At 41.0% G+C, this 122,646-nt stretch overlaps 4 protein-coding genes across 4 annotated transcripts; 1 reads left to right on the top strand and 3 right to left on the bottom strand.

Annotated features, from left to right (window-relative positions):
• Positions 1 to 7,892: 7,892 nt before the first annotated feature.
• adssl (adenylosuccinate synthase, like) lies at positions 7,893 to 16,193 on the bottom strand. The gene is made up of 13 exons (XM_069668837.1): positions 15,946 to 16,193; positions 15,267 to 15,369; positions 14,344 to 14,412; positions 14,154 to 14,204; positions 14,010 to 14,076; positions 13,764 to 13,871; positions 13,136 to 13,217; positions 12,575 to 12,701; positions 12,336 to 12,490; positions 10,302 to 10,426; positions 10,073 to 10,170; positions 8,892 to 9,041; positions 7,893 to 8,785 (listed from the first exon to the last, which is right to left on the bottom strand). The coding sequence occupies exons 1-13, from the start codon at positions 16,180 to 16,182 to the stop codon at positions 8,733 to 8,735; spliced, it is 1,425 nt and encodes a 474-aa protein (XP_069524938.1). The 5' UTR covers positions 16,183 to 16,193; the 3' UTR covers positions 7,893 to 8,732.
• Positions 16,194 to 31,425: 15,232 nt separating this feature from the next.
• Positions 31,426 to 48,308, bottom strand: kif4 (kinesin family member 4). Its single transcript, XM_069673049.1, has 31 exons — positions 48,165 to 48,308; positions 46,362 to 46,506; positions 46,138 to 46,252; positions 45,740 to 45,930; positions 45,544 to 45,633; positions 45,249 to 45,415; positions 44,398 to 44,492; positions 44,126 to 44,245; positions 43,653 to 43,828; positions 41,905 to 41,966; positions 41,657 to 41,789; positions 41,331 to 41,389; positions 39,922 to 40,027; positions 39,620 to 39,727; positions 39,221 to 39,403; positions 38,887 to 38,990; positions 38,621 to 38,765; positions 37,200 to 37,310; positions 37,008 to 37,091; positions 36,735 to 36,848; positions 36,453 to 36,608; positions 36,253 to 36,350; positions 35,613 to 35,742; positions 35,349 to 35,519; positions 35,141 to 35,257; positions 34,953 to 35,030; positions 34,701 to 34,802; positions 33,736 to 33,903; positions 33,531 to 33,656; positions 32,379 to 32,477; positions 31,426 to 32,092 (listed from the first exon to the last, which is right to left on the bottom strand). Exons 2-31 carry the CDS (start codon positions 46,482 to 46,484, stop codon positions 31,883 to 31,885), a joined length of 3,741 nt encoding a protein of 1,246 aa, XP_069529150.1. The 5' UTR covers positions 46,485 to 46,506; positions 48,165 to 48,308; the 3' UTR covers positions 31,426 to 31,882.
• Positions 48,309 to 56,154: 7,846 nt separating this feature from the next.
• On the top strand, positions 56,155 to 70,579 carry ammecr1 (AMMECR nuclear protein 1). The gene is made up of 6 exons (XM_069673680.1): positions 56,155 to 57,014; positions 61,565 to 61,675; positions 62,740 to 62,854; positions 63,075 to 63,165; positions 63,288 to 63,384; positions 65,478 to 70,579. The coding sequence occupies exons 1-6, from the start codon at positions 56,536 to 56,538 to the stop codon at positions 65,590 to 65,592; spliced, it is 1,008 nt and encodes a 335-aa protein (XP_069529781.1). The 5' UTR covers positions 56,155 to 56,535; the 3' UTR covers positions 65,593 to 70,579.
• Positions 70,580 to 76,997: 6,418 nt separating this feature from the next.
• Positions 76,998 to 101,973, bottom strand: LOC138600650 (transmembrane protein 164). Its single transcript, XM_069672119.1, has 6 exons — positions 101,158 to 101,973; positions 89,222 to 89,271; positions 85,135 to 85,201; positions 82,445 to 82,523; positions 81,139 to 81,239; positions 76,998 to 78,411 (listed from the first exon to the last, which is right to left on the bottom strand). The coding sequence occupies exons 1-6, from the start codon at positions 101,593 to 101,595 to the stop codon at positions 78,205 to 78,207; spliced, it is 942 nt and encodes a 313-aa protein (XP_069528220.1). The 5' UTR covers positions 101,596 to 101,973; the 3' UTR covers positions 76,998 to 78,204.
• Between the last annotated feature and the right edge of the window lie 20,673 nt (positions 101,974 to 122,646).

A 122,646-nucleotide genomic window follows, 5' to 3' on the forward strand; every position in this document is an offset into this window, starting at 1 on the left:
TGGAACAGAATTATGTCTGAATTAACTCTACTGCCAGTCTGCCAAATACAGGCAGAGTGGAAAACAATGGTGTTTTCATATCTGTGCGTGCCAACTGAGCATATTTTACATTTCTTAGCTTTAATTGACTAAATTCAACAACATAATCTTGATATTTTCCAATTTCTTGTTACATTTCAAACTGTATTTTGTAGTAACAAATAAGTGCCACAAGATGGCAGTAGCCACAGTTCAACTGCTATAAAAAGAATGCGCAACTTACTTAATTTTTCTCAACATCTTGCTCCACATGTGCCACAATAAAAGCCTTTTTAAGAAGGGTTTATGTTCACTGAAATACTAGAGGGCTTTTAATTTGAAATGAATACAAGTTTTTGGCTGAGCGCCGACAGCCCTACACATGGGTCTGTATGTGACTGACTGAGTGAGTGACTGATGGTACCTTCAGAGCCGTAGAGAGAGAGAATTGCGACATCGCAATGGCGGATCATGGAGCATATTGGACCTCCACTGACGCGACTCTCTGTCTATACGGCTCTGGATACTTTGTTCGGGAGTAGGCGGGGCTGCTCCTCCACTGCACGTCCGCTGTCCTCACCTGCATCCGCAGCGCGCACCTGCTTTCACCTTGTCATCAGCCTCATAAGGACAGTCCTTGTAACACATCGCCCACAAAAGCGCACATTGACCTGATGCGGTCAGCCACATGTTAGATTTTGACCTAGCCTTGTTGAGTTTGTACTTACAGCGTAACGTAGTCACTTGATCAGGGCTTAGGTAGCAGATCAAAACAAGGCATACTAAAAGAATATGTGTACTGATCAGATGGAGCGAAGAGTTCTGCCTCTTATACAAGCCTGGTTCAAATAAAGGCCTGGTAACTTCTGCAGTCGAGGTAAATAAAGGCCTCAGTCCTTATTTGAGGTAACTTGCAACAAGACTCAGAGCCTAAACAATGCTAGCAGTTCTTATAGACTGTACTTTGGCCCATCAGCTCTTTGTGTAAAATATGTATAGTGAGCAGGTTGTTATGGCGGTATAGAATTTCTTTCTCTATGATGTTTTTTCGTCTCTTTTCTTTTCTTCCCTCTGTAAACAAGCCGATGTCAAATTTACCGGACCTCTTTCGGCAGATTGATGTGATTACAGTTAGTACAGTTTGGATTGTGTGATAAGAGCCACATCCCTAGCAACGGTCTGTTTTTCATAGCAACGGTCTGTTATCGAGAAATAGCAGACCTCGGAATGCCGCGATTAACCAATCAGAATCAAGTATTTAACACAGCTGTGTTATAAATGCTGATATCACAACTACTGCGAACACTCTGTCCCCTTTAGCTTGTGGAAGAGACAAAAGACCTCTGCTTGAGGATCTCATCTTAGTTTAGCGCAAATGTTAGTGAGATAAAAAGTCAGGGAGGTCATCAAGTATGATTCATCTCTTAGTCGGTACCAAAGTGTTTGATCCACTGGAGTTATCATTCCTGGGGTCATGTCACCAGCAAAGCTAAAAATATAAATGTTTGTTGCTAATGTTCTTCAGATCTTTGGCAATTCACTTCTGTGAAAAATGAGACTCTCTTCACATAAACTTAAAGATTTTGCAGTTACTATGTGATGATAGATCTGTTTTTAATGTTGCATTATTGTCTATGAGAATATTTGCATTTTTGCATTAACACTTGTAGAATTACTGCTATAATAATAAATAAAGTATTATAGCATTTACTAGGCTACTAGTTTCATGCTTAGTGACACTCAAACAAACAGGCAGCACAGACAAAAACTAAGATTATGAAGCCAGTTGGGCGAATACCTAAGGGGCTTCAGTGCTGCTCAGTCAGAGCCGCCCTCACTGACCATCAGGCTGTTAACCAGCCACACAAGCATTTAAAGGAAAACACACACACAGGGACTTGTTGCAGAGCAGCTCCTTATATCTTGTGAAGGCATATTATCACCTAATGCACTGGTTTGTGTAATCAATCTTAAAAAAACCTCTCGTGTCAGCATCAAACAGACTCCAAATGGCTGCTTTTGTGTGTAGCGTCCTGACAGAATCAATGATGATGCTTCAGACCACAAAGGAGATTCACAGCAACAATTGTTGACATAAATGAAGTTTATCCTAATCAGGAGTGGAAAGTTAGAAGTCATACCCCTCAGACTCAGAGACCAGGGGCATGCTGGGACATGTATATAAATGATTACTGTCTTTACACCATGTTTAATCCTCTCAAAGTCACCTTCCTCTGTTATTTGTTCCACCTCCAATTTCAGGTCCAGTTTCCTCTCGTAACAATAACTCAGCTCGTCTCTTTAGCCTGATATATCGCCCTGGCACACGATGCTGGCAGCCACCTCGGACAGAAAAAGAACCGAAATACATTTGGCTGAAAGCAGAGAGGAACCTGGATGTGGGTTTGTCATTTTGCAAGCAGACAATTTTTATAAGAGCTGTGAAAAGTTGGAGAAAATCCCACTGAATAAAAGATACCGACAGCTTCCTGGTGTTGTGGTTGAGCGCTCCTAAGTGATGAAGGTGTGCTGCTTTTCTGCCACATCACTGCAACTCTCTTGAGTCTGCAACAGCTGACAGTCATCGACCTCAGAGCGCGCTACGATCATGCTATCCTGATCGTAAAGGCAATGTAATGTTACAACTGTCTAGTATGAAGGTGGACATCGCTGCCAGTCATCTCCAAGAGAGCTGAGTGGATATTAAAAGGTGACATGACACCCTGCAACATCCCGCCTACCTCTTGAAATTGCGTCGATCGGGCTGCAGCAGCGACGGTGCATACACATTTTAATACCTAATGTGGGTATTTCGAGCAATGTTGCTATGCCGCTCAGTTAAAAGCACAACCCCTGGTGAGCAGGTACGACCTGTGGGGCAAAACGGAGTAGAGGAAGTTGTAGTTCCAGGTCCAAGTGGGAATGCTGTCCAGCATTAAGTCCATGTGTTATTTATTAGTGGGTTTGACTTTTAAACAGTTTGTCTTTAAAACTGAAAAAAAGGAAAAAAGGTTTTAGGATTTATAACCAAGAAAAAAAAAACAACCTTCTTTTCCTTGCAGCCTCTGAAAGGGCGTGTCTGTGCCTGTGTTTGATTGACAGCTGTTGGCAGGCTGAGTCCTAGCAGAGGCACAAGAGACACAGTAAACTAATTTGCACTGTAGCCTGCATGTGATGCACATGCAGCATGTTTATAGTGTTTTTTGCAGATTAAGCAGCGTCTACGCAGAAACATTCACATGAGCCTGCAAAGTGTTTTGGTGGCTCGTTCACACGTCTAATGTGCAGGACAAGATGTTGGTTCATGTTTGTAAGGTACTTAGTATACTTAGTATGGCTGCTGTGTTGTGTAGCAGGCTGCTGTCTGTGCGAGTCAGTCTGACTGCATAAGATACAACGCTGACGTTAATGCCTTATAATGTTTTCATCAGTTTAAAATATTCAAATAAGATGCTGTTTGGGTGTATGGAAACAGTTCCCCAGTAGTCGGACACATTAATGCAAAAATGAGGGGCAAAATCAGAAAGATAAAAGATAGGAAAATTAATTTTTCCCGTTTGTTTGCAGATTTTGGAGCAGGAAAAACATTAGCTTAAAGTATTTCTGGGACAATTATTTACTCTTCCTGATGTCCTGTGTATGTAAACCGATTATGTATCTTCTGTTATTTATTATATTATATATAAAGCAGATTTCTGAACATGCAATTAAATATAAGAGTCCTATGTTGATTGAACGTTTTTAACATAAGTAATCCTCACAGCCTCTGCTCTGTGGGAAAACACACACAGCCGGACACGCACCGCCTCGCATTGTTAACGATCAATGCGTCTGCCGATGCATCTCGTCTGACTGGGTGAAACGTTTGACACGCCTCCTGCGCACATTTCTTTTACTCTTTACATGAATTCAAAGGTGGTCTGATTTCTACATAAATACATGGAACAATGCGGTTTTTACACATTTATGGCAGGTAACTAAAGACAGAAAATTTCACGTCAGGTACCTTTAAGTGAAAAAATTCTAATATACGGCACACTTTAAATATTTTATTTCCTGCTGTACAAACATGATATAATCACTTAGATCAATAATTGCTTGGTTATAAGATGATGTAATAAATGATGAGCAGAGACGGGCATATATTTAAGTATTAAAGCTATACAGTTACTGGACACTGTAATGTATTTAGAAGCAGAAGACAGAACCTGAGACATCTTTCTCCATCTTTTCCTGCAAATACTTTACACTCGCTCTCGACCTGCTGAGCAGCAGAATTGGATTTATTTTATGCACTCACCAAATAAACTGTTAAATACATTTAGCTCCTTCAATTCAATCTTTGTGAGAGCCGCTGTCTCTCTCTTCTCTAGAAAACTGAACCGAGTCCAACTGCAGTGAAACACAAGTGTACTGCTGTGGCTGCCTAATTCATGACACCGAGCAGTATGAGCGAGGTTTGTGGAGATGAAGGAGTATTTACACTGAGGTTAGCAGTGATCAAAGAGAGCGTTGTGGAGCACACGAGGAGGGAATACTGCAGGAAAAGCAAATCCTCTGAAGTTTGTGCACAGTCAGGGAAACTCCTCTGACTCTCCGTCGTTCGTAAATAGTTCATAAAAACATGCATTGCTCCACATTTTTCCCTTGAAATCCACTAAACTTTTGGTCACTCATGCAAAAAAAATGAATCTAAAATCCTTACTTCTTGTAGGTCGATGGTTGGCTTCAGTTCCAGGTGTCCTTTATATTTAAAGGGTTTTTTTGGCAAACAATTAGAGGATAAGTTAATTAAAGTCCAGCCAGGGAATAAAGACGACAGACGTATTTTATAAAGAAATCAGGGAAGAAGAAGCTAGTCTTAAATAAAACGCTCAGAGTGATTGACCTGGTGATAAACGTGCAGGAAGGTGGTAGTAAACAAAAGAAAGGGAGGCAGGGGGGACAGGCAGGATCCTGAGGGGGAGGAGGACTACACCGCTATTATGAGCACTTTATTTTCAATTAGGCCCTCATGCATCCACTTTTTGATGATGCAGGGACTTCGTGGACTGGAAATTGATTGGTTAGCAAACGTCTGCAACTTTGCTCAATTAACGGAAGATGCACTTTAAACGCGCATTAAAAGAAAAAATGTCCGAAAAATACATTTCAGTTTTGCAGAGCAGGAGCAGAAAGAAAAGGTCGGGGGTTAAGGACAGCTCACGGATGTGCGGGTTCCTTTGTTTTAAGGGGAAAATTACTTAAACTAAAACTGTTAGATTTAGCAGTAATTCATGTTCCCGCATGCAGGAGGAGAACACGCAAACTCCACACAGAAAGGCCCCCTACAACTGAACCAGGATTCGAACCAGGAACCTTCTTGCTGTGAGGCGGCAGCACTAACCGCTGAACCACTGTGACATTTCATACAATAATTCACATTCTTTTTTAGCTACATTTTGATTAATATTTATAATTTCAGAGTTTTGTTTTGTTTGTTTGTTTTTATTTCATGTTGTCACTTTTTATCACAACATTACCCGCCCCTTCAACTTTCAGCCAATCCAGGCTCCCAGCCTGAAGCTAGCTAGTTAGCTTTTGTTAGATACAACCTGAAAACTAGCTTCACAGAGTTGTGTATCTTGTTCTGAGGAACATTTTTAGAATCACAATGATTTCTTACAATGTATTTCAAAAGGACATATTTATTAATGTAATATTGAACAGTTTGGGGCCCCATATTGTGATACATGTAATGGCGCTGATTTCAGATTGACATCTTAATAAAACAGTAGAACTATCACTGAACTTGGGGAAACTAATTTTTCTTATGACAAATGATCCAAAAAGCATGGATGTCCAACAAACGTTTGGTACTGTTTGAATTATTAGTTTATATATTTGTATAAGAAAGGTCTATTTCTATTCGTAAACTTGAATGTCACAAAGTTATTTCTGTTATCTCTGCCCAACACCCTCCTCAGCGCAGGTCTCCTCAGCCTGTATAAATGAAAACACCTGTGTGGCCGAGCAGGGCCTTTAACACATTATAAAGTCTGGAATATCTGAGAAGCTCCAGTCCGCTGTTACACCTCTGATCGATTTGCCAAGAATCCACTTTACACTTTAATCTGATCCCCGCCGGTCCCGAAAAGCTTTTAAATCACGAGAGGAAGTCAGCATAACTAGGGAGGGTGTAAAGGAAGAAAGAGTGAGAGAAATATTACAGGCTGAGAGGCAAGAGAAGGTGCTGGGCCCACTACAGGCCTTCCTTTCTGCAGAAGGCTTGTGTTACTGCTTCTCTCCTGAATATATTTTAATCACCAGAAAAAATAAGTTAGTGTCACATAGAATTTAATTAATATTAGTGAAATCTTAAAGGTGTTTTTCTTATTGGACCGATAAATCAGCTTGACTGACACATCGATCGCCATCAGTATTGGTGAACATGTATGTTTGTCTGTAAGAGTATCAGGAAACTTTAGTCCAGAGTTACCACGTAAAGGTGCCTCCAGTAAATACATTAAATGTGATTAAAAATATGTATTTTGTTCTTCTCTATTTCTATCCTATTTTCTCAATGGGCTTTTTACCCTCATGCATGAATTAAAGATGATTTTAGCCTTGTGTGTGTGTGTGTGCGTATAAAAAAAAAATCTAATACGTATCATATTATAGCTTATAAATGCTACAATATGCTAACCTACTATAAGCTAACTTTGTCCTTCTTAGACTATTAATGTATTGGCAGTAGCAGCTTTAAACCTGCTGTGAAATGTAAAGGTTAATTTATGCATTTCTTAATGAATATGCAAAATAAGCAGAAATGTTTAGGTAACGTTTGGTTACCTTTTTTTTTGTACTTAATACTTTCTTACCTCTAGCAGCGGGATAGAAGTAGGATTTGCGGTTATTTTGGTAACGTCAGGGTTTCCAGTACTATGAAGGTGGTTCACTTCTTACGGGGGTAGATCACCATGGTAACTTATGCTGAACACCTAACCTGCTCAGGAGTAGGTTTTGTTCAACATAAGAGATCAGCGCAGATAAAAGGACCGCCTACTGACCAATCAGGTCTCTTGATTCAGGAGCTCTGTGAGCAGAGAGGGAGGAGGGAGAGCGAGAGGGCGAAACACTTCTGCTTTACCGTGTGATTTTCTTATATGAAAGATTCATGAGAGATATTCATCGTGCTTTACTAATACACATCTACAACAGTGTCTGATAAATGCACTGAAGCCTTGTACTCGTTATACTGAGAAGATATGAAAGATAGTTTTAAACTGCTTTAAATTGTGTTTTTATATTTATTTGTATTTGCTGCATAACTCTGTTTGATGAAGCTGGGCCGAGAGAATAAGTCTAAATTTGTTATAAACACCTCATAAATACATCTGTGCAATGTATTAATTTAATGTAACGCACAAGGATCATCATAGTCAATATGTCATGGAGCGGTGATGGGCCTATTATAGACTTCATTTGCGCATTTACACAGTAGTTTGCTCCGAGTGTGTAAAACATGCTGATCAGCTGACAGCGGACTTGTCCCCACATGCTCATAGAAACTCTGGGTTGACCAGCATCGTGTGACCATTTAGCGTGATCTCCTTCGTTCAGTTACTGAGCCAGATAACCTGAAGACGTCCTGGGTATGCTGAACTTGCTTCATAGTATCGGCTCCAGCTCTGTTCAATACTAATGAGGAAACTTTAGCTGTGCATCAGGAGGTCAACATATGGATGTTATGATTAACATAATACAATGTTTACATCTTTACATTTCAACTTTAAATCGGAGAGAAACTTAATTAGAGTCTCATTTTTTTTTCTAGATTCACAAATGTTGAACAATTCACTACAAGCCTCTTTTAAAATATACAAATAAAACAATTAAAGTTACAGTTTCTTTTATTGGTAACAGCAAACCGAGTAAGAGACTTTATTGACAAGATGAATGAAATGGCGAAGGACATATTATGAGATGAACTCGGGGATAGTAATGCCCTTTGGCCAGTTTTACAGTTACACAAACTTCTCAAATATCAGCCGGTGTCTCTGCATGGACTCAGAGTTTATATTTATTTTTCCTTGATTATTATTAAGAGAACATTTATTCAATCTTAAGTCTAATTGTGTTTACTCTGATATCTTTAGGATGATTCTAAAAGCACTATTTTTATTCCAAAAGTGATCATGAAAATACTCTTACAAACTTAACAAATGAGATGTTTTTTAAAATTGTTCAATAGAAAAGTTCAGACTGATCTCGTGACGGCTTTCAAACTTTTTGTCCATCTTATAAGAAATAACTTCTACCTTACTGAGACACCCTTTAATATGAAGGCTTCTACATCTGTTCATCAATGGCTCCTCAAATATATGTAAAAAAGAAAGCAGAATAAAATGCTGATAAGATATTAAGGATAATTAGCCTCAAATGCTAAAATAACTGCTTTACCGTGGAATGAAATAAAGAAGGATTGATCTCTTTGCACCATGTTTTAAAAATTAACATCCTAATAAATATAGAAAACACTGTGTGGAATGCATAAATTAGATCTAAGAAGAATTACTGTGAATGTGGAGCACAAGCAGTAAATGTTTCACAAGTAGCTTCGCTGGTGGAGTAGTTCCTGTAGAGATTGCATCTTAAACTTCTCTGGTTATCCTATGCAAACCTGAAATTATAACATGAGCCGTCGTCGAGGAGGACACAGGTCCGCAGCCGGATCAAAACAGTTTGACCATGCTCTCTCTGGACTTGCCGACTCCGACCCACTTCACTGAAATGAGATAAAAAGAGAGAGAAGATGTGAGTGGCAGGTTTGGCGACGAGAACAACAGTCTGGCAGCGGCTGCTCGGTTAATGTAAAGAGCCACTTTACAGACCTGGCACCTGCAGGAAGTCCTCGATGAAGCGGATGTAGTTCTGAGCCTTTGACGGCAGCTCGTCGAAGCTCCGGGCCGCCTCGGTGCTGCAGCACCAGCCGGGCAACGTCTCGTACTCCACGGACACCCGCGTCAAAACGTCCATGTTTGCTACAACACAAACACAAACACTGAGTGACACGTTTTTATATCAAGATTAATGTTTGTAAATCATCTGCTGCAAAAAGGTAACATGCTGGAAAACCTGCTGTTTACTATTTATATTCAGGAACATGTTTTATGATCTGATCTGGTGTGGTGCTCCTAAATGATTAATGTATGACAGAAACACCTTGTTAACATGCAGGTGGAGAGCAGCTGCAGCCTCACATGAGGCAGAAAGAGAGGTTGTTTCATCGTCCTCTGATTCGTTAGATTAACAATTCAATTTGCTCCATTTAGCAGTAAAATCTATGAGAGCCACTAAAGATAAATGCACCTGCAAATCTGCAGAAAGATAGATTTTTTAAAAACCCCAAGCTGGAGCATTTCCTGCAAGTAAAAGCTGACCCAGGTGAAATAAGACCTTAGGGAGCATAAAAGCTTTTTATCATCCGTCTGTAACAAATTTCTGTTCGATCGACGGTTCGATCCTTGACTGTTACAGTCACATGTCGAAGTGTCCTTTGGCAAGACATTGAACCCCAAATGGCTTCTCGTGGCAGAGCCATCGTGTATGAATGTGCATAGATCTGTATGTAGATGTATGTGTGAATGAGTGAATGAGACATGTAGTGAAAAAGCAGCTTTGAGTGGTTGCAAGACTAGAAAAGTGCTATATAAGAACAGTCCATTTACCATATAAATAAGCAAATGTGAAAAATTCACCGGATCCAGCCTCTCAAATGAGAGAACTTAAAACTTAAATATCAAAGATTTTTATGTTTTATATGAAAAATATGCATATTTATGTTACGTGAACTCATGAAGTGTATTTTTGAATCACAGTTGTTCTTTTAATTGAAAAAATTGACAGCTAATGCGAATAACTGCTGCAGTCATCAAGCTCTGCCTCCTACTTTAATTAAATTTACAACCTCTTTTTGTGATTAATACACTTTTTGTTGATTAAATCCAACATCAACTTTCATTAACGGACGGACAAAGGGCACATCTATAACATCTCGAAGAGGACGGCCTACCGGGGAAACTTGGCAGAGGCTTTCCATCAACCTTATAGGCCACGCCCACTTTAATCTCGGGCAGTGTGTCCAAAATGTCCAGCTTTGTCAGGGCAATCCTGCAAAAAAGAACAGACACTCAGTTTGTCAGTGATGATAATAGTCAGTCAGGTCTTAATTCAAACTGTGACTCCAGTATGAACACGAGCAGATGAGGGTAAGCATCAGAAATGGTTTGATGGTTCCTTACGCAGAGAAGCCGTTGACCATGTGGGCGTATCTGACCAAAATCAGGTCGAGCCAACCACAGCGCCTCCTCCTGCCCGTCGTCACACCGAACTCTCTCCCTCTGGACTGTAACAAATCCCCAGTCTCCTAAAATACAACAAGGAAAGACAAACTGTCAACTGTGAAAGACATTCAGAGACAACAGGTTTGAAACATTTAAGATATATCGTGTTGTTCTAGCTTGTTTTGATGCCTGTATTAATGAAGGGATAGCCAGCTAAGCACATTTCCTTTTCCAGTAACATCCTGCTCCAGTTTCACACTTTTACACGTGTAAGAAGCTTCCCAGCACAACCGCAGCTCTCTTCAGTCAGCCACTGAGCAGCTGGGGTTGAAATGTCTTGGTAAAGTGCACATGCCTGGCACACTTTTCCCCCCACTCCTTTCCCACAAAGGTTTTACCCACAATCTTGACAGATTGGAACTAAAGTACGACTGACCACTGTCTGCCTCTGTGACCTCAAGGCTGAAGCTCACCACAACACCTGACAAACTGATGAAGTCACAGAGGGACTATGGCTGCTTCTCAAGTCATGTGAATTTAATTTCATTCATAATAAAAGTTAGCAGGTAAAATAATAAATTAAATTTAATAGAAATTAATTTACTTTTGCTACTTTGATGTTTAGACCAGCACTTAACAGATTTTTAGATCGATGGCATATATACAGTCCATTTTGTTTATTTAATTAATGCTTAATATTTTGTTCTAAATACTATCCCTGGTCAGATACCGACACTTTATACCAACGTCGTTTATTGTCGGTTTCAAGGCACCCTGCAAAGTCTGTTTTAAAGAGTATCTGCACACTGAACATGATTCACTAGAGTTTAAACTTTTTGGCTAGCACATTGTACATTAGCCTTCTAGCTAACGTTATGTTACCGCTCAGAGACTGCGCCCATTCTCTCTTCAGAATCAGAAATAACTGTACCAGGCTGCATGCGCGTTCGGCGCATGCGCACTTGCATTGCCTCGGCTCTGACAGCTCCGGCTTCAGGTATTAGAGGGGCTGGAGCCAACGGATCAAACTGATAGGGCTCGGGACCCTTGCCCACTTTGAGCATTTTTCAAAATTGTGCAGTGGGTGGAGTTATGGTCAGACCTGGGGGTGCAATTACACAGGTACGCTTCTTCCTTTCTCCAGTATGAACCTCCGATTGTGAAGTTTCACATCAGTCCGATCTGCTGCAGCGTCCAATCAGTAACTGATATCTAATAAGGGGGGCATGTCAGCCAGTAAAAGACCAAGATGTAGGCTGCTCTCGTGTATCCTCGCTTATCGCTCCTCAGAACTCCCTCCTTGCTCCTCGGAGCAGTAATAAGAGCTTTGAGACGATCCTCAATATGACGGGTTCAGAACTACTTCCGGTTCGAGCGAGGAAATATCAAATAAGAGACTTGGGATTCAGCCAAAATGCTTTAAATTTACTGAACAAGGACACACAGGTGAGATGATGTACTCTCTTAGCACCACCTCTCACATCTTTGACACCATGAGTCTTAATTCAGAATCATACAGTAAGGGCGTTGCAGGTAATCTTTGGATATGAGTTTACTTTCCAGTTCACAATTATTATTTCAGAATAAGGAGAAACCTGAATCTGTCTCCAACTCATGAACAACGTCAGAAAATCCACCTCTCGAAATCAACATCAAATCATCAATAAGTAAAATGAGGTCATGTGTAACTAGAAACAATAGATAGATTAGATCACTCTTCTCACCTTCCCCTACATGTAGGTTTAATATCTAAAACATTTTCACACCACTATGTAAACATTAAATGTTCCTGGTCGTTGTGAGTGTGGTAATTTGACAATAACACACATCTCTTTCATTCGAGTGTGTTGGCTCTGTAACAAAAAGCTGCTGCAGAGCGCCCGAGAAGCCGATGTGATGAATTCAATCCCTTTATCACAACATCGACCTCTTCTCAGCTTGATTACAATTATCTGTAATTAGCAAAATAAGCACGTGTGTGTCTTTACTCACGTTATCCTGCTCTGTTGGGAAAGCACCAACGCCCACCCGGGTGGTGTAGGCTTTGACGACACCGTATACCCGACCGACGTGTGACGGAGGCACGCCCAGACCGGTGCAGACTCCTCCCACGGTGCAGTTAGAAGACGTCACGAAAGGATACGTCCCTGAACGGAGAAAAAATCTGTTAACACGAGGAAAAAAAAACAAGCTTCATAAGATCATAACGCCACAAAGCAGGCGTTTCTCACCAAAGTCAATATCCAGGAGAGCAGCGTTGGCTCCCTCCACCAGGATTTTCTTACTGGGTCCAGTAAGAGCTTTGTGCATGAAGTAAACCCCGTCAGTCACCAGAGGGCGCAGGCGCTCTGCATAGCCCTGAAAAACAGACGACAAATCTAAATGTGTGTACATCTGTGATACAACTTATTAAACATTCAAATTATGTTTTTCCCAAGAGATTTTCCCCTGTTATTAACCTCAATAAAAAATAAAATAGGTTAATTGTCTTCATTCACAAAATATAATCCTTATCAAAGCAGAGATTTTAAAATGTCATTGTCTTTGTTCAATTCATTGTACCAGTGAGATGTGCCAGCTCAATACGAGAGACCGAAGTGGCTAAATTAATTTCAACCATCATTCATTTTTTATATACACCAATGCATTTATTTCCTGCTGTAAAATGTCAACACTTCTCCCATGAAAAAGGCCTTATAACAAAATATAAATGCAAAGCAACTCAGTAAAACAATAATGTGATATGGGATTGTGTGAGTGTTTCCTGGCTCCACATGAGAACCTGCCCTCACCTTCAGCTGCTCCAGCTCACTGTCAATGTCGACGTTAAGGTTTGGATACATCGTAAGGAAATGTTCTGCCAACATGCGAAACCTGCGAGGAGAGCAGAGTTTGTTCAGGAAAGTCTGTGTGCATCCCACTGTGAGCAAATATACCTCCACTATTTAATGTCACAACACACACAGGTTACTAAAATGATTCCATAAAATCAGCTTTCACATATGTACCACAGCTAAGTGTCGCCACCTGGTGGCAGAACACAATATACACATAAATAATCAAGCAATGCATTATGACACTGAGAAAAGTAAATGTGATCATTGTTATAAACATGTGGATGTGGACATCTTTATGTCTATAACATCCTCTCACAAATGTTTTTTTCTGACAAAACTCAATTCAAATGATCTCTGAATGAATGCATGAACTGAAAGTTGTATCTTAAAAGGTTAATTTATCACATTTTTGTATGGACACACATAAGAGACTATAAATGCTCGAGTCCACACATTACGAAAGGATTCAACATCCCACTGATATTTGATAAAAATGTCTTCAAGGTTTCTGATCAGGGCTCTTTGACACTTCACAAGTCCACCTAATTTAAGGATGACATGGAACATGAAAAGCAAAACTCACTTCTCCTCAAAAACCTTGAAATCTGAGACCAGATCACAGATGCGTAGTCCGTTTCGGGCAGCTTTGGAGGAGTAGGCAGGACCAATGCCCTTCTTGGTGGTTCCCAGACTGAAGAACAAATAAAACACGGCATTACCTTAATTTATTTGACAGAAAATTATCACTTTGGTTTTCGAAGAGTACAAATTATAATATCCACATCAGCAAAGTAAAGGTTTAAACCGTATTTAAACTCAATATATTTACTTTTTCCCTTCTTGTTGCTGCCGCTGCTGCTCCTGGATGCCGTCGACAGCCTGATGGAAGTTGAACACTAGTGGCGGATAAAAAAGATGATCAATAAGAGAACATTTACAATTCAAAAACTATAATGAGAATATGCTTACTTACCAATGTGGGCACGATCGGAAATCTTTAACCTCTCCTCCCATCCTTGTAATCCTGCACACAGTACAACAGATCACAGATCAACACCTATGTAGTATCTCATCTATGTAGCCTGTATTAACACATCCTACAGATTTATTGTTTATTTGTGTTTGTAATAAATGTAGTGTTTGTAATGTTTTTAAAACTTTACCTTTGCCTTTCTGCGAGTTCTTCTCTGCCTCCTCAAACAGACCTGGCAGGTGTATCACCACGCCGTTGCCTGTCATGCAAAATGAAACTTTAATAATCCTCACAAGGTTCCCTCATTGCAAAAGACATTTCTTATGAGTAACAGACTCCTATTGTTTTCCTGTGGTACTAATTATTATATTATTATTATTATTATTTCCTCTTTCCACTTTTCACATTTCAAAGTACAGAAAAAGCTTCCAAAAAGAGGAAATGCAAAATCCAAAAATGACTACAATATAAGAGCAATGTCTTTTGCTGTTATATTTGCTTTAACAGTTCATATTTTACCTTTGGTTTAGTTTAACCTTTAGTTACCCCCTTATGTAAGTATGTACAGTCTGTGCAAGTATTGAGGTAATTGTTTCATATGTACTTAGGTATAATAGTTCTCAGCAACTCCGAGCTAACACTCATGCAGTCTTATACAACAGCACTTCAATAAATCCTCCTTAAATAGAGATTACAACATTAAAATTTTGTTCGAAGAGATTTAGAGAGGTGGCAATTCAACTTCATGATTATTTTGGAGGCTGTAGTGTAACTGTATTGCGTTTATACATTTGTTTTTCTGTTATTTAGACTTCCCATGATCCAGAAATGACCATTAAGATGAATTAACTGGATCACCTTTTAAAAAAACAAAACGTATAACTTCAATATGATCAGAGTCAGGGCAGTGCTTGCATTACTTTGTAGGAAGCTGACTGACAGACTGACATATCTTACTACACTCACACTTTCTAAACAACATTCAGCTGATAAGGCAGCCTGCAGTGGCTTTGATGCAGGTCATACACTGATGTTTTATTGTTTTACTAGGACCATTATCTTCCCGCCAACTTCAAGTCTGTCAAAGACAAAAACACAGGGACTGTTTTGTACCAATGAAGGAGACGGCCTTCTTGTTGAGCACCCCGCTGGGCAGCAGGTGGAAGTCATACTCCACTTTGTCCACAACCACAGTGTGACCAGCATTGTTGCCTCCCTGCAAACAGTACAAATATTAAAACTGAAGGCAGATAGTTTTATGATGACACAACGCTAATTAAATATCAACAAATCAGCCTGTAGTTTAGAGAGAACCGGTCTGAACAATTCATCCCTTGCAGTAACAGTGTTTCCAGTTGGCATGGGTTAAATAGAAAAGATAATTACATTCCTGCTAAATAGCACTGTGTTGCCTGCGGAGAGGTACAGGAACAGCTGGCTAACAACGGGCGATGAGGGTCTTACGTAACGTTAAATTCACAGGAAACGGTTATCAGGCTGTGGAGGGTCGTGTGGAGGATACCGTACACATTATATCTCCACAAGAGGTATTGAAACAGAAAAAACAGGTTAGCAATGTTTACTAGCATAAACTAGCACTTCCACATCCGGGAGGTCAGACAAGGTCGTGACGTCAGAACAGGTCATGAATATTTAACGGTGGCTAAACGGCTAAACGACTTTCACCAAACTACCGTGTTACATTAGCTGACGTTAAAACAACAACGACATTATGTTAATATTTTAGCTTAAATGTTAACAGAAAATATAAATCGCTAGTGGAGTTATGTACCTGACACCTGCATACAATATCCGCATCCATGGCGAGCAAGTCCACAACTTTTCCTTTGCCCTCGTCGCCCCACTGCGCTCCGAGCACAACGGTCACTTTGTTCTGAGGCTCCTTCGGGACACGTAGATGAGAGTCCAGCGAAGCACTCTCCCGTGGCCGCTTAACTACCGGCTCCCCGTTCAAGGAGACGGTCTCCCGTCCGTTAACGTTAGCCATGGTGCTGCTTTCGGATGCCATGCTGTTGTCCTCCTTCTGCAAACCGGAATATCGTTTTACCGCGTTTCTGTGCGTCACGGGAAGTGCACGTGCGAAGCATCACCACAAGATGGCGGTGTTTCTTTGTATCTGTCTAGTGTTGTGAGTATTGGAATTTAATCGTGGGAGTGCCAAAAAAAAGAACAAATCTGATTAAGAATAAAGGTAATTGTGGAAATTTAAAGAAGAATAAATAAAACAGTAAATGAGTAAATATTAAAATGCTGAAGCATAAAGAATAAAATTGATATATAATTAAATTAATAAGAAATGTATATTAAATTCATTAAAAAACAGGGAAAATATAAGAATTTTAATTTTTTTTATTTAAATAATTTTGTTTAATGTGCTTTGCCCTTCAAGTAATGGCAAACAAAGAAGTAAAAGTACATGAAAAGGCTTATAATTCTTTGTATATTTTTATTTGTCGTTATACAGTACTTTCAAATGTATTATTATTTTATTCCTTAATATACTTCCACATATTTGTATTCTCTTATTGTTTTTTTTTATTCCTTTATACATTTTACATTTATTTTCTTATTCTTATTCAGCTTTATTCTTTTTTATGGCACACTTGAATGGCTTATTGCTTATTTCCTGCCTGGTAGTTCTTTTTAATCAACTCTAACCTAATGCTGTATACCTACCAGACAAAGAAGGCAATTGTAATGCAAATAATAATAATAATAATAATAATAATAATCAGTATTAGAATCAGCTTGGCTAGTGAGTACACACACAAGGAATTAGATTCTGGTCAATTATTACTGCATTGTAAAGCAAACAATGTGCTCTTTTTTTGCAAACCAAAAAACCTATTTTAGCTTTACAAATATAACTGTTAAAAAATATCTAGAAAATGTTTTTATTTTTAATTAACAACATTTTAACCTCAGCCTCGATGCCTTTCTTGTGCCTCAAAAACGATTTACTCTGGTGTCATTCAGCGCTGACCATCAGACCCTGAAACACACATTTACACATTTATTTTGAAGGGTTGTAAGGTTACAGAGACTGCTGCACATTCACACACATTGAAGCTTCACTCAAAACTTTTTGAGTTTTAGGCCCCATATAGTAAACTGCCTGCGTCGATTGTAGTGCCCATTTAAACCGTGTTGTCTTTGAAGTCAGTTGGGCCAGAAGCTGCCGGGCTTTCATCACATGCTGTATATCCTTAAAGCAGTGTCATGTAAAGGGGCCCTTTGTCTATTTTTATTACTTGAGTACTTCATTTAATTTGCCTCTTTTGTGAGCTGCAGTAATAAATACGTAAATTTCCCCTGTGGGTGATCAATAAAGCTTATCTTATATTTAAAGAGTAACTTCAAACTGACCAAAATTATTTTCTTTTCTTTTACCCAAAACCAACCAAGGTCATTAAACTTCATTTGATGTCTAGTTTTATAGCTGGCTTGTTGCAAAGAACAGTCTGCATTTATCACTACCCCATGTGATTACACACGATGACCAGCAGAGGGCGTTCTTCAGCTTCAACCAAGCAGCAGCCTCCAGTGTTGAAAACTGAAGCCGTTGGGAAACTGCAGAGAGACAATAGTGCAATGATGAGGAGTGCAAAGGTATTAGTTTATTGACAAATAGCAATGATTAATATCAGGTAACTTTATGAAACTACATTAGTAGACGTATTGAATATTGAACAACAGGGAAAAATAATGACCTCATCAGCTTTCTGTACTGCAGTGTGTGCATTAAGGTGGTCCTAACTGCTAGATGGCAGCAAACACAGCATTTCTACTCGTGTGTGTTCTTGTCAGGCCTCTGCCATCATAGGCTACATACATTTTTTTCTCTCCAGCTACCTGACCCAATATAAATTTGCATTTAATCAAAACAAAGCAAACACATCGACTCATTGTGTACATAAGGCAAAGTAATGTTCCAGCACATAGCTGCTTTTTCTCTGAGCCACAGCTCCTCACATCTGTCTCCTCATGCAGTCATTTGTGGGTTTATTAGCAGCATAAGGAAACAAAGTAAGTTATAGTTGAAGTACTTTGTAGTTTGGTCGGGCTTAATATATAGTCACCATATGTACACTGTAAAAAGCATATAGCTGTTTGAACTAAAAATAAGTTAGTGCCTTGAAATTTTAAGTGTACTGAACTTGAGAAGATAAGTTCAGATAAATTTGTGAATCAAAACAAACATTCCTCGTCAAATTAACTTGTGCTTAAATCCTTTAGTTTACTTAACTTTCAGTTAAAATTAATGTTTTGTCAACAGTCTTTTGATTTTATTCACGGCCTTATGCTGCGTTCCAGACAACTGGGAACTTCCCCAAATTTCCGACTTCACAAGTAGGAGCTCCGACTTTGAATGGCGTTCCAGAGCAATTTTTCTAGCCGGAAGTCGGAAAAATGCTGCGTTCCAGACTTCACAGTAGAGAAGTTGGAAATTTCTACTTGGAAGTTCCCAGTTGTCTGGAATGCAGCATTACCTTCCAACTGTGAGGCGACAGCACCAACCACTGCACCGAGCAGCTAAATTATATATTTATATTTGGGTCAACTTCATTATAAGGGAAATCCTTGTGACTCACATTCTTAATTCAGTTGAATCATTTCTGTAAGTTGGAAAAATGTTAAAATGAGTTATCAAACATTTACACTAAGTTTTAGTTTAACTGACAATTAATTATAAATAATCATGACTAATTGTGTTTACACTGTACGTACATATTCTGTATAATATGTGTATGTAGCTTCCTGGTTTCAAAAGTGAAACCAACGTTGAGGTGCCTTAAACCTGCATTCTTTTCATCGGCCAGCAGGGGGAGACTCCACTGGTCACTAAATTAAATTTAAATACAGTAGATGAGAAAGAAAACCCTCTTTCTCAGTTGACTTATTACATCAGTAAACATATTAAGAATGAGTTTGGGTCACAATCAGGGTAAATTTGACCAGGCCAGGCTACAATGTGATCCCAAATACCCAAATACAGTCACTTCTGACTAAAACAAAAAACAAGATTCTATGTACGAAATGCCGAAATCAAGGCTTAAAGACTCAAACCAAACCAACAGGTGACATCAGGGTAGCTACATCCACTTCTAACGGACAGTCTGGTATGGAGTCATCGGGTCTGACTCACTCTGTATTATAAGAAACACCCTGCAAATACGGTTGCTGCGCTCATTAAAAGCACAGTGTTAAATGTTGATGCTTATGAGCGCACAAGCTAAATATAAAATGATTTCAAATTGGATTTTATTATTAATCTCAATAAATATTGCAAGTGACCAAAGTGTCATTTTTCAAATTGTTGAATTATTGACTGAACAGAATGCAGAAGTGAAAGTTTGACGACCCCCGCTGAGGACATTTGAAACCTAATCTCTGCTATTTAATAAACGATCCTTTTATAAGTATATCAGAATTAACGATCCTTTTATAAGTATATCAGAATTATGTTTGCTTAGCCCTCCAGTATCTGTGTGATTGTTTTAATTAATGAAAAACCTAATTATTAGTGTATCGTTTTCCAATTCCTCAGAGGAAACTCATTAAAAGGCAAATAAAAGACTCATCCACTCGCAGAGCAGCACGTTCAGACTTTATTTATTGTAAAAGACACACTTCAAAAACAGTTTAGTGTAAAAGCCTTAAAAAGTCACACTGGCAAAACCTTCTTTGTATGTGCACACGTTCAGAGGGACAACACAGCAGTGGCCTACAGAACTGACAGGCAGATGGTACAATCACTGGCTGTCAATTCATAGGTCATCACCTTGTGTCCCATTGCTCCTTCAGAATAAAAGTCACTAAGCATTTCGTCGAACAGCTTTGTGATCCCTCAGCAACAGATTAAAGAAAAATAAAACATGCCGAAACAGAAATCTCTGTAAGCGTCAGAGTTCGGGCTTCGCGTTGTGTTCGGTGTCCCTCTGCAGGTAACAGCACCTCCACTGGAACAAACACAGCTTCCACATGGAGTTGCTGTTACATCCAGCGAGCACCAGACGTCCTCAGATGTTCTCAGTCATGTTACAAACCTTTGATGAGATCTCACTTCCTGTTTCTCCAGTAGTTTGCCTGCTATCATGGGATCACCTGAGAGAGAGGAGCAGGAGAAAACGTCGAGGTTAAACTCAGGTCTTGGACTCGGCGCCGCTGCTTTAGTACGTGAGGAGTCTCCGCTTGCAGGTGACTTTGACCCGGCAATTTCCTCCTCCCTGTTTTATTACCTGAAGTAGACGGCATCATTGCTCACACTCTAACAGCCCGGCCAAAGGGCCAAGGCCCGGGCAGATAACACAGATTTTATGGCAGCTGTCAACATGAGGGCTCTTTTCAATATGTGAATATCAGGGTGTGTCTGACCTCTGGACCTGCAGGCTTTCCCGCTTACACCGACGTTTGTCGTCAAAGTTACCTAAAGATCGGCTTCATAGTTTAGCAAATTTTAAGCTGAGTTATTTTTTAAATTCTGTCATATTTTGTTCCTCTTTTATCCTGCCTTGTTCGGCCTGCAGTGTTATATCTCTGTAGACTTTGCCTCGCTGTAAAACTCAGGAAAAACAGAACAATAAAGTAATTAGATGATCAGCAGCTCTGTTAGGCTGGATAAGCTTCTACTTGGCTGTTTTTTACTCTTTTGAAGACCCTAATTAGACTCTGTCCTTCACTTTGTGCCTCCTCAAGACAGAAATATTAACTATTAATCAAAAATGTTCACACATTTGTTTGTTTTATTGAAGAACTGTGCAAATAAAAAGACTGGTCTGACAAAAATGTACATTTTTCTAACACTGGAAAAGAGGAAAAGAACAAATACTGAGTCTGAGTCTTCAACCGATTAAAATAAGAAAGATACATCATGTGTCCTTCAAAATAAAGCCATCTAAATGTAGTAAGAATAAGGCGGAAATAGTTTCTTCCGGTTTATCGCATGCTTTTTTTTTTAGTTATTCTTAAAAAAAAAACTATTGGATTTGTTAATGCTCGTTCTTTAAGCTGGTTATCTTCACATACACTCTTTAAGTTTGGAGTTGAAGAGCTCATACTCACCTTTAGATACAACATGGCCCGCTGGCTTTCCCAGGACGAGGCCAAAGGTTTGAGCAGCAGCAGGGCGTCGTGTCACGGTGGAGCCGGGCCGGAGCAGCAGAGGAGGAATTACTTTAACATTAAGCAAACTTTAGACAGATGAAGACGGAGACGATGAAGGTGACAGAATCAGCACCTGGAAGAGGAGCATGTAATTAGATGTAATTGCCTGCAACGACGGAGACGCAATGGCAGCGAGGCAGAGCAGCCAGTTTAAGAGATCAGGAGTTGGTGGATGGTTAATTATTACACCTGCAGTCAATATTTAACAGGCCCAGCGCCCTGCCCCTCAGTCCAACATCCTGATTCCACTCTGACTGACATGGAGGGAAGGGCCCGACACACATCTCTTTGTCCCCCTGCACCAAATATGTATTCAACACCCCACATGGCCTGCATGAAATACTCACTACAAGCTGTCTTCTAATGAGTCTTACCTGTGATTTGAAAACATAAACCTCTATAATTCCTAAAACTTTTTTGGTATTCATTGGGAGTTATATTATGAAAGAAGGCCCCATAAGCTGCCCATATCTACCATAATGTTCAAGACATAATGAGTGTGAATGAACTCCCTCTGCTTTTACTGTTTTAGCTGTAAATGCAGAATAACCCTCGCCGAGCACTTGCACGTGAGTCCAATATACCTTCACCTCTCTCACGTACACACACCTACGCACCTTTACTAGCGTAAGCAGATATGAAGCTCAAGGCTGTGAAGCAATATCACACGAGGAAGCAAAAGACTGAGGCCCGCAGAGAATGAGTGAACGACAGCACAATAAACGACCGATTGAGCGGTGTGTTTAAGAGGGTGCAGGGTTCACTTTGAAGCTTGAAAAGTGACAAATAGTAGTCATAGTAAGAACACAGACGTAAAAAGCCTTTCTGTCATTAAAGTGATGGCAAATGACCCTGAATTATGTCATTGTTTAACTTCTTTTACTTTAATGTACCCAGGCTTTCTGGATCTAACTCCTCTCTGCCAAAGATATTATTTTAATACATTTACTCCCTGATCTGTTAGAGGAGTGCCTTGAATATAAAATGATGCTATCTAGAGATCTAACAGCCGCAAATCTCTTTTCACAGACTCATAATGAAACCAAATGTTTATCAGCAGTAAAGGCTGTGTACATTACCTTATGTAAATCACAGTTTCTAATATGCAACTGCAACATAAAACCCTTAAAATAGTCATAGAAATATATATGTTTATTCTAAGTAATAATATTTTTAGCGTACCCTTCCTCCTCATTTATTCATAAGCTTGGACAATCTTATCTTGAGGTCGAAAGGTTTGGTGTGCCCGAGTGCAGAGTCCAGTGTCTCCGAGAGGAAATATGTGCACAGCATTAATCTGCCTCGCAGATAAAGATGCATGCTGCTCCTTTGAATCCAAGGTGCCGGAGGTCATAATAATTTCTGCTGCAATTAAATTCAGATAACAACAACAATCTGCTGAGCATGAAGTTACCTGGTGTAACAGGGTCACATGCAGCCTTCAGATCTTGGGTCATATATGATCTCATTTCAGAAATGATTGATTGGTAGTTGGTGTGTTAGTAATAGAAGACTGTTAGACTGTTTGTTACCCTTTCTATTATTTGGTTTTATTTGTGTTTAAAGGATTGCCGATGAGAGGGTCACTTTCTGCAACCCCCAATAACTCTCTTTTAGATTACTTTCCTCATAGTTTAAATGGAGTTTGGTTCCGTCTTGCGAAAATCACCTGACAGAAAAGGTAGTAATATGGGAGTTTTTTTAAAATCTCTATCAAATGTGTTACAATAAAAAGACTTTTCCAGCAAAGCTTCAAACACATTTCCACTTCACACATCTGGGCCTCTGATGACTAATGTCTCACTTAAAGAGCAAACAGGAGGCTTTTTTACTATGAGGTTTGATGGTTTTTAACATTAAGTCAAGAAATCCAGTCGAGTTACAGCTCTTTTTTTTATTAATCCACCTGCAGACATGTTTCACAAAGTATTTAAATACAAAACTTTCAATAAGCTATCGTACAAAACTTGGAGGAGTGTGTTATCAAAAAGCACTAAAAATAATTCTTTCAAGCTTTCTGAGGAATGGTATCCTGTATGAAATATATTTTTGTCTGCAACAGTCTTGATCACTATAAAGACTCCTGTGATCAGTTTCATTGTGCTCTCATTACTGGTTTAAAGTGGGCGACGCAAAAGAAAGCAAAAGTTGATGTCACTTACTTCAGTGCACAAGTCAGGATTTAGCAACATATGAATCTGATGACTGTCTGGTTGTTTGTCCAGTGACAATCTGATCAAAGCACACCCATTCCTGATAAAGCAAATTAGCCATAAACTTCTAAACATTAACCTTTAGATATGTTAAGATTAATACGTTTTCAGTAGATTTAATTCATCTATGTTTTTAAAAGGTATTTAACAAGATCTTGCAGTTATGTATCTACCAAATATTTAATTCACATAATTTCTGTCTATCAGTTATCAGTCTATAAACTAAATAATTTTGCTTTAGTATGAAGCCCCTGCAAATATTTTACTGTTTTATCAATCTTTCACTATGTTAGGTTAAAAGTCATTATTTTCATTGTATGTCTTTATAAAGAAAAGACAAAGGCACATATGTAGCTAAAGATAATTTTAAGGAGACAGAAGCATGGTCGTCAGAGGCACTTTGTTAGCTTGAGCCTGGCAGCTAATGTGCTTTAGCTAGCTTAGCTGTTTATTGATGCTACAGCAGTTTGCAGTACAGTATATTATTAATTAACTTAGTTTAAGATGAGTTAGTTTCAATAAGGGCCATTCTGTTTGCTAGCTAATAGCCCTGGTGCTCAATAGGTTTAGCCACCAATGTTTTAAGCTAACCTAGCTAGCACCCTGTCCTTTCCACTCTAGTAGAAAAGTAGGCCTATAGTTTTTTCCTCTATATTCATCATTGAACTAACAATATTTCTTATTTATGTATGCTGTTATTTGTTCTGGCTTGTCTGATAGCACTTTACAACCCTGTGCCAGTTGTCAAGGTTTACATTGATGCTACAGCAGTTTGCAGTACAGTATAATTACCTTATTTTATGATGAGAGTAAGTTTCAATAAGGGCCATCTTGTTTCTGTTAGTAAGCTAGCTAAAAAAGCTGGTGCTCAGTAGATTTAGCCACCGATGTTTTAAGCTAACCTAGCTAGCACCCTGTCCTTTCCACTCTAGTAGAAAAGTAGGCCTATAGCTTTTTTCCTCTATATTCATCACTGAACTAACAATATTTCTTATTTATGTATGCTGTTATTTGTTCTGGCTTGTCTGATAGCACTTTACAACCCTGTGCCAGTCGTCAATGGTTTACATTAATGCTACAGCAGTTTGCAGTACAGTATAATTAACTTAGTTTATGATGAGAGTACGTTTCAATAAGGGCCATCTTGTTTCTGTTAGTAAGCTAGCTAAAAAAGCTGGTGCTCAGTAGGTTTAGCCACCGATGTTTTAAGCTAACCTAGCTAGCACCCTGTCCTTTCCACTCTAGTAGAAAAGTAGGCCTATAGCTTTTTTCCTCTATATTCATCACTGAACTAACAATATTTCTTATTTATGTATGCTGTTATTTGTTCTGGCTTGTCTGATAGCACTTTACAACCCTGTGCCAGTCGTCAATGGTTTACATTAATGCTACAGCAGTTTGCAGTACAGTATAATTAACTTAGTTTATGATGAGAGTACGTTTCAATAAGGGCCATCTTGTTTCTGTTAGTAAGCTAGCTAAAAAAGCTGGTGCTCAGTAGGTTTAGCCACCGATGTTTTAAGATAACCTAGCTAGCACCCTGTCCTTTCAAATCTTGTAGAAAAGTACATTTCATTGTATCCTCTTTTTTCATAATGTAACTGACAATATTTCTTAAATGTATGCAGTTATTTGTTTTGGCCTGTCTGAGAACACTTTACATTTGTCAACTGTTTGATGCCACAGCAGTTTCCGTGTAATAAATAATTAACTTAGTTTGAGATCAGAGCAAGTTTAAATAAGGGCCATCTTGTTTATGATAGTTAGTTAGTTAAAAAAAAAGCTGGTCCTCAGTAGATTAACAGCCACCAATGTTTTAAGCTAACCTAGCTTGCACCCTGTCCTTTCCACTCTAGTAGAAAAGTATAGGCCTAATTCTTTTAATGCTTGCTTTTCTGGTAACACTGTACAACCCTGTTTCATTTGTCATCTGTTGATGCTACAGTTTGCAGTACAATATACTAATAATTAACTTAGTTTATGATGAGAGTAAGGGCCATCTTATTTCTGTTAGTTAGCTAGCTAAAAAACGCTGGTGATCTGTAGGTTTAGCCACCAATGTTTTAAGCTAACCTAATTAGCAACCTCTCCTTCCACTGTAGTATAAAAGTATACTTCTTTTAACTATCTATTTTTATTATTTAATTAACAATATTTCTTATCTATGTATGCAGTTATCTGTTTTGGCTTGTCTGGTAACACTCCTAAGCTTAAGTTTAGCCACCAATGTTTTAAGCTGTCCTAGCTAGCACCCTGTCCCTTCCATTCCTAACAGAAAATTACATGAATAATTATATTTCCCCCCCTCTATTTTCATGATTTACATAACAACATTACTTATTGATGTGTCCAGTTATTTGTTTTGGCTTGTCTGATAACACTTTACAACCTTGTATCATTTTTACAGCTCCATAGTACTGAGCTGTTATGGTGACAACTTTCCGACACAAATACAAAGAGACGGAGGGCTAACATAACAGTTTATGTGATTTCAATTTTATCACCATTATTTATTCAACACTGTTAATAAAATGGGATATAAGAAGCTGCATTTTGCAGGATTTGAGTACACAGCAGCTTCTAGTGCATATTTCAGCCTGATAATATTTTTTACACCTCAGGTTTACACAGGCTGCCAGTATTCAGGGATGGGTATCTGAAATGTAGCTACAGAGAGGAACAGAATTACAAACATCTGCACAGATCTTAAAATGCCATTATCGATCTTAATAGAGCAAAATCTCATACAAGCAAATGTGAGGTAAGAGAAGCAGACTAAAAGAGCTTTAATTGTCTTTTACTTTATGTTAATATACTGTAGCTTGTGTTGTTTTCACTGAGTAGCTATTACAAAGATGTCAGGACATTTCTGTAAGGAATGATATAGCTTTAGCTGTAATGTACCTCTCCTGGTTCTCTGCTACACATCTGGACTATTATGCTATTATGTTTGTTTGGTTATATTGTTAAAGAGTGTAGACGGTCAGATGATGTACCAGTTGACCGTAACCTGAAAAAAAGGATAGTCTGTTTCCTGAGGGGCTAATGCAAAGAGGTTTATTTGGAAATATATGCATTGACATTCTGCACAGCAAGCTCAGCCTCACTGTGAAATGTTATTAACATTAAATATACAAATGAAAAACCTCAGACTATTTCCCCTTCCTGAAGTGCAAATGAGCATCAGGAAGGATAAAGCCTTTATCTCTGCTCTGCTTAAAGACATCCTTACTGTTGAAGTTGGATATGATCTCATTTCGTATTTTATTGCTCGAGTCAGCCTTGATTTGTTGAAGTCGACACATAAAAACAATCATAAAAGGTGGTAAAGTTCGAGTCACAGTGTTCCAGAGAGACTCAACAGGGACATATACACAGAGGAAATCAACTTTAAAACGTCCACTAAGAGATATGGATTTTCAATGAGCAGGATCTAATCTGACCTCTAGCGCCCTCTATTGAGGACAAGAATACATTGCAACAACAGCAGCAGGCCTCTTGAATTGTAACAGCCTCTTTCTACATGCAGAGACTTTTATTAAAATCGTAAACAAAGCCTCGGCCTCCTCAGCTCTCCTAAATAAAAGAAGCAACCTCTCATTTCCTTTTCATACCGCTGCCAGATTTCAGATGCTGTTTTTTAGATAAAATTAATATTTCCTGCATTCATGTAGAAGCCGTCATAACACATTTCCCTCAGGCCTGATGAAATCTCTCCCCTCTTGAACTAGCTTTGTTTCTCTGCTTGAATCTGTAATATAAAATATAATAGGTTTTTTGGTAAAATATTCTTCATGTTTGTTTCCGTCTGAATGTTTCATCTGAAAAATAAATAAACTTGTAAAAATTGTTCAGTCACACAATTCTGCTTTGTCTCTGGTTTGGGACGCAGCCGTCGTAGCAAAGAATGTCCCTCGCTCAGAGCGCCGTCGCCTGCTGCTGGTCAGGTGAACATGTTTGAGGAGATAAGGAGAAGAATTGGCAGTGATTTGAAATGCCACCAGGTGGAGGGATTTCCTTCCAAAATAAAGAGGCTGGTTAGGGAGAGCTAAAATGTCCTTGTGAGACCTTTAATCATTCATCTACTTTTGCTAAGAGGCAGTAAAAACCATACTAACGGCTACATTAAGTGCTGATAAATAACTTTTTTAACATTACTTCTTCACTGAAGCTTTAATAATGTACGAACTAGTTTTAAGGATTTGAAAATGTTGGAAAAGCTGCTCCAGTTGTCAACAGTGTGCCTCATGTAGACGTGTTTTTACAGCATACATACCAAACAGAATCCATCACACTGAGGTCCCTTTATCAGCTGCTTCTTTCACAGTAAAGTGTATGTTGTGGTAGGATTTAATAAAACTAATTTTTTGGATTAAATAAAGATTGCGAGACCTCTGGAGCTCTACAATTAAGTCGAGCATGGAGCCTCAGGTCCTCTGAGATCCCTGAGAATTTGTAGCGACTATGATTGAAAAAATACCTCAAACAGCTCCCTAAAAGTGAAGCCGAAACATCTCTATCGCCCCCTGCTGACTGGCTGCAGTATAGGTCATAAAGGCCTCCTCCTCCATGTTAACAGATGGGACATGAGTCAAACTATAAAATCAAAATACACGTCAAATACATTTTTCTCAAACATGGTTTCTGTCATTATAGTTAGTATCATGCTGATTTATGTCTAAGTGTTAATTTTTCTGACAAGTTTATTTTTAATTAGTTATTTGATGCTGTGAAAAAGGTGCGGGATCCTTGCTGGGTTTTTTCGGTAGGTTAAGTGTGTGTTTTGGTTAGAGGAAGTGGCTACTGCGACTCCACCCGCTGATCTCTACTGCCCAGACTCTGGCTCCAAATGAGATCACCATCGCAAGATGGCAGCGCTTATCACAGGGGCTATTGTGGCATCAGTTCCGTACAATGAGAGCAGCTGGAGATGCGTCGTCCATCTATATATGCAGTCATTGGTCTGAACACAAAAAAACACTCAAAATTTCAGATGAGTTTAACTGCTTATTAACTAAAAACTGACTAAATGCATTTAACACTCACCCTCACTACAACTCAACCTCTGTCTGAATCCCGCCACACAACTACGCATGTAAATAAAGGTGAACCACAACCAGGTGCCACTTACCAGAAGTGATTTTAATCATAAAAGGAGTGCAACATAAACAAAAACAATCAACATAGGCACATTATGGCTCCTATAGAAGTGAAAACTCAATTTGTTGAAGGGAAGAAGGAAGAAGAAGAGTTTGAAGAAGCAGCAGGAAGCCCACATTTGTGGCAATTCTCGGACAATGTCGAGGGATTTAAGAATAAGACTGATGCAGTTAAAATTCTACATCAGAACTATTGGACCCCCGGTATATTACTCAAACTTGGCTTAAAGGACTCAGCAGATTGTTGGAAATGTAGGCGGGGTGAGGGAACTCTAAAGCATGCATGGTTATGCCCCAACATCCAAAACACCTACGTTATGGAGGTTATAGGTTCACACTTTGCATTCTGACTGAAACTTTGGGAGATTGTGGCGTTCTGCCGGTCCAGACAGCAATAATGAAAGGGCGGCCAAATATTCCTAGGAACTGCAACACGCCTGGAACACCTGCTTTTCAGGATTGGGTGACTGAAAGTGTCACATAGGAATTGTAATAGTGCAGAAAAGTATAAGTGGGGAAGGTACATACATCTTATAAATACTCAAGAGTAGGGTCAGGTGGGTGTGGTGTTTGTATGTTATTTTGCTTCATATTTTACTTCTACAAAGACACGTTGTCAATGCATTATTAATTCCTCTCGTTCTTGTGGTTATATGGTGTGGGTGGGGAGCAATGGGGAAGTATATAATGTGTATTTGTCCATAAATTGTTTTGCATAATGAAAAATAAAAATTGCAAGTCATAAAAAAAAAAGCAGCAGGGGAAAAAAAAAAAGAAGAAAGGAACAAGACGATTAAATTCCAAGTTCTAATGATGAATGTGAGCAACAGAGAGAAATCCAGCTGGCTTGAATAAAACTGACTGACAAAACTCCAAATGCATTTTTGCTGCCAGACAAACACGAATTTGCTGGTTTGATTAAGGACAAACTTTGTGATGTCAATCTAGTTGATGTTACAAGAAATGGATTAATCATAGATGGACGTGTGTCACCGACTTCGACTGAAGGCGGCACGGGAATTAAATCCTTTGATGTTTGCGTCTTAACAGGAAAGTTCCAGTGACGGGTGTTATTGACAGAGAGCCGTATATTGTCGAGTTGTTGACAGTCATTGAATGGTAAGGATGAGTGATGAAGCTGTGCTGAAAGATCTGTTGTACTTTAAATCAGATGTCCTACCTGACACATTACTCCCAGCTCATATCAGTCCCCAGTAGAGATATTTCTTCTACAAACCTGCTCAGTGCAGTCAAAGTCCAAGAGACGAGCCAAGACAAGAGGAAGCAGCTTAAAGTTTAAGACTCAAGTCAGGTAGGAAACATGGATACGTTGTTTTTGTAAGGACAAGATTAGGTTCTTGGATGACAACTTGTGCTGCTGAGGCAGAGAGGAAAACACCGTTGATGCAATTTTGGATAGGATGGGAATTACTGTTGAGAAGGAGCAGGTGCTGTTGAGAGAAGCCTCCAGGCCTGCCGTATTAGAGGATGGACGAGTGGGCGGGGAAGAGGTTCCTTTTTTATGTCAGAGTGGATGTAAGAATTCTGTCCCATTTTCAAGGAAGCAGTAACGCTACACTTTGGATGCAAACCAACTCCACATGCAGCAATAACGCACAGACTTCAGTTTGGTAATTATTGCACTATTTTATTCATCTGACACTAAACACAACGTAGTACATGTAACAAGGGTGCTCTCAAGTACGACTAATGTCTGAAGAAATACTCTCATTTGTTGTTCATGTTGTCTTTTATTTTGAAGGAATTGTTTTCGAGTGCGAAAATGAAAATTACATCTCATATCTATAAATAATTAAAGGGTGGGGAGCTGATGGGGGATTATGATTGTGTCACTGTTATGTAAAGGCAAACTTTGACAATAGCACACATCTTGAACTAGTCATTATAAGCTATGCAATCTTGGATCCCGTCGACTATAGTCTGTTGACGATATAGCCTTTGGGGACAACGGTGAACATGCCGGAGCATGTAGCCGGCGGTTGGTGATAAACGACTTTCTTGTGATTTACTTTAATTAATGGCTCTTAAGTTTGCCGAAATAATATCATGATGCAGATTAGTAAAAAGTCAAAATGAAGCTTCGTCCGGTCTGTCCTCAAGAGAAGAAAACTACTTTTAAAATGCTCGTTTGTTGAACGGAGGTCGTGCGATCATTTCTGATGCGTTCGAGGAAGTCGGGAAATCTGAACGCTGCACGACTTTCGTGACACAGCGTCAGGCGAATTTGACTCAAGTTTAATTTTGATTGTTAGCAGTTAGCATGCAGATGCCGGGATGTCATTACAGCGCATTACGTTTGGCCTGCTTTTGCTCTGCACACGGACTGTTTTTCCTGCATACGCCGCAGCCTGCTGATATGTGATTGGTCAATATTACTCGGACTACAAACGTAGTACAAACGGAAAGCAGATCACTTTCCGTCCCAGAAATCCTCGTCCCTAACTGGCAATAGAGATTATAAACTATGTGACAAAAATAAAAATGCAAAATAAAAAAGGGAATCAAGGCATTTAGACATGTTTGTGATAAAGACCATTTTTGTACATGTAAAAAAAAAGAAAAAGAAAAACCTTTCCACTAAAGATGCCGCTAAGAAACAGCAATGAAAGTGAATCAAACATTAAACATAAACTAATGAATCAAATAAATAAATTTCCATCACATAACGACCCTCAGATTTCACAAACTCGCACAAACTCAGACAAAAGTTCTGTTGTTGTTTAAAACCCAGATTAGACTGTAAGACTTTATTTAGCTCCGACAGTAAAAGCAGTAAAAACCTGAGGGTTGCTCCTCGAGACGATGTTACAGTGGTGTGTTTAATAGTGCTGGTGTTAAGCGGTTTGACTGTAGATTGGAGAACTACTGATTTGACACATTAGCAAAATCAATTTAGTCTTAATTTATGAGGAAAACAATGTGCTACATTACACTAAAATACTATGTACAGGCTTCTTGATCATCTCATTGTGAATTCCAGTAAAACATTCAATCCTATTCACAGTCCCTCGTTACCCTCTCTAAGCGATTTAGAATCAACGGCTACTTTCAAGTTACAGTTCACAACAGTTTAATCACATATAAAAGAAGACGTCAACAAAACATTGAAACAGACACACAGGGACACCTACTGTTAAAACCTCTGTCCTGACTACGACTCCTCTCTGATGGGAGTGCACCCCGAGAAAAAACTGTTCTGAAAACTCGTCAGGATCCTCTTCTTCTTCTTCAGGAAGCTGACCGTCGTTCTGTCCTCCTCTTCGTCCTCCTCCTCCTCCTCCTCCTCCTCTGCCAAGATGGGCTTCCTCACCAGCTTAAGGTCCGCAGTGGGATGTCCCATGTCTCCCATTTCTTTCAGCACCTAGAATAATGCATACGTGTCAGTTCACAATCGGTCTGCTTTACATCCTTTACCCTTGTAATGTAGACAAGATACATCACACCAAGAGAACACTGACAGTCTTTGCAGTGTTTGCCTAAAGAAACAGGTATCTGACAGATAGATAACTAAAAGAATGGATCACCAATCAGCATGCAGCATCTTTTATGCTTCAGTTTTAAGATCAACATGCCTGTCAGTCGTTCTCAAGGCCACCGTACAGAGGATTACTCCTTGTATTGTTAGTCCTCAGAAGGAGCCAGCTTACCTTCTTGGTGGGTGTACAGGATGGCGGCTTGAAGAAGGTGGTGTTGTCAGGGCTGGTGGACACAGAGTCTCTGGAAACATTTTCTGCCTGACTCACATCCTGAAATGAGTTAGATTAAAAGAATGATATAAACTGATGATGCTTTGATCTGTATTTATATAAAGAAAGTGCAAACTACTTCAGTTCACTTTATTAAAGATATTTAAACCGACAATCTCGAAGATTTCAGTTTCGTTCTCTTGGGCACCACCTAATGGCGATATACGGTAATTGCGGGAGCACACTTCTCAGATATCCAGACAGTGTCACATGTGTGACGTCAACAGTCGCTTTCCTTTTTAGACTGTTTGCCTTCATCTGAGCGTCAAATTATATTTTTGAAGTTGTATCTGTAGTCATGGATCTTTTCTTTCTTTGTTCAGCCACAGTAGATTACGGTTTACTCGCAACGCAATTCTCCCCTGGAAAAAGCCAGTCAGTCAAAGCTGGTGCTCCCTGTAATCGATAGAAGCAATAATATTTGAAATTGGCTCCATAGCTGTGGAGAAAGTTGTACAAACAGCTCGTGGTTTCGCCCATTCTACATGCCTACAACACCCAGCGTGCATTGCGCCCCTCCCTCTGAAAGGAACGACCCAGGAGAGCAGGCAGTGTTCAAAGCACCTCATGGAACAAATGATTACATTTTACAGTTTGTGTTATTTTCAACTAAACACTGCAGACATCGGAGGCAGACGACCTAGATTGAGCAAGTGTAGTTCAGCAAGCTTCCTGGCTTTGATCGGTGAACTGGCCCTTTAAAGACTGTGTAGTTCGAGGTCGGATTAGAAAGCTCATGAAGGTGAGATGATCCCACGGATCAGCGGTTTGATTTACAGCATAAAACACATCCCAAAAAGGTTCCAAACATATTAAAGAAACAGTAAACGACACCCTCCGATGTTTATACAACATTGCAGACCACAGGGGATCTATATTTTGAATATCAAAGAGGTGACGTAAATGACTTCACGCACGCGGGGAAATAGGATGATTGGTCAAATTTGCAGAAAAGTTGCGGCAGTAGCTTGAATTTGCGTGAAGTCGTGGGAACCTAACATCACAACGTCCTGGAGGGACTGAAATGATAACTACATGAATAAGTCGACTCACTGCAGCAGGCACCTGGCTGTCCATATTTCGACACTTCTCGTGATCACACTGGCAGTTCTCCCCGCACGTCATCTTTCCTTTGCGGCACCGGCACTGCTTGTTGCCGCAGCGACCTTTACACGCACACTGAAGAAAGAGAAGCAGAGCATGTTGACATGTGTTTGGATCATAAGATTAAAGAGGACTAAGTTGTCATCAGTCTTACCCCAGTTGCTTTCGGTTTCTTTGAAGCTCTGCGTGCCTTCTCTGGTTTCTCAGGACGCCACTCTTCAACTTCCTGCTCGTTCTCATCCTCACTGGGAGACATCAGCTCTTCAATGTTGATGGCCATATTCAGCGGCGCTTTAGCTGTGGTGAAGCGCTTCGCTTTAGGCTTTGTTTGTAGAAGACAAGAAAATAGTGATCAACACACTTTCAAAATCTGTCCAATAATAACCTTTACGATATACAAGTTCTTAGTTCTGGAAGATCTACATTTATTCCAACAGAAAATTAAACACAAAGAAAGGACATCTCGGTTCCCACTCCCAGGAGAACAGCTGCTCGGCCTTTGCATTAAATCCAAACAGGATGCTTTCTGAAAAACGCAAGTGAGCATCAGATACAAAATCAGTTAAATCACATTGTTTTCTGTTGGAATGTCCTAACTAGCCGCGAGTGAGAGCGTTGTGCAGCGCGACGCAGCGTTTTGATCCCGACGCCCTGTTTCTATTTTTAGTCCTGTCGCTCGCGTGGACAAGGATGAGGAATTCATGGAACTCAAATGAGTAGTTACCTGTACGATCCCTCCTCATTTCACTTTAATAATCTAAATTAAGTGGCAGCTGGCTGAAAGGAGATTGCCAAAGAGCTGGGAGCGTCCAGTAAGAAAATGTTTCTTGACATTCTGTAGCGTCTCGCATAGCATTGCTGTCATCTGACACATTCACTGACATTTAGCAAAACTCAGTTACCTCAACAGTCCCGGCTTACCCTCGAATCTTGCTTCATAGTACACCCTCCGGTCTCCAGCGCACAGCTGATAGCAACATGGTTTGTTTACATGACGTAATGAGAGTGTAAATTTGATGGATGCAGCGTGGACAACGAGCGTCCGATGCTACACGACGCGACGCAATGTCTGACGCTCTCATGCTGTTAGGACACGGTGTCAGACAAAAATGCACTGACCTTTGGAGGAACGTATTCGAACGAGTCTTCTGGGCTCTTTGGGTTGATGGTCGGAGGCACAAGAGGTTTATGTCCACTGGCCAGCTGGAGCAACGACAGTTTCTGTGCAGGGAAACAACAGACGTGGGTGGCTTTAGCCAATCACTCAGCACTTCTCATTTTTACACATTTGTGCTGCTATAAGATTGAAAGTGTTTAGTATGCGTCCTTTATAATTCAACATTTACATAACAGACTTCATAATAGAGTTACCTGTCTGTACTCCTCATTCTGCTCCACCAGTTTCTGGTTCTGCTCACTTAATTCTCGCAGCTTTTCAAGCTCTTCTTCCTACATCGACGGTACAAACAACTAAATGGTTAACTCTGCACAGTTTCTCCTAAGCAAGAAAACATGTGTAGTTAAAGATTAATTAAAAACTGTTCAGCATGTGTAAGAACCTGGAGATTGAGGCGCTGCAGAAGCTCCTTCTCCCTTGAACTCTCCTCGTGTCTCTTTGTTTCTTCCGACTCCTCGCTGATGGGTTTGTTCTGTAGCTGGTTAAGTAGGTAAAGGACCTGTGCAAAGAGAAAAAAAGGATGTGTATAAAAAAAACGGAACATTTCATAAGCAAGCATTTCTGCTGAAAAGAAAGAACACATTGCGCACCTTCTCCTGATGCCTCTGCTCCAGCTCCACCAGCTGCTGTTGGTGCTCCATGTCCATGGTGGACATCACATTTCTCTCATCAGCCAGCCTCTTCCTCAAGTCCTGTGCGTTCCCTTTCTCCTGGTTCACTTCGCTCTCCAGCTTGGAGCTGGCAGTTTTGGCAGACACGAGCTGAAACAAAGAAAGTTTGATGTTAAAATCCAAACAAATGGATGCACTGAATCACAGCAGTGAATATTAAATAACGGATTAGCATTTCCTCACCTCAGACATCAGGACCCTCACTGCACACTTAGCATCGACTATGCTTGTGATGCCGTCGACGCGCTGTTTCAAACGGCCCTCGCCGTCTGCCACGAGAACTTTCTGCTGAAGGTCGGCTATCTGAGCGTTCCTGTTAAACAAATCACTCTTAAAGGTGGGGTATTGTGCTAATTTCAAGCTTCATATTTCACTCTGTGATGCCTGTGGAGTAGCTTAGCATAATTTACAGTGCTCTGTGCAGGCCCTCATACAGCCTCTGCCTGAAACGACTCAGTCAGCTCTGTCCCTTTAAGAAACCCCGCCCCTACAAGCCCGCTTTCTTCTGATTGGCCAGCTAACAGAAGCCTGCTGAGGCTGCACTTTGTGATGTCACAAACTGCAGTGTGTAGAAAAAAACCTGGCGTTCACAGCAGCCTGCAGACTGAGCTGAGAAGCCTGGGGATTACTCCAACATACTTTTACCTACAGATCTGAGACTCCCATAATTTCTACAGTAATGATCCCATATGAAAGTATATAGGGCTTTTAATAATCTGGGTGCTGAATCAATGAGCAGCTATTAATTGAAAGGTAACACCACCGATCGAGAGGCAGAGTGCGATGAGTGCTGGTCAAACATATGAGCTGCGTTCAGACTCACCTGAGGGCCATCTCTGTCTCCAGGTTCTCCACCTGTTTGGTCAGAGGCGTCTCCAGCGCCCCCTGGCTCTCCAGCTCAGAGATGATCAGTGTCCGACGCTGCATGAAACGACACCACAATATAAAGGGTTCATTCTTTATAACATTTCGTTTGATGTCCCACTTAATATCATCGTTAGCTGATCATGATTTACATCTCACCCTGATTTTGGCAGCGGGTCGCTCTCCTGCCTCCATCTGCTGTTTGAGGTGGGTGATCTCCTGAGCCAACACCTTTCTGTCCTCCAGCAGGTCGTTGAGGTGACGCCTGGCCTCCTCTGTGCTGACCAACACCTCCACTTCATTGAGAAGCCACGTCTGATCAGGGACGGAGTCACAGGGTTAAGGAGGGAATATTCTCACTGTCTAAAGTAGATCCCTTTGGGTGTATCTACATTTATAAAACAGTTTCATAGCGTAAGCTTTGTTTATAATATTTGTTACCTTGACTCTTGTAGCAGCTGACTCCATTCCTCTGCTGTGGACATCTTTGCGTTTCTCTGCGACCTCACTTCTCTTCTGCAGGGCATCTTTCAAGCGTTTGTTTGCAGCTGCAGCCTGTCGGGGGATAAAGAGGTTTTATTTGTTTCATTTACACATTGCCTGAAGAATTTTAATCTATTTATATTCAGAAACAACTGCTTGAAGAATTAGAGAAACACATATGCTGAAAACACCCAGTATATTAAATTGCAGAGACAGACCGAGAGGCCTCACCTCCTCAGTTTTACGTCGCAGAACGTTGGCCTGTTTCTGGTAGTCCCTCTCAAGTTTAAGCAGCTCGTACTGACGTTTACGATCCTGTAAAACGGATCAGAAATAAACAGCGAGGTTAGGAAAACCAAAGATCATAAATCAACGAGTGCCAAAATAAAAAGATGTCTGTTGAAGAAAAACGTGCTGCAGTACCTTCTCCTTCAGCTGCAGCACCTCCCGGTCCTTCTTGCTCTTCCAGTGTCTGAATTTCTCAGAGTCCTCCCTCATCTGCTTCATCAGCTGTGTGCGCTGACTCTTCATGGCCTGTGAGAACAACGGCGTTACTGTGCTGTGCGTCTGTGGCTTACATGTGTCACAAGTAGTGTTCAATATTAGCAATGCTCTGGGGCAACTCTGTACACATGATGCCATGTGATGAAAGAAGAGAAAAGGTTCGATCTTTTTTACATCTATAATATCACTGAGCAGGTTTTTGCCTCAAGAATGCTGCACGAAGTTTGCTAATGAACAAATGTTACTGTGATGCCCTCGAAAAATTCTTTGACGTGAATACTGGAGTTTATAGCACATTAATGTGCTTATAAACCGTGATTTAAACACTGATCATTTGTACCAGTGTTTTATACCATGAAGGACATGCCACAAGATGCGAGATACTTAAATTCTTCTTAAAGTCTCCATCTATCGCCGAATGAGGTAACACAATGGTGATTGAGCCTATGGCCCACTGATGAAAGCCTTTGTATTTGCAGTACATAGTATTATTACAGACTGGGTGTCTGTGGCGACATTCGCGAAAAAAACAAAATCACAAGCAGCGCCCAGTTAGTGACGTGTTTTCCATCACCCAGCAGTGGTCGGTCTGCCAGAGAGGGTAGGCGGAGCTAAGCGGCTGCTTTTCCGCTCTCTGCAAGTGTTGCAAGTAAACAGTAATCTACTATGGCTGAACAAACAAAGAAAAGATGGATGACTACAGATACGACTTAAAACAACAAACTCGACGCTCAGATGAAGGCAAACAGTCTAAAAAGGAAAGCGACCGCCAGCCAGGAAAATCGAGAGTTACAACCGTTACAAAGGGAGCCAAACATGGACATCTGCTTAAATAGGGAAGTGCAATTACTGCATATCGCCAAAGAGAATGAAACTGAAATCTTCGAGATTATATCTTTAAAGATTAACAAGACTGTGGCTGACCGCATCAGGTCAATGTGCGCTTTTGTGGGCAATGTGTTACAAGGCCTTCCTTATGAGGTCAGTGACAACAGGTTTGAAAGCAGGTGCGTGCTGCGGACGTAGGTGAGGATCCTTGAGCAAGTATCCAGAGCCGTATAGACAGAGAGTTGCGTCAGTGGAGGTCCAATATGCTCTATGATCCGCCATTGCGATGTCGCAACTCTCTCTCTCCGCGGCTCTGAAAGCACCGTCACTCACTCAGTTGGTCAATCAGTCACATACAGACCCGTGTGTAGGGCTGACCCCTGCTGTCAGTCAAAAAGTGACACCTCCATCAATCAGCAGTCATACAGATATTAGATAACGAATGCCATTCTAAAATGGTAATAGAGCGGGTTTACACCTAACACGTAGAATGACAGAACATCACTGGTTACCTGGATCTCCTGCGTGAGCTTGCTAACTTTCTGAACAGACGACTCTTTGAGTTTCAGCAGCTTGGACTGCTCGAGAAGTTTCTTCTTCATGTCTGTGAGCTGACCCTCGAGCTCCTGCAGCCTCCTCCTGCGCTGCTCGCTGAGCCTTACAAGAAGAGAGTGCACAGTACGTCAGATAAGAAAGAAACACTGAAGGCTCATGAGATTACTTTAAGCTTCCGTCAAAACTTTTGGAAAATATTAGACAAACAGTAGTGTGTTCATACTTGGCATGGTTGGTGTCTTTCTTTGCCGACTGAAGTGCGAAAACGAGATCTTCTTTCTCCTTCTGCAGCGAATCCACGGCCGTCTGTAGAGACTGTACGTTTTTCTGTTGGACAAAACACAAAAGATTTAAACTTTTTTATTATCTTTCAACGATAAAAAAATGCAATATACAATAAAATCAAACACTCGCATGTTCTGTCAGTAAGTACATCCTACATTCAGCAGTTAAGGATGGAGGTCTCCACACACTTACAGGTTTCTAATTATACTCATCAAATCTAAGTGATTACAGAGTAACTATGAGAGTCAACAGTGGACCCATTATCCTCTTACCTGGTGCTCTGATTGCATGGGCTCCAGCTGGGTGTCGTTCTGGCACATCTTCCTCACAAAAGCCTCCTTCAGACTCAACACTTTGTTCAGCTCAATCAGCTCCTTGGAGAGCTGGGCCTGCCGCAGTGCATGATGGGCTGTAAAGGCCTCCGGGGAGTCTTTACCCGCCATGGCCGTGACGTCCTGTTTAATGTGTCAGAGGCAGGAGACAGTTTAATAAAGTAAGAGGTGAGGAGAGAGACAGTCTTTGACCGATTAGTGTGAGCGAGAGAAAGAACATCTGTCTTTATCTCAGTGAGGACTGTACAAAATGTGCAACGCTGCAGAATTCTCCATTTAATAAAGCGTCTTTAGTGTCCATCTTATGTAATAACTGAGAGAACAAATTAGCCAACGTACTGATGGGGACTCATCTGCTGAGTTTTTACTGCCATTCCCAGACACCTCAGGTGCATCCTCGCCTGCAGCCATGGCGTCGATGGAGGCAGCGATGCCTGCACTCTCATTCTGAAAGAAACAAAACATGTCATTTAGAACCAGAACATCCAGCAACAGCGCTGATTGCAATTTGTTCTGCTCGTATCGTTTTTAAATTAATCAATATATTTAATAAAGAGACAATTATAATGTTCAATGCTCATTTTAGCTTCACTTCACACTGCTAGCTTCTGTTGGAGTATGTCAGCTGACTTGTGTACCACCTTGAGCTCTAGGATGACGTCCTGCAGGTTCCTCATCACCTCCACGTTCTCCTTCAGCTCCTGGTCTTCCAGCGTCTCCATCACTTTCTCGAGGTCCACTGTGCAGCTGTGATAAATGTCAATAAAACACTGTGGCTGAATATGATCGCTATAGTCAAGAAGGAACAGGTGGATCATGAACACAACTCACTGAAAGCTGGGTTAAGCAGTTCTTTGTAGTTATGCATCATTCTGAAAGTCTTGATAATCAAGTTATACCACAGACTTTGACAAAGGTTGTTTCAGAGTGGACATTACTATTGGATATATATATATATTTGGATATATAGTTTATATACACCGATCAGCCATAACATTAGGACAGGTTGCGTGAATAACATTGATTATCTCGCACCTGTCAGTGGGTGGGATGTGTTAGGCAGCAAGGCAGCATGTTTGAAGCAGGAAAAGTGGGCATGCGTAAGGATGTGAGCGACTTTAACAAGGACCACATTATGATGGCTAGACGACTGGGTCAGAGCATCTCAAAAAACGGCAGGTCTTGTGGGGTGTTCTGACCCCCGTCCACCGCCGAAAGCGCCTACAATGAGCATGCGAGCATCAGAACTGGACCACGGAGCAATGGAAGAAGTTGGCCTGGGCTGATGTTTTCGATTAAAATCAGGTGGATGGCCGGGTGAGTGTGCGTCTCTTGCCTGGGGAAGACATGGCACCAGGATGCACTAGAGGAAGAAGGTAAGCCGGCAGAGGCAGTGTGATGCTTTGGGCAATGTTCTGCTGGGAAACCTCGGGTCCTGCCGTTCATGTGGATGTTACTCTGACACCACCTACCCAAACATTGCTGCCGACCAAGTCCACCCCTTCATGGAAATGGTATTCCCTAATGGCAGTGCGGCTTCCAGCAGGATAATGAGCCCAAACATGGTTCAGGAATGGTTTGAGGAACACGACAACGAGTTCAAGGTGTTGACTCGGCCTCCAAATTCCCCAGATCTCAATCCAATCGAGCATCTGTGGGATGTGCTGGACAAACAAGTCTGCTGCATGGAGGCCCCACCTCGCAACTTACAGCACTAAAAGGATCTGCTAACGCCAGATACCTCAGCACACCTTCACAGGTCTAGTGGAGTCCATGCCTCGACAGGTCAGGGCTGTTTTGGCGACAAAAGGGGAACCTACACAATATTAGGCAGGTGGTCATAATGTTATGGCTGATCAGGCTCATAAAGGGGAGAGCTGCAGGAGGGCTGTTTAACCAACACTGGCATTTTGTTCCTACTCTTAAAAAATGCATAGTGGAGCTTTAATCTATTGTTATGTTTTTAATGGCTTCAGTGTTCTGGGTCCTATTTCAGCTTTCTCAGACTCGTCCTGAAGTCCTGCTGGATTCAATATGTTTGTGTACTTACGCTGCATGGTGCCGCAGTTGCTCCAGTTTGTTTTGTAGTTTCTCATTTGTTTGTTCCGTCTATAAAATAAATCAAACACAATTTAACTTTCAATTACATGATAAATGCAAAGCAGTGACACGGAGATCTAAAAATATAAAACAGACTGTGTCGTTGCATTATTTTAGCCGTCCATGTTTTATTTAAATGCCAGTTTCACTCTTGTTTTTTTTCCTTCCCATGGGCACAAACAAACATCATTACTCATAGCAACAGTTTTCCAATCAGCTCTCGACAATTACTGTGCAGGAAGGATTAGGAAATGTTCTGGCTCAGGCCGGACTCACCATAATGATCTTCTCAAACATGAAGGCGGTCTGTCCGGCTGCCTCGCTCAGCTCCCTGCTCAGCTTATTGTTCTCGTCCTGCAGAGCGCGGTTCCTTTCCAGCAGCTTACTCACTTTCTCCGTTGACTCCGGCCTGTAGCAGAGAGAGTTACTGCCGCAGCATTTTGGTATGGGTAATATGTACCCTGGGTGCATTTAACTGAAACCCTGGTGGAAAATCAGTTTATTGGGAAATTTTAAGGTCTTACCCAGAGAGCACAGGAGCAACTCCTCCACGGGCATGAAGCAGCATCACCTGCAGCTCCTGGACCTAAACAAGAAGAAATAAGATGTTTACGATACAACTTCAGTCTTTGTACAAACAAAAGATTTCCAACTTGTATTTCATCAATCTCGTTGTTTGCTGAAATGTCAACATCATGATGCAGATTCTACCGGGGCACCATAGAGAGCCTCCTGACAGGCTGCCTCACCACCTGGTATTGCAGCTGCGCACGGCCCGGCACATCACCGGGTGTGAACTGCCCCACCTGCAGGAATATATGCCCAGCAGTGCCTCAGGAAGTCCCTGAGGGTCATCAAGGACACAGCACACCCTCACAACAGCCTGTTCTCCCTGTTGCCCTCAGGTCACAGGTACAGGTCCCTTAAGGCACACACCAGCAGACTGAGGGACAGCTTCTTCCACCAGGCCAACACAAGTGCAATTCAACCCCCTGTGCAATACCCTCACGAGAATGTGCAATATTTCTCTCTCGAATGTATATAGTCCTCTGCCTTACATGTACGTCATTTTGCCTTATAATGTATATACTAGAAAAATGTAAATATTTCTCAAACATCTTTATTATTATTACTTTTATTTTATGTTACTGATTTGTTACTGCTTCCTTATTTTTTTTTATTATTATTCTATTTTATGTGTCTATATTTAAAGTCAAGGTGAAATGAAAAATGTCATTTAAATCCTTTTAGATCACACCCCCGGTAATATTGTGCATCTATTTGACAATATAGGCCAAAAAAAATACAGACAATCCATTTCTTCGTATTCTTATATCAAAATCCGATCATTTTTTCTTCCGGTAAAACTAAATTTCACGCGTGCTTACGTAAGTTAGCACCAACCAATTTCAACCAATCAATCTGCAACATTTAGTCGCAGAGCACCAAAAACACTCGGTCAGTTAGCTAGCTACTGCGCTGTGGAGAACGTCTGTCTACGCCCACTTCTCAATGATCAAATCAAATCCCTCTAATGATATGTCCCGCCTGCACGTCCTGTTTCACTCGGAAATATGTCACGATACGGAAGCTAGATACTCTGGAAATGCTGTTTCAGCTCGTCTTTGATATTTTACCCTTTCTAATCAGAGCGTCCCAGCATAAGTCTTTCACACGATTGTACTTGTATAACCGGAGTGACAATAAACATCTTGAATCTTCAAGATTAGTAAAAGTCAGAATAAAGCTTTGTCAGGTCTGTCCTCAAGAGGAGACGAAAAATACTTTTAAAATGCTCGTTTGTTGAACAGAGGTCGGATCCATCGTTTCTGATGCATTTGAGGAAATCGGGAAATCTAAATGCTGACCGGCTCTCGTGACACAGCGTCTGTTTTCGATCTAGAACAGATTTTTAGCAGTTAGCATGCAGATGTCTGTTTATAGAAGCTAAATCATCGTCAAATAGCCGCTGATGGGAGCTGTGGTGTCATTACGGCGCATTACGTTGCGCCTGCTTTTGCTCTCCACACAGAATGTTTTTCCTGCATACGCCGCAGCCTGCTGATATGTGATTGGTCAATATTACTCAGACTACAAACGGAAACCAGAACACTTCCCTAAAATCCACGTCCCTGCCTACAGATTCTACATTTCTCTGTAGAATCTGTGACTAAAGATTAGTATCTCATTAAGGGCATTTAACATTCAGCTTTGTCACATAAGCCAAGTGCAGGTTGCTGTCCGATTGTGAGCTCGTCTCCAGTTTCTGTACCTGTTGTTTCAGTCGGTTCATTTCCGCAGCTCTTGGATCGACATTGACAATAGGTTTGTTTTTAATCTTGCGAGCTCTGTCGGCGTATCGCAGCGTGTTGATGGTCTCCTCCATGTTCGAGTCTGCAGGACTGATGCAGGCAATCATCAAAGTGTGGCTGTTGCCTCCCAAAGAGTCTGATTAAAAAAACAAACAGATCAAAAAAGCACTCAGTGAAATCAATCTGCAGTCATTTCATGTTGTATTGTAGCCGATTTGAAATTCGGCCTGTTTCCATCTATATTTCTACATCAGTTTATGGTGAAAGAACAGTGGCAGGCATGAAATCTTCCCATAGAAAATCAAAGCCATGAGATGCAGGATGCTTTCCACAGATGATTAGCTCATGTTTGAATGTCCCCACTGTAAGGATGGTTTCTGAAGCTGCCCTAATGACCACAAAGTAACTCTCAAACATGGAAATCAAAGCGTACCTTGCAGCAGGCGGGTGAGCTTGGAGTCTCTGTAGGGAACAAAGGTGTTTTTCTTGCTTTCATCCCCCAAGGCGCTGATCACATTACCCAAACACAAAAGGCCGCGATTGATGCTGATGCCTGAACACAAAAATAAAATCATCTAAACAGAAATGCTCTTACTGAGGACACCTCAGATACGCCAGAGAAATGTCCAACTCCACAATATATCACTGAGAGAAGAACAAAATGGCAACTTTTATCAGACTGGGAGGAAAAACACATTTGTTTACCTTCCTTCAAACGATCTCCCTCCGCTTTGGTTTTCTTTTGCCTTTCTGAACCAGCCAGATCCACAAGGTGCAACTTTGAAACGATTGAGTCGACTCTGCAACAAAGGATTAAAGCCGTTGAATGAGGACCTGCACATTCACACTAACACAGCTCAGAGGCAATATTGGGAAGTGTCTTTATAAAAAATGCAGCACAAAAAAAAAATCTGATAATATAACTATAGCTCAGTTACATTTACGCATGCTGTGAATAACACAAGAGCCAATACAGCATCATTCAGTACATTCATCATGTATTGTTTAGGCCCTCGCTTATTGCGAAGTATTGGTTCCTAATAGGGCTGCACCATATTGGAAAAAGCTGACATTAACTTTTTGTTCTGTGATATTTATTGCAATAGAGTTTTCATGTTTATGTAAACAATTAACAAGCATACTTTTTTTTTTATTTGGGACTTTTAAGCGCTTTTTCTTCTAACAAAACAGATGTGACTATTGCACATGCACACATCGTAATTGCGATTGTTAAACGATATATCGAGCAGCCCAAGTTCAGCAGGAAGGCAACTAAACACTGAGGGAACAAAAGCTAAAGGCAATAGAGTTGTTTCTTTCATCACTTGAAGGTGTGAAGTGCAATTCTTAACAAATTCAGAAAATGACTTTGTGAAGGGTTTTACATTCATGATGTTGTGAACATACACAAACTCAGCAATCTGCCCCCACAGAAAGCAGTCAACATGCATTTTGTTTGCTCTTTGATGTGTGTAAAGCTTCATTATGCATGCTAAGGTCAAAGGGGACTGATATAAGTCAAAATGATCAAAGAAGAAAGACACCACCAAACTGACTTGTCTGTGCCTCTGCGCTGCTCCAGTGTGATGGTGAAGATGGCATGTGAGCGAGAGGAAGCGGCGTTCATCGCCGTGGAGCCAACAGTGCGAGCAGAATTTCCGAGCTCCAGACAACCCACCATCTCGTGGGCAGAGAACACCTGTCGCTCTGTCAAACCCACGATCTGGAAAACAGGATATTTTCAATTAAAAGAAACGCTGACAAACTATAATATAATGAAAATGTTTTGGATTATAAAAGGTGACACCAAGCTATGAGCTTAAAAAAATGTGTTTGTTCTTGTGAACTCACCTTAATGCCGTCTTTAGGGTCTTCACGAATGCTGAGGCCGGGTTTATCTTTAGATGCGCACAGCAAGTCCAAAATATCCTCGTTATAGATCTACAATCAGAATCAACTTTGAAAGCCTATCCCGCAAAGAATTAACATATGCTGGATGCCAAGAAACAACACATTTTCTACACAGTGTAACAACATGTCCACCGACCTCCAGGTAAGATACTGCCAGGTGGAATTCACAGTCCGTCCTCTTCTCCCTTTCCTCAAAGATCCTTCTGATAACTCGAGGAATAACTCCGACTGAAGGATCATTTTCTTGAGCTGATGTGTACGTTCCTCCCATGGAGAACGTCTTTCCTGATCCTGTCTGTCCGTATGCAAGAACTGTGGCATGGTATCCTACATAAAGCACAATGTAGTGAGGATGCTAACTGATTCAATAGATAAGATGAAACCACAAAATGAGTTATAAAATGTGTGATATCTTAGGTGACTTCATTTAGTTCTTTTTCCACTGACTCTGCGATGTCACCTCCAGGCAGGGGGTTAAAACAAAGACATATTTTTTACTATTTAATAAATCATCATGTTAAAAGCTAAGGCTACCTTTGAAAAGTCCACTCAATAAGGTGGACACAGCCGTACTGAAGACTTCTTCTTGTTCAGCAGTGGGATCAAAAACATAATCGTAGGTGAACGCCTTTTCTGTGCCAACGATCACCTGAAAACAACACATAGCACAGTTCAGTGACACATAAAAACACCCACATGCTCAAAACATTACTCAAAAAGACAATAAAAAGTATTTCTCTATACTGTTGTTGACAGACCTGTGGCTCCCCAGGCACGAATGTGAGACAGCACTGACATCCCTCGTTGATCTCTTTTGGTACCAACGGGCGACATCGCAAGGCAACCCGCACCGGGATCACCTTATCATCCTCATTTGTCATGATGCAAGACTACAATATATACCTGGAGAATAAAGAGGCAGTTATAATGAAGCCCGGTAATATCAGTCAAACAATACAGCAGAAAACACCCCGTCAGATATTTTGAAGAGACAGAAGACGCTTGTATGATAAACCTCCATTTTCAGGCAGAGACAAGACGGATAATTAAGTAATACTGAAGGTGATTTTAGTCTCCTAAAAATCTAAATCTAAATGTTCAAAGTAGGGATGCACGATATTATCGGCACGTTATCGGTATCTGCAGATAACGGCTTGAAAATGACAAATCACTATTTATGTCATTTTTCGGCCGATAAAACAATGCTTTAATTATGCCTAAATGCTCAATGATTCCCTAAAAAAAGTTGACGTAATTCTACGACATTAACTCTGCCTGCACCACGCCTCTTCCGTCAAGCGTGCAGGGTGCAAGGTGCAGTATGGCAGTTTTTCAACGTTTCCTAAATGGACAGGAAGGTTGTGCTCAGCATCGGTCATGCGAGGAGGGGCCAAATCTTATTCATTCAACACTACAAATTGAATCGGCCATCTCAAGAATCTGCCAGTGGGCATGATATCAATTCCACTACAGGGGAGACTTGACTGCAATAAGTTGGAAAAAAACGTGCCTAATATATCAGTATCGAAATTGACAATCGGCAAATAGGGCTGGAAAATATTGGCAAAAAATCCAATATCCTAGTTCAAAGTTGTTGCTCTCTTGAAAATTTATTAAAGAATGACATCACAATTTTGGGCAAAACTGAATTTTGTGAACTTTGTACTCTATGGTTGAAAGGTAAGGCCTAAGTGTCATATGCAGAAGGCTGGCATATGTGCATAACGTGTAATCATAATTATAATGTGTAATAATGTCTCTTCAATGGAGAAGATGTGCTGAAAAACACACTGGGAATGAGTCAGTGGTTATATTGAGTAAAAACTGGGAACACAACTAATTAGTAGCCTTATAGCTATGTAAACTGACTAATTTTCCACAGTGGTCTGGATTATAGCACTGATATGAAATAAAAACTCTATAACGATTTGAGAGTAACGTCAGCATCCACAAATATGGCTCGCTGTCTGCACATTTGATAACGTCAGAGAAACAACAGCACTAGCATAATTTCTAGTTAAGACATTACATCCATTTAGTTTAGTGTGGAGGTAACATGGCGTCCAGTGGTGAATGAGAAACTGCCTCCATGTCTCAGTAGAATCACCATGGATGAGTTGCCATGGTGTCCAACGTGTCCCATTATTCATTCACCCTCTGTGGAACAGCTCCGAGGTTTGTTTGGGGATGACATCATAACCAACAGTCCGTTATCCATTCAGACAGATCACGGGTTTACTTTTTATAGAATTGTTATTTAAGAAGGGGTTGTTTCTCTATCATGAGCATTACTCAGCCTCGATCTCGATATGTGTGATGAATGCATAAACCAGTTAGCTACGACGTGACGTCTATTTGAAGGAAGACGCACGGCAAAACAATCTAACTTACCAGTTGTGTGGTCACTGGATGTTAAAGCGAAACTTATATCAAATTCAAAACAATGCCACTGGGGCAAAAACTCCGTCTTCAAACCAGCTGACAGATGTTAACTAAAATACGTTTGTCGTCAGGTGCAGTCAACTAACTAGCTGAGTTAGCAAAACCTTACATTAACGTACCTTTTCACGTTTCCTCCGATGTCAACGATTAAATATCACGAAAACTGCATCCAGCGGTTCTAGTTGACAATTGACAGCACTTATTTCGGACACTCTTGATGAACCGTCTTTTAAAATGTCACTTCTTGCGGCTAACTTCATTAACTTTTGTCCCTAGTCCGTGTGCCTAATGTTGATACTGCCCGCCAGTTTCAAACAACAAGCTCCGCCTCTTCGTTCTTCTTCTACGCGTAGATCTATGGTAGAGTCAATGCAGCTCGGCAGCTTTACTGACCTCTACAGGATGAAAGAGAAATCGCAATATTGGTACAATCACTCAATTAAAAAACACTCACCCTGCCCTCACCTTTCTCCTTGTTCATTTTTAACTCTTACTTACAGCTCACCAATTCAGTTATTTGTTATTCATTTTCCCTTCCTCTTGACTGTTTTTGAACCTGTATTGCTGTATATTCAACATTTTTGCTTACCATGCACTGAGTATAGCTATTACCATTTTAACAAGCTACTTTTATCTGTGGCTCTATGTTCTCTGAATTCATTTTTGGATATAGCCTTTTTATGTGACTTTATGCTTGTTAAATTTTTCCCCAAATTGCCACAGTTTTAGAGTGAAAGCAGATGGTGAGTCACTGTTGTTGTGTGAAAGTCTATCCCCTTGTAACTAACAACAAACGCATTTACAAAATACGCCTTCATGACCAATAGAACAAAAAACTAGTTGAAGGCAGAGTGAAAAGAGTGAACATCATAGCCACACTGCCCAGGCAACAGCATGTGACTCAATAATGGTGTCAGATAGTCAGAATGCCAAGATGAGAGATAAAAAGCTCGGCAGGGTTTTTTTTTTTAATAAGTGGAATTCGAGGAGGAAGACACAGCAGAAGAGAGCAGAGTGTGTGACATGACATCTCTTCTTGATGAGATGAGTTTTCAGCCTACAGTTGAAAAATAAGGAGTGACTCCTCTTGTTCTGGCTGGAGGAGAAAGGTCATTACACTGTGAGGCAGAGGGGAAAACAGCTGAGTCCAGATAAAGTGATGACACGGTTTCTGCAGGGAAGAGAGAGAGCTATAAGCAGGAGCGATATGGTGCCAGGAGTCACAGCATGCGCTGCAATTTTGTGCTTCTGATAAGCTGCATTAATTTTTTCCAGAAATTTTCACAGTGCTTTGCATAAGTGTCACAAAATGGTTCTCCTGCATTTAAATCCTGTCGGCATCAGAGAGTTTATTAAATGCACAAGAAAAACGAAGCACTGTTGTAGGTGAGCTTTTTCAACGTTGTGAGGACTGGGAACCTATAACACTCATTTCCCCCCTGCTGTGACGGAAGCTATTAACAATGAAGAGCCATATCACCGTATGAAGGAATTAGTAATGCGAGCAGGTATTTGATGGACATGTCCTACATAATGTCGCAAAATGTGTCATAAACTTTCTATTGCTGCTGTTTAACGGCTCTTTTAACCATCATGTTATTTGTCTTTCATTACCAAGCAGTTAAACTCTATGGAGTATACACACAGTATCCAATCAGTTGACAATGACATTTCACCCTTTAATGACCTCCACTCATTCTTTTAATCAGTAATTAAAAAAACATGAATGTAAAAAAATATATTATTTTTTTATTCTTCCAATAAGACACTCTATCTATCACACTGTTGACAGAGCAATGCAGAGCTGCCGTTGATTCATTCATCAGGTCATTGTTTGATTATAAAACAATCATCATATAATTGCTTTATTATTTTATTGAATTATTAGCCCATCCAAAAATTAAACTTTAACTGTTTAAGCAGAGGGCGGCACAGTGGTGCAGTGGTTAGAGCCTTCGCCTCACAGCTACAAGGTTCCTAGTTCATACCCCGGTTCGGACGTAGTGGGCCTTTCTGTGTGGAATTTGCAGATTCTTCCTGTGCATGCGTGGGTTCCCTCCGGGTACTCCGGCTTCCTCCCACAGTCATGCACAGTCACTAAGACATGCTCATTAGGTTCATTGGTCACTCTAAATTGCCTGAAGGTGTGAGTGTGAAAGGTTCTCTGTTGCTGTGTCTGAAACCGCATACTAACGTACCGCCTACTACATACTCAAACAGTATGTACTGCATACTGCCTACTACCTGACTATTAGGATGCCGTTCGCATCATACTCAGAGCCGTCTTCTCCGTATCATGTGACTTAATCGTTTACGTATGTCCGGTCTGATCTCCATTCCATCTCCGCCATAGTAGAAGCTGAATAGCCGCAATGCATTTTGGGGCGGTTGAGTACAACCAGTGAGCTCCCGTCTCATACTCAAATATCCGGGCCGATCTAGTATACATCCGGGCAATTCCTTGCATACACAAATTTGCATACTATGAGATGGGAACGCATGAAATACGCAATTTAACGTCACGGTTAGAATGATTAGTATGATAGTATGCGGTTTCGGACACACCGTGTCTCTATGTGTCAGCCCTGTGATTAACTGGCGGTCAGTCCAGGGTGTACCCCGCCTCAGTGACAGCTGGATAGGCTCCAGCCGCCTGCAACCCTGTGGATAAGGAAAGGCAGTGAAGATAATGGATGGATGTTTAAGTAGAGGGTCAAAGAGAATAAAAACAGATGTTCAATCCAACATTGTGATCATTTAAACAGCCCTCTACTTCTCTCTGATATTAAAAGGAAGCATTGTTTGTTAATGTCTGTCTGTACAGGGCTGACACAGGAAATGTTCATGTCTGGCCCCATGGCCTTCCTAAAAAATAAATTGAACAGACCTGACACAGAGATAATAAAAAAAAAGCTAGGGGGTCGCCTTTAAACTCCATTGGACTGAGAAATTCTCAGCTAAATTACATGATTGGCTGTTAGAAAGTGATATTTTTGATCCAGAGATAGTAGTAGGGGACTGGAGAAGTAATTATTGCCGTTGAGACATACTATGCAACAGGGAAGTCAAAATATCTGTTTTCGTCCCATCCAAATGTACTTCCTTTCATCCAGGGATGTCTGCCTTTTTAAAGGCTCTATCTCTGTCTTCAGTCAGCTGACTGTACACGTAGTCTGAGAGGAGATGTGAGTCCTGCTGCTGTAGGAAATTCCACCACAAGGCCTAATAACAACATGCCAGATTGTCTCTGCTGCCGAGAATAGATCAGACGGTGAATGAATGGAACAAACCCGTCTATTCTCTCCATAAATATTCACTGGACGATGATTGAATAGGAAGCTTACGATGCCAACGATGGTCTCACTTAAAGCCATCTTGACCTTGAAGAGCAGTGCTGGCTCTTATACTGTTTCTGGAGGAAATTCAGCCTGCTCCCCCCTTTCCTGTTGTAGTTTCAAAAGATAATCAGCATGGGGTGGATTGCATGACAATGACATCACCCATGCCTAAAATCCAATGGTTTCATGAAAAAAGGGGGTCTTTTGAAGATGAGACGCTCTGCTCAGCAGCACACAGCCACGTGTACGTACCAGCTTCATGCTCCACTTACATAAACGTTGTGTAATGAGGTTTCATTTATCCGTGTTAATGTAAGATGTGATCAAAAGAACTGCAATCCAAGTAAGGAGCTAAAATAATAATGAAGACTGGTGAGTTAATTAGAGGGAGTTTGAGTATTTTTCTGCAGAGCTTTATCCTTGAAATATTAGCTAGATTAAATCTAAACCTTCCACCTACCGCTGCAACTCCATCAGAGCTGATTAATCGATTATTAATAGACATTATAAAGCTCTGAATACATCTATCATATCACGTCAGATCATGACTGAGGACATTGTCCACATTATCCTGTTGATGACTTATGTTGTAAAACAGAATTAAATCAGGTGCAACATTGACAAAAGTAACTCTGTAGCCTCAAAATATTACTTGCAGGTGGTCCACAGTGGCCACCAAGTGTTATCCACACTGCAAGCTTTGCAACCCACCGTTACAGTTCCACAACCATCCCAATTCCTTTGTGCTAGATAATTCCATTGCCATTCACACACATTCACATGCTGATGGCAATGACATAAGTGCCAATCTCCATTAAGCATCTATAGGCATTCATACATCAATGACTATGTCTTCTGGAGCAATTTGGGGTTCAGTGTCTCGCCCGAGGACACTTCGACATGTGACTGTAGCAGTCAGGGATCGAAACACCAATTCTTCCGATCGAGAGATGACCGACTCTACCACTGAGCCACAGCAGACTATAGGGCTACAGGTCAAGGCGGGGCTGTGTGAAGGCTATGAGGAAATAACATATGCTTACAAAGCACTTGAGTTTTTTGTCATTTACATTTCTTTAATGTATCTATTCTGTATCATTTTCACACATGTTTACATTTTGGCCATCAAAAAGGTTTGGTGGCCCCTGGGACTCGTGCTTACAGCATCCAACCCTAAAAATGCATGAGCCTTGGAAGGCCCTGTTATCATAAAATGAATAAATGAGAAACCTAACAATCACTGTTTAAGTACACAAAGTAAAAAAATGTTTTCAATTCAATTTTAGTTGTAGAGCACATTTCATACAAATGTACCAACCCTTACAACACACACACACAAAATACAGGTCTTACGCTCCCTGCCCTGTCTCTATTAGATCACAATGAATAGCATTTATTTACCCTTTCTACCTCCACTTATCATATCTATTACAACATTCAAGCATCTAAAAGATGTCATATTCCTGTGTATATTTTTACTTTGAAAAAGTAACAGTGGCAACATATAAATCCTCTAAGCTTTATTCTTTAAAGTTGAGCTGAAACGGCATTTCGAGAGTATCTAGCTTCCGTGTCGTGACGTATTTCCGAGTGAAACAGGACGTGCAGGCGGGACATATCATTAGAGGGATTTGATTTGATCGATGAGAAGTGGGCGTAGACAGACGTTCTCCACAGCGCAGTAGCTAGCTAACTGACCGAGCATTCTTCATGCTCTGCGGCTAAATGTTACAGATTGATTGGTTGAAATTGTTTGGTGCTAACTTGCGTAAGCACGCGTCAAATTTAGTTTTACCGGAAGAAAAGCGCATTGATATAAGAATACGGAGAAATGGATTTTCTGTATTTTTTTTGGCCTATATTGTCAAATGGATGCACAATATTACCGGGGATGTGATCTAAAAGGATTAAAAGGAAATTTTTCATTTCACCTTGACTTTAAGGACAAAAACAGCCCTAAATGTTGATATTAACATAAGTCCTGCCTCTGACGAGGTAAAGAGCTGATCCTTGTTTAGATTTTGGGGTAGCACCTGGGGTGGCCAATCACATTTCAATGGGGGCCCAGGCCACCCCTGGCCCTCTGGATCCGCCCCTGCACACAAGTCCATACACACCCAAAACACACAAAAACAAACAGCCAAAGGCATGAGAGAAAAGCATACGCTTTAAGTCTGCTTTTAAAAGAACATAAAGTTTCCACAACTCTCAGGTCAGGAGGCAATTTGTTCGTCACCATGGTGACTAAATGTACCTTCACCTGCTTTGGTTTTAACTTGAGGTAAATTCAGGAGGTTCATACCTGATGATGTGAGGGATCTGATATAGCCAGTGAGCAGGTCAGAGAGATCTTGAGGCGCCATACCATTAAGAGCTTTATAGACAAGAAGTAGTATTCTGAAGTCAGTTCTGTACTGAGCTGGAAGTCAATGAAGGTTTCTCAGTGCAATAATTTCAAGGGCTTAGCTGCCATTTGTTACGGAAAGTGCTGATGGGTACATGACCAATTTATAAAGAAACCAAAATATGTTTTAAAACAAGTTTATCCATATCAGACAAGTTAGCACAACAATTTCAGTGTGAAGTTTCTGGATTTATTAAAACTGGAAAGAAAACAGAGCATTCATGCAGAAGAACGGTGGTTACCCTCAAACGCCTGCTTAAAATAATGCTATTTCTCCCGATTCAGTCTGCTCAGGGAGGTCTGTTACCAGGCAAATTCTCAGTCGCTATACAAGAGCCAACAATAATTAGCAGCACATTTTAAACCAGGCTGGAAGCATAGTGCTGAGTCAGTCGTGAGGCACGTTACGGGAGGGTGTCTGTGTGTAACTGCTCGCTGCTCGGGCACAGATAATAAAACCATTTATGTCTGGACTTGACAGCAAATGGGGGTAAAGACGAAGCGAATGGACACTGAAGGCACATTAACCTCGGGATGAATTTAATATAAGCACAGGCACTTTTTTGGGGCGCTGCAATATTGAAGACATTTATCTGTTTCATTGGCACTGAACGTGTTATTAAAATCAACAGCACACATAAAGTTAATAGCGCTGAGGATGTTACAGGCTACATTTTTAAAATCATATACACCCTCATCTCACCAGCCAGGCTTTAAATGCTGCAGCAGGGAGGCCCGTCCTCTGAGAAGTGTGAAGTCAAATTGTCTGGACACTTTCTTGACCTAATCATTTCCCCCAAAGTGTGCAGCTCTGCCAAAGTTTTCAATCTAATATGGACCATAAACCTCGAAGAAGGCTGACTAACAATCAAATAAATATTTGATGAAACATTTCCATTAATTTTCAATGAAAAATTAAAAACTGTCATTTGTGGCTTTATTCTGCATTGATTCAGCAGACTAACAGTTATCAGCCAACACATTTAGTTTGAAATGTATATTATTTAGAAGTATTTTAAACGCATTTGAGGGAGGGAAAACAGATGAATTTCAATGTTGATATGTTATATTTAGCATCCAGAGATTGAGACCCCCTGCCCCCATCATGCCACCCACCCAGGCGATATTTCACTCTGTCAGGCGTACAGTGTCTTCATTTTCCAGCACGCTGAGCCCAGCATCATGAGTCAGGGCATGGTCATCATCAGCTGTTCCTACAATGTGTATTATTCACTGATACTGACATTTAACATGGTCACTGCTCTCTTTGCTGATACGCTTATTTTGTGACTAAATGGAGAGGGGGTTCTGAATGAGGGTGGAGTAGATATGGACAGGATGACTGTACAGTATTTATAGTTAGATACTGGTCAGGATCCCATATCAGCTGTGGTCAGGAGGCCCTGAATGTGTAGCAATGAATGGCAGGAAATATTAGGCTTTATTATAAAGATAATTTGTATAACCCTCATCTGAATCCAGAGATGCTTTCTTTAAGGATACATCCCCTCAGCAAATCTTCACTGCATTCAGAAATCTCAACAATAGACCACTCTGCCTTTTATAGCTCAGGGATACTTTTTCAAGCACGCACACGCACCCTCGTATGCACGTCGTGAGCGCGCATGCTTCCCCAGTTCCGTAAATTTCTTCTGAATTGCAAATTTGATACCCACAGAACTTACGCAGAAAGTGTAGCAAGTGGGCGCAACACAGTTTCTGAATCCGCTTCCGGAGTGCCGACGACACCGATGCCCACAGACTGATCACAGGGCTTTTACCCGAACAGCACTGAATGGTAGCAGCTGAGGGACGGGTGCGGAGCGAGGGTTGCCAAACCCGGAGGATTTCTCACGGCTCACGGACTATAATGCGCTTCTATATGTATCCACATACACGGATGACAACCTCCAAACAATCCTACACTGAAAACTTTCAGCTCTACATTTGACGCGGGGGTGTTATTGAGATTTTTCTAAAGCCGGTCCAAAGGCAGACATGATGCAGGTGCAAACTGTGGGCTAACGCTGGTACTGAAATGACTTGCTCGGCGCTGACGCGTTTCATTGTGCCATGCCAACCCCGCATTGTCAGATGCCATTTTACTCTGCGTTATCCCAGTGTCTGGAATTCCAACATACTGGGCCTGTTGTGTAATTAGAAGTTCGTGAGGCTGTAGCAAACAAGCTGGTGCAATGAGAAGCTACGCTGCCCCAGACATTGTGCGCAATTTGTGCTGAAGCTTATGGGTCCTGCGTACTCAAGCTCCCGGCTTCCACTTGGAGAGGTGTGCTGCGGGGCTACAGCGCACTGGCTGTCTGCTTCACATCTGGACCGCCTGGGTGCTGTCATCTGCGGCCTGTTCGGACTGTGCACTCCCTGAACTTGTGTGTTTACGGGGACCTGACTGAGATCGCCTCGGATGGTGTCGTGTTAGAGGGAAGGGGTGGATATTTGGCCTGGACTTGACGTTATCGGTGATCCATTGGAACACCGAGGTCCAAAGCTGGACTGGCTGACTACCCATGGAAAAAACGCTCATCCAGCTATGGATTTTGCGTAGCGAAGTCACGCATTTTTAAAGGCAACGCTAGGGTGACATTGCAGTCTTCTCTCCACATCGCTTATTTCGTCGTCCGACAAAAAAATAAAAGAGTGAAAGTGGAGTATTGTCCGTCGTACGTATCAACGCAGTGGGATTTCTACGTCTGGTCGGCGTTCCCCCCCACCCTTCCCGCGGTGACGGTTATGGGTCGGAAGCGGTGTGTCGGTGCAGATTGTTCCAAGATGGCGGCCGGGTGCTGCGGGGTGAAGAAGCAGAAACTGTCGGGATCGCCCGGGTCGGGGGGTCCCGGCGGGGTGGGGGCGGGAAGCGGGGTGGCAGGAACCGGACATTGTGGCTCGGAGTTGGGGATTGGCTCCTCGGCGACAGTTGCAGCAGCGGCGAACGTGAGCAGAGCCAACGGCCTGGGGGGACCCGGGGGTAACGTTAGCGGCGGCAGCAGTAGTAGTAGTGGTAGCAGCGGCACGAGCGCTCTGTCCCCAGCCCCGACCGGTTACACTTCATCTGGCCTCTCCCCGAATCTCAGCGCGGGACCTGGTTCGGGAAGTGGAGGCAGAAAAATGGTCGTCTCGGCGGAGATGTGCTGCTTCTGTTTTGACGTGCTTTATTGCCATCTGTACGGATACCAACCTCCGAGAACACCCAGGTTTACAAACGATCCCTAGTGAGTATTTTTCTCTTTTGTTGTTTTGCTGCATCTCAAAGCTCATCTGAGTGGTCTTTAAACAAATGTCTTTTGCGGCACACTTGATGGGTCTACCTCTGGATTCTGCTTCAGTGTTCAGGGCACTAACTGTCACATCGAAACAACATTTCACTCATAATGAATTAAACGCGAAAAGCTCGCGATCACAGCTTAATTTAAGTTGAATTTCGGGCCTTGTCGATGAGACTGTCTGCACCGGCCTGCATCAGCTCTCACCAAACGTTTATGTTAACAATGAATGACATTATTTGCTGTTAACGTGTGTGTCAGTTATTACTGAGTTGAGTACGCTGTTAATATTAGATTTCATGTCGGTCCTTGACAATTTCCGATACTGTTTGTCAAACTGAAATACCCCTCGCTAACGTTAGCTAAGCCTGTTAGCTGTCCGCTAATACTAGCTAGCCGTTCAGCTAAGCTAATAGAAAGGGTGGAACGAGTGAGATAACATCGCTTATTTTTTTGTGTCAACAATAGCAGTTATGTTTGTGAAGATGGCCCATTTAAACGGATAAAATACAATAAACTAAAAGTTAACGTTAGCATTATTAATCTTGTAAGTTGCCCTCATTGAACCCTGGATTGCCACATACCGAGCTTAGCTTTGTTAGCGGTAAGCTACATTAGCTTAGCAACAAGGCATTAGTGAGTTTTAAGAAATTATTAGGATTTTAAATGTGTTGAAAGCCTGTCTACTGACATGGCCCGATAACCGCTCATATTACTTAATTGTTTTACAGAATGTTTTGTTCGGTAAACGGACTGTCTAGTTAGAGGAAACTAACCGTAACAACCGATTTAGCATCAACCAACAAAGAAAAGCTCTTCTTGCTAAGTACTCAGCAGTCGTAATTATTCTTTATGGCACATTTGTTATTCACCCATAATTGACAGCGTTAAAAATGTGGCAAACACCGTGTTTTAACATTTAAACCATTCATGAACACGTGTCATGAAAAAATTAACATTAAGATTACTAAATGTATATTTTCTGCCCGTCATCGTCCCCCTGAAACATATTGACCCCACCTTGTACAAGCTGTGTAATGTGATAGCACGCGACTTTACGGGCGTTTAACATACATTAGATGCTGTGGAGGGATTGTTTACAACTGCAGCCTTAGCTGACTTTTCCAGGTTATCGACCTGAAATGGTTGAAGAAACTTTAGAGAGACTTTTTGATCAGGACCACGTTTATATGTATGGAAATAGTCAAAAGAATTGTGCCTCTAAATTTTCACCACAATTCACTATACACACACTGAAATACACTGCTGCACAGATTTAAAATGCTTATAGTGGGTTTTAAACTATGTGTATTTATGTAAACTGTGGCAGCACTCCCAATGCGCTTCCGGGCAGTCCCAAACACATTATATATGTATACAATAAACAAACCTCCTCTTACTCTGCATGTTCTCAATTTTTTCATTTTTAGTTCAAACGGCACCGATTGATTAATCTGTTATTTCAACAGATTGCTGCTTTTGGCATGCTGACTTTTGACAGAAGTCCAAAATGTTCTGGCCTTTCATTACACAATTATAACCTTAATATTTGTCAACATCTCTATCCGGAATCTATGTCAATATAAACCCAGTGAACTCCAGGTGAAAGGCTGTACACGTTCAGAAAGAAATATGTCAAGACCCACAGTGGTGTGGCAAACACTGGCAATGAACTGACATGTTGAAAATAGCTCACTGTACCATGGCGTTGGTGTAAACAAAACTAACCTCATGCATGTGTTAAATAAAGCAAATGTAATTCCTTTTTTTTTGTTTTAGTTTTAGTTTTTTCTGTTGCTCTCCACGTCACGTGTCTAATCAGGATTATTGCCTCATCGCAAGAGGGTCTAAGGATTTAGTCAGGACTGGGGCAGCTTTTTTTGACTTTCAGACTACCTGAGCAAAGTATTTTTTGTTAACCATAAAGTTTAAGGCCCATCTCATATTTAATGAGGGAAAAATTAGTATTTCCTGCTGACTTTCTCAACTATACAATAAAAGTTTACATATTCGTGGAAAAGGAAAGTGCACATAAAGGGCTAGAAAAATCATTTTTTTCCTTGGTTTGTTTCTATGTTTAAACTTCCAAACTCTTTCAGATAATTAAACCGTATTCAGTTTGAGCCTAAGTCTGTCTGTTTTTAAAAACTGAACATTGGGTTCTAACCTTCACCATGTGAAACCAAGGTCTGCACCAAACCAGCCAGTCATGACAAAGAGTGTGGTAGGCCAAAACTCGCCAATGGGAAAACTCCCCCAGAAAGAGAAACTCCCTCTCATGATCTGTGGTGTCCTCGGCGTGTCCTTCTCTTGGGGCCATTGTCAGATTGAATTATTGAAATGCTCAAGACAACTACCACACTTGACATAGACACAGTGCTCTACGAAGTAATCCGGTTAAACAATGGAAGGCTTCTGATAATGCTCATTTTGTTATATATTTTGATTGACAGTGGTACTCAAATTCAGAAACCCATGCTTCTTTCAAATGTGCTCTTTATTTTTTCTTGAATTTTAACTTGACACAGTGTGATTTAATACTATTATTTTTGCTCTCTAGACTGCTGTCTGACTTGCATGTTGTTGGCATTTAGTAGAAGCAGCATGTCTGCTCCTCCAAATGGAGGGTCACATGCTGAGGGTTGTGAGTCTAAAGATGTGCAACTGTAGCTGCTTCAAGGACTGCCAACAAAGCAAACATCCAAAAATATTTTCCTTCATCTAAGCCCTTTTTGCATTGTGGTTCAGCCACAGCGCCATAACAAAGCTCCGCCATTACGCCACCTTTGTCATTTTACATTGAACACAGACACGGCGCTGTTTCGCCCTGCCAGCTTCACCGTTTACACAGATGCTGTTTCACCTCTTTTACAACCTCCGATGGCGGCTCACGGGCTTAACGACTTCGCCCCACCGTTCCTCCGCAGCGCGTTTTACATAGAAGACGAGGCGTAACAGAAGTGTGATAATCCCGCTTTGAACTGGCGGTGTAAAAGGGGCTTTTGACTGAGAGAAGAAACGGACCACACTAGCAAGAACCGCTGCTGCAGGTATGTTAGCAAAACTATCCGGCTAATTAAGATAGCTAACTTAAGTTAACTTGAATGGTTGCATAGTTTGATGGTGCCACCGTGGTTAATCAGTGAATATATGTGTATTGTTTTATAAGCGAACATAAACATGTTTGTCTTATGCTGCTGTAATGTTACCTTGTTAATACATCGTTTTATTGTTATCAAATGCTAGAACGTATTGTGACCATTAGACACCTCTTTGTTTTTCATTACACTCTCTGCACCTCTGTGCTGTAGCTGTAATGTTTTGTTCCTTTGTGCTTTTTTTGAAGTTACTACTATCATTGAATCAGATCTTGTAATTTTGGTTTTACAAAACACTATTACATATGTGAAGAAACAAAAATAAAATCTAAAATTGTCCAAAGACAAATGTGTCGTATGTTTCTTTTCTTGTACAATTTAACTTTTAAAGCCTCTTTATATCACAATGTGGGAGTTTAAGCTCAAGCCTTAATGAATAAACAAACACATAATTTATGAACCAGTATTAAAGTACCAGCATTTGTTCTGGTATTGAACCCATTCACATGTCATGAAAGGGGAATTGTTATTGTTTCCCACAGAAAACATTTTTATGTCTGTCTTTGATTCCACTGTCAGCTCTTGGAATAAAAGTATTTACCGCCATAAAAGTCCTTATATTTCTTACATTCTTTGCTGAGTTTTCTCTGGAAAATTTCAGAGTGACTAATAAATTCCTGCAGTACAGCTTGATCAAAGCATGAGCAGTCATCAGAGTGTATTTGTTTCACTAGAAGGTCACAAAGATGTCCTATGTGGAAAAGGATGTAGGTTCTTATTTGCACTATACGGCTCAATCGTGTCTGGTTTTGCTGATCTGCTTTGATACCTGACAAAAATGTCAACACCGAGTAGTTTCTTTCCAAACATTTACTTTAGTGTTAGTTTGAATTATTATCTTCATGTTCACTGCTGGAGCATTATCGGTCCTGTTATGCAGTGCTAAATCTGATTATTCAACGTCATTAACACATTTGGGTAAAGAAGTAGTGGTAGATTTTATCATGATATCTAATCTGATCTAATGTAAGAAATTCTTCAGTGTCATCCCATCGACTTTCCCGAGGCTAATTTACAGAAGAAACAATTTCACCAAAAGCAGAAGAGAACAGATGGAAAATAACTTCATGAAGGGTAGAAAGAATAAGTTATCCAGTCATGGATGCACAGATGGCCCAATGTTATGAACAAAAGCCTGCACTCTTGGATGAAAAGTGATGATGTAAAAGGCAATCTTGCCAATTCTGCCTAATGTGAATAACAACTGCTGCATACTAAACTGATGTGTGCTGTTAACCAGCTTTTATGTAGGACATAAAAATGTACGTCTGGTGTGAATGTGATAGAAATCCAACTGCTTTAATTTAACGTGGTCTTTTGTTGTGTTCTTTTGTTTTTCAGCCCGCTGTTTGTCACATGGAAAATAGGCAGAGACAAGCGGTTGAGGGGTTGTATAGGTACATTTTCTGCCATGAATCTGCACTCAGGACTCAGGGAGTACACCCTTACCAGGTAAGCGGTATTTTTCAGCTTAAACACCACATGCACGATTGTTAGAAATAAAATGACTAATCTAAATGACACATTGTAGGCCTGTGCATGCTTGCAAGAAACATAATTTCTGTTTATTTACTTTTGTTGTGTTTGATCCATGTAGCTTGCTGTAACACTGTGTTGAGCCTGTATCTTTTTGATACCTGATCCCTGAGAAAAAAACTGTCCTTTAAGGGTTTTTTGTGTAAGGATTCTTATTGAAAAACCCCCAGGTATTATATAATGTATATGTGGAAGCATTTCTCATTAACAAACAGTTATACTGTCTAAGCAACAGAATTTGTTCTAACTTTCTCCCTTTCATGGGGTTCATCTTGGTTGCGATGGCCTGGCTCTGACATTAAGAGGACAAACAGTCACACAAATGAAATGTAATTATAACTTTTATTGTAACTGTAATGTGTAGACTGTTATATAAATATGTTTTAAAAATGTAATCTTGTGATGATAATAAAGAGTCCTTGTCTAGTTTTATTGCTCATACGGACACAGTGACATAAATCTTTATTTGCAGTTGATCTGAGCATCACTGGGTGATCCAGCCAGAGTCATGTGCCCCATTACATGACTCAGCTAATTAGATATAGCAACAGGCAGGTGTGTGTACAGAGCTAAACATGCAGCTTTTTGCCGTTTTTACCTGCCACTCTTATCTGTAAAAACATGCTGTAGAATTTGCTCGCAGCATTTCTTGACCTGAGGGCAGACACAGCTGACCTGTCAAATACATGTAAACACACACGGCTCCTTGCTGCTATTGTTTACACACACACATTATACACAGCACTGGGCTGCTGTGAGCCCATGCTGCGACCACGCTGGCCTCTGTATGTCTATAGGTCATCTGTATTAGACATTCATCACATGTACTCAATTAAAACGGAAGGTTATTGGAGCGCATTGCATTTCAGCTCCTCCTACACATTCATCAAACAATAAGGCCTCATGATACTTGACTGTGACAACTCCTCTGAATCACCTCTCCTCTCAACGCTGTTTCCTCTGTGCTTTTATCTCCACAGTGCCCTTAAAGACAGCCGCTTCCCCCCTATGACGAGGGACGAGCTGCCTCGCCTCTTCTGCTCAGTGTCTCTTCTCACCAACTTTGAAGACGTCGGTGATTACCTTGACTGGGAGGTAAGAGACACATTTAAGACTAATGCTCAGGGATTGCTGGAAATGTATTGAAATTCTTCTAACCCTGCTGTGTAACAAGTTTGAACAAATGCAAAAACACTGGGTGTGAAAGCTTACAGACAGAACATTTTGTGCTTTTCAACTTTGACTTTGTTAGATAATGCAATGTATTGGCTTAATATGACATTATTTCTTTGTCTTTGCCTGCTTTGTATTCCAGGTGGGTGTTCACGGTATTAGGATAGAGTTTTTCAATGAAAAAGGATCAAAGCGCACCGCCACCTACCTACCAGAGGTTGCAAAGGAGCAAGGTGAGAGCCATATGTGTCCCTGACATTGCAGCCTTGTCTGCTTTCTGTAAAGACAATATGATGTTGAGCTACATGTGGATTTTACAGGATTTCTAAAGATATTTTACCCCTGTTTTATTAAGGTTGGGACCACATTCAAACCATAGATTCCTTACTACGAAAGGGAGGCTACAAAGCTCCCATCACAAATGACTTCAGGAAGACCATTAAGTTAACCAGGTAAGATCACACTCATTTCCCCACACATAAGTTGAAATATTACAACTGTATTTGATTGGACCAAAGCTAGCGATCATACACATTAGCGTGTAAGAGTTGTCCTCATTTTGACATGCTTTAAGTCATCTACCATTCAATGTGCTTAAAGTGGAGTCAGTCTGTTTGCATGTTTTCAGGAGAATGATTGCTTATGTTACAAAATATATTAATAACTACTCTCCTTAATGTTCTCCTTGAGAGTCGATCCACTTCATTTTCCATGACTAATATGAAAAGTCTGGTTTTACATTAGTTCCGCCCTTCACCAGAGCACAGAGTGAACTGTCCACTTTGCATGCAGAGGCTGCGTGCCATCCGCCTGTAAACTGTAAACACGCACACAACGCTGCTGCTGAGGTTGCCTGGATGCTCGAGGCAGGCTTTCCGTTACGCATGGCGGCTTATGAGCGCGTGTATACACTACATGTACGGTGTGGTGTTTAGTGTGTACACTACACTCAACCACATAGAGACAGCGAGCTTACTCTTCAAAATGCTACTGTCACCAGGCTGGTCATGTAGTTTAAACATACATTTGAACACTGTTAGAAATGATTGATGTCATGTAAGTAACACAACTGCGACACACAAGTCTATTTGTGAAGTTAGAAAGACGCGTCGCTCCATCTGTACTCTCGACTTTTTCACACGGATTTCAGAGTTGCTGGCAGGAGATCGAACCAAGTGTGGTGAAAGTGTGTGTGTGTGTGTGTGTGTGTGTGTGTGTGTGGGGAGGTTGTTTTGTTAAAGGAAAATAATCAATATACAAATAGTGTGATTGTTAATTGTTGATTCAAACACATGCGCGCCCCATGTATAGATATGTCAGTTCTCGACGCAGCCCCGCCTTCAACTTCCAAGCCTCAGCTCTTTGATGCATGTCAATCCCCCCGTCTCATCCGACATTTCCCACTCTATCCACTGTCCACTGGCAAAGGCCAAAAAATAGTCTTTTTAAAAAAACAAAACAAAAACGGACACATAGCATTCATCTGGTTCAATTTCCTGTATTTTTTCACAGTCGAACTTAGAAAACGAGAACTCTGTCTGTTTTTTTCCAATATCCTGCAGCCCCTTTTCGAACAGTTCATTGTCCTGGTGTATTGTGCCGTTTCTACCTCCCAGCTGTAAAGATAGTCCCCTTGTTTTTGTTTAAAAGTTGATGGGAGCTGGGGCACTGCCTGCTGTCAACGCACATTAATATCCACAAGTCCCTCCCTAGCATCCCTTTTAAACATTAAACACTTAAAGGAGCAACTCTCCCCTGCAAAACGCCACTGTCAGTTAAAGCTGTTGTTCTCTGTAATCGTTGGAAGCAATAATATTTGAAAATGGCGCCAAAGCTGTGGAGAAAGTTGTACAAACAGCTCGTGGTTTCGCCCAATCCACATTCATACAACACCTAGCGTGCATTGCACCCCTGCCTCTGAAAGGAACGGCCCAGCGAGAGACGAGACGCTGGAGTGAAATACTACCGTTTCACTGCAGGCAATGTCTCAGAGCGGTGCAGAATCCTAAATATGACAAAAATATACCCGTGGATCGTCTAAACAAATCTATATGTCTGCAGTCTACATCTCAAACCTGACGGTTTTGAACGAGACATGACATCAGAGGCTGGCGTCCTAGATTGAGGAAGTGTAGTTTAGCAAGCTCCCAGTTTTCCAGGGCCCATTGGAGAAGCGGATAGTGTCCTCCAAAGGTACAGAGTGAAATTGCATTTGTTTCCTACCATAATGGCATTAGCTCCCCATAATAGCATGATAGGACTGAGGTTGAAAATCGGCGAACTGGCCCTTTAAATATGTGGGCTACAACAGCACTCTGCCAGCAGTTAAAAGGGAACTTTAAACATGTCTGTTGTTGTTCTGTCCATGTGCGATGCAGAATCACTTAAATAGTCTAGAATATTCCTCATTAAGACTTAATAAATCTCGTACTGACTCATCCGTGTGGAACAGATTTCACAGGACCACCGTAGCAGATGTTCATCATTTCCTAACATGACATGAAGCCCAGCCGTCTGTCACCCACACGTCTGTTTTCATTCCCAGGTACCGTAGCGAGAAGATGACGATGGGTTATGCAGAGTACATCGCCCACCGCCAGCACCATCACTACCAGAACGGCATTGGGCACCCTCTACCCCCCTACAACCATTATTCCTGACAGCGAGCCGCATGACCAATCATTGGACCTCTCCGCGGACCTTTTCCCAGGAGAGCCCGCCCCCTCCTGGTCTAGCTATTTCTACTACTGTACCATTTTATGATGATAGTTTCCGTTGCCATGCTGGCCGTCTACCTGACGTTGACATGGCAACGGGTGGCAACGAAGCATCATTTGATTACGGCAAGAAATCCACTCTTCTTTTTCTTTGCCTGTGGTTAAGTTTTTGCAGCATATGTAAACCTCGATCTATAACCCCCCTTCATTCTTATTTTTGAAAATTAAAATTTTATTAATCCTGCGTATTTTCAGCAAACCTAATCAGGTGTTTGATTCTGTGGATGGAAGGAGGTCTCTTATAGGGTGGATTAGTCTCGCGCTTATATTGTTCAGGCTTTGCTTCAAATTGACATTAACTAAAAAAATTCTTCTTTCCTCCTTTTCTTTTAATTTCCTCTCCTGACATGTGAACCATGTAGCAAGGTAACTGCAGTTGTCAAAGGCTGTGTCGTCTCTTCTGATTCCTCTCAAAAAAACAGAGTGACTGTTGAGGTTGTGTTCGCCTTGTAAACTCTTGTAGTGATGTAGTCGGGACTATATATAGGGATCTGTATACTCCAAAGTATAGCTTGTAGGATTGTGATGCCCTTTGACCGGCCTTGGCTGGCAGTGTTTATTGTTGGAGCTCACGATCGTGTGTGTATTTCTGTGTGTGGATATAGATTTTGGTCCCCCACTAAAACAGTAGAGTGAATTAGAAATTGAATTTTCCCCTAAAGATTCCCTAAAGTGATTTTTGGAGTGTTTTGTGTTGGACCTGTAAACCTTGAACAGCGTTTCTTAGTTGAGAGTTTTAGCTTTGTTCCCTTTTTTTTTGTTGAGCTTTTCCAAATTTTGACGTTAAAGTGGAGGAAGCCATTTTGTCTGAGGATAATCATGTCCACACCAGTGATTAGTGGATGTATAAGTGGGTTTGATCGCCCGCGTCGGAGAGAAGGAGCAGGCGTAGCTACAGATCCCGAGAAGAAAACGCATGAAAAATGCTGTCATTGAAATCAAGTGTCTGTTGGTGTGTGAGTTTACTGGCAGGGAGTCACTCGACAGGGACGCGCTATAACTACTCAAAGCCATATTCTCTTTTTACTCTACACTCTGTAAAAGTCGTCTGTTGTTGGCTTGAAGTGTTTGCATTCGGTGCCACTTGACTGGTAGCCTCTAATATGTTCATTCATCAAACCTCTGAATGCAAACTTTTACACCAGCCAGCCTCAGACAAGGCTGCACCACTGAATGCTCGTCGGTTTCACTCATTTGTCGGATGTCTTGTATATTGCCCGTGTCGTAGTGGAAACATTGTCTTGCCTCTTCAGATTATAGCTAACCATTGTCACTCGTCCACTAAGTATGATGTATTAAAAACTGTCATTTTTGAATGAAGACACACCACTAAGACGCACAAAGAAAGTCACCTAATTAACATGTTTGTGTCATGTCGAGCGCATGTCACCGTGCAGGTAGTCGATTTAGTCGTTGAAGCTGCACCTCCACCGTTCTCTCCTCTAAACTCTCTGCTGTTCAGCGAGATCCCGTCGCTCTGCGCGTCCTCGGCACAGGAAGTGTTCGAGACGCGGTCTGTTTTGTCAGCTGTTTGGCCGTAGGTTAGAGCAAACACAGTCGAGTTAGAGCCGAATCTTTGCATGGGGCCGGTTGGCCTGCAGTTAAGGTCTACACATTAAAAGCCAGGGCTTTGTAAGGACTTAAGAAGCCATTTCCCACCCTGATATTCCTCGTTGTTGTGAGTCACATCCACACACGTTAGGCTAGTCGGATTTCCTTTCCAGAATGTTTGAACTCATGAGGATCTCGACGTGGTCCGCTCGCTTTGGGGTCAGTTTTAGTTTTGCTAACTGGAAAATTTTGAGAGGTTCTTGTTACTTGACCAACATCTTTCTTCGTAACAGCCTTTACTAACTGACAGGTTATTTTTTCTTTATGCAAAAACGTCAAGGGCTTTTGGCACTCCATCCACAGTAACCCGAAATGACCCAGATTTAAGTTGTGTTGCCTTAAATGAATGATTTATTAAACGATGGGCCAGTAGATGACGCGCTGAGTGTTCCTCTGTCCCGTGGTCTGCTCATTCCCGGCTCATCTTCACACCACAGTGTAGGAAAGGAACTCACATGATGTTTTCCTCACTTGAATGCGATAAAACTTTCTCATGGAGGCTCCCGTATGCCTGCTGTCTCCTCACGTCTGATCCAGCTGCTGGTCCTCTATTCTTTCTCTTCTGAAAGCCCCACGCACACTCACACTCTGTTAAGATAATGTCGGACACTGTGGTGGTGTTACCCTTAATGTTCATACCTCTAGTAAGATAAATACACTACATAAAGCCCCGGAGGAACAGTCAGGCGTCCATTTCCTGGTCCATTTAATACAGCACAACCTGAATTCTTCTGCTGCAAAACCAAATTGACCATGCTCTTTTACATATATGTCTTTGTATACACATGCAATGTCTTTAGTTGCATGTATGTATGAGTATGAGACCTATGGTTTTATCCATGATATGCTTGATCTATGGCTTAGACACTCTTATTAACCATTAAGAGATTTAAAAGACAAATATGGTGCTATCGGACCTCATATTGGGGTGGTCACAGCTCGTGACTGGTCATGCGGACTCATTGATCATATCATACTTAAAGATGCTGCATGTAAGATTCTCTCTGTCGTATATTGCTGTGAAATGAGTCGTGACGGCACGTCAAAATACTGAAGGATGTGTTCATCACCGTTAACAAAAGTAGCCCCTTTCGTTAAGTCCAGCGTGGGTGATTTTGGGATCAATTCCCTATGGGAAAACAGACTGATATCTTACTAATGAAGAAGAAGTAGTCCCTGCAGCAAACTCACCACAGGGGCTATGAATGTACTGTCAGAGGCCGTTATTACATTTTAACAGCAGTATATTTAGAGAAAATCCTACATGTGTTACCTTTACTATCCTTGATATATGCAGATCTGTTCAACAGGTGTTTTTTTTTCCTACCAGTGCAAGTCAACACCCCTTGCAGGTTTGAAAGGACAAGAAGTCACACGTAGCCTCCCCTCCCCTCGATAACTCCCCACACTGTGGCCCGACCTCATGGCCTAGTTTGTCCAGGCGTGACGTGTGTGTCGTTCGGTAGAAGGTGGCAGGTAGTAGTGGTCGTTGCCTCTCCTGGAAGGCTGGATGCTGCTTTTTCAGAGCACGTCCTCCGTTTTCCGTTAGCTGCTGAATCGTTTGACCTCTTCTGAAAAGGTAAAAGCTTGAGATGTGGACTTGTGAAAGGTCTCGTCGTCGAGGCCTCCGCAGCCGCTCTCAGACTATTGTGAAGGCGAGCATCTCCTAAAACGGGACGCAGAGTTAATGTTTTACGTAGAACACGCAGAAAATAGTCCTGCTTCTGTACTGATTAACTGTTTTAAAAGCATTGATACCTCATGGGACGTTATGGAGCGACATTAGTAGTTTGTTGTAGCAGATAGTGTTTTGGTTCCATACCAGGGTTAGAGATCAGCCTCAGCATTCCCAGCGTGGTCATCCTCATATTTCGAGGAATGCTCAAGCTCGTGTTACCTTCGTATGTTTGACTGAACCAAAGATGCCAGCGGCCATGCCCAAATGCTGCTCTTCAGGCCTGGCTTCCTGTCCTTCCAAAAGACACCCCTGCAATTGACAAAAATGTTCTTTATGTCTATTTTTTTTGTGCGATTTCTCAACTGTCTTGACTTATGAAGCAACCCAATTTTTTCAATGAATTTTCATTGAGTCTATCTCTGACGCCGTTCATGGCGTCACCGATGGTTAAAAATGGTTGCAAATTGTTGTTACTTGTTTTGTTTATTATTATTATTATTATTATTATTATTATTATTAGTATTATTATTATTAGTATTGCTATAATTTACAAAAATGAAAATCCCATGGTGTGCCTCCTAGCTTTATGGGTTTATAAATGTTTTTTTCCCTAAAGACCAGCAGTTATACTTTGTACAAAAGATGGATTTTTCCTTATTTTTTATGCCATTAAAGATGAAAAAAGCCTGTTTTCTTTACTCTGGACCCAGTAGCTGCACTGGTAAACAATCGCACTGATAGATGAATAAAAAAAAAAGAATAAATGAATCAATAATAATAATGATAATGACAAATGAAATAAGAACTACAATAAACTTGTGTTTGAAACTTTTATTAAGAAAATCTTTAAAGAAAAAAACGCAAATAAAAAAAGAAAATGACTGTTTTTGTACATCAAAATAAATTCTTTTCAAAAGAATATTTTGGATCTAGTTTCAAAATTATTTTAGTGGTTTTCTATGTTCTGAATTTTTGAGACACTGACTTCTAAGACGTGTCACTGTACAAATGACTTTTTTCTGTTGCAGTGGCCTGATGGGCTGGGAGGGTTGCCTGGTGTAACTCCTCATACCAACTTTTATTTCTTTTCCTTTCGATTTTTGGAACTTTTTTTTTTTTTCTGCTTTATAGTAACTTGAAAAATGTTGATGGAATAATATGAACTGGGAACTTCAAATCCATCCCCTGTAGAGCTAGACCCTTCCTCCTTTCCTATTGAATTGCTGTTAGTGTGACGCAACTTGAAATGGGCATTTATTATGATAGTATGACTCCAAAAGAGAAAAAAACACAAAAATAAACACACACAAAAAAAAATATAAGAGAAAAAAAAAAGAAATTTTAGCAAAAAAAATTGCAAAAGAAAAGTGTGGGAGGGTTGAAAGAATATATATAGATGGGTTATCTGAGTATGTAAGCAATGGCTGTGAAGATAATGTAGTTTTAAACATTGTTATTACCTTTTAAAATCATTTATTCAATAAAAAATACAAAATCAACTGAAAAGAGAACATGTGTCTTTCCATTTTCTTTCAGCACATACACCAACATTTACCACATACAAGAATATGTTTCATATTTTAGGAAAGGTCTTGAAGTTTGCACCAAATCAATATGTTCAATTGATAAGTGATAAAAACTACATGTAGTTTTCTTGTCGTATTCTTATTGAGCTTCATCCAGGTGTTCAGTGTGCAGTTCAATGTTGGACTTGAATTGTTGTAACAGTTTGACCCTGTAACCTGTTTGACCTGCTTTACTGAACGCCAAACTTGCTTTAAGTCATTGTAATAGGCACTAAATTCCACTAAAGAAACTGATGTCACTGTTGCTTCACAGCAAGAAGGTTCCAGGTTCGGCTGGCCTGTGTGGAGTTTGCATGTTCTCTCCCCGTGCATCCAGGTACTCCGGCTTCCTCCCACAGTCTAAAGACATGCTCGTTAGGTTCATTGGTGACTCTAAAATTGCCTGTAGGTGTGAATGTGAGCGTGAGAGGTTGTCTGTCTCTTTGTGCCCATCCTGTGATTGACTGGCGGTCAGTCCAGGGTGTACAGCTGGGATAGGCTCCAGCCCCCTGCGACCCTGAACAGGATATGCGGTATAGATAATGAATGAATGGAAACCGTACCTATAATTTGATCTACTGTTGTTTAATGCAAATCACTTTGTTTTAAAAGGGTGCTATAGAAATAAATTTATTATTATTATTATTATTATTATTAAGGAAATGGCTCACAGTGAAGTCTCTGTATTACACTGGCTAAACGGGAATGTGTTGGGTCTGTGGCACAATTTTCTAAGACCAAATTAAAACCCTGAGCACATGGACAACAAACCATCTGCACACCAAGATGAATGCTGGCATTGAAACATCAAAGCCTGTGCACACTTATCCTGGTTTGAATAAACCTGTATATGCTACCTGGAGTGAAAAAACAGGACGCTGACGCATGAAAACATCATAATCCAGGTTTGAACTTTCTGTTATTGTACAGAAACCCTGATACAGTCATCATTGTGTTTATAAATGAGCATGTTTCTAATGTTTCATTTTTAAGGAATGACATCAGAACCAGGATACCAGTGAAGTGACCCTTTAAATGTACTGACCTCCCAGTGCTGCTGACACTGTCTGATGCATCGATGTAGCGGCACCCTTTCTTCAATCATCTGAAAACACAGCCACCACACAGTTTTATGATGCTAGGACTGGCAGAGCGTGCTGGCCATGTGCAGTTACTGTGGGCTACATGAGGATATTCTGGCTCCAGTAGCTGATAGAGGTGGCACTGAGCACGGATTTCACAAACCAACAGTATAAAACAAACAAAGGAGCTTTTAGTTCCCTGAAAAGAAATGCTCTTCGTGCGACAGCCACAGTATAAATGATTTAGAATAATAACTGGCCTGTCAGCTGGAGAAGCTCATGTGATGCAAAATGGAACTTGGTGTGAAATTATTTTGTTTTATATAAAAATTAAATCATAGCTTATTTTGACCAGTGTAGTTCAATGGAAACTCTGTAAAAGAATGTCACGATGTACCGTAGTACACGCCTGGGGTCACGCAGAATTGTAGTTCCAGTTGATAATACTTCATGTCGTAGGGTCACACCTCGCGTTATACTGACATTTAATACGTTTTAGTGATGCTCTTTTACCATAGTCACACAGTGCCCATTTTCCTCATTTTATTTCAGATTGTACGTGACATAAATAAGCAACTGAAAAGACGATTCAAAGTGAAAATCTGGAAGGAAATCTGTCCGCATTTCTAAGTACAACACATTTGATAACCCATTAGTTACATTTAGACCCATTAACACCAAACGTTAGCATTCAAGCACTTACTAAATAACATTACATAATGTTAGCTAGTATAAGTATAGGTAGTTATTTGTTCCAGCTACAAGCTAAAGCTACCAAACAGTAGTATTAGCTTTTAGCAAAGACGTAGCTAACGTTAATATTATCTACTAATTGGCTGGATATTACCATTAGCTGTTGTCGATCGATAGCTTACAGGTTATCCAGTATGTTGTTTTATATGACCAGATATTTGTTAACCCATTAGTTACCTTTAGAGATGCTAACATTAGCATTCAAGCACTTTCTACATAACATTATGTTAGCTAGTAAGTAGGCTGCATTTACTAGTTATTACTTTAAGCAAACATTATGCTAGCTAGGAATTTAAGCCTTTTCTATTATATCCTGTAAAACTACTAAACAGTAATATTAGCTTTTAACAAATTTGTGGTGATATTATTTAGTCATTTCCTGGATACTAAGATTAGCTGTTGTGAGACGATAGCTAATGGGTTATCCAGTATGTTGTTTTATCCTGAAATATGACCTTATTTCCCTCCAGCTTTTCACTGTTAAACGTCTTTTCAGTTGCTTATCAAGTTGAACTCTTTACAGCTGTGTGATCTACAGTATATGACTTATAACAGCATTTTATTCTCCCGTCCCTAGCATGATGTCAAAGGAAAATGGCCGCCACATACGGTCAGTTGGAAGTCCAGGAGTCAATTCAAATTAAAAGCAAATAAAACATTGGTACATCAATACATTGACATATTCTTTAACTCCTCTAAGACTGCACATGGATTGTTACTTGCTTAGCTTTGGAGATAACCGTCTAAAAGATTTCTGTTAGAAAGATAACTTGATGGATGGAGATACAATTTTTATTTGTGCTTCTCAAAGCATTAGAAAAGAACAGAGCATCTTGTATTCAATAACAGCCCTCTGACAAAGGCTACAACAACAAAGGCTTCATAAATGAAGGATTATTAAAACTGAAAAATCTTAAAGCTATTTAATTGATGTCATGTCTCCCTCGGGAGGAATTCTTATAACTTTGTTCATCGGCCGAGTTAACATCTAATGTAATTATTAAGTAACATTTTTGGTTTCTCCAATACTGTTTTCTGTTTATGAATAAATATATTCAATACTACTGACATCCCCACAAACTTAGCTGTACGTTTTGCTTACTGCTAACAGAGATATTACTAACAAGTTTAACTAAGATGGTAAATCTGATCATATTAGCATGCTGATATTAGCATTTAGCTCAAAGCACTGTTCTGTCTGTTACTGAGGTGCTAGTGTGGCTGAATATAGGGAAATAGCACTGTGTCAGTTGGTGTCACAGCAAATGGAAATTTAAATGTATTTTTTAGAACTGAATTTATTCGACATTTCTGGTAATAACTGGTAAAAAATATGGCAACGAGCCAGTGTTTGATTTACTCTCCAACCTTGTTGTGGAATGTACCATGTTGAATTCAAAACGGGGGTGCGTCACCTGTAAATCTTTTCTGAATTTCTTTTGCTTTTGGATTGTTTATAGTATTTTGGACCCTCATTGCTTTCACGTTCTGTACCTTTGCTCTGGTAACAAACTGACTCTGGCAACATAGAGCTGCAAACGTTCTGCATATGTAGCTGTGTCTGTAGAGAAGGATCCTCACATGCTTGGCCTGCCTCCTCCCAGTCCTTCCATCGACACAGCTCAGCACAGAGTCAGGAGAAGTCTGGGCAGGTGTGTCTGAAAATACTTTTCTTGTTACATGATATTCAGTGCTAAGTAAGTGCTCAGAGAGATTTTAATGGTTCAGTCTGCTGCGTGTGTGTGTGTGTGTGTGTGTGTATGAACTCAGAGCTGGCCTGAGATCAAATCCAAGCAGCACTTTGTCTCTCTTCTCTCCTGAGTGTGCCTCTGGGCCTCAGTCTGTCTGAATGAAGGATACTGATGGCTGAAAGGACTCAAACTGATGTTGTAGAAGCGGAAACTCCCATTAGGCCTTTTTTAATTCAGTTTACTTCATTAAACCAGGGATTTATGTTGTCTTTTTTTGTCAAGCGTTTAAAATCCATTACGCGCTGTCACTAAATACTCCTCATTTCCTCTGGCAGTCGTGCTTCTGTGTTGCTTTTCTTTTACTTTAAAATCAGGAAGAACAAACCCTTGAGGAGAAGAGCCTATTTTAACAGTTGTCTCCTCTTAATTCATAGTCACCTTGAAGCCTCTTTGTAGTGGTTTTTAGATCGACCTCCTCTCTCGAATGTCCGCGATGATAAAGTGCTGCAGGCATGTGAAAACTCTCTGCAGCTCACTTCAGTCGATACGCTGCACTTAAAGCTTTTTACCCTGTCTGGCCTTACGGAGAGCAGCGAACCCAAACACACCGTGCAGAGGCCGGAGCGTTTATGAGTCAGGAAGCAACTTGGCATCAGGGTAGTTACAAAGTGTCAAGAGAGGTCCTGTTATTTAAAGGTCGACATTTTGGGAAATTAGATTTTTTGTTTTTTAGGTCTGGATTTGGAGATTTTGCAACTTTCATGTGGCAGATGTGGAAGCATATACGGTATATGTTTGACTCCCGTTTTTCTTTTTAGCTGCTTTTACAACGTTAGTGAACATGGGACCCTGGGAAAAAGGGAAGAACAAGCTGGAGCAGGTAGGTGGTTAGCTAATACCCCTCTCCCACCTAAAATTAGCGTGTTGATGCAGGTTTTTCAGACCCGGGGAAGACCCACTTAAAAGCTGATTGTCAGAAGTTACCGACGGAGCATAGCATCACGCCGGAAAGGGGGCGGAGACTAGCGTGTCAACGCGGGTTTTGTGTTCCCATCAATCGGAGCCAAGGCGATAATATCCAGGTCTACTGCAGAGTCATTTGACCCGGGTCTGAATGCCGATTGTAACGTTTCCCATTAAGCAAGCCAGTTGTTAGCAGGTGTTAGCAGGTTTTTTGACCAGTGGGAAAGCAGCTTTAGTTTAGCATAAAGACTGGAGTTGGCTTGCTTGGCTTTGCCCACAGGTTACAGATCTACCCAGCAACGCTTCAAAAGCTCAAGTAATAACGTTTTATCCTTTTTGTACAGATAAAACAAGCATAGCACGAGCAAAAAAAAACAAATGGTTGTTATTACCCTTTGTTTTGTTTTTTGTTTTTTTTACAAATAGAAACAAAGAGACAAGTCCTGTTAGAACCCGTGAGTGTGCAAGTAGGCAAAACGTGTTACTGTTACTCAGACAGAACCAGGACACCTGGTACTTTCTGCTTCCAGTCTCGAAGCCAAAATAAGCTAGCTCCTTAGCTGCGAGCTTATTTTTCAGAGTCAGAATCAAGTTTATTGCACAGAACTAGAATAAGTAAAAAAAAAACAACCTATTAAACAGTAGTACTCCTGCTGTCAGGGACCTTTTAATAAGATAAACAAATACCGTTGATGAATTCTGTAGATTTTTGTATTAATAATGATAATTATAATTTGAGATCAATTACCTCTTTCCACTGCTTCAGGACAAATTTATTATCTCATATTCAAACATCCTGTTCGTGTTTTTAACGTCTGTACACTATTTCAGTTTATTTGTGCCGTATAGACTGAAGAGAAACTGTATGGGCAGTGAATCGTAGGGCTGGGGGTGTGGGTGGGTGAGGGTGAGCTGGTTGTCTGTATTAGTGTATTTATACTCTTGTTATGTAATCCTGTATTTGCTTGTTGGTGCTTTATGTTATATTTGTGTTTATGGGAGATGCTAAATCTCAAGGGTCTATCGTTTCAATAAATAAATTCAAACGTGTGAGATAAAAGCATGACAATGAAATACTGGTGTTCTGCTGCAGAGATGCCCCGGCCTGCAAATCTTTTTCTCCAGATGTAAGAAAATGAGTCTGTTTGGTGCCGACCCCAACAAAGGTCACACCATCATGAGAACAAAATAAACACTTTGATGTGTTTTTTTTTGCAATATTATGCTGCCCTAACAGAGCTGCAGTCGTTATATTCTTTTGGGAGTTCAAAGTTAAACTGAGAATCTCTAAGATTTCAGTTTTGTTCTGTTGGGCGCCACTTAACAGGCATAGACGGTAATTGCTAGAGGACGCTTCCCAATTTACGTCCACTGCTGGCTCCCTTTGAAACAGTTGTAACTCTTGATTTTCCTCGCTGACGGTCGCTTTCCTTTTTAGACTGTTTGCCTTCATCTGAGCGTTGAATTTGTTTCTTCTTCTTTGGATTTTCACTTATTTTTGAAGTTGTATCTGTAGTCATCCATCTTGTCTTTGTTTGTTCAGCCATAGTAGATTACTGTTTACTCAGAACACTTGCAGAGACCGGGAAAGCAGCCGCTTAGCTCCGCCTACCCTCTCTGGCAGACCAACCACTGCTGGCTGACGGAAAACGCGTCACTAACTGGGCGCTGCTTGTGATTTTTTCCACAAATATCGCACCAGACACCCAGTCCATAATCCTGCAAATGCAAAGGCTTTCATCATTTTGTTACCTCATTCAGCGATAGATAGAGACTTAACAGACATTTATTTACATGAAAATCTTCGAGATAATCACTTTAAAGTATAAAAATGTAGGTTTCTAATCAGGGCAAAGTTTTGAATCATAAATTATGTGATTCAAAATTCGTCCTAATAAAGTTGGAAAAGAAAAAAAAAAACTAAATATTTGCAATGCTGTTCAACTGAAATCACTTTTATTGTCAATACAGCACATACAGTCGAACCCATACAAATACAAAAGTTTTCTTATCCCTTCTTTACAGTGAAGTACAGAATATGCTACAGTTAAACACACACAGCCCTCACTCTTGAAATGATATTTACCATGTCTGAAATATTCCCATTTCCAATGCTCGATAATACTTCCTTCTTTTCAGTTGGGTAGTCAATAAATGACCCAAAGTGACTTCATGCAGATCATATGATGCATTTTAGTTTTTTCACACAAGACTGAAACTGTGACTCTTACATAGTCGCAGCGGTGGAGTGAATTCAGAATAACTCGAGGATCAAGCAACAAATTCAAGTGTCATGATGCGTGATTCCAGCCCAGATACGTGTTTTCACAATCTACTTGTTCTTGGCAGACGTCACATTCATCCCAACGACGGACTGAAGGTTAACCGTCACGGAGTATGGTCCAATATCACATAAAATAACAAACACATGACCTCATGGCTGAGGTAATAATAACATCCCAGTGTAGATCCTTAATCCTCATGCATCACTTTGAATCCCAGCATGTAAAACATCCTCGTGTCCCCTGATTATCACAACTGGAATGGTCTGAACGGGCTGGAGACAAATGAAAGAGAGGCCACTGACGGCGATTCTTTCATTACGTGTAAATGTGTGTAGCACAGGTGGGGACAGAAGGACGCCATGAATCAACAACAAAAAAAATCCTCTTGCTATAAACAAGCAACAACAGCTCACATTCAAGACGCACTTGAGACAAAAAAGATGGCAGCGTTGCCCTCTAACATATGATCTAGAAACTACGACATAAAGAACCGAAAGTGTAACAACTGCAGATCAGCAGTGACGTTTGGGTGACTTCTTTTTGTCCTTAAATCTTTACAGAAGGCATTTTGAGAAATCTCCCACAAGTTCACTGACATTTCTCTGGATTTTGTGTTTCCAAAAAAAAAACAAACAAACATAATCTTTCCCTCACCGTTATGCTACCGACCAGCCTATTAAGTTTGCATGCAAGCTGACTACAACACTAAAAGAATGACACGTTGATTCACTGGCCCTGAAATGCTCACTTGTTTCAGTAAAACTGATCTTAAAAAGATGCATTAAAATGTTGATTTAAATAAAAAAAAAAAGAGCAGGCATTCTGAATGAAAGGCGTGGTTTGTCTGTGTGCGTCTTCCGAGGACATTCAGTCGACTTTCTTGCTGCGCAGTCGGAGCGTGTCCAGCGTGTATCTGCAGACGGAGCCCGTGTGTTGCGAGAGGAGCGTGAGGAGCTTCCCGTGGATGAGGGTCAGCAGTGTCTGGTGACCCGTCGCCCACACCCGGTACCACGGCCCGTAGAAGGGGTCGGACACGGCCGGACACAGCATGTTGTTCAGGTTGACCTCAGTCAGCTGGAGGGAGAGACAGACAGGTTTAGTTTGCACAGGGCTAAAGCTAATAGGCACCACTAAGCTGAAGTGAAGGAGTAATAACTAATAATTGCATTTTTGAGACACTTAAACTAAGTTAGATTGTGTAAGCTTTTTGTGCAAAGTGGTTTGATAAATTAACCCGTCTCCAATAATTAGGAATCCCATGTAGGAGAAATGCAGTAAACAGCTTATAATGATCACTATTAACATTTTAGTTCTCTGAGTATGTTTCAGTCACTGATGGGGTGAGAGATCACTGCTGGCCAGAGTTTAGACTTTGCTGTCTCCATAGTTTAGATTTGTAACATGCTCTGTAATGTGTAATCTAACATTCAGACAGCCTCCATTTGGTCTCTCTTCCGTTTATTGAAGCTCTATTAATCTTGGAAACGTGCTTTTAGAATAAAGCTCATTTATACGACTGATTGGTATTCAACTCAGTATGACTCACTCTGCTGCTGCCTCTAATTTCTATTATGTACAATGACTGAACTAAATAATAGCAGGTTTCCCAAAGCGGGGTTTTCATTTTGATGCAACCGGCTGCAGTAATGAGACTTCGACTGCTCGAAAGTTACGACATTATATATGAAAAACACTGGGAACGGAGTTAGCAGTGTCCACATGTAGGCTCTCATTAACAGCCAGTGACAGGTAGTTAAGAACAATAATTATAACTAAGGTTAATAATTGGATAAGAATCTGAAAATGGTAAATGCATTTATACACAATACACTGTGTGCATAAACTCGACTCTGTGCACTGAGCTTTATAACAGGTTATACATTCCTTACTCACCACCTGCATCTTATATAACTTCAGTTTATGTATAAGGACTTTATTATAATAACTGATGTGTTACCTCAGCTCTCTGCGCTCATACACTGCCTGGCCAAAAAAAACTCATTTAACTGAGCAAATAGGTGAGAGCCTTCCATTGGAAAAATACTGCAGTGTCAGTGATGAATATGTTTCAGCTGGCAACAAGTTATTTAACTCTAACCGATGCAGTGTGCAGCTTCTCTTTTATCAAACAACCATGTCAGAAGACAGATCCTGTGGTCGTGGAAAAGATGTGACTCTGTTTCAGAAGGGTGAAGTTATTGTCCTGCATCAAGCAAAGAAAACAACTAAGGAGATGCTGAAACTACTAAAATTGGGTTAAGAACTGTCCAGCGCATTATTTAAACCTGGGAGGATAGGTGGAAGGTGAATCATCATCTTCAAGGAAGAAATGTGGTTGGAAAAAATTATCATGCTCGGAGATCACTGTAATGCGTAAAAAAATCAACAGTAGAACTCATGGCTGTGTTTAATAGTGACGGTAAGAGCTTTTCCACACACACAATGTGAAGAGAACTCAAATGATTGGGACTAAACAGCTGTGTAGCTTTAAGAAAACCACTCATCAGTGAGGCTTATCAGAAGACAGGGCTTCAATTTGCTAGGGTCATGTGGTCTGATGAGTCCAACTTTACCCTGTTCCAGAGTGATGGGGGCATCAGGGTAAGAAGAGAGGCAGATGAAGTGATGCACCCATCATGCCTAGTGCCTACCGTACAAGCCCGTGGGGGCAGTGTTATGATCTGGGGTTGCTTCACAGTTGGTCAGGTCGAGGTTCAGCACCGTTATGTGGTCAGCTGACTACCTGAATGACCAGGTTTTTCCATCAATGGATTTTTTCTTCCCTGATGGCACGGGCATATTCCAAGATCACAATGCCACGATTCATCGGGCTTAAATTGTGAAAGAGTAGTTGGGAGCATGAGACATCATTTTCACACATGGATTGGCCACACAGAGTCCAGACCTTAACCCCATTGAGCGTCATTGGGATGTGCTGGAGAAGATTTTACGCTGCGGCCCGACTCTCTTGTCATCGATACAAGAACTTGGCGAAAAATGAATGCAACTTTGGACGGAAATAAATGTTGTGACATTGCTTAACCTTATCTAAACGATGCCACGGCGAATGCGGGCCGTAGTCAAAGCTAAAGGCGGTCAGATGAATTATTAGTGGGTGTGACTTTTTTTGTTGGCCAGGTAGTGTGTAACTACTGTTACAGCGTCAGGTCTAAGGACATTTAAATATCAGCTGTACTACATGTTCTAGCCGATCTCACGAAGGGGAACTTCAAACACATACAGGATACAATCAAGATCTCTCATTTTACTTGATGGTTTTAAAAAGGACTTAATGATTAAAACTTGTAACAGCTTTTCTTCATTTGAACCCTACGTATGGTAACTTGTGTGTGTCTGTTTACACTTGAACTGTACATCTGTATTCTCTTGATAAAGGGATTAGGGTGAATGGTGAAGTATTTGTGTTTGAGTATATGTGTATGTGTGTACATGTACATTTGCATATGCATGTCTATGTATTTACACATCTGTTTGCACGTCTATGCATAACAAACATTTACTTATTGCCAAACCTTTCAGCTGTTTACACATTTTGTTATTTAGTATTGTAAGAGTGTTGTTTAATAAACGACAGCTTTCAGCCATGGCTACGGTCTCAGTGGAAACATCTCTGACTGAGTTTCAAACACATTTACTCTTAATAAGAAACAGTATAAACTGAAGCTCATTATTCCAATGTATTCCTGATGTCCATTCATCATGGAAATAATGACAACATGTACAGTGTGTTCTCTGCAAAGTGAAATATCCCATAATGCCCAGCAGGGGGCTCCGTCTCACCAGGCCGAGCAGCTGCAAGAAGACGAAGTGATAGAGGAACAGGATGCCGGTGGAGAGCAGCGCCCACCCCATGTCCCCCAAAGGCTCAGGCTTGTACACACCTGCAGAGAGAAACACTCTTTACACATCTGAAATAGTCTGCGAGTTAAAGAGGGAGCAGGCACAAAGAATGCAAACAGAGAAACAAACTTCACTTCCCGATTAATACGTTTGTAACTCGTCAGTTGAGCCAACAGGCCAACAGCCTGCAGCCACAGTGAAGCCAGTAACAGGATGTGGTGTCAAACTGGCTTTTCCTGTTTCCTCACTGCTGGCATGTGTTAGAGTAATACCAGGGGGAGGCATCAAATGTGCAGCCATTATATCAGTTTAACAAAGACAATGTCTCCTTTTGTGTGGCTCCAGTGTTATGTTACTTATGGACAATAATGCAGTGCAGGCTGAGGTTTGATTAAGGAGTTACACCCAAGACAAATCAGACTTTGCCTGACTAACAATGAAACATACTTTAAACCTACAGGGTGGTACCGGTTATTATTATATTAGCTGTGTTTGTAGTCTGTCTCGATTATATTTTGTGTTGTTTTCAGCTCTCTTTATATTTTATTTCAGCTTTAAACAACACAAAGTTACAGACAGAACATTCAATTCACAGAATGAAGTCATAAAAATGAGAAGTTCAACAGTGGCAGCTACGAAAGTGGTTTCTTTTTCCGCCTCTAAATGCACTTCATAGCGTAAGAATTTATACAGCTGAATTTCGTGCTAAAAGTTGAAGTATTGAATCTGAGGTGCTGTGGTTCTATCTGAGGGTTTACTAAGCTTTATATTTTTCATTTTGCAGAGCAGGATCTTTGCTCTGCCTGCAGGATCTTTGCTCTGCCTGCAGGAGTTAAGCCCACAGGAGGAGGGGGATTTCTCCCTGACATACACGGTATCTTTGACCTTTGGAAGACACAGATGAGCAACAGAAAAATACGCTTTAAAGTTCATAACTTTCCCTTTTGCTCCTCAGTCGCATGTTAATCTTGATTGCAGACAGTAGAAAAGAATGTAGTTATTATTCAAAGAGCACGAACAGGCGTGTGTTTAGCATAAACAGATAATGTGCAGCTGACGTCAGCAGTCAGAGCCACCTCGGCTGAACAGACGAAGCAGATACCTGCAGCGGCGCACATGTCATCAACAAAACAGGAGGCCAGCTGAGCATGGCAGATATCCTGCTATTGTAATGCTGCATGGCTGGCATGCTAAAGGTATTTCACTGTGGGGAGAAGAGTGTGAGTGACGTAAGATCAACACGTACCTCCTTTCCTGAAAAGGTAAAGAGGCACCAGGTACAGCATGGAATGCTGGATGTAGTAGATCTCCTTCTCAAACGGAAGCTGTGGAGACAAACGGCTGTTTTAGCTCTTTATAACACACGATCATGATGGCACACAGGCAGAGCGACGCAGGGATTTCATTTGATTAGAGCCGTGCAGGAGAGTTTGCATGTTTTATTGTTTCTGCTATGAAATAAACAAGGAGTACCTGAACATTCAGGAATGATATTTGTATACAGTCTGGCACCTGTAGACCTAAAGCTAGTGTAAACACAGACTTCCTGCACCCTGTCTGTGTGGCGCTCTGGTTCACTGACCCCAGACCTGGATTTACAGCCGGGCTTCTGTCTGTCAGAACATGAACTTAAAGCATGCCTGGGGGTAGTTGTTATCAATGGTACAAGTTATTAAATAAAATACTAAGAAGGTTTGTTCACAATCAGGTCTGGAATCTGTGTTTTTTAGTAATAAAAACAATTTGTACTAGAAAAAAAGTGTACCCTTTTCTCAGTATAATTCCTAGGGACGCACGATATTGGATTTTTTGTACATATCCGATATGCTGATATTTTCCAACCCTTTTTGCTGATTGCGATACCGATATATTAGGCACGTTTTTTTTCACGTAACTGCAGAGAACACAGAGTCTCACCTGTAGTGGAATTGATATGTCTACTTTTATTGTAGTGGCCAAAAGCTTCCATACCGCAGACGTCTTGCGCCCTTCTTCACGTGCACGCACACTCATGCCGAGTTAATGTCGTAGTATTACGTCAAACTTTTTAAGGGAATCATCGAGCATTTAGCCATAATTAAAGTGTTTTATCGGCAGAAAAATGACATATCTGCTGATGCCGATATGTCATTTTCAAGCCACAATCTCATTACCGATAATGTGCCAATAATACCGTGCGTCCCTAATAATTTCACATCTATATAAGATGTATGAGATATGACAGAGATGAGATATATTTCCTGGGCTCTAAATCCAAACAAAGTTTCTGTTATATAACTCATACTTCAGCCCGTGAAGTTGGCATTAGATTTCCTATAAACTATCTTTAAAAAAGGTCATAAAAAGTTTCAGTTTAACTCGGAGAAACCCCGGGGGTACCGTGGTGTTATGTAACTTAGTTGAGTTAATTTAATCTTTTACTTCTTAGGATTCATTCTTCACACTTCTCGTACCTCTGCTGTGAAAACTATTTGAAAAAGGCAGCTTGACCGATAACATCACAGGCGAATAACAGCTCTGTGAAGATGAACAGTGCTCCCCTTGTTGGAGAAAACTAGTTCTTTATCTAACAGGGAAACAGAGTTATGACAGAAAGCCTTTCCTTCACTCTGGAAAGACGTGATCCGTCAGAGCTGGACAAAGTTCAAACTGTCAGAACTTGATGAGATTTTAGCAAATTGAATTTAAAGTAAATGCATTATCTGCTGAATCTGGTCTCTGTCTGCAGCTGTCAGTGACAGTCTTTCAAGCAGTCTGAACTGCTTCACTAGAACAGCAGATTCACATCATTAATCAGGCTGCTTCTTTCTGCAACATTTTGTCTTCTGCATGTATGAATATATTCTTCAGATTCAGGCTCCGGTAGAGGAACTACATTCATTGAAACATCACATTTAAATGTCACATCTTTGACAAAGAAGGAGATAAAATGACAAAAGCAGTCATCTTATACATATCACAGCTGAGGGACCTCTCTTGTTTGAGCTGTAATATCTGGTCTAGGAATAAGACACCTAGCCATGTATTATATCCAGAGGTGGAAGTAACGAATTACAAGTACGTTGATGTAACCAAGTAGCTTTTTAGACTTAAGTAATCTGCTACATTTGTACATCCACCCGTTACTATGTAAGATATGTATCTACGGATATTGTGAGCTAGAAAGAAAAACTGACTTGGACCAGACACCAATCAAATGAATGGCATCAAAAACAGGCCAATCAGATTAAACTGTCATGCATCCGCCACGAGTCCGAAGCGAAGGAGGAGAGCTGGGCTGCAACTCTCCGGGTGCGACGCATAACTTGAATGAATCATAAGTGTGACAGAAGAGAGTTTGGATGAAACACCACCTTTGACACAAACCAGAAACAGCTGTTAGATCGCTCTCTTCAAAGCCACCAGACTCCATTAACAAAAACAGTCATTTTACCTCGTAGAACACAGGGCTCGCTAGTCTACCGCTGCTTTGTTAGAATAACAAAAACAAACTGACCGATCGAGGCAGCGGTAGACCATCAGCAACTCTCCGTGTTCTGCGAGGTAAAATTACTGTTTTTGTAAATGGAGTCTGGTGGGTATGAAGAGAGCTATACAACTGCTGTTTCTGGTTAAACAAAGGATCTTACTCTTTAACAAAAGGTCCATCACTCATCTTTTGGACACCAAAACATGTAAAGTTTTATTTGACTCAATTTGCATAGGATGCATGTGTAAGGTAACCAGGGCAAAATGTGTTTATGATAAAGTCAGCGGGTTGGAAAGTTACTAACTTTTACTTTGAGTACTTTTTAAGTGAGACAGTTTTTACTTTTACTCGTGTCATTTTTTACTCTTCTATTCAAACTGAAGAACAAGAGCTCACAAGATGAGACAAGAAGCCTTCCTGACTGAGGTCAAGGCTTTACTGAAGACTTTCCACTTCTGCTTACTCACCAGTCTAGTGTTGACTACTGGGAACATTAGAGCCAGTAGCGCACCGTTCAACATGTGGACCTGCAGCCTGCAAACACACACAGGAAAATAATATCAGAAGATTTGATTAACCAAACATCTCTTATCACATCTGCTTCAGTCTCGCAGGAAAAACGTAACCATAATTTCCACATGGCGCGAGTGATTGTGTTATTGCCACATTAGCTTGAATGTTTCAGTGCTGATAGGAGCACAGAGGAGCAGGTGGAGGAAATCAACATGATGTTTTTATGCTGCTGAAACCGGATCAGAGTCCTCCCTGATGCTGTTAGCAGCATCTGTCTCTCATTTGTTTGCGCCAGGTCCAAGAGGGAGTGTTGATTCTAAGTCAGGTCAACGATGGATCAGACATTAAAACCTTTCACTCTTTCTGGATGCTGCGACTGTGAGTCATTATATCACACAAGGTTGATGTCATGAGTCTGACAAATGAGTAACTCCATCTGCTCATCTACAACTTGTAGAGCCAGACACATATGGGATTTAGAAATATACATTATTGATTGTTATTATTACTGATACACCGTCCGATAACATGAAGCGGAGTGAAAATATAATAACAAAGATACTCATTGGCTGCTTTCTTAATCAAATAACGTTCGCCGCCGTTTTTTGTGCCGACCACCATCGGCTCATCTCCGATGCTCTGTTACATGTGCAGCAGACAGTACTGAAAGTATTTTAAACATAGACTGTATATAGGGCGACATGACAGCGCCCTAAAAGTGAAGGCAAAACATCTCTATCGCCCCCTGCTGACTGGCTGCAGTATAGGTCATAAAGCCCACCTCCTCCATGACAGATGGGACATGAGTCAAATTATATAATCAAACTACACGTCAAATACATTTTTATCAAACATGGTTTCTGTCATTATAGTTAGTTCTTATCATGCTAATTTACGTCCAAGTGTTCATTTTTCTGACAAGTTTATTTTTAATTAGTTATATGATGCTGTAAAAAGGATGATTGACAGCTCAGTTTACAAATACTGCTCCTGCAGCCGATCTGTTCTGGATTATCAGAGTAGAGGAGGAACGACAAGAGGAGACGTAACTAAGACAATCTACAGTCATTGAAGTTTACATATCTGTGAACGTCTGCTTCAGACCAACACAAGAAGCTGCTCTGCGGTAAATACGCCGACGTGCGGGATCTTCGCCGCTTTTTCGGTAAGTGAAAAGGTGTTTTGGTTAGTGGAAGTGGCTACGGTGGCTCCACCCGCCGACCTCTACTGCGCAGCTTTGGCTCCAAATGTGGAAGATGGCAGCGCCCGCCTCGGGACTGTTTTGGCTTCAATTTTGTACAAAGAGAGTAGATGGAGACGCGTCGTCCATCTTTACATACAGTCATTGATGGTAAACGGTACAGTCAAAGCACACTCTGCTGGACAAGCTATGTAATATCACTACTTCTACTTGGCGCATATCGTCTGATTCCAATATATCTGTGATAAGCCCATATCGGTGGATATTACTGCTATATCAGTCTGTCTCTCATGTCAACATTAAGATATAATCCAGTCTTCAGTCAGCACTCGTTCTTCAGCCTTTTCCAGCTCACTCACCATTCAGCACACACAGCCTGTCTGATCCTACAGAGGGAGTGTGACGCTTGTTCAGTCAACATGAGGAGAAATGTTTCTTTTAACCAACAATTATTCTAAGAGCCCTCTCATAAAAAAGCCCAGGAGCTTATGTGTCAGAGAGAAGATCTACATCTATCTCCTGCGACTGCTTGTTTTGTCAAATGAGCCAAAATAACTGTTGTGATAGCCAAGGTCACTGGGAAAACAGCAGTGCTGCAGGAACGTCGGTTCAAATGAGCCCAGCTGTCACTCCGAGGGCCTCCCATCGTTTTTGGAACCACAGCCTGCTTCGTTCACACTGTAATTTATAGATCATTAGCAACCACTGACAAGTATTTCCCCCTTTTACCAAATGTTTCAAAACACAGATGAGAAAGAAAGTGTTCTGAAAAGGCATTAGGGAATGTGTCCTGATCACTTGTATACAGTGTGTGGTCTGTGCTTTATCTGAAACAGCCACACAATGTCCCTCAACCCCTGGCAGGAGTCAAACTGTCCTCAAACGTCAAACAGATACATCAGCCTCGGATACTGTTCGCTCTGCTGTATCAGAGCTGTACTGAGTTCATCCTAATACAAACCAAAACATTTTCTACAACTGCTGCTTCTCATTAAAAGCGTTTAAATGGTGAACACATGTGTGCTTTTATTGTGAAGCAGTCACCATTAAAATATGCCAGAGCGCTGAACCAGGAGGAGCAGCACTGGTTGGAGGTGTGTGGGTATACCCACCTGCAAACTTCTCAGAACAGTAACCAACTCTTTTGACTCTGCCCTGCAGGTTTGTGGTTAACACGGCTGCTGATGGCACGATAGAAAAAGGAAAGTTATTGACTGACTTCCTCATTTAAACAATGGTTGTACTGTAAACAGACAGCAGTTTCTCCTCTGACGTATTTAGGACAAAGCCGCTGTTCAAGGTGGGATAACACTGACCCTCACCGTTGTAAGCATGGGTGTGGTTAAATTAACCAGGACTAAAATTTGGTGAACTACAATTTAAAGTATTACTGGTTTAAATCAATGGATGATATTTTAAAAGAATTTCCTCTGAGGCATTAGTTCACCTCATTCACACAGTGGCCATTTCCCCCGACACATGCTCAGGATGGGACGCTCACATGCTGTTTTTATGTCGTTTCTTTATGTTATACTTTGTATAAACAAATGACTGTATAGAGACCACACAACTCCATCTGCTCTCATTGTACAAAATTGATGCCAAAATAGCCACCATGATAGGCGCTGCCATCTTGCAATGGTGACGTCATGTGGAGCCAGAGCTGCGCATCAGATTTAGGCGGGTGGAGCTGCAGTAGCCACTTCTGCTAACCAAAACAAACAATTAAATTACTGGGGAAAAAAACAAAACAAGGATCCCGCACGCCGGCGTGTTTAACAGCTTCTTGTGTTGGTCTGAAGCAGACGTTCACAGATATGGAAACTTCAATGACTGTAGTGATTGTTTTAGTTACGTCTCCTCTCGTCGATCCTCCTCCACTCTGATAATCAGGAACAGATTGGCTGCATGAGCCGTATTTGTCAACAGAGCTGTCAATCATCCTTTTTACAGCATCAAGACACTTATCATAATTGGACGTAAATCAGCATGATAATAACTGACTATAATGACAGAAACCATGTTTAAGAAATATTTATTTGACTTGTATTTTGATTTTATAGTTTGACTGGTGATGAACGGTAACTGCGGGACCACACTTCCCAGATATCCAGACAGACGTGTGACGGCTCCCTTTGTTACAGTTGTAACTGTTGTTTTTCCTCGCTGACGGTGGCTTTCCATTTTCAATGCTTTGAACCAGGAGAGGAATCAAAAGAAGCGTAACTCAGGGGAAATACCCATAAAAACGTCTAGTAAACTGATACAGTATTAAATAAACTAGTCTAGACAATGTGAAAGAACATCCCGGCCTGAAAGGTAAATGATATTCCCCTGAACTGAGTGACTTATGTATTTTGCTTTCCAAAGATGACAAACTTGTTTCAGGGCGCTTCATAAATCTTCAGAAGTCTTTGAGGTTATTTCAGGTGAGATGCAGCGACAGCTAAACCTGCCAACGCTCGCTGCAGCTGTTCACTGCGACTCCCGTGGGCACCAGAAAGTGACCCTGCTTGTATTTATTTCGGAGTGAATCTGACTCTGTGTTTCCTCCTGGATAATTAGCTCTCCAGACCAGAGCATTTGATGAGGACAGAGGACAATAAACCCGACAAATTCATTACAATAAAATCAGTGTGAAAACACTGCAGACGCCTTCAAGTAATATCAATTAAAGTGGTGATTGCTTTTATATGACAATAAAACCTGTGGTTAGTTTTGGACGGTCTTTCTAATAATTTTATATTACATTCAGATTTAAATGGAGGTGTGTGACTAAATGATGCAAGTTATGGAAAAGACATTTCCCCACGTAAAACACCAGGGTTAAATACACTCACCTAAATACAACCATGGCTGTTTTACATGGCGGGCAGGCCAGCAGGAAGATCTGCAGAGGAGCACAGAGAAATTAAAGTCAGTCATTATGAAGCAGCTTGAATGCTGCAAGAGCTCGAAGCGCTCGGTGCTGTAAGTAAAGAAAAGGAATAAATTCCGATATTAATACAATGAGAGAAGGAGGCAGGAACAGAGAGTCCCGCAGGCGACTTGAAAGTGCTTCTCGCTCCAAACAAGAAAACAAAACGTGGAGTCGAGACGGGACCCAGGAGGACGGTCAAACAATTAAAGGGAAAGCATTAAAATTGATGAAGCATATTGGCATTCATGTGTTTTATTGCCTGGTTTATATTCAACGATCTACAAGTCGTTTCTCATGGAGCAGGGAGACGGAAAATAATTCAGTGAGAGACCAGCAGGGACTTGCACGTGTCTAAATCCTGGACTGTTTTGTCCTCAGAAGCTGACGTGCTTTACTGAGCCCGTTTGACCTTTATAGTAAAAACTGTGATACAAATGCAAACCTTGGACTCGGGAGTCTGAGCTGAATTTAAAGCAGAGCCACAAATGATTCACCGAAAGGTTTAAACGCAGCTCCAAGTGAAGGCTGCTGATATTGTGCAGCGTATTTTTAAACATCCACTAAAATAGTTTTCATTTCAATACATTCGCGTTGTAATTAAACAAACACACAGGTCACAATGTTTACCCTAGTTATACATCTCATCTTTGCTCAGCGACTGTGTGACTGTTGAGGCCTGGAGGAAACAGCAAACATGGATTGCTACAAAACGCCAACTGACACAAGAGAAAGTTGTTTGCCTGGAAGGCAGCGGCTGCAGAAAGAATTACAAGAAAGCAATTTACTTTGGATCCGCGGTACAACAGCACACTGGCCCGGGGACATGTCTGAGGGATTAATCTGCTGTGCAACTATCAGCTCATATTAACCTGCACTGTGAACACAGCTGAAGTTTCGTTACAAGTTTGTTTCGCAGGCGCTTTCTGTTACACATAGAAGATTTCAGCACAAGACAAGATGGGTTTAATGTATTCTGAACTTTTAAACAAATGCAGATGCAAATTTGAGGATGACCAAACAATTCCCCCGTCTTTACACACTGAAATAATCTAAGTTTCTTTAGGTTTACAATGATTTCAGAGGAATAAAAGTATATATAATAGCTTTTATGAAAAAAAAATAGTTAGCCAAAGCTTTGGCATGCTTCTATGGTCTTTGTAATTTCACGAGTATCATTACTGGTAGCCAACATTGTATACTGTGTGCATACTGTGTGTGGGAGTGTGGGAGTACACTGCCTGCAGTAAAACTTTGTCCTTTTTTATAACGTCAGAGACTTCAAACTAATTACCCACAGGTCTCTCATATAGATCTGCAAAGCACTAAATACTAAATAAATAAAATAAGACATTATAAAGTTGATAAATGTAATAATCATGAGGAATTATTCTTATTCTCAAGTATCAACACACCCTCATTCATTCAATAGTCCGCTGTTTTTGCATAATGGCAGCTTTCTGGCTGTTTTTAATTGCCATGTTGTCACCGCCCTTTCAGCCACTCACGTGCCCCTGTGCTTCAAGCTAGCACGCTCAACTGCATGTTAGCTGCTGTTAGCTGGAGCAGCAACACTGTCAAAGTTATTCTGAATCATAGAGACTCTCTCTTTATCCCGAATCCCCCCCACCCCACCCGTTGGGATCAATAAAGTATTATCTTATCTTGTATTCATTTTGATGCTGAGAAATGAACCAAGCTCCTGCCGAGCTTTTATATGCAGCCTTGTTAAGTTAATGAATAAAAGAATGAACCGTCTTTGTGTTCATTTCAAGCAGCAGCTGGATGGTTGATTTAGAGTTACTTTGACGTTTGTTATTTGCTCTGTCTAACAGGAGCTAACAGGCTAAACGTGGCAGCAGATGTTCAGCTTGCCTGCTAAAGAGGCCGGTTGTGAAATGTGACGTTACAAAAAACAGTGTGAAGAAACTTAGGTGTTTAAAATTGCCAGTAAAAGTAATTATGTAACAAAAAGACTCTTAAAAACTAGTGAAAGAGGGTTCAAGGTTTCCAGTTTATGACAATAATCAAAGTCTGAGCTGCAGCAGTGACTCTGAGTCTGTTTGTATTTTCACTTTACACATGACATCGACTCAGAAATGGATTCAACGCTAATTAGTTCACATGTTTCTGTCAATAAGGACTTGTCTGACTAGCGTGTGCTTGTTGGTCCACAACGAGACTAACCACGTGTCACTGTTAGCACACTATCAATATTTCTTCATGTCTACGCTACATCTGAGCGTATCCATGCCTGGGAAAGCCAATGTGAGCTAATCTGATCTAAAATGCCTCTGCAGTCTCGGAGCAGGATTAATCCCTGTCTGGGATGCGGGCCCGTGAAGCCCTGATCTTATTTATAGGTGAGAAGCACTACTTAAGTTTAATCCAGAGCTGCATCTATTGAAAAGAGGAAATTCTGGGCTGTCAGTTGAGACATAACACTTTTATCTGATCCACTGTGGTAGTGAACATCATATGCAAAATACTTCTTTATGCATGTACTGTCTCATCTTCAGAGATTTATCTACTCCTGATCGCATTAGAGGTGTTGGAAAGCTGAAAAGCCTTCAAATAACAGGATTACTCACAGAAAACAACGTTTTGGATTATAACAATAAATCCTCAAAATGCAATATTTGTGCAATTGTTTTTACGTTTTGTTCTGCAAACTGAGCAATGTTTTAAAATCAACACTTTACTGCATGTGTCTGTTATGTGGGTGAAAGAGCAGGCACGTCCTGCCCTGTGCTTTTACTGTCATCACTGCCTGTGAAAATGTGTCGAGTCGGCTACATGTTGAACAGATGTGGTCTTCAGTTTAATCAACAACAAAAACTGGGCTTAAAGGAACAGGTAACTCCAAACTGTGTATCTGTAGCTGTAGTTTATTCTTTTGCTCTCGCTGTCGACAACTGATCATAGCAGAGATGATTTTTAGTTTGCAAATATTTGGTGCAGTAAAACAGGTCAACAAAATCCTCTAATGTGGTCGCCACCTTTGATGTGTGTGACACAGTCATCAGGCTTGTTTGTGTGGCCTGGAGGGGACTTCCTGACTAAACATATGTGTTGTGTCGAACAGCACGCAAAGGTTGCAGGTGTGACGCAGACATTTGAATGATTTTATACCACCATGAATCTTATTTCGAATTCAATCTGACAAAGAAAATTATATTTGTATGCGACTCAACTTCAGTCTGAATTGGAGACAAAACAAGTCGAGCTGTCGAACTGTTCAAAGAAGGGTGTCGCCTCCGATGGTGAGCTACAGATGAGTTTAATTAAGATGACAGCCTGTGTTGTTGCTCTTTGAGTTGTTGAACAGATTTGATACATTTGAGGAAAAGGCCTGTTTCATGTGGTTTCTCCTTGGGGTTGAACTCATAATGTGTGCTATGTTTGTGTTTTGCCATCAAACTATTCCATGAGGCTTTGTTTTTTTCCACCGTAAAGTCAAATCAAATGTATTTATGTAGTACATTTTATGCGACAGGCGTGTGCCTTAATATCCTCGTGATTTTATTTGCAGATAACGGCAGCAGTTCACTCCGCCCCCAGACGTCTTAACTGAGCCCCCCTGGTCTGAGTCTGAATAAACTACAGTCATTTCTTGGGCGGTTGTGCCTCAGTGGTAGAGCTGGTCGTCTCTCAATCAGGAGGTTGGCTGTTTGACTGCCACAGTCTCCAATAAATGCACATAGATCCTGATTGGAGATTGGCATGGCAGCCTTTGCCATCAGTGTATGAATGTGTGTGTGAAAGGGTGAATGTGACATGTAGTGTGAAGCGGTCTGAAGACAAGAAAAGCGCTGTATAAGTGCAGTCCATTTACCATTCCTTTGTGTTATTAAATGCAACATCTAATGTGTTGCACGGCGCATCACATGCATTTCTACATATAGGCTGGAACGACCATGACACAAAATGTATTGTGTCACTCATCTGACACACTCAGAATAAATATCTTTGTTCTGCTTTTACTAGAACCCACATTTGCACACATACTTCTACTTTCTCTGTTACATTCTCTCTACTTCTCCCTCTCTTACACAGAAAATGTTTTAACAAATGTTTGAACATCTTTGTCAGCAAACTAATTACATGAATGTGAGACTATTTCTTAACTTTTTCTTGTGATATGGCTTCATGTTTACATAAATCACTAAATAACTTTCTAAACCTCGGCTGAGCTTCTGTTCATGTGCAGAGAACAAAACTTTAATATAACTATGAGTCATTCCTGGCTTTAAAAAATTGCTAAAAATAGGGAAAGTCACATTTTCCAATGGTCAACCGCTCTCGTCATCACTGAGCTTCTGCAGCTCCAATAAACAGCCCGGCCAGACTTCATCCACATGCATGATGACAGTTATGAGAGTCCAACAAGGCTTGACGCTTATGCTGCAGCATAAAAGACTCAGTTAGCGCTAATTGCCGTTTCTCACTATTAATTTTATAACAGGAATATAAATTTACGTGGAGGTACATCAGGCTGAGACACAATGTCATCAACTTTACTGTTACCTGACGCTGATGTGCTCACACAGTTGACTGGAAGTAGATCAGACCGCTATTTCTTAATTTTACAGGGGAGGACACTGATTTCAAAATGAGTCACACAGACACATTAATCTAACTGAAGTAACAGATGGTGAAACTTCACACAACCTTAGTATTTCAGCCTACAGAAACTGGCCGATACACAATATGTACAATAGGTGTTGTTCTTGTGTTGTTATAAACTGCCTAGCCAAAAAAAGTCACCACCTGGATTTAACTGAGCAAATAGGTAAGAGCCTTCCATTGGAAAATTACTGCAGTGATGAATATGTTTCAGCTGGCAACAAGTTATTTAGCTCTAACTGATGCAGTGAGCAGCTTTTATTAAACAACCATGTCGGAAGACATATCCTGTGGTCGTGGAAAAGATGTGACTCTGTTTCAGAAGGGTCAAATTATTGTCCTGCATCAAGCCAAGAAAACAACAAGGAGATGCTGAAACTACTAAAATTGGGTTAAGAACTGTCCAGCACATTATTTAAACCTGGGAGGATAGAGGTGAACCATCATCTTCAAGGAAGAAATGTGGTTGGAATAAAAATCTTAAATGATCGTGTTTGGAGATCACGTAAACGTTTGGTGAAATCAAATGGCAAAAAAATTAGGGATAGACCGATTATCGGCCAGGCCGATTATCGGCGCCAATATTTTGACGCATATCGGCACCTGCCTTTTTTTTAAAAAATCTGACGGCCGATAAGAGATCAATTTAAAACTCGGTTATTTTGGCTCTGATGCAGCCGCGCCCACCCACAGCACTGATTAGTGTCCACAGAGCCATGGCACGGGTAACAGCCAATCAACAGTGAAAGCTGTGCATGCAGAGTGCTCACACACACGGCGGAGAGGAGAAAAAGTTCATTTCTTTGCTAATTTTATTCAACTTTGTTTTATTTACTTTATAAAACTTCAGGAAGTTATTTATTTATTTATTTAAATTTTCAGTTAACTGTATAAGAGATGCTGCTGACCCTGGGAACTCAAAGTTAAGTGTTGGAGTTTGTATTATTCAAAATGTTGACGCCAATATTTTCACTTTTACTGCAAATGAATATCGGCTCCAAATATTGGTTATCGGCCTCCTTGACTACTAATAATCGGTATCGGTATCGGCCCTGAAAAAACCATATCGGTCTATCTCTAAAAAAAAATCTACAGTAGAACTCACGGCTATGTTTAATAGTGAAAGTAAGAGCATTTCCACACGTACAGTGTGAAGAGAACTCAAATGATTGGGACTAAACAGCTGTGTAACCTTAAGAAAAACACTCATCAGCGACGCTAATCGGAAAAAAAGGCTTCAATTTGTTAGGGAGCATAAAGATTGGACTCTTGAAAAAGGTCATGTGTTCTGATGAGTCCAGATTTACCCTGTTCCAGAGTGATGAGTGCATCAGGGTAAGAAGTGACGCACCCAGCATGCCTAGTACCTAAAGTACACGCCTGTGGGGGCAGCGTTATGCTCTGGGGTCGCTTCGGTTGGTCAGGTCGAGGTTCAGCAACGTCAGGTGCCCAAAAAATGTTTTTTCCATCAATGGATTTCTTCTTCCCTGATGGCACGGGCATATTCCAAGATCACAATGCCACGATTCATCGGGCTCAAATGGTGAAAGAGTGGTTCATGGAGCATGAAACATCATTTTCACACATGGATTGGCCACCACAGAGTCCAGGCCTTAACCAGTAATCAAAGCTAAAGGCAGTCCAACTAAATATCAGAGTGTGGCCTTTTTTTGGGGGCGAGGCCGTGTATGAAGAGGGCTTTGTACATTTGGAAAGATTTTAGTAATGGATTGAAGCAGGCTTTTATTTTGATGGTGGGGAGTTAGTCTTTCTGCAAACAAGTCTCAAAGTTTCTCAAAGTTTTGTTGACATGTTGTGAATACGTTCTGGACACCTTTCCTGCAAAGACCCTGATGGGACTATCACACAAAATCAAGACTCTTTACGTACGATATGCGTACTATACTCTGGACTTTCTTTATTCTTTGCTGTAAATGTAAATTACTTCAGAGTGTACTGATGAGACTGTGTACAGCACTACATAAAATATAACTCTTAGTATCTAAAATTTGTTGTTGAAAGTTGTAGTACTGCAGCGTGAGTGTATTATAATCTCTCAAGCTGTTAAGGAAAACTGTTGGGGATGGAAATGATCAATGACCTCCTTATAGAAAGACAACACTCATTACTGGTAAGCCATACTTCCTCCTTACAAGTGTAGTCATTGAGTAATACAGCGAAGTGCCTTCAGTGTAGACTGAGTCAACAATCTGTTGTGCGGGGTGTTGTGGCTGCAGCTGATAAATGTGGCTATATTTAACGATAATGCTGATTCTGTAGTCTGCTGCATTGATAGTGAATGTTTGCTGCGCACTTGTTAACAGCATGGCACTTCAATTTATAGGCCAGCTCTCAGCCCACGGAGCGAAGACAAAGCACGCAGTCTTTATGTTCATCGCCGCACTGTGCGTCCAGGCAGTGTTTTAAAGTCCTATTAAACACATTCAAAGCTGCTGCAGATGGCCCGAGGCCTGTTTTCAAAAGGTGTGAGTTATGGCCTCCTGGACCGTAGCAATGTTTACCCTCAGCATACATGGTTATCTGTAATTAAGTGAAGTAATCAGTTTGTTTGGTCGCACCAGACCGTTGGCAAGATCCACAAGAGAAGAAAGTTCACCTGATAAGGAAGTTGTGTGAGTTGGCAGGAGCTACCCATCATCACACAGGGAAAGTAAACTCTCAGCTTATCAGAGAATCCTGTAGGAGGTTATGAGTCAACTCAACACCACATAGACACACTGTCTATCATCCTACTGACACAGTCGACCATTCAGACAGTGGAGCGAATCATTTACGGTTGTTATAGTTGCAGTGGCTTTCAGTAATCTCTATAGCATCTAAAATCCAATTCAAGGCATCTAAATAACAGGTTGTGATTTCTTAACCATGTTTAGAAACCATGAAATAAGTATTGATAAAATTCTAACGATACCCATCCCTACTCTTCATTATTTGGTGCAAAGAATAAAGACATGTCCGATAACGTGCCTCTGGAAGGGGGGCTGTAACTGGCGTTAAGGGCTGTGTGCATCTTCCTACAGTTAGGCTAACATTTGTGTCACGCTCAACACAAAATTTACACTCAGGCAAGCTATCATTTACTAGTGTACCTAAACCAACTGGACTGGAAGCTAGCTAACAACAGTGACTGAATAACTACAGGCTCATGTATAAGAACCATGCCTTAGTTTTGCTCATCCCATCTGCAGCATTGCTATCGGAGCCACTGGGACTCGGAGGCTGCACTGAGGACGTACTAGCATTAACTCTAGCAATGGCCTTAGCATTAGCTGCCTTGCTAAAGCAGTCAAACACACACTGCACTGCTTCAGATTAGGACTGTTGAACTTGTATGCGTTTCGTTTGCATCAGAGTTAAATTTCGTAAAGTGAGCCAAAACTATCGAACGCTTTGCTCTGTTCGCCACAGAACTACTAAACTTTCTCCAGCATGAGACTTGCTGAGGCTTCGTCATCACTAGGGGATGGATGTGAGCTTCGTCAGGATGAAACGATTGAATGAAATCTACGTTAAATAAGACGGAATGTAAACGTTTAATACCAACAGGAGCACCATTTGTCCATGAGCTTATCGGTACGTTCAGTAGCAAACAATCACGTAAAAAAACGTATATACCCTCGATACCCTGTCCTATACCTCTATACCCATCCCTAGTATCTTGTGTTGTTTGTAGTTATTAGCCTCTGAGAATAATGGAAAGCAATCTGGTTTTCTTTGGGGAGTGATGCCAACAATACCTCTAATAAAAAGAGATCCTTAGCATCTTGTGTGTCAAATTTTGCATCCAGTTTTCGCCCTGTTGGTCTGCTAGAGAGGGTAGGCGGAGTTAAGCGGCTGCTTTTCCGGTCTCTGTAAGCATTGCGAGTAAACAATAATCTACTATGGCTGAACAAACAAAGAAAAAATCGATGACTACAGATACAACTTCAAAAATAAGTGAAAATCCAAAGAAAAAGAAACAAATTCCACATTCAGATGAAGGCAAGGAAAATAAAGTGCTAGAACTGTGACAAAGGGAGCCAGCCGTGGACGTCTGGTTAAATTGGGAAGAGTGCTCTCATAATTACCGATTATTGCCAGTGGGAGGCGCTCAAGAGCACAACAACTCAAATCTTTGAGATTGATACTTTAAAGAGCAAAAAAATTAATAAAATCAACACACAGGCCTTAGATTTATTTTTAGAATCATTACACCCATTAAGAGCGATGATAAGACCACCACATCCTGATTTGTCCATCCTGTCTGTAACACATTGTATCTGCTATTTGATTTGTTTGTTTATGGAGCCCCAACCACATCCATTAGCTCGAGTGAAAAAGCATGAGGAAATTGATCAGTCAGAGATCTGTCAGTGTGATGGCTTTTGTTGCACATGGAGAAAAATGTAGCGGACATCTGTGTTGTCAGAAGTGGGGCATCCTCTCATCAGTCATCAGACAGTGAACTCTTCACCCTCAGCGGGGCTCTCTCTCTCTCTCACACACACACACATTGTACTGGGTGATGCTTGCTTTTGCTATGTGTGGTTTAACTGGGCGGCTGAATCAGTGCATGACAAAGCATTATTTTTCACCCAAAGATATTTTAATTACAAGATTGAAGTAAGGGGGGAAATTTCCTTAAAAACGGTACAAAATGTCATTTAATATTTTTGTAGTAAACAGCAAAGCTTCACAAAAATACGTCGCTGCAGTCTGTGACAACATCTAACTGTGGAGTACACATAGCCTTTTTTTATCCTGTGAATTTTGTGATAATATTAGACACTTGGGTATAATTTAGTCAATGCTAATGAAGAGTTCCAGCAAACAGGCGGCTGTATAATGACACATCAGGGCAACAACACAGACAAGTGGTTATATTCCTTTTTAGCAACACTCAGGTGGAGTGGCTGCCTGCTCTGATTACTCGAGGACTGTGCTAACCTCAGCTACAGCAACACTTGTTTTTGCACAGCCTGTAAAATGTAAAAGTCATAAATCTGCACTTCTCACTCTCATCTCCAGATTCGCAGTTTTTGTGCAGCGTTTGTTGGTTTAACAAGCTTAACAGGAAGAGCAATCCTTGCTTTGATCTCAGATTTCCATCATGTCTTAAAGGGATTACAGATGGTGCCACACCCTTTTACAGTAAATCCACCAAGTGAGATCATAACATGAATCAATCACACATCACACCCATACCAAGAAGCTGAACAATCTCCACCACAGAACTATCAAATATTCGACAAATACTAAATCATTTACCAGACAAATTCTCTGCACTCAACACCACAGAGCCCAAAAACATCAACTTAAACTGACTTCCTGTTTTACCTATTTTTCTTCTCACATAAAGTCAAGCCTCTGGCCCTCTTCCCTGCAACAAAAAAACTCCCGGAGGCCGTCCCTGCAGAGCCGCTCTGTTGATAGAGACAACTCTTTCCTGTTCAAAAGTAAAACAGAAATGCTACAACAAACTGGCAAAGTCCAGTACTTTTGCTTATTTCCTCTTCTGATCAAACTCAGGTGCCAACAGGCACAAAAAACCCCCGCTGTGTGTGACCTTGACCTTGTTTACTACCAAACATCAAGGACATCCTGCTACCATAAGTCCATTCTTCATCAAAGCAAGTCATCCATCAGTGTCCAGTAGCTATCATGTACGCAGAAATAATCAGAACACATCCATAATACATTCTTTCGCTCTCCATATTTCATGCGTGCGACAAATACATTAAGTAGCAATTGGCAGTGACCTGTTCGCCGTGACCCGTGGTGTGCAATCATGCACGGTGAAGGTCAGCCGAGCAGGAGGCGTGAAAGGGAAACATGTAGGTAGCAGGTTCTGTATGTTCTCACAGCAGCAGAGAGAACAGAGGGAGCCTTTGTCTAGCTCTGAACCGTAACATCTGATTTAAACCTTACGGAAAATACAACACAACAAAGACGTCTTCTGCTTTAGTTTCTTATGTTTCATCAAGTCAAACTCTCTGCTAAATGCCCGTGCAGCTGTACAGACTGCAAAGCTCCTCGGCAGCGTCACAGCTGTTCATGATAAACAATCATATAGGATCAGATGTGTTGACGCCCAGCTGCTGATGCATACCTCAAGGAGCTGAACTTGAAACAACAGGTCTGATTTCATGGCTGAACTTTCTGCCTGAACACGGGCGACCTTTAAAAGCTACGAAAGAAGACTCCAAACTAATATGGAACTTTACTGGAGCTTACTGTAATAATTACTCATTTGTTAATCTGTTTTCATATTGTAACGAGTACCTGTAAATTAGTGCATATTTATAAAATGTAGGAACACGTGTTTTTCTTTCTTATCTTCCTGGTTATGACAATAGAATAGCTATGTTTTAGTTGTAAAATTGTATTATTTTTTTGTTGGGTGGACATACCTTCCCAGGTATAATGTGTTAAAAATATCATGACCTTCAAGAACATCAATTATGTTTCATTTATATACCAACGGCAATAAAGTTAAAGTACTTAATGCACAAAACCGCATGCTCCGTCATTATTGTAACAGTTTGAAGGTGCAAAAAGACACATTTCAGCTTTAAAGTTTAATGCTAAACTTATAAACAAAACTATTTTGTTAAAATTCAACACATCTGGAGTTTGGGTTTGGATATCTCAGCAGGAAAACCAGCAATAAAAGAGTAATACATAGTCAGGCTTTCATTGAATTTGCAAAAAAAGTGTGCACACATATTTTTTCGTTCTCTGTGCAGCCCTGCAATGTATCACATTGAAATATTTATAATCGAGACTCAAGTCTGACTATTTTGATAACAGTGTCCGAGTCCTCCTTTGCTGCAGTCGCCCAAGAAGTAAAAACAGACAAAAAGGCTGAACAACACTGAACAACACATGTAAATGCTGTACAAAGTGCACACACTCAACCAGGATGTTTGATGTAGCCTACAGCTTGAATAAAAAAAAACATGTTTATGTGTCTCACAAGGAAGCAAATAGTTAACACTGTGTTTCAACAAAGTGTAGCTGGGTGGGGTCAAAGCAAAAATAGTAAATGAAAATATTGCAATCAAAGTTAATACATAACCTAACATCATTAAAAGTTTGTCTGGAAGAAAAGGAGATAAATGAAAGTATGTCTTATGATAGATTTCATGGGTGTTTCTCATCCTGTTGCTGCACACTCACTCGCGCAAGCACGCACACACGCACACAGACTCTCAAGCAGTGTGTCATTCTTACCTGAACCATGGTCATCACATGGCAGGGATTCAGCAGGTATATCACCGTCTTGGTCGCGAATTTGAACCCAACCTCCACTCCAAAAGTCATGCAAAGAGCAACCAGCAACAGGTTCTTGCCCAGACTATCCTCCTTTGCCCTTGTGCAGTCTTTCCCTACCACCTTGAGCTCTTTGGAGAGGTTTATTTTCTTCAGCGCCACGCCGATCTCCACCAGGGAGAGGAGGATGATGATGAAGCTCTCACTGATGCGCTGCTGGGGCGCGATGAAGGCGGCACACTCGGGGCCCCCGTTGCCCTCAAACTTCGGGTCCACCCCACCGTAGATCCAGTCCAACAGGCTGTAAATGTTATATCTGGACATATTCCTCTTCTCGTGTTGGAAAAGATACGAACAAGATGGAATAAAAGACGTCACACTGACTTCTTGGCGAAACATGAACTGCAAGATTTCCCTTTCGAAGCTCGTCTCGTGGTTGAGAGGTAGACATGTATCCACCGCCTTGGTGTGTTTGAGCTAGCTAAAGACACCAAACTACCTCACCCGCAGGCGGAGGAGGAACTTCAGCTAACAGCAGGAGGCAGCTGTAGTCAGGACTACCAGTAGAAGCTGCTGGTTGTAGTGGGAAGTGGCCAACCTCCCTCTTCTCACACGTCCCTTACACAGTTACTAACTAAGCTAGCTAACGTGCACAGTCAATTAGGAGTCGGCATCCTTTGAAGCAGGCAGTTATGCTGGCTACGTGCTCGTAGTTATACCAAGCCAGCTATGGAGCAGTTTGCTGGAGGTTGAGTTAGCGTGTGCTAGCAACAGCACAGACACAGGTTAGGTAAGGTTAGCTAGCCTAGCTACCAAGCTATGCTACAGAGCGGCGAGCGTACCTTGCTGAACTGAAGCGGCACTACGGTATAATGGTATACCCCGAGTTTAGCCTTCCAGGATGATCACAGAGCTCACTGGTTTACACGGTGCAGCGTATGTGCAGCGTCTCTGTTAAGTGGGGACGTTATCCTAAGTGTCAAAAAACTCGAAAAATAACTAGGAAAACAAATTATAGGACGCTACATTTCCTGCCTGCTGATTTGCCTACCTAATTACTCTAAATACTGACAGTTACGATCACGTGCACACATTAAAAGTAAGAATTTGCTTACACATTTATAAGTAAACGTGCCCCTAATAGAACTAATGATATTAACAGATGGTATAAATGGCTTTTATCAAAGGTTCTAATGCAACTTTATAATAATCTCAATTAAAATAATCATAATTTTAACTGTAACCAGCTGTACTCTTCCTGTAAGTCAAATCTGGGGGCATAATAAACCATATCAAATCTCGGAGGACACTCAACACGTGATGCTTTGGGATGGTGCGTTCATGAAAACTCCGGAAACGTCCCTTATTCCTGGTTCATCTGAGAACTCAATTGTAAGTGAATATAGACAGAAATGTTTCTATTCTAACCCTGCTTTTTTGAGTATGACTTTTATTTCACCACAAGAGTAACGAGTAGGAGTCATGTCAAAACGTGAAAGTTATTGTATTATGAGGTTTCTCTCCAGGAGGGAAACATTTATGGTAAAGAAAGTTATTTTACTTCTTAGGTACCAAAAAAAAAACAGGTTATCACATCACATTTATCCTCCTAACTACGGACAATCTAGTTTCAGGGCCACATTGGTAGGAAAAGCTGAACATTTTCTTTGATATATTTGTTATAAGTCTGAGTAAAAGGTTACAAAGTCTTATAGAAGTGTATTACAACATGCAAACCTGCCAAGACCACAAATAACTCATTTGTAAGCTTGTTCCCTTCATGCTCTAATTGGTTTGAGATTCCCTTCAATTTTGGAAAATATTTCTCACAAACATGTGAGGGCAGATCGAGGGGCCTGAACGAGGGTGCAGGGAATGGACTGACACGGCCTCGTGAATGAGGAGCAATGGAAAAAGCAATGGGATGCATCTAATGTTCCTCCCACAGCCCCTGCTTTGGTTAGCCAGAGTTTGGTGTTTGAGATAACCACACGCTGACATGACTCCATTAGTGTAGAGGTGTGTAGCACTCAGTGCGGGGCCTCTTTTAAAGCAGGTCCATGATTCTGAGTGTTTTCTATGTGAGTGTAAATGACTTTGTGCTGAAATGTGGTAACTGTGGCTCAAAGTGCTTTACTATGCACAGTGAGGGAATACATGGCTTTATGGTTTGGATTGGTGGTATAGCAGAGAAACTGAGTCTCTGTGTAAAGTATTGGAAATGAATGTATAAATAGGAAGTGCTTTACAAAAAAAAAATAATTTAGAGCTAATTGCACAGAGAGGGGGCTGTACGGTGGTTCAGTGGTTAGCGCTGTCGCCTCACAGCTAGAAGGGTTCTGGTTCGGATCTCAGTTCGGATGCAGGGGTCGTTTCTGTGTGAAGTTCGCATTTTCTTTGCATGCGTGGGTTCACTCCAGGTACTCCGTCTTCCTCCTACAGTCTAAAGACATGCTCGTTAGGTCAACTGACGACCCTTAAATTGGCCGTAGGTGTGAATGTGATCTGTCTCTAAATGTCAGCCCTGTGGTTGACTGGCGATTAGTCCAGGATGTACCCCGCCTCTCGCCCAGTGACAGCTGGGATAGGCTCCCTGCGACCCCTAACAGGATAAACGGTATAGATAATAGAAGCGTAGATGCACAGAAAGAGTGGGGAAAAGAATCCTTTGAGCTTCATACAGTATGCACATTATGTTTTTTTTATTTCAGTGTTGACTATAACTAGTTACTGGAATCTTATCTTTTCAAGTATCATGTGATTCATGGTACCCTTGGTTTCTATTTACAGTTCCTATATATTTCCATGTCTTCTTTATTATAAAGCAGGTCTAAAATAATTCTGGATTCAGCTTTAAGTAGGACATTATGATTTAAAGGGCTATTAAGAGCTATTTAAGGGATCAAGCTCGGAGGTTAATGTACCCAAACTCTGCTTTCCAATTCAGACATCTCTTTCACAATGCAAGAAAAGGAGATCAATTCTTATTGGGCTAGTGTGCACTGTGACAGACTCAGAATATGTAATTACATGGTTTGGTTGCTATGTTGAAGATATAATCTCGAAGATTTTCATGTAAATAAATGCCTGTTAAGTCACTATCTATCGCCGGATGAGGTAACACAAAAATCACAAGCAGCGCCCAGTTAGTGACGTGTTTTCCATCACCCAGCAGTGGTTGGTCTGCCAGAGAGGGTAGGCGGAGCTAAGCGGCTGCTTTTCCGCTCTCTGCAAGTGTTGCGAGTAAACAGTAATCTACTATGGCTGAACAAACAAAGAAAAGATGGATGACTACAGATACAACTTCAACAAGAAGTGAAAATCCAAAGAAAAAGAAACAAATTTGACGCTCAGAGGCAAACCGTGGACGTCACACATGCAGCACTGTCTGGATATCTGGGAAGTGTGTTCCCGCAATTACAGTTCATTGCCATAGATGCCGCCAAAGAGAACAAAACTGAGATCTTCAAGATTACAACTTTAAAGTTGCTACGAAATACTGTGAGAGCATTTCAGTGTATCTATGACCATTTTTAAAGAAGCTACTGATCAAACCAAAAGGTTGTGTTCTTTCTAAAGCTTCAGAGAGAAACGTGAAGGGGGATGTAAAAGTATACTGAGATGCTTTTTGGTGGTTAAAATCTTTCTGATATCAACGCATCTTAAAAAAGATTTAAAATATGGGCAACAAAATGAATACATCAACATAGATCCAGTTGCAGTGACTTCACATGACCAATCAAGCCTTTAAGTTGGCATTCTTGAAGCTCATATCTGTAGACAAGTTGTATAAAAGCTGTAAGACACAAACACAATAAACCTGGACGGCTGATGCTGTGGTTCAGGCCTCCACTCACAAGCGAGAAGTCCCACTGTCGTCTCGTTCCCATCACTTGCTGCCCAGGAAAATAAAATGGAGTTAGCTTTCACATTCCTCGGAGGATAAAACGGTATGTTCTCACAGTCCCACCAGGGAAATACTCCGTTTACAGGCCAGTGTAGGCTATAAAGTCCAGGCCGGGCTTCAGGAAGCGGAGAGGAGCAGGGGGAAGGCTAAAGATCAACCGGCTTCCCAGCACTCGATCCTGAGGGATAAGGAGAGAGTGGGTCTCTTGGCTCGAGATGCTCAACTCCTCAAGTAAAAAAGTGTCAGACAGGAGCAACTTAGTGAAATCCAGACCCCGCAGGCTCGGTGGAAGAAGGCCAATTAGCTGAGCATTGAGACAGACCAGCTGGGCAGAAGGAGAAAACACAGCAGCACGGCTTCACTTTTACAGACAGAGAATATATATTTTTTAAGGCTTCTGTCTGTACTTCAGGTTTGTTTATGTTGGTTCAAGGCTGCATTGTTTATCTGGAAACAGAAACAGTAGGAGATCGCTGCCTATGGAGAGATATGATACATTATTTCTGACAGCTCTTCCCACTCATATTCAACTTAGCATCGGCTTGCTTCACAGAGGAATGCATCATTTTGATGTTGTTTCTCTGAAAACCATCTGTACCCATATGTCAGAAACACATAATGGGATTGTGCCACACTATGCAAAAGATATAGTTGTCATACTTGCTAATATTGACCCTATTTTTGTACTTGTAAACTCTGTTAGACGTATTTTGAAGGCTTTGTTTGCATGTCAATTTCAGGCCTTGTTTGTCATTTAGCCACATACTCCATAATAACATTTTTGTGCAGTCAAACTTTTTATTCCCAGCTTTATAATGGACCCAAGGAGGACTAGCTTTACTTTAGAGCTCATCTAATAAACAAATACACGAACAGACCTCGCATTAAAAAGCCAAATGTCTTCGGGAACACGTCAGCTTCGAGCTTATACAGAGCATGTCAGATCCTAAGCTCTGAGTCACAGCAAAAGTACGACGATTCAAAAAGCCGGTTTGACTCACCGCCTTCTCCACACTACAAAAATTATGAGCCAAGTGTTGTCACAACTGAATCAACCGCCTGTTCAAATATAAACTGGATTACACGTCTGACACGAACACACACGAAGGAAGACGCACGAAATCCTGTGCTGTGATGTTTGGCTTGTGCCTGCACTCAGTATGAAGGCTAACACTAAATATAAAACGTGACTATTTTTACACACTGAATGTACATTATGGATTTAAATGATACTGTAGTGTTGTTTTAGCCTCTTTTTAAAAGGAGAAGCTTTTTCCTGGAGCCACCAGGGGGCGATGTTACCATTCCTGCTCGTGTGGAGTTCAGACGCCACAGGAGGCTCTTTGGAGGATGTTGTTAAAAAACCCTTTACAATACAGTTAAAATACTGACCCACTGCTTCTATGGTTACAGTGCTTTAGTGGTTTAATGTGCACTTATGTTATAAAATACAAAAGAGGTTGATTTTGTGTGAATCTAAACTGTGCAGCTGCAAGACCACATTTGGACAGAAATGTTCATGTTTGTCTTGATTCTGTTGCTATTTATTTCATCACGATTCTGATTCTTGCTTTGGTTGATTTAATTTTAATAATAGTTTTGTTATTTTCTGGACTACTGCAGTGTGAAGCAGCTGATGTGCATTATTTTGTATCTTGCCATCGTCTACATCTTGCACACATTTGAATGTGCTAAGATTCACAAAGCAGCGGTGTTATCTTACGTAAGCGAGAGAGAAAGAGAGCTATTTTAGAAAGGCAGATGTGGACAGCTGGGCCCGAGGAGGAGGAGGCGTCTAAATGGACAACAAATAAAGTATTTTGTGGGTTTAGGAGCTTTCTGTTTGTCAGGATGGTGTGAAAATCGATGGTTCTCCTGAGGGGGCGGCTGAGCTCTGATAGGCCTCCTCGTCTCTTCACCGCAGAGCAGGAATCAGTCAAGGATATTAATCTAAACATCAGTCATGCATGGGGAACACCCCACGAGGAGAATAAGGTTGCTCATCCATGCATCTCCTGGGGGAGGTATAGGGGGCGGAGGGGGGTGGGGGCTTTGAGGAGGGGAGTAGAATGGGTAAGTATGTCAGGGTATCATCTCTGGAGATGGGATGTGGGCTGACTTTCGGCGCACAGATAATCAAACCCAAACCGGAGAGGTTGGCACCATCCAAAGTGAGGCTTGTGCATAGCTCAGTGGAGCACATTATAATGTGTGTTACAGCATTGTGACACAGAGCTGAGGAAGCACAGTGCACACGGTGATGGGGAAAGAACAATGCACCCGCTGCGTGCGCAAAGAAGGAAGCTATGTGTCGGAGTTATATGTTATTGCAATTCATCTTCCTGCAATCGAATCCTCCAGCTGCTCTAACAAGCCGCACAAGTGGCTGCAAGCATTAAAATTCAGGCCCAGTCCATTTCCTTATTACCTCTTTCATATTCTCTCATCACCTTTATAAAGCTCTGCCTCTTCTTCCACGGCTCGTGCAGGGTTATCTTCCCAAGGACGAGTACAGCTGTCGAGTCGTTTCCTCCAAGAGGATACCCCATGCCGACTGCGGGGCATCTGAGCTTTCCACTCCACGGCTAATCTAATGTAGCGAGACCGTCGAGCGCGCTAACAGCCACAGAGACATGCCAACATAGTCAATTTTAACTCGCTAATCGATGGCAGAACCTAAGCTGGAAATCATGGGGGGAATTTCAAATTAAAGTCCCGGAGATAGAGTCAGGCAGAGAATAGGAAGATTTTAAAGCAATTCCCTCTTCAGCTACACACCGCTGTGACCGGATCTGTGGAGAAAAACTCAATGACTCAGTGAAAATGTTGAATAATCGCAGAAGTTTCCATCGAATGAAGTCACATCTCACAGTTTTGTTGCGTCTGTCTGTCCTGAGTTTCCCGAATTGTACACCGGCACGGCTCTCTGCAGCTGTGACACTACAACAACAATAATATCACGTTGTATTATTCTACATATAGAGCATTTTTGGGCCACAACATATCTACTTCCAATCCCATTTGTTAGTCATCCGTGGTCTAAAGCCACGGGGGTCTCTGCTCGTCCCAGCAGCAGAGTGCAGAGTCACTACTGAAGGCATGAAACAGCCTCATCGTGATGTTTAGACCAGGCAGTCTGCTCCTGCATGCTTGAGAAATCATCAACGTTTATGAGGCGATCGCTTCCCCGGCAGAGACAAAGACAAACTAAAACATGCTCTTCTGAGAGAGGGGATACAAGAGGAACATTTGTTTCTTTTTTACAGTTGGGCAGTTTCATCTTTGAGAAGTGTACAGGGAAATGAGACATGGCAATGACATCATCTCTTATATTCTCAGTGAAATAAAAGTCTGTTGAGTCACTCTGACTCTCTCAGTTATTGATCTCTCTGGAAAAATCTCGAGCATTGAGTGATGCATTTCCCGTCAGCCGGCGGTGGTTGATCCTCCACAGAGGATACAGGCTGACCAACCGCAGCAACTCACTCGCTTTACATCAACTCTTTGGACAGTCATGAGTTATTAACCGATATCATAAAGTCTCTATCGCCCCCTGCTGACTGGCTGCAGTATAGGTCATAAAGCCCGCCTCCTCCATGTTAACAGATGGGACATGAGTCAAACTGTAAAATCAAAATACACGTCAAATACATTTTTCTCAATCATGGTTTCTGTCATTATAGTTAGTTCTTATCATGCTGATTTACGTCCAAGTGTTCATTTTTCTGACAAGTTTATTTTTAATTAGTTATTTGATGCTGTAAGAAGGATGATTGACAGCTCTGTTGACAAATACAGCTCCTGCAGCCCACCTGCTCCGGATTAGCAGAGTAGAGGTGGATCGTCAGGAGGACACGTAGCAAACACTAACACAACTTCATTTTCGTACAGCGAGAGCAGCTGGAAACACGTCGTCCATCTTCATATGCAGTCATTGGTGCACACGCATTGTGCACCTCTCAGGTCCATCGAGGGCACACCATGGGAATAACCTGCACTCATACTGAGTGAACCTGTAAGGCAGTATGATTGATTTGATTGATTTTACAACTTTTCCAGTGAATTGAAATCCTCGACCGTCTTTTTTTTCAACATTATAAAACATTGAACATAATTAACAACAGCAAAGCCACAAAGCAAGGCCTAACAAACCCTCCAGGCAGAGTCTCTGTCTGCAGGCCTCCTGCACCTGAACTAATCGCTGCAGAGCAACAAGCACCGGGGGCCAGCGCTATCTTGTTGAGCACTGAGCCAAGGTTCAGGAAAGCTGTAATATTACGAGGTGTCATCAGAGGAAAGCGTCCCTGAAGGGAAAAGAAATCAAAATAAACACACAGTGGTTAGTCCAGTTTTAACACACAAACACATTAGCGAATAAGTTAACAGCATTTCCAAGGAAGAAAAACACAACAATCACACAATGACTGATCCAATTCAATCCAATCTTTATTTATATAACACATTTTAAAAAACAACGTTTACCAAAGAGCTGCGCAGTGAAATTAAAAAGCAGATATAAAACACAGTACAATACAGAACACATAAAAGCACAGACTATAAAATACATAAAACATAAAAGCCTGTTAAACACACAAAACAAGCAGCAATAGGACAATAACACGACACACAACTCTCATGCTGGTTTAAAAGCTAAGGAATAAAAGTTGGTAAGGTGGGGGCTATCCTAACCTCAGGGGGTCGCTGAAAATGCACGCTCACTCCTCGTCTTGGGGACGACAAGAAGCAGCTGATCAGCGGACCTCAAAGACCTTGAGGGGTTAGTGACATGCAGGAGGTCAGAGATGTACCAAGGTGCTAACACATTTAAAGATTTAAAAACAAACAAATCTTAAAATTAATCCTAAAACAAACTAGGAGGCCAGCTTATACTGTTGATGTACTGACATGCTGCTAATAACTGTAATATAACCTTACTTTAGATTGTACATGGCAGCAGTTAGTGTGTTAAGCACAATATTATATTGATTCTTTGGACAACAATACACATGAAATCTTATCGAGCATTTTAAGTTCGCAAGATAAGATTTTAATTTAATTCACTTCTAGAGCCTGCGATCAGTATGAGACTATTGGCCCATTTAATTACATTATACATATATATATATATATTTATTTTACTTCAGAAAAAATTATTTAAAAAAATTGATAATAATTGACAATTCTGTGACAGAACTGCTCCAGAAATTGAAATAAAAAAAATATTAAGACTTGTGTTGTAAGTGTTGGGTTATTTTTATATACCATATAATTAAATGATGAATAACTTTTAGTCCAGTTAATTACCTCTTAGTTACATAGTAATATTAACTGTATATTCTATATTGGCCATGTCATATAGAAAGCACAACAAGGGACACTTTAACCTACAGGTAGGAACATGCTGTAGGTTTCCTGTCAGGATCAGCAGACTCAAAGGTAATTTTCTCTTGTCCACATGACTCAAAGAATAATTCCAAGTTGTGCTGGCTTTTATTCTCACAATAGATCTAGAATACAATACATTTGTTTAAAAGATTATGTACAAATAGATGATTTGTTTTCTGATGGTAAAAATATAAAAAACTGTCCTTAGTAGTTTACAGAGAGCAGAGGAAAGAAGCGGCCGTGGTGAGAAGTCAGAGTCGACGTTGGAGAAAGTGCTCGGAAGGCGTGAAGACGGCACGGCAGGGCACTTGCTCTCGACGTGGCTACGATTAGAGATAATAACTCTCCTTATGTGTGGCAGTCAGAGACATCAGAGGGAATAAAGGTCAGGCTTTTAGAGGTCTGAAAGATGATTGACACATGAAATGTCATCACACATAGAGGGAGTACCTGTGGTTTGTCTTATTCAAACCTCCACATGCATTTCAGAGCTGCCTGAAAAACTCTCCTTTCATCTTCTTCAGAAATCGCGTTTAAAAGTTTCCATTTGCAGAATGCAAAAGAGGGACAAGCAGTCCAGTTTTGACATGGGAAGAATTTTGGATGCTTCTTTACACCCTGTGGTGATAGTTTGACCTCAATACATACATTTTGTACCAACATTACATTTGGTTTGCTTAGTTTGGATGTATTTTGCATCAAATTTGGTTTCCCTGGAGAGAAAATCATGTTAGCAAACTGGAGTGAATATTTACACTTTCACCATATTTGTAGGATAATTAGAGCGACATTAAATATCAAACATTTAGAGACATCCTGGCAATGGCTTAAATACAGTATGCTTCTGGTTATATTTGGCTGGTACGTTGAATGAGGTGGTTAAATTGATCTAGTAAGACTTATTGTATAGACGAGGTTTTTAGATTAATACGACTCCAATAGTTGTGCTAAACAAAGAGAGATTCTTCATTTAAGTCAAAACACCACAACTGATAAATACCCCTTTACCGCTTCAGTTCCCGCACTAACATATTAATGACATGAGTATTATCAGCTGTTTTTCAAAGATAGAGAGAAAATTAATAAGTTATCACGAGAAAATGAAGTTACACCGAGATAACGAGGTAATTTACTCGTAATCTCGAGATAACAGGATTATTACTCATTGCAACTACGGCCACTAAACGCTTCCACTATCATTGAACAAATAGAGTAAAAAGGAAGATAAATGTCATATAATATGTAAAAAAAACAATACATAGAAATTCTCTAATGAACTCAGTGCTGGTTGTATTTTATTAACCTTACAGGACAGACATCGTTAAGGTTATTAGCATCACCTGAGCTTTTACTGCTCTGGTGAGTTCAAGGTCCACTGCGAAAAAAGGTGTACTGAGAGGAGTGAACCCTTTATTATTATTTCTTTATTATTGATTATTTATATATGGGTGAAACCCATAGATACAACACAGTAGATGTGACGTGTCATACTAACTTGCTATAAAGGGATTGAACCATAACAGCAGCCATCTTGCATGGGTCCAGTTTTAAACCTGCCGTGATAGGAACCTCTGGTGAAAGAGGTTTATGTTGACTTTATGACCTTTGTTTTTTTGTACTAATAGAACAATGCTGCTTTTTATTAAAAATATTAAGTCTTAAATTATGCTTTATTATCATGGCTCCAATTTACACTAAGCAATATATTTTCTGTAGAAATCCTTAAAAGTTTATATTGTATAAAAAATATGTTAATAACAAACATTGGCGCTAAACATAAATGCACACAAGAAAATACAAATAAAATTAAATTCAAACAACTTTATTAATCCCTCTAGGGGCAATCAGTTTACAAACAAGACAAACAAACTTTTGTTTTGATTCCTCTTTAATCACATGAAAAAGTTCCACAGTTTTGTTACTTTTTTAGTAATTATATGTCAAAGAGTTTTAATGAGACAGGACATGTGGGAGAAGAGAGTGGGGGGTGACATGCACCAAATGATTGGGAGTCGAGCCTGTGATCACAGCCTAACACTGTGTTCCTGTGCGGCTGCTTGTGTTAAGACAACATTTAAGTACTTTTTCTTTTTCTTTTAAGTGTTAATAAAGGTTTTGTAGACTGCACCAATATCAGAAAATAGATACCCAGGCTGAGTATAGAACAACAAACCTCATAACAGACAATAAATGAATAATCAAAAAGTCCTTTATTTCAAAGCTTGAGATTTTACACATTGTACTCAGTCAGTGAGGCAGATCTACGCTTACACACATAAAGAGACACACATTCTCTATTACTATAACACACAAGTAAGAGGAACAGGATAGCTGCTTCACCTCAACAAGCTAGGTAAGCTAATTATTTGGTGCTTTTGCTAGCAGAACTACATGTCCTGAGTCTGTCCTAGTGTGTTTATTTGTGTGGCAAAAATGGCTGCCGAAAATGCTGGTCATTTCTCTCTTACCACAGTGTTAATTGTGGTCACTTTATTGGTGTCAGCTAGCTTAAAATGTATACTATTAGGGCCTGTAGTCTACTAGCGGCGTTGGCACTGACCACAACCTCAATTTCAGATGGCGTCTCACCGGCGCTTGCTGTTGCTAGGTTACGAAAGTTGCCTGGCTACGCTTCCGCTTCCCTTGGTAGTGACTGTTAAGTCTGTTTTAAATTGCTCTTTGTGCTTAATATTTGCCTCTATGCAAGGAAATGTTAACGAAATAAACATAAAAACAATGGAAAGGATTTCTGATTTCTAACATTTTTATTATTTTATTTATTATTATTATTTATTTTACTATTATTTTATTTTAGTGGTGACTGAGGTCTCTTGTTGTATGGCAGGTGATTAATGACTTTGCTTTCCTGCTACATAGTTCATTAGGTACACCTGTACTTTTACAAATATAAAGTTAACCTGTTCACACTTGTAGCATACGTATTAATGCGATTACATCATAAATAGTGAAGCTGTATTTTGCAGTGGTGTTGATCTAGACTGCGAGACATTTTGAGGTGTTCCTAATATTGTGTCTCCTCAGGCAGGATATTACAACGAACTTTTAATATAACACACTGCAGTACAATACCACCACCCACTAAGACCTCAGTGATAAACATAAATTATATCAGATAGAAATAAAAAAAAATATTAACATTGTGAGGGTGGAATTAACTTAAATTTTAGCAGTACTATGAGCTGAATCTGAGCCTGTTTTCCTCAAGGCTTCTTGTTTTTGGGGACCAAAGTGTGTCTTGTTGAGGCTAATGTACATTCTCGGTGTTGATGTAAATCTTACTGTTGCCTTTTGCAGAGTTTATTCACACGATTATTTCCTTCAAGGCTTGTGTGGCAAACATTCTTGTTTTCTCCACAGACATAATCAGCTCAGCAGTGGAGAATATATCAGCTCAAAGTCAGAGGTTAATGTCACAGCTTCCTTTTTCTATTTTTCCATAATTGCATCTAAAGTGCTGTTCCTCTCTCCTATAGTTCATGCTGCAGCTGCACTCAGCTGCACTTATCGCCATCATTTCCACATACTTAAGGTCATCTGCTGCTCACCTACATTACATTACATTACAGAGATGGTCTGCTTAGAGCCATGGTTTTGCTTAATGTTTGAGAATCAGAGCACTTGCTGTAGATGATATTTGCTGTTGCTGCACAACAGCTGGATGGCAGGGATAAGATTGTTCCATCTCGGTTCATTAGGTTGTTTTATTCTCTGCAGTGTTTGAAGATGCTTTGTTGGGTGACGGCCACATGGCAGCTGGTGTCATAATTGTGGTCTCTGTTTATTATTGACACTTCTTTATTTCTGTGCTTTGTGTGTGCGTGCTTGCAGGAAGTGACAACACCGGTGCTTGCATTATATATAGCGTTATACAACAGTATAGAGAACAACGTCACTGTGACTTTTCACTCTGTGTATCGCTCCGCCTCGGCCAGGCATTCTGAATACTGTGAATCAAGCAATATTACACTCAAGGTCGTGATGTTGTAATGAATATCCGGATATTCAGTACGTCACAACCTCGAGTGTAATATTGCTTTTAATAGTAAACGGTAACAATCAACCTCAGATTATTATTTGCTCCACCAACTCAACTAGTTCCGCAACTTAATTGAAAGTGGACTTTTGTTGCCAAGCAACCCAAACATTCTCCTGCACTCTGTGTATACAGGTTACCACAGATCAGCTGTTTTTATGATCTATCCATCCATCCATATTCTGCTTATCCGGGGACAGGTCACACTGGCAGCAGGCTAAGTGAGGTGACCCAGACGTCCCCTCCCTAGCAATGTTTTCCAGTTCCTCCTGCGGGATAACAGGGTTAGGGTTATATATATATAAAATCCCTCTGGCGAGCTCTGGGTCTGCCCCGGGGTCTCCTCCCAGTTGGGCGGCCTGGAGGCATCCTAATCAGATGCCCCAACTGCCTCAACTGGCTCCTTTCGGTACAAAGAGCATTTGTTGTAATTTATCATCAACCAGTGAAATAAGAGTCTGCTGTGTGATTCAGAGGTACCAGCTTGAGCAATGTAGACATACACGGTCTGCTGTAACGTTTTATCATTCTTGCTCATTTTACACTTTTGTACAATTATTATTGCCATTGTAACCCTAAGTATGTATTATTTGTTGTTGCTGTTGCTCTCTTTGCCTGTCTCTATTCTGCATCTCCCTCTATCTCACTTTTCGGCCCATCCAGTCTCTTCAGACGGCTGTTCAACATGAGCCTGGTTCTGCTCGAGGTTTCTGCTGTTAAAAGTGTCTTGAGATAACTTTGATTGATTGATGATTGAATTTGTTTCCATTTTTCGTTGTTGAAATGTTCTCTGCCCTCCAAGGTGGTATGAAAGAGTATCCATCAGATCATTTTAGAAGTGTGCTCGAAACTTTAGTTGTTTATTTTTTAAGATGTGATGAATAAATGAAAGGGGCCGTCGGCCCACTCTGGGAGCCAGTTCCCTTCAGAAGATACTTACCATTGGGCCCGACAACTTTCTCCGGGGGAAACCCTGAGACGTGTTTCTGCACCTTTTTGAACTCCATCACAGCTGCCCCCCTGCTGACTGCAGAGTCATGGTGAGCATCTCCTGTGCACAACTGCGTGTCTGCGAGACTTCCTCTAGTGGTTTGTTAGTTGCACCAGACAATGAAAGGGAAAGTCAATGTTTTGTATTTTACCAAACACTCCAGACACATGAAAGCACTCAATCTTTATTTCCTGTAAAGAACAGCAAGTCCATAGTTAAAGGATGGCAACAGTTTGTCAGCAGCCCCACAAATAAACCTCAGAAAAGGTGGACACTTTAAAAACGATGGTCAGCTGAGGTTAGAAACAGAGCGGAGGCATCCTTTATGTCTGACAGGTTCGCCCTGCAGCTCCTCTGTGCAGATCATAAACTTCTTCTTCCTTCTCATCAACAAAGGCGTCATGAATCACAGCGTCGAGAGAGGCACATTAGCCCTGGTGGCACGTTTAGCATCCGTTAGCTTACTGTAATAATATGAGATTATTCGTGTGTATAAATGTGACATGCCGTAAAGCAGGCCTGTGATGGCAGGATGCTGATTGTTTCACCCAGGCTGTCTCTTCTCGTTCTGTACTTTATTTTTGTGACTGTTTCATGATATTGTTTGTTGATTATTCCTTTTTCTCGTGTTATAAATGTCTGACTTATATTCTGCTGTGATTTGTATTGACAAATTGTGTGTTATCCCTGCAGCAGATGGTCTTCACCTTGGCTGCCATGTTTTATCTTTTTGTTCTCTTATTGTGTTCATATAAAACCACAGCAGCCGTGCGCCTCATAAACACAAAGCCCTGTATGTTCCTATAGCCCATAAGAACAATAGCCAGTAAATGTATAATGGATTGTTCCATTTATCATAGCAAGCACACACGAGCGAACAACCTTATATGTCCATGTTTGGGGGCTTTTATGGAGCTCATTTTCCCCGGCGTGCTGAGAAAAATGAGGCGTTTTAGCTTCCGACATAATAACGTTCCTGTGCAGTCGAAAGCACCTACAGGGCAGCCAGGACTGGACCGGAGCCAGGGAGCAGCAGTAACCTTCAGAGTGTGCAGACAGCAGCACAGCGACGTTTAATGAAAATACTCAGTAATGTTCAACACTGAACCCCCTCTGCTTTGTGTAGTGCTATGTACAGACATTTTATATGAGTCTTTAATCTCAGGTTTAGATATTGTTTTTATTGATGCAGCAGAGACCAAAGCTTGTTGGTATTTTAGGCAGTGTTCTCATAGAAAAGGGATTTAAGGATCTGCTGTTTGCTTCTTCACCTATGTGGCCTTAAACCATGTTACATGTTAGGCTTTGGAAAGCCACATATCACCCTCTTACTTAGTATTCCAGCTTTATCAGGTGTTTCTTAAATTCTCACCTTTGTAAGATACTATCTGGAATATATTCAGACAAATACTGGTCGATAGGAACTGTGAGACTGAGGCCCAAACTTTGCTAAATAAATGCTGAGATTATGAAAAAGTTTATGTATTAACCAATGACTGTGTATATAGATGGACGACGCGTCTCCATCTGCTCTCATTGTATGAAATTGAAGCCAAAATAGCCCTTGTGACGGGCCCTGCCGTCTTGCGATGGTGACGTCATTTGGAGCCAGAGCTGCGCAGTAGAGATGGACGGGTGGAGCCGCAGTAGACACACACACTTACTGAAAGCTAACAGCCAGGATCCCGCACGTCAGCGTGTTTAACAGCAGAACAGCTTCTTGTGTTGGTCTGAGGTCAAGGTTCACAGGTATGTAACCTTCAATGACTGTAGTGATTGTTTTAGTTACGCCGTTCCTCCTCTGCTCTGCTAATCCAGAACAGATCGGCTGCAGGAGCCGTATTTGTCAACAGAGCTGTCAATCATCCTTTTTATAGCATCAAATAACTAATTAAAAATAAACTTGTCAGAAAAATGAACACTTGGACATAAATGAGCATGATAAGAACTAACTACAATGACAGAAACCATGTTTGAGAAAAATGTATTTGACGTGTATTTTGATTTTATAGTTTGACTCATGTCCCATCTGTTAACATGGAGGAGGCGGGCTTTATGAGCTATACTGCAGCCAGTCAGCAGGGGGCGCTCCAAATGTTTTGGCTTCACTTTTAGGGCGCTGTCTTGTCGTCCATCTTTGTATACAGTCCGTGGTCTTAACCTATATGCTGTGTTTTGTGTGTAGAGTACAGTAGTCCTAGTAGTTGCACACATCTTAATTGGCTGTGCTTTGATACGAATGTCTTCCTCCCTGTAGGATGTCTTCACGCTGTACTCCCTAACAAATCACAGTGCAACATCACAAACAAAAGGACGGGCATGCACAGAGAGAACAGACAGAAATACTTGTCAGACGAGCCTCTGGAGGAGATGAGTCCACTCTAAGGCTCGAATGTGACCAAGAAGGGCTCTGAAACTACGAAACAAAATACGTCCTTTTTAATCCCCATTTCCATTCGCTACATGTACAGTAAGAACATGAACGAGAGAGGGCAACATACAGAGTCCAGTCACTGAGCATATACACTGTAGAGAGCCACTTTCCAACAAAAACACAAAGTCCACTATGTTCCCGAGCCGTCTCTGTGGAGGAAGTCTTTGCTCTCTCATCGCGTGGGGACATGCAGTGAAATTTCTGGAGCGAGCACACGGCGTTGTGCGACTCCGCTCGCAGACGGCTGCTAATTCACAGTTGGGTTTGAAAAGTGCACACAAGGTACTGATCTCGTACGTAGCTCGATGAATAATACCTCTACTGTACGTCTTTAACATACCATAACACCTGGTGTTACAGAGCTCAATGTAGGACAGCGACATTATCAGATGTAAAAATAAATGACGTGACATATCAATATTCACAAAAACTATTGGCATTGAATTCACAATATCTACAAATTCACAACTTGGTAACACTATTCTGAATAATTAGAATTGTTGCCATTTAGTTTATAATAATTTGTTCAGTTTATCTATTTGCCTACGGCTTCCTACCCATCAAGAGATCTGCATCAATGCTGTAGAGATTATGTCGTATAAAACATATATAATATTTAATGCTGTACGGAGTAGCATAAATATATTCATATAGTAATATGCTCTTAATATACTGTATCTTATAGGATGACATGTTTCTGCTGAAGTTAACTCTGGCCCTGCGAGGGAAAAGATTCACCACAGAAATAAGAACACAAAATCAACCTAAATGGCAGCAGTACAGTAGAGTCCTGTTTATCAAAACCCCTCAGGAGACACACGTCCCTTATTTACCACAAACTCGTGACCTAATACGACATTTGTACATGCACATTCTTCAGCACTACTTCTTCAGAACAATTCTCCTTTCACAGTTGATCAATCTTTGTCGTTTTGCAGCGTCGCATGTGTTTCCTGCTGTTGCCGTCAGTCTGAGCAGTTTGGATGACGGAGATTCTACTTTTCTAGTCGAGCTGCAGGGTGCAGAGGCTCGTGTTTGTGCGGCTCTGAAAGTGTTTTTCACCTCACTTATGTTAACCACAGACTCCAGATGTTGTGTGTGAATAAAAAAAAAAGGAAATCCTGTTAATGATGGTAACATTTTAATGAGTTTGACCAAACAGGAAGTGGGTCAAAGTGGTTGTCCGAAGACTTGCAGATTACGCAGATGAATATACAGTATAAATTTGAGTTGTAGATTACAATCAAGAGCAGCATCATAAATCAAATGGAACAAACACTACACACCACTTACCCCTTCTCATTGGGAATAGGATTCATTTGATTCTTTAACACTACTATGGAAGGGATGATGTTTAGTGGGCAGGTTGATATCGCAGAACGGAACCCAGACAGGGTGAGCAGGACTCGTCTCCCTGAAGGGGGTACCGCTTATTACACAGTTACCTTCTTATGAATTATAAATAACGTGGCTCAAAATATTGATTTGGAAATCCATCCATTCATTATCTATATACCTGTTATCCTGTTCAGGGTCACAGGGGGGCTGGAGCCTATCCCAGCAGTCATTGAGCGGGTACACCCTGGACTGATTGCCAGTCAATCACAGACCTGACACATAGAGACAGACAACCTTTCACGCTCACACCTATGGGGAATTTAAAATCACCAATTAACCTAACGAGTGTTGTGGAGTACCCGGAGAGAACCCATGCATGCACGAGGAGAACACACAGAAAGGCCCACTTAAATCGACATAGGAACCTTCTAGCTGTGAGGTGACAGTGCTAACAGCTGCACCACCACGCAGCCATGATTTGGAAACTATTTTATTAGTTGAAAAATAATTAAATTTCTGTTTTTAGTTTCACGGTGAGAGCTGTGTCCATAGCAACGGATAACTATAGCCTACTTAAAATGATGCTAACAGAGCTTTTACTCCCTGTGAATGGGACCGCAGGATCAGCGCAGCACCTGATTGAGCTTTTCTGTCTCGTCAGCATCACTTTTAACCTTTATCGCTTTCTCTCCGCTGTTTTCTCTTTTTTCCTTAGAGCCAAATCCCTAACGACGGACTGTTCTTCATAGCAACGGTCCGTTATCGAGACATAACAGACCTTGGAATGTCCTAATTAACCAGTCAGAATTAGTATTTAACAGTAATAAACTGTCTAACCACACTTGAACGTGTCTTTAGTCTCTACATTATTCAAGACACTGATCATGTTAACTGGCGTTAAGCCTATTGGGGATATCTGTGTCTTACAGGTAAGCAACTTGACACATGCAGTTCAGATACTCGGCACCGGCTGCTGCCTTTCATAACTTCTTACCTGCAGAACGTGGATCTCATTACTCAGAGAAATCATGCATAAACATTAGCTCTTTGTGTCATCTGATCCTGACTGAGCAGCAGCCAGCGGGCTTTGAACACCCTCAGCTGATGTTTATCATGACTCCGTTTTTTAATACAAAATGATAAAAATCGAGTCTGTAAAAGAGACACGGCGCCTCAGCAGGGACGTCGGCTCAGTTAACACGTTTGATTCCGCTTGCAGTGTGGCGTCTGATTGTTAATTTCCAGTGGTGTTATAAAATATGCAGACATATTTAATATTGCTATTTAACAGGTTAACTATTCCCCTGGTTTGTAATTATAATTTTGACAGGACTTTAAATACTTGATGAGGTTCTCACAAATCTCATCCACAGTTGATATTGCCATCATTTCTCATGTCACTCTGGTCATGGTTCTAGTTATAGCCTGATGGGCGTCATGTTTGAAGTGGTTTACCAGGAGATATTCAGGCTTCTTACCCAAAAATAACAACTACATACTGGGTGTTTAGTGGTACATACAGCACTTCTGAGGTGCGTTGGTGTTGACATGATCAGCTCTGTAGTAGGGCCTTATACTAGAAGCGTAGTTCTGTTTTTGGGAAGAGCTAAGTGCATGAGAGTGGGGTGGTAGAGCGCGTGAGAGAGAACGGAAGTGCGTGTGCGCGAGTTACATGAAGTGTCGGGGGCCGGAGCAGCGGAAGAGCCGAGAAAAGAGTGATCGGTGGTCGTGTAGACAGAACTGGTGATCAGTTCAGGCTGTTTGTTCATTATGAAGCCTACGACTCCTCAAGACTCCAGCCACGCTCCTGGGTCTTGCATGCTGCTGGCGTATTAAAGTGACAGGAGTTAGCCCCGAAGCTAGCTACAGCTTCGGTGCTGGAGCAGATCAACAATAAAGCCCCTTATCCACTGGTCAAAAAACCCGGCATTTCTGCGTAGTGGGAAAGGCTACAATCAGCACTCAGACCCGGCTAATTATCACCTCGGCTCCGATCGGCAATGATGGGAACACAAAACACTAATCTCCGCCCAGACCAGGGAGGTCAGACCTTGACGCAGCAGAAAAGAGAGCGACAGGAGTATACTTCACTGGCAATGTAAAAAGAGACAATCACTATTTATAAGTGGGTCTGCCCGGGTCTGAAAAACCTGCAACATCGCGGTAAATTTCGGTGGGAAAGGGGTATAAGTCGCCCCTGTGCTTTCTGACTGCGGTCGTGACGCTGAAGCAGGAAAGGTTAACAACGGCCTGGCTCGTTAGTTTCCTCCATTAGTTTGTAGCAGGCAGCGTGTTATCGCCATCTGTTGGAATACAAGGCACACTACTTTAAATGTGAGAGCACTCAGGGACTCTGGACAGCAGATTACTCATGTGTTCGTGGGCAAGCGTTACCTGCTGCGCTGCTGGACTTGTGTCGTGTGTTTTTACTGGATTACGTGGTAAGGAAATAAATATCTTGAGGAATAATGAAAGTAGATTAATGATACTTAATTTTGTAACATCTTAGCTGAGGCTGCGATAAGTGGTTTGAAATGTGACCTGATTGTTATTGAGTACTTTAATTGATGGAGAACCCCCTCAGTGTGTGTGTTGGCACACTGAATCACACCTTAAAGTCTGTGCGCTACCAAACCTGGGTTAAAAACACTTTCAGAGCTCCGTGCTAGCTAACCGTTAGCACGACCAACACGATGTGTGTATGCAGATGATGCTGAAGTGATGTTAGTAACTGATGATTACAGAAACATTGATACTAAGCCCTATTTCAGTGTGACAAACACCATAATTGGAGGTTGCAGACATACACATGTACAGATTGTCATGCATTAACCTATGACTGATACATTGTACATGTTTTGTGTTATTAACACCTTTTTAAAGAGGCCACAACACAGTCCACTCAGTCTTCTATGCTTACCACTGAAGATACAGGTCGAGGAGCTCCACCGCATGATGGCGTCTAAAGTACAGTGTTCATCAAAGAGTCTATGCTTTAAATAATGCAAAATATCCAGAGTGCATCCGGCAAACAAAAGCAACAGAAAATTGCTTTAGGATCATAAAACATCTGTAAAAACACGTACGAAATTCAACACGTAACAAAAATACAAATGTCACTTAAACGCAAAAAGTTGGAGACAGGCACCGCAGCGGGAGACCGATCGGATTTACATTTAGACAATTCAATGCAATTCAGTGTGATCACAGTAACTCAATGAAGTTTAATTTACTGTTGGAAAAATCTTTTTGTCCATCATATCGTGGTAGAAACGTCCCCACTGATGAGTGTCTCCAAATTTTCTTTAGACACTGTATTGGCCTTTGTTGTCTACTTCAGA

The sequence above is a fragment of the Semicossyphus pulcher genome, unplaced genomic scaffold, assembly GCF_022749685.1.
Source record: "Semicossyphus pulcher isolate SPU_LCO1_2020_fin unplaced genomic scaffold, fSemPul1.0.p SCAF_10, whole genome shotgun sequence".
Lineage (NCBI taxonomy): Eukaryota > Metazoa > Chordata > Actinopteri > Labriformes > Labridae > Semicossyphus > Semicossyphus pulcher.

Coding starts and splice junctions, on each gene's coding strand:
- adssl (XM_069668837.1), bottom strand. CDS start 16,182: ATGGCATCCGAAAGCAGCACCATGGCTAACGTTAACGGACGGGAGACC. Junction 14,413..15,266: donor GAAGGCCGTCTCCTTCATTG/GTACAAAACAGT, acceptor TTTGCATGACAG/GCAACGGCGTGGTGATACAC. Junction 12,491..12,574: donor TCTCCTGGATATTGACTTTG/GTGAGAAACGCC, acceptor TTCTCCGTTCAG/GGACGTATCCTTTCGTGACG.
- kif4 (XM_069673049.1), bottom strand. CDS start 46,484: ATGACAAATGAGGATGATAAGGTGATCCCGGTGCGGGTTGCCTTGCGA. Junction 39,728..39,921: donor ACGTCATCCTAGAGCTCAAG/GTGGTACACAAG, acceptor TGTTTCTTTCAG/AATGAGAGTGCAGGCATCGC. Junction 36,609..36,734: donor CAGCTGCTACAAGAGTCAAG/GTAACAAATATT, acceptor GTCCCTGATCAG/ACGTGGCTTCTCAATGAAGT.
- ammecr1 (XM_069673680.1), top strand. CDS start 56,536: ATGGGTCGGAAGCGGTGTGTCGGTGCAGATTGTTCCAAGATGGCGGCC. Junction 61,676..62,739: donor AGGGAGTACACCCTTACCAG/GTAAGCGGTATT, acceptor TTATCTCCACAG/TGCCCTTAAAGACAGCCGCT. Junction 62,855..63,074: donor GTGATTACCTTGACTGGGAG/GTAAGAGACACA, acceptor TTTGTATTCCAG/GTGGGTGTTCACGGTATTAG.
- LOC138600650 (XM_069672119.1), bottom strand. CDS start 101,595: ATGTTTCGCCAAGAAGTCAGTGTGACGTCTTTTATTCCATCTTGTTCG. Junction 89,272..101,157: donor ATGTGATGACCATGGTTCAG/GTAAGAATGACA, acceptor GCTCCTCTGCAG/ATCTTCCTGCTGGCCTGCCC. Junction 82,524..85,134: donor CAGTAGTCAACACTAGACTG/GTGAGTAAGCAG, acceptor TTGTCTCCACAG/CTTCCGTTTGAGAAGGAGAT.